Source organism: Sparus aurata, chromosome 17, assembly GCF_900880675.1.
Source record: "Sparus aurata chromosome 17, fSpaAur1.1, whole genome shotgun sequence".
Classification (NCBI taxonomy): domain Eukaryota; kingdom Metazoa; phylum Chordata; class Actinopteri; order Spariformes; family Sparidae; genus Sparus; species Sparus aurata.
This window is the reverse complement of record NC_044203.1, coordinates 21,641,083-21,751,864: the sequence shown is the minus strand read 5'-3', so window position 1 is coordinate 21,751,864 and position 110,782 is coordinate 21,641,083. Positions and strand designations below refer to the sequence as shown.

At 41.7% G+C, this 110,782-nt stretch overlaps 9 protein-coding genes across 20 annotated transcripts; 4 read left to right on the top strand and 5 right to left on the bottom strand.

Moving 5' to 3' along the window:
- Nucleotides 1-3,352: 3,352 nt before the first annotated feature.
- Nucleotides 3,353-14,295, top strand: msh5 (mutS homolog 5). 3 transcript variants are annotated; one of them, XM_030393005.1, is made up of 26 exons: nucleotides 3,353-3,547; nucleotides 3,877-3,975; nucleotides 4,060-4,183; nucleotides 4,319-4,399; nucleotides 4,660-4,713; nucleotides 4,838-4,959; nucleotides 5,098-5,207; nucleotides 5,567-5,602; nucleotides 6,547-6,629; nucleotides 6,726-6,771; nucleotides 7,524-7,662; nucleotides 7,809-7,871; nucleotides 7,960-8,088; nucleotides 8,224-8,296; nucleotides 8,409-8,518; nucleotides 8,677-8,757; nucleotides 8,840-8,927; nucleotides 9,036-9,103; nucleotides 9,835-9,953; nucleotides 10,071-10,197; nucleotides 10,803-10,952; nucleotides 11,215-11,289; nucleotides 13,069-13,215; nucleotides 13,482-13,619; nucleotides 13,759-13,832; nucleotides 13,914-14,295. In XM_030393005.1, exons 2-26 carry the CDS (start codon nucleotides 3,889-3,891, stop codon nucleotides 14,032-14,034), a joined length of 2,445 nt encoding a protein of 814 aa, XP_030248865.1. In that variant the 5' UTR covers nucleotides 3,353-3,547; nucleotides 3,877-3,888; the 3' UTR covers nucleotides 14,035-14,295. The 3 variants fall into 3 exon arrangements, with proteins under 3 accessions (XP_030248865.1, XP_030248864.1, XP_030248866.1); XM_030393004.1 differs by having other exon boundaries at nucleotides 3,353-3,614; XM_030393006.1 differs by lacking the exon at nucleotides 7,960-8,088 and having other exon boundaries at nucleotides 3,353-3,614.
- Nucleotides 14,296-14,377: 82 nt separating this feature from the next.
- Nucleotides 14,378-17,181, bottom strand: LOC115566942 (sperm acrosome membrane-associated protein 4-like). The gene is made up of 3 exons (XM_030393021.1): nucleotides 16,999-17,181; nucleotides 14,776-14,943; nucleotides 14,378-14,670 (listed from the first exon to the last, which is right to left on the bottom strand). Exons 1-3 carry the CDS (start codon nucleotides 17,051-17,053, stop codon nucleotides 14,444-14,446), a joined length of 450 nt encoding a protein of 149 aa, XP_030248881.1. The 5' UTR covers nucleotides 17,054-17,181; the 3' UTR covers nucleotides 14,378-14,443.
- Nucleotides 17,182-20,491: 3,310 nt separating this feature from the next.
- Nucleotides 20,492-22,524, bottom strand: LOC115566938 (uncharacterized). 2 transcript variants are annotated; one of them, XM_030393013.1, is made up of 2 exons: nucleotides 22,080-22,524; nucleotides 20,492-21,383 (listed from the first exon to the last, which is right to left on the bottom strand). In XM_030393013.1, the coding sequence occupies exon 2, from the start codon at nucleotides 21,367-21,369 to the stop codon at nucleotides 20,617-20,619; it is 753 nt and encodes a 250-aa protein (XP_030248873.1). In that variant the 5' UTR covers nucleotides 21,370-21,383; nucleotides 22,080-22,524; the 3' UTR covers nucleotides 20,492-20,616. The 2 variants fall into 2 exon arrangements, with proteins under 2 accessions (XP_030248873.1, XP_030248874.1); XM_030393014.1 differs by lacking the exon at nucleotides 22,080-22,524 and adding an exon at nucleotides 21,788-22,060.
- Nucleotides 22,525-26,591: 4,067 nt separating this feature from the next.
- On the bottom strand, nucleotides 26,592-39,088 carry l3mbtl1b (L3MBTL histone methyl-lysine binding protein 1b). 4 transcript variants are annotated; one of them, XM_030393002.1, is made up of 22 exons: nucleotides 38,986-39,088; nucleotides 36,584-36,718; nucleotides 36,175-36,370; nucleotides 35,854-36,067; nucleotides 35,623-35,752; nucleotides 35,349-35,400; nucleotides 34,665-34,759; nucleotides 34,437-34,541; nucleotides 34,201-34,336; nucleotides 34,021-34,112; nucleotides 33,773-33,924; nucleotides 33,362-33,465; nucleotides 32,939-33,024; nucleotides 32,729-32,839; nucleotides 32,532-32,646; nucleotides 32,183-32,282; nucleotides 31,361-31,555; nucleotides 31,124-31,225; nucleotides 30,967-31,031; nucleotides 30,706-30,878; nucleotides 30,388-30,450; nucleotides 26,592-28,035 (listed from the first exon to the last, which is right to left on the bottom strand). In XM_030393002.1, the coding sequence occupies exons 2-22, from the start codon at nucleotides 36,692-36,694 to the stop codon at nucleotides 27,907-27,909; spliced, it is 2,526 nt and encodes an 841-aa protein (XP_030248862.1). In that variant the 5' UTR covers nucleotides 36,695-36,718; nucleotides 38,986-39,088; the 3' UTR covers nucleotides 26,592-27,906. The 4 variants fall into 4 exon arrangements, with proteins under 4 accessions (XP_030248862.1, XP_030248863.1, XP_030248860.1 ...); XM_030393003.1 differs by lacking the exon at nucleotides 38,986-39,088 and adding an exon at nucleotides 38,161-38,504 and having other exon boundaries at nucleotides 33,389-33,465; XM_030393000.1 differs by lacking the exon at nucleotides 38,986-39,088 and adding an exon at nucleotides 38,161-38,501.
- A 50-nt stretch (nucleotides 39,089-39,138) lies between these two features.
- Nucleotides 39,139-42,867, top strand: LOC115566940 (transmembrane protein 244-like). Of its 3 annotated transcripts, none has more exons than XM_030393017.1 (6): nucleotides 39,139-39,515; nucleotides 39,911-39,996; nucleotides 41,876-41,949; nucleotides 42,038-42,163; nucleotides 42,241-42,285; nucleotides 42,368-42,867. In XM_030393017.1, the coding sequence occupies exons 1-6, from the start codon at nucleotides 39,483-39,485 to the stop codon at nucleotides 42,460-42,462; spliced, it is 459 nt and encodes a 152-aa protein (XP_030248877.1). In that variant the 5' UTR covers nucleotides 39,139-39,482; the 3' UTR covers nucleotides 42,463-42,867. The 3 variants fall into 3 exon arrangements, with proteins under 3 accessions (XP_030248877.1, XP_030248878.1, XP_030248880.1); XM_030393020.1 differs by lacking the exon at nucleotides 39,139-39,515 and adding an exon at nucleotides 39,522-39,801; XM_030393018.1 differs by lacking the exon at nucleotides 39,911-39,996.
- On the bottom strand, nucleotides 42,857-46,527 carry sgk2b (serum/glucocorticoid regulated kinase 2b). The gene is made up of 12 exons (XM_030393007.1): nucleotides 46,349-46,527; nucleotides 45,884-45,959; nucleotides 45,720-45,789; nucleotides 45,597-45,616; nucleotides 45,029-45,086; nucleotides 44,860-44,943; nucleotides 44,632-44,763; nucleotides 44,307-44,419; nucleotides 43,788-44,007; nucleotides 43,547-43,702; nucleotides 43,375-43,464; nucleotides 42,857-43,284 (listed from the first exon to the last, which is right to left on the bottom strand). Exons 1-12 carry the CDS (start codon nucleotides 46,413-46,415, stop codon nucleotides 43,123-43,125), a joined length of 1,248 nt encoding a protein of 415 aa, XP_030248867.1. The 5' UTR covers nucleotides 46,416-46,527; the 3' UTR covers nucleotides 42,857-43,122.
- A 4,046-nt stretch (nucleotides 46,528-50,573) lies between these two features.
- Nucleotides 50,574-69,248, top strand: ptpn3 (protein tyrosine phosphatase non-receptor type 3). 2 transcript variants are annotated; one of them, XM_030392998.1, is made up of 27 exons: nucleotides 50,574-50,735; nucleotides 51,420-51,471; nucleotides 51,990-52,131; nucleotides 54,508-54,642; nucleotides 54,810-54,852; nucleotides 55,034-55,115; nucleotides 56,512-56,556; nucleotides 56,646-56,698; nucleotides 56,865-56,982; nucleotides 57,085-57,172; nucleotides 58,156-58,244; nucleotides 58,326-58,389; nucleotides 58,812-59,014; nucleotides 59,097-59,222; nucleotides 59,303-59,464; nucleotides 60,474-60,576; nucleotides 60,674-60,751; nucleotides 60,859-60,915; nucleotides 62,128-62,284; nucleotides 62,404-62,579; nucleotides 62,811-62,901; nucleotides 63,095-63,156; nucleotides 63,263-63,409; nucleotides 64,074-64,202; nucleotides 66,167-66,312; nucleotides 66,424-66,559; nucleotides 68,648-69,248. In XM_030392998.1, exons 3-27 carry the CDS (start codon nucleotides 52,063-52,065, stop codon nucleotides 68,720-68,722), a joined length of 2,634 nt encoding a protein of 877 aa, XP_030248858.1. In that variant the 5' UTR covers nucleotides 50,574-50,735; nucleotides 51,420-51,471; nucleotides 51,990-52,062; the 3' UTR covers nucleotides 68,723-69,248. The 2 variants fall into 2 exon arrangements, with proteins under 2 accessions (XP_030248858.1, XP_030248859.1); XM_030392999.1 differs by lacking the exon at nucleotides 63,263-63,409.
- Nucleotides 69,249-71,300: 2,052 nt separating this feature from the next.
- Nucleotides 71,301-93,410, top strand: epb41l4b (erythrocyte membrane protein band 4.1 like 4B). Its single transcript, XM_030393862.1, has 23 exons — nucleotides 71,301-72,267; nucleotides 76,437-76,541; nucleotides 76,624-76,666; nucleotides 77,071-77,149; nucleotides 77,419-77,463; nucleotides 78,819-78,871; nucleotides 80,662-80,782; nucleotides 81,437-81,524; nucleotides 81,610-81,698; nucleotides 82,519-82,588; nucleotides 82,673-82,842; nucleotides 83,958-84,067; nucleotides 84,683-84,716; nucleotides 84,971-85,004; nucleotides 85,128-85,231; nucleotides 87,400-87,539; nucleotides 88,755-88,873; nucleotides 88,962-89,075; nucleotides 89,169-89,224; nucleotides 89,308-89,460; nucleotides 89,657-89,777; nucleotides 89,954-90,087; nucleotides 92,359-93,410. The coding sequence occupies exons 1-23, from the start codon at nucleotides 71,980-71,982 to the stop codon at nucleotides 92,420-92,422; spliced, it is 2,334 nt and encodes a 777-aa protein (XP_030249722.1). The 5' UTR covers nucleotides 71,301-71,979; the 3' UTR covers nucleotides 92,423-93,410.
- Nucleotides 93,411-94,632: 1,222 nt separating this feature from the next.
- Nucleotides 94,633-109,987, bottom strand: esrp1 (epithelial splicing regulatory protein 1). 3 transcript variants are annotated; one of them, XM_030393865.1, is made up of 16 exons: nucleotides 109,627-109,987; nucleotides 109,097-109,258; nucleotides 108,879-108,995; nucleotides 108,451-108,562; nucleotides 107,832-107,975; nucleotides 105,976-106,030; nucleotides 105,658-105,768; nucleotides 105,418-105,550; nucleotides 105,231-105,273; nucleotides 103,704-104,023; nucleotides 102,787-103,011; nucleotides 102,441-102,693; nucleotides 100,276-100,456; nucleotides 98,378-98,519; nucleotides 97,786-97,908; nucleotides 94,633-95,958 (listed from the first exon to the last, which is right to left on the bottom strand). In XM_030393865.1, exons 1-15 carry the CDS (start codon nucleotides 109,756-109,758, stop codon nucleotides 97,807-97,809), a joined length of 2,232 nt encoding a protein of 743 aa, XP_030249725.1. In that variant the 5' UTR covers nucleotides 109,759-109,987; the 3' UTR covers nucleotides 94,633-95,958; nucleotides 97,786-97,806. The 3 variants fall into 3 exon arrangements, with proteins under 3 accessions (XP_030249725.1, XP_030249723.1, XP_030249724.1); XM_030393863.1 differs by lacking the exon at nucleotides 97,786-97,908; XM_030393864.1 differs by lacking the exon at nucleotides 97,786-97,908 and having other exon boundaries at nucleotides 102,453-102,693.
- Nucleotides 109,988-110,782: the final 795 nt, after the last annotated feature.

Genomic DNA, 110,782 nt, shown 5'->3' with positions numbered 1-110,782 from the left:
ATTGCTGAATTAGAACAAACTGCCAAAATTCATTTTTCAACTTGAAATGAGCATCTGTTAGGCTAGATTAGAACGAAAGATGACTCAGGCTGTTGGCTGCTAGCTCAGCTGCTACAGTGCCAAATTCTTTTAAATTTGAATTGAAATATAATCATGTTTTCCCGAGTGGTTGGGCTTTAGAAGGTGAGGAGCATACACTCATTCTACCTGTGCTGGTAAATTAAACATTTTGAGATTTGAGGTACTTGCCCTTCGAGTATTTTTAATATTTCCAATTCAAAAATGATAAAATATGGTATGCTATTATAGATTAAAAGTTACAAACAGTGTAAAGTGGTTCAGATTTGCTCCGACTTAAAGCAGTTACAATATGAAACTAATGTAACTGTTTACATATGTATACATTTTATTCTCACTTGCCATAATTTGACAGGCCTACTTCTGTACTTATAGTGGAGCAGATTAATGGCATATTTCAAGAGAATCGTTCAAATTGGTATACAAGCATGAAATTTGGCACAGATACTCTCTAAGGGCCACCCAAAAATTCAACATGGTGGCCATTTTTTCAAGATGGCCGCTATTTCTGTCAAATGCTCATTATGTCAATCGTTCAAACAGCGATGTAGGCATAACATTTTGTGAAAATACTCTCTGTGAAAAAGGTGCTTGTCCCTCAAAAATTCAAAATTTCAAGATGGCCGCCATTTCTATTGAATCCTTACATCAACTTTTCAAATGGTGATGCTATCATCAAATTTGGTACAAATATTCTTCAAGGAACATTCTCATGGAAAAAGGTGTGTGCCACACAAAAATTCAATATGTAGACCTTTTTCAAGATGGCCACCAGTTCTGTCAGAGCTCAATTTAGTGTGTTAAGGAAGGTTTTGTTTAATAGAGTGAACGTCATTACACAACCAGGGCACACTGGTGACTTCACTGCTGTGGAACTCAGCATGGGGTTCAGTGTCAGCTGATCTAATTTTACTTACACTGTAGTTCTTGACTAGTAGTAATAGTATAGCTAAGTTTAGTGTCCCAAATGCTGTCTACCGGCCCCTCATCAATTAGCTAGTAATAGATGTAGTTAGATAGCCACACTTGAATTGACAGGTTGTGCCAGTGCATGAGAGCCGAGCCAAGGGTAAGTGTGGCAATACATGACTTGTTCATGTATGCTTACCTGGAAGGTGTACAGATCACACAGGACTTAATGATACTGGTTGTATCCTATACCTGAATGTGTACTATGTCTATGATTGAAGTGCCTGGCAAACCTGGGACATTTTCCCTGAGGCCTCTCTCATCTTCAGCAAACTAAGTCAATACCCTCCTGTTCTGACTAATAGTGACATGGAGATCCTTGAGAAGTTTGTGGTCCTGCTGTATGATCGATCAAGCACAGCTGTTAGTGTAGATGAGACTAGACTTGACATGTTTGCCCGAAAGCAGAGGCCATATGAAGCCATTCTTTCAACAAGAGCAGCTCTGCTTCAACACACTAAACATGCTGCATATCAGGCAGGCTGCATATGGGGTCAAGCAACCCAGTGTCAGCCAGAAGCAGAGAGTCCTGCTGACTGGGGATGGAAAAAGCTTGGTGAACAATCGGGGGTCTTCTGGACAGCAAATGCACCAATTGCACAAAGTTGTAAACAACTAGCCACGTGTGGCTGCAAATCAGAGTGCCGTGGAAGATGCAAATGTTTTAGATTGGGTTTCACTTGCAATTGCAAATGTGAATAAAAGAGTAAGTAGCCTTGCGGTGGGCTGAGAGCCAATTTCCCGATTCTGGACTGTGATGTATATGTACACCTTCCTGGATATGTTGCCCCCAATACAACACTTGCTGACTGCCAAGCAGGGAGGCATTGGCTACCATTTTTAGAAGTCTTTATTATGACTCGGCACGGCACAACCTCTCAATCTCAGGTTGATGGAAAACAAAAATGGTTTCCATCCTGAATTTTTACTGGCCACTTCCTTTTTCTAACAGTGGTCCTTCCTCTCTGTGGACTGCACATTGCAGTGGTGGAGAGGCTTGTGTACTCCAATGAACCTGAGAGCTATAGGCCGGCAGGGATTTTATGTCCCTAGCAAGTTTAACTAAGCCAGACAGGTCAAAGGAGAGGAGGCAGACAAAGCAGACATTATGACTATTTGACAGAAATGGTGGCCATCTTGAAAATGGTCACTATCCTGAATTTTTGAGGGATAAGCATCTTTTTCCATTAACATGTCCTTTAGAGAGTATTTGTATCAAATGTTATGCTTGGATCACTGTTTGAATAATTGATATAATAAGCATAAGCAAGCGACATGTTCCCTGAAGAGTATTTCTGCCTAATTTTATGCTTGAATCACTGTTTGAACAATTGAAATAATTAATATTCGACAGGAACGGTGGCCATCTTTAAAAATTGCGGCCATCTTGAATTTTTGCGGGACAAGCACCTTTTTCCATTAACATGTCCTTTAGAGAGTATTTGTATCAAATTTTATGCTTGGATCACTGTTTGAATAATTGATATAATAAGCACTGAATAGCAATGGGGCCATCTTGAAAAATGGCCGCCATATTGAATTTTTGAGTGGCCAACGGCTTTTTCCAAAATAGTGGCCCTTAGAGAGTATCTGTGCCAAATTTCATGCTTGTATACCAAAGTGAACAATTTTTTTACTAATCTGCTGCGCTATTAAGTAAGATTTTGGACATAGGATTTGTACTTGCAATGGAGTACTGTGGTGTGTTTCAAGCAGGCAACATTTTATTCTTTTTTTGAGATCAGATATTGAAATGGGAAAATTGAAGTAAGTTATTTGAAATATTGATCCCACTGAGAGTGTTTGAAAATAATAATTTTAGGGAAAAAACATTTTTTAATAGCAGAAGTGGATCTTGTTTCTTCTTTTTTTTTTTTTTTACAAATTAGACTCACCCCTTCTCCTGAATCCATTTCATTTCTGCACTGTCCCCCATGGAGTCAGAAGTTGCCTAATATCCCTCTGAAAAGTAGTAGATTGACTATTATTAGTCCACTGATTGCTCATTTTGTTTGTTCACTTTAATAAAAGAAAATATCATGAATAAATTCTGATTGTTTTTGGTCTGTTGTTCTGTGTTTTGTCAGTCTAGCTGCTGATAATCATCACTGACTCAAGTAAACGATTAACAGTAGCCATTTTATCTGCTTGATGTTGCCATGACAACAGAGAGAGAGAGAGAGAAAGAGAGAGAGAGAGTTCTTACCTGCACACTGATATTCTGTTTATTATTGTTGTTATTATTGCTATTATTGTTATTGTTATTATCATCATTATTATTGTTATCATTATTATTGTTAAAAAAAAATTCTGTAATCCTGTACGCTTTGGCAATATTGTGAACCACAGTCATGCCAATAAAGCTTGTTGAAATTGAACATTGAGAGAGAGAGAGAGAGCGAAAGGAAGGCGCGCGCTAAAGAGGGACCGTGAAAGTGATGTCTCCGGCGAGCTAACTGAGAAACTGCTGTAACACTAAAGATTTCTCAACTCTTTAAAAGTACGTGTCAGACTTTGTCAACATAGTTAAGACCCATTAGCTTTCCTGTAAAAAAGCGACCACTCCTGTGAGTATATGTTAGCTAACTAAATGAATTGTTGTAACAGCTAGTTTGTCTCAAGGTAGATAGCTTACAGTAGCTAGCCTAGCTAAATGGCGGCTAATCTACATTAACTACAATTTGATGGTTGAATTATAAACCTGGGCAGCTACGTTGCTAAAAGTTTTTGAAAGGTTTATGAAAATGTTGTACCTGATTGTACACTCTAATATCTGGCGTGCAGCACTAAATTAGTATGTTAATTTCGACTGTTCTTACTGGTATCCAGAGTGGACTTGTCATGACAGCACTGAGTGGAAGAGGAGGGCTAGTTTTTGGTCACCCAGGCATACATTTAGATGAAGAAGAGGAGGAAGACTCACCTGTGGTAAACTCAGATATCACACTCAGCAGCAGAGAAGTAAATAGTTGCAGCAGTCAGTTTCACTGTCTTGCATATGTTTATTAACAGGTTTTACTGAGTGTTTTAGCCCAGCACGGACAGGTAGGCCTCTGCTTCTATGACAGTAAGGACTCCTCGTTACACTACATGAGTGACACTCCTGACAACTGCGATCTCCACTTGTTGGCCAGAGGTATCAATACACAGCCTTTTCCACAGTTCAATTTTCAATAATGCAGAAATAACAATTATTTGTATTAAACCACATAAGTATTTGCGTTACCATACTGTGTGTACCTTGTTCCTTCTTGTGTTTGTTGTTGTTTAGTCATCCGGGAGGTTACTCCTCATGTAATGATTACCAGTGCAAAGCAGGAGCGCTGCATGACACGCTTCCTGCATCAACTTGGTGAGTTCTTGGAGACAGAAATGATCTTAGCCTGGGGGAGTGAAACAGAAACATGTCAAAGGAGTTTTGTTTTGACATAGTATGAGACAAGTAGTTTCTGGGTCAAGGAGATGAAATGAGATTAGAGCTGCTTGACACTGCAGACAGCTAGTGTGATAACGGAGTAGAGTAATTCTATTGCTTTTATGCACTATTTTTCTTTTGATTAACTTTTTCTTTTACACAAAATGTTTTTTTCTTTTTACCCTGTCCAATCACAGGTTCAAACCCAGACTACAGACCAGAGGTGGTTACTTATCCATATGTTGACTTTGGTAAACAGACGCCCACTCACAATATCTAAATGTCCTCATTCAATTTAAGGCAGGAATTCTGCATTGAATTTACATGATTTTGAGCAGTGAATGATTCATGTGAGTCCATTTTTGAATGTTACAGGCCTGGAGGTGGGTAAGCAGAGGCTGCTTTCTGCCCATCTGCCTTTCCTTCCTGCCTCCATTTCTGAAAGTGAGAAAATGTCCTACCTCTCCTCCTGTATCTCCTTTGACTCACCCCTGATGGTGAGCCACCTGTCTACATATATCCATCAGTTTATCAACGTGCAGGAGGTGATCATGAACTCCATCATTCCATCATTTTCTTGAGTTTATGTGTGTGTGTGTGTGTGTGTGTGTGTGTGTGTGTGTTCGCATCCGTAGCTGAGGGCAGTGGGTGCTCTTCTGAAATGTCTGGACAGGAGGAGAGTGGGAGTGGAGCTGGAAGACAGCAGTGTTGGAGTTCCTATCCTACAGTTTCACGCCTACACGCTGTAACACACACACACACACACACACACACACACACACACACACACACACACAGGGGCTGTTATCACATGTTTTCCATAATGAGGACCTTGAAAGAGTTTTGTCAATGAAGGGTGCTTTCGTTCTGCTTTGTATTCAGCTTGTTGAAGTCTGTCAAACAGGCAGCAGTGGGGTGTGTTTGTGGCATTATGTTTTCATGGTATATTTACATTTACTGTATAACATCTTCTTTATTCTCTTTATTTCTCATTATTTTCGCATCTCTGCACCAACAAACCAAATCTGTTCCATGTGATGGAGAATTTTTCATGAATGAAAAATGCTGCTTCTCTGAAATGTGCTTTGTTTCTCCCCAAACTAGTAATGGTGTTGTTTGCATTGACCGAGACACCTATAGGTAAGAAAGATCTTTGTCTCTTTGATCTAATGATTTTTGTCATTAGCTGATATTCCATATCTCCAAAATCACAAATTGCTCCTTGTGCCACAAAACCAAAACCCACAGTGCCTTTATTGTTTTCCTGCCCTAAATCTACATGTATCTCTTACCTTAAACTGGCAGTACACAAGTGTTTTGCGTGAATGTGTAGTTACAGGGAATATTTGATTGCACAACGAAATGGCTATAGAATAATGACACTGTCTGCATTTAGATTGGTTTGCTAAAAACCTGTTATTTTCTCTGTTGACGGGCACAAAATCGAGGAAAATGCAGGCTGATCATTCAGTCTGGCTGGCAGCCTGGCAGCATTTCCTTTCCGCTTTCATGACTCCATTAAAGACTTAATGAATGAATAAAGTCATTTTTTGTCCTATTTTCTTGTTAGTTGCTACTCTGAGGCATTACTGTTGTCTTTGCAACAGTGGTACCAAAGATACTACCACTTCGACACACTAGGGGGGGAAGATGTCTGTTTCTACTCTAGCCTCTGTGTGACATGTTTACTTTCTATTTGTTGTAGTTTCAATTTGTTAATGTGTTTCAGTACCTTGTGAGTAAAACCCCTTATTTCTACTATTGTTATTGTTTTTGTTTTTTTGTTTTGTTTTTTAGGGTGCCTATTGTCATCTGGCCGGGGACTACAGCAAGATATTAGCCATGTTGGCTAAAGCTGCCCATTTTTACTGTTGTTCATGCAGTTAATTAATTGGGATTGTCTTCAAGATAATAAACTAATAAACTAAACTAAACTAAACTACAAAATATAATAACATGAATAGATAAATGTCAGGTGGCAAATTGTATCAAATCCGATTTATAATTAGGTTAGGCAGAAGAAAACATATGAAAATATAAAAATGATGAATGAGAGATCACCACAGATTTTGTATTTGTTCCAGTGTACTGCAGATATTCAAATCAGAACTTCACCCGTCAGTGTACAAGCTGCATTCTGGCGAAAAAGAAGGACTCAGTCTTTATGGTATGCAGCTCTCACATTGGCAATTCAGGCCATTAGCACTTACTATTTTATCTAAAGGTCTTTACATGAACCACTTGTTCTTGGTGTGTATTTCAGGGATACTGAACCGCTGCAGGTGCAAGTTCGGCTCAAAACTGCTACGGTGAGAAACACCTCTGCTGAAGTCCAATCACACAACAAACATATGAATAATGAGCTTACTTCTTCATAAAAAGAAAATATCTGGCTTTCATTAGAAAAGGCTATTTTTGTCAGCATGTCCTCAGTATCCAGTTTAACTAACCAATGTCATTATGCATATCTTATTTGATGGACAGATGAAATTCAAACTGCTCCACATCATACATAAATGACAGTAACATTAATACAACAATTATATAATCACAACTATCTGGTTAAAGTTAGTATTGTATAACAATTCACTACTTTGTCAAAGTTAATTTATTATGAGGGAACATTGGGGGCAATAGCAACAAACTATCAGAGCAAACAAAAGTGATTTTTTTTTTGTCATACATTTGCAAATTTGAATTTACTTCTGTTGTGGGATTCTGGCACAAGATTTTGTGGTTGTCACAGGGATTTCAAGGTTTGCATACTGCTGCTCGTATCTATGGCAACATGATGAATGTTTAATTGAAATAATGCATGATCTGTTTTTGGTACTGTAACAAATTAGATTATTATTGATTATTGTGGGAATGTACATTTATGTAATTCTGTCGTTTTTCTTTATGCAATCATACTTTTTTTTACATACACACACCATCTGGTAAACTCCATCCACCATCTGATTTTTCTCACAAACTGGAAGAACTTAGTTTTTCCATTCGTGCTATTTGCTTTATAGAAGTAACGTAAGTTAAGTGTAATAGATGTCCTTTCCTCTCTCAGCCAGTGGTTTCTGCGGCCAACGCAGGACCTGGCCGTATTACACAGGAGACAGGAAGTTATACGTTTCTTCACGTCACCGCAAAACTCTGACGCCCTGAGCACCCTACAGTCCTCGCTACGCAACATCAGTAACATACCAGTAACTCTGACCAGTGACCTACTTTTTCTCCACATCTGTGATTACTTATCCCCTTACCTGCTGTGTCACCACCAGTCTGTGTGTGTGTGTGTGTGTGTGTGTGTGTGTGTGTGTTGTGTTTGTGTTTGTGTTTGTTTGTTTGTTAGACTCTTTTGCGCAGGATGTCTCTCTCTAACACCAAAGTGACCAACTGGCAGAGTCTCTACAAGGTTGGAGCTACAGTTTTACAATAAACCCTTTATCCATACAAGTTCGGTTAATTGTGTACAAAATGCTGCATTTGTGTGTGTTTGTCAGACATTGTACAATGCGGTGTGTATCAGGGACACGGTGCGACACCTGCCTCAGTCCATTCAGCTTTTTCATGATATCAGTGAAAGGTTCTCTGATGACATCCACTACATTGCCTCCCTCATCAGCCGAGTTGTGAGACTCACACATCAATACACAGCTCAAATCTGAGCAGTTTCCCGGTTTTAGTTGCCACGCTCAGTTCACAAGTGTTTTGCAGACTGTCGAGTGTTAATGAGTTTGACTCCATCTTTGATTTCGAGCATGTAGGTGGATTTTGAAGCCAGTGTAGCTGAAAACCGCTTCACCATTAAACCAAATGTGGACCCAGCAATTGATGAGAGTAAGAGCCTCCCTACTGGATTCAGTTACTTACATAGCCATGATCGAAAGTACACAGAGTATTCTGAGACTGTGTCGATACATTTGTTAACGATGCTCCGTCCCTCTGTCAGAAAAGAGGAGGATGATGGGGTTGTCCAACTTCTTGACAGATGTAGCCAGAAGAGAGCTAGAACACCTAGATGCTCGCATCCCCTCCTGCTGTGTCATCTACATCCCTCTGGTCTGTCCACACAACTGATATATATCTTTCCTGCTTCCACCCGCATGTATTAAAATACTGATGGGATTCATACTATCAGATATGGGGAAAACAGGTTCTCTGGAGCACCACATACTGTATATCAGCACTCGTATATAATTTTTTATTTCTCCCCACAGATTGGATTCCTGCTGTCTGTCCCTCGCCTGCCCAGCATGGTGGAGAAAGAGGATTTTGAGATAGAGGGGCTTGATTTTATGGTTTGTGTGTGAACCTGCCACATGTTCATTTAGTTTGACGTTTGTTTGCTGTAATACCTTTCCTTGTGTCCATGTGAGCTAGTTTCTGTCAGAGGAACGTCTGCACTACCGCAGCCAGAGGACCAAGGAGCTAGACGACCTCCTCGGAGACTTGCACTGTGACATTAGAGGTCTTTTAACTCCTTTACTAGCAGTAAAAACCTTTCCCTGATAGCTGACATGTAGAAATTACAACAACCACCAAAGGCACTCATGTTGATTTACCTCTTGTTTCTCAGACATGGAGACGGCAGTAATGACACAGTTGCAGAAAACAATCCTCGAGAGGAGCGACTCCCTTAACACGGTTGGTGTGCATCACTGTGCACTTCCAGGTCCCAGTGTTTAAAACTCCCACTCTGATAAAACAATTGTTGGCACGAAAGAAGTCTGCTAATGTGTGGAGGTTGAGTTTGTTGTGATTAACTATCAGTGTTTCCTTGGACTGTGTTAAACATTTTGGTTATGAAACAGTTCCGGATGGTCCTGAAGTTCTTTTCAAGTGCTGTGATATTTGTCTCTTGACAGATGGCTGTACTGCTATTTCATGTTGTAATTGCAAATTTAATTGTTATTTCTGAGGACAGAATGAACATTAAGGTTAGATGATAACTTATTGTGTTTACAATATTGGAGCTACGGTTCATTTTTCTAGTCTATTAGGCAGACTTGGCAATTAAAGGAATGTAAAATAAACTGAGCTTTATTGAAAAACAGTCTTGCACCGTTTCATGTTTATTAAGCATTATTAAAGTGATTCTCTCTTTTGGATTCTCATTACATCAAAACATTCAAAGAGAAATCTTATACCACTCCTGCATTACAGTCCACTTCTTTGTCATCCATCTGCATACTCGGATTGTTTCAGATACTCATTTTTTCCTCCAAAATGCGGCTTGAAACACAGGTTCTTTCTCAGTTCACATGCACAACCCTGTTAAGCTGCAAGTTTGTGAACACTAAAGCTTCTGGTTGCCGCTTTAACTGTTCAAATATGCCCTGTACAGGACAGTCAGTATGTTTATGTGTGTTGTGTAGGTTCTGGATCTCATTGCTGAGCTGGACTGTCTGATGGCCATGAGTGCCGCCTCCCAAGAGTACGGCTACACCTCGCCCAAACTAGCCAATCACAGAAGGATAACAGTTACACAGGGCAGGTAGGGACTCTCGCACTTGATGGAAACACATGTTCTGGTACTTCAGTTGTTTTTGTAATCTTTAACTTTGATGATGGAAAGTAGCATACGATATGAGCTTTTTTCTCAATTTTTTAGACATCCGCTGTTAGAGCTGTGCTCTCCTGTGTTTGTGGCCAACTCCTTCCAGAGCTTAGAGCCGCAGAGCAGAGTCAAGATTGTCACTGGCCCCAACTCGTCGGGCAAGAGCATCTATCTCAAACAGGTGTGAGAGTCAGAAAACGCTCTGTTTTTTCATGTCGTTTTCTTTACGTGAACCAGTTTGTAATGTACATGTTTCAGTTTCCAATTTATTTGAAATCTTTCTTTGGTAGGTTTTTGGGCCGCACATGCTTTTTTTCTCTGTTTTTCATTTGATGCAGTTGGTGATGAGCTGCGTTAAGAAGCTTTAAGACGCAAAAGAACAGCAAAACTGCACAAGTGGGAGGCACTACTCGTTAAAAGAAATCGGGATAATTGTTTCTAATCTGCCTTGAGCATCTGTTTCTTCAGCACCAGTAGTTGCACTGCAGATACTAATTACTTCAGCCTTCTGCTAGATGGTGACAGCTGTTATGATGTACAAGATTTATATTTTCCCTTTTGGAACTTTTAAACTTCATTGATTTTTAAGAGAACCACTGTAGCTGTCATCACAACTTCATCAGAAAACAAACTTGTAATTAAGGGTGGCAAAAAAGTTTCTTTTTGAGAATGTCTTCATTTTACAATCCTTTTGGTGGGGAGTTTTGACCTCCAGGCTTGTCACGGAGAATGAATCACTGATATTACTTGTAACTTGTAAGGTGCTTTCTGACTTCTCTTTGGCAGGTGGGTCTGATTGTGTTCATGGCTCTGATTGGCTCAGATGTGCCCGCAAAGGAGGCAGAGATCGGTCTGGTGGATGGGATCTTTACCCGCATGCAGAGTAGAGAATCTGTATCCGTGGGCCTTAGCACCTTCATGATAGACCTTAACCAGGTACCTAAAACACAAGCTTATGCACACAACCAACTGTGTGTGTGTGTGTGTGTGTGTGTATGTTGGTGTGTGTGGGTGTGGAAATAAAAGATATGAACTTCCAACACTATTGTCTCCCAGCTTTACTCCCACTCTCCACCTGTCAAGACATTTTTATAAGGAAGAACTGCCTACAGCCATAAGACAGACACACACACATACACACAAACACACACACAAAAGAGCAATGTGTGGTGTTACATTTTGTGTCTCTATTCTCCAGATGGCCCAGGCTCTCAACAGCAGTACTGGCAACTCGTTAGTTCTCATCGATGAATTTGGAAAAGGAACTAACACAGTAAGAAGGACTTGTCTCAGCGCTTTGTGAATTGAATGCATATGTATACACATAACGAGGACACACAGTGTCACTGATGTGAAGTGCCTTAAACCAATCTCAGCCAATATTATCTACTTTAGAGCTGCAGCAAGAACAGACCTTGAGCTCGGCCCAACATGTGCCACCTATAAACTACAAAATAGCAGCAGCTGTTCAGAGCTGCAGATATAGAGGTGTTGATCTGCGCCACCTGCAGGCAAGGAAGCTAATGATGCAATCTGAGAGAAACAACTATTACACTGCTGTTTTTCAATAGCTGTAACCGTTTCATACAGACTTTTTTACATTTTATATTTTGGTGTTGGTTATTGGCCTTTTTCTTTTTGGATACCTGGAAATGTACAGACTTCACAGCCTTCTGAGAATCATTATGTTCTCCATCCTCCGTCACTGTCAGGTTACTCTGGAGAGGGACGGTGAAGGTCCAAACCAATTTTATTTGTCTAAAGAAGAAATAGAGGTGTGGGAGGCAGGGCCCAGACACAATAAAAGAAAATCACCTATGTATGCTGGAGGTTAGCCCGGTTCCTGGATGTTATAAAACAAGAATTTAAAACAGCTTTCGTCAATGTCAATGTCATTTTCACTTGAATTTGCTGCTCCACAGAGTTTCAGCTCACTGTTTCAGCTCACGGTTTAGCCATTCAGCCTGCAAATTTACTGTTTTGGTTTACTTTTATAAGCCACAGCAGGGAGATGTTTTCGGCTAAAAAAGTGACTGTACACTACCTGCTCAGCACCAAACGACAGAAGGATACATTTAACGACTAGCTGGGGAACATAATGGAGCATTTAGCAGCTAAAGACCCAGATATTTCCCTCAGGAGCTGGCAGACCAGAAACAGCTTAAAGCAAGAGAATATTGGACTTGAAATCACCAGGTGGCCTGAAACAAGACTCCAACTGAATGATAATGTTGCTCATTGACTGTGTGGAAATAAGCAACTAAAAAGTTCACCACGTCAATTCAAAGCTGATGATATGTCTATATAACAACATAATACAACAAACACAACATGTGGTGTTTTGCAGCCACAAGCCGAACTGTACTTCTGTTTGATGTGAGTATTTACAGTAATCTCTGCTGTATGTGACTGTGACACAGCATACAACTAACATTTGAAGCTTAAAAAAAAATGTGCCTGTCATCTGCAGGTCGTGCATGTGTTTAGAATTAAGCAGCTATTGCTTTCCTTGCCTGTAGGTGGTGACCTATACCGTCTAACTGCCTGTTTCTTTTGTTGCATGACATACCCAGCTGTCCGTCCCCATTTTTCCTGTTGTGGTTCAGGTGGTTAGACAATGACAGAACAGTTCCTTGTTGTGGAAAATGCTAGCAATTCTATTTGTACAACAAACGTTTAAATGTAAACATACAGACTTTGATTTGCCTTTTATGGATACTTGGTCCATGGATACTTGCATTTGTTGTCAATTAGCATAATCAAGCTGTCTGGCTTTACTTCACAGTACAATAAGTAAGGTAAAATAGCAATTCATTCACAATAGTCACTTGTTACATGAGGGTCAACATTAGTGTTAACATTTTTGTAATACTGTTGCAAGAAAATAGCATGATATCTGGTGAACCTTTTAATCCATGGGCAGGAATGGTCTTTTAATTCACTAACTCAATCTCAGGCTATCAAGAGCTTAACCTGAATTAAAACTCAAGTGTTTTGCCAATAGCAGCTTCATCCTCTCTCACACAGCCAACTGTATTATGTTGCCCTTCAGGTGGACGGACTGTCTCTGCTGGCTGCGTCGATCTCTCATTGGCTGAGGAAAGCTCCGATGGATTTACCTCATGTACTGTTGGCTACAAACTTTCACAGCTTGCTACAGCTGGGCCTGCTACCTTCCTCTGGCTTGCTGTCTCTTCTGGTACTGGGAGAGACTCAGCTTAGCTTGCACAATGATGAAATGTAGCCCAAAGCATTTTGTGAATGTTCATTGAGGCTTCACGATGGTTAACTAATGTACTGCAGAAAAGTGTTGACAGCACAACTTCGGAGTGTCCAATATAAGACTCAGCTTCATATTTGTTTTACCTCATTAGGAGTTTATTTTATAAGTATTTGGTGTGTGTGTGTGTGTGTCTGTGTGTGTGTATGTGTGTGTGTGTGTGTGTGTGTGTGTGTGTGTGTTAGACTCTAGAGACTGCCGTGGACGGAGATGAGTTGGTGTTTCTGTACCAACTGAAGGAAGGGATCTGCCAGTCTAGCTATGCTGCCAACATTGCTACACTGGCAGGCCTGCCAACCAGCCTTGTACAGAGAGGAGTGGAGGTAAAACACATACTCTCACACACACACACACACACACACACACACACACACACACACACACACACTCTCTCTCTCAGATAGCCAAAAGCATGCTGGCATAGACTTCATGTTTGTGGGTGTGTTCGTGTGTTTTGGTCAGGTTTCTGAACTGTACAGGACGGGAAGGTCCATCAAACGCATTGACAACTCCTCGTCCGATGAGCAGGCAAACAGGTTAGTTGAACTCCAGCTACACATAATGACAATAAACCAACACAAGAGAGCGATGTAGGTGATCCAAGCTGTGCCTGATAGGTGCAGGTCTGTGGTGGAGAAGTTCCTGAGCCTCGACCTGGAGGACAAAGATTTGAACCTTCAGCACTTCATGAAAGAAGAGCTCCTGCCCTCTGCTGGGGAGCTGCTGAACCGCAGCTGAACTGCTCTCCGGCAAATGCAAACATATTTCTACAGCTCTGTGGTCAGTCTGATCTTTTCATTTGGTTTTGGGAGAGAGCCAGCTGTAGACAGGAGACGTTTATCTTAATACATGACAAGAACTCTATGACTGAAACATTTACTGCATATGTTGTAGCAGCTCGACTTTTCCCAGTTTTGTTCAGTTGGAATACAAAGTTCAATATGATACAAACAGATTGGGTGGATTAAAGTCTTCTAAATAAATATGCTTATGCGATAATCATCTAAGCAGTGTTTTCTAATTCAGGACAGCACAAAAAGTCTGTAAAGCTGTTGATTTGTCTACACCATATGGTTGAAGTCCTTTCAGCATCACTTCACAGAGTCCTGTTCGTTTTGTTTTGAAAACATAAATAAATGCAAGTTGTTTATTGCGGTCCCGTTGAGGCTTCAGTTAGCCAGCTCGTTAGGACAGCCACAGTGAGATACAAAAGTGTTGTGACTCTGAGTTTGTGTGCAGAGTTGCAAAAGGGAGTGTCGCAGCAGTGTTTGGTCATGACAAAGATGGTGTTGTTCGAGAAGAGCTCCACTATGGTCTCCTCGCCGCACTCCTCTGCCTTCACACAGCCCAGAGTCTTAATGTCCAGGGTATCAGCTGTGGAAACAAGACGATAGTAGTCAGTATAACATCTCAAAGTAAATGAAAGTAGTCTACACTCCCTAATGCTTAAATATGAATCAACAGTCTTATCCAACCCACCTGCCTTCCCTCGCCCCGTGTAGCAGCGCTCCCCAAGGCTGCAGTTGGTTTCGGTGGTGTAGCAGGCATCCCAAAAGCCCAGGTCACAACGGAAACACTTGAGTAACTCCTCCTCTTCCGCCAATCCCACTGACTCCATGAGCTGCTCGAGCTGCTCATCCTCCTCACCTGAGCCCAAGGAACACCACGAGACAGGACAGTTTGATACCAGACATGATAGAAGAAGCTTTATTTATTTTACTTGACCATTTCATTTAGTCCAACTGAGAGTGGAAACTTGCAAGGAAGACCTAACCCAGACTGTAGACAGCTGCGGACAAAACTCATCAAAACTCAGGCACCAATAGGAACAGATAATGTTAAAAAAGAAAAATAAGCTAAGAGCAGCGCTTATACCAGTACAGATGTCAGATGAATGGATCAAAGGCTTTGGATTATTCAGATTTGGAGGCATTTATGTAATAGCTTGTTGGATGTATTCATTATTCAGAGGGTGCTGAACGTGTGAAGTGTTTGAGCGCTGTTGAAGGACATCAAGCCAAAACTGATGAGCCACATTCTGCCGAGCACTTAAGCAGCTCAGAAACATTTTGTTTATTCTGCAGCAGTCTGGAATTTGTTTCTTTGAGTGGATGACTTGTGTTATTCAGGGAGTGCTCCAAGTCTTCGGGCTGCATCGTGTTTTTATTAACCAGACAGATACTGGAATTAATAGAAAGAGCTGGCTGCAGAACGTAGGGCAGGACTGGGAGAAACCTTTAGTTATTCCTACACAACTCCTCAAAATAAGTGCCATGCAAGAGCTCCAAGAATACAAAGAGGCTTCCCCCTAAAATGACTGATTTTGTTCATCAAATGTGGCTGAAAAATCCCTTAAAAGGTAAAGCTCATTATAACTAGGCCACTTGATATTGATATTACTGTAAAGACAGCATATTTGTACACAAATGTACCTCATTATCCAGGTAATCTTTGTCTGATATTTCTGTTATTCATTATCAGAGCACATCCGGTTACCAAATGGCTGACTTCAGTGCTGCAATAGGCTGCTGCTGGGAAAGGACTAATCTCCTTGGAGGCATAAGAGGTGAAGTTCATTACAAGGAGCCGACAGACAACAGACGCACAAAATCTATACTCAGCTGCCAGTTTATTTTAGGTAGACTTAGCCTGTGTAGCCTAATAAAGTAGTACTGCAATGAATCCTGGCCTCATGTTCAGTATTTGTTGACACTGCATGGACTAATTTGTGGTGCTGATAACATATTTTCTTTGTCCCATATTTATCAGTGAGGGTAAATTAAGCTTCAGTCTCCAACAGGGTCATTAAGTTGAATTAACATCTCTTCTAAAACAGTTCCAACAAAAACTGATCGTTATAACCTTTATGAAGTTTGGATTCATTGCAGAGCTGCAACACTGGTAGTGGATCGAGCCAAAATGTACTGGCAGCTACTCTGATAGTGGATGGATCTGATTTGAGTCACTGTTTTCTCCTTGTCTAACATCATTGTTAATGTAATAATTTTAATACAAAACAAGACACTAGAGGATGTCACCTTGGACTCCTTGAGAAACTAGGCTGCACATTCCTTCGCTATTTTCTGTTGTTTTGTAAACAATTATTAGATTAATCAAGAAAACAATCAGCAGACTTATCAATAATCGTGATAATATAATAATAACTGTAGGGCTGTTATATTAGACATTTATTTTGGACTATGTAGTTTTAAGGAAACACATTCAGACTTCAAATATTGTTAAGGGAATAATACAAATTCAGAATTGTTTTTAATTGATGTATTTCCATAACTGTATAAAGAAGCCATCCTCAGAGGGAACAAGGTCTCCGGAAGACTGTTTGAAGCTAGACAGTTGGCTACTAAGAGGGGTCCTGCAAATATTAACAAATCAAAATGGCATGATACTGTGTTTGTTTATTCATTCATTATTATCAATCAATAAGGTTTTTCTCTTTTGATTAAAAGTTGTTCCACAAAACATAGTGCACCTCTTAAATATAGGCCCCGTTGACTATTAATGTGCTAGAAATGTCCAGAATTGTATATATCTCTTTAAATATGAATCAAATTCTTTTAAGTAGATCATTCAGATTTTTGTGAAACCAGAAGGAATCTGTAACTTGCGAGAAATTAATCTTCAGGGGGTAAAATGTAAAACCTCTAACAACAGGCACTAGTCCAAACCGCATATTCATCTTACCTCGAGCAGGTGTGAGCATCATGATGGCAAAAACACAGAATATTAGTCCTCTCATTTTGAGCGGGATGCTTCTTCCATTGACTGCACTATGAGGACTGCTGAGGAGACTAGAAATGCAGCTGAAATTGGATTAGACAGGAATGCACCTGCTGTCTGTCCAGCACCGATTACAACTACTGAGAGGCTGCAGATGATCAAACAGTGGAAGTTTTTTAGGGGGAATAGCTGCAAATGACAAACCTCGACTGGATGATTTAGGTCTGTGAGAGAAGAGAGAATGGACGTGGAGTTTGGCAACCAAAAAGATTTAGTGTCTCCTCAATGTAATTTGGTTTATTAGCTGTTTTAACAGAAGATACAGCGTGATGTTACACATAAATCAAGCCGGTGTGTCACCCCTTCCGCTTTGAAGAAATACTGAACACCAGACGTAGACAAAGGTAGTAGGAAAACATTTCTCCATCCAGCTGATGCTTCTCACTTTTTACATAACACTCTTTAAGACGTCTTAACTGAATCCCTTTTCCTGCTGTAACAGGTGAAGTCTTTTGAAGTTTTTCAAACTGGCATCTTCAGGCTGGTTGATCCTCGATCACTCACGCCTTTTATTCCAAAAAGCGTTGATGATAGCTTCTCTCACCCTTAAAGGAACAGAGAAATTGCATGTGTCCTTAGTCAGCGCATGGTTAAGCAGCTTACAGCCTCCCGCACGTCTGCTCAGATATGTATCACCACACACACATTAATCTCCCAGAGGAGGGAATTCGATTCAGTTATATTCTCAATGCAGCAGAAAACGTGTGTTGCTGAATTATGTAACAACACTGTCACACACAAACACACACACACACACACACACACACAGATGTACAGTCATGTACACATAAGAAACCTCAAAGAATGCGAATGAGACTGCGTTGCTGCAGTGCCGCAGTTGCATCTGTAAGATAACGACGCTGAAATCCCCTCTGGTCAGTGTAGTGTCAGATTCAAAGAGATTTCACATTTGATTTAATCTGAACATCAAGATTAATGCCTTAAATCAAGCTCGATGTCTGACATGTGAATGAAGGAGCAGGAGCAAAATTATTCCTGCTACTGGCAGAGCTGAAGCAGTGAGATGATTGGGCGTTTGAGTCATTTTTCTCAGCAACGGTGGCAACCATTTGCTGGTTTCAGCTTCTTAGATGTGAAGATTTGTTGCTTTCCTTGGTCTTGTTTGGTTGTAAAGCCAGTGTCTTTGAGTTTTTGAGACTTGTTTGGGCAGATCAAGCATTTTGAAACAAGTTAAAGAATTGTGATGGCTTTTAACCATTTTTGATAGCTTTGTGATCATCTCCAGTGCTGTTTGTACTATGTAGCATACTCTTATTGATAGAAAGCGGTTGGACACAATTAAGGCTGCATGCTATGGTTAAAAGAACCATATTGTTCTTATTTTGACAGATGTCTCGATTGCACTATAATCCACAATTAGTGGAAATAATCAAGGTCACAATTTTCATTTTCACTGAAAAACTATTAAAACCATAACAATGGGACATTTGTTGAGGTCTGTACCAAACAAATATGTTTTCCTGCTTCCTTTCATCAACACTTGGGGCTGAGTATCATTGCAAAAATGTTTCGATACCTTGACTTCGATGAACAATAATTTTTTCCATGCCAATTTTATCAAATCCGTTAAATATTACATTACACATACACGCGGTGAGCCCCGTCACTGGGCGTGTTTTTCCTGCATGCCTTGAGCACTATTAGATCCTGGCATGACAGGCATGCTGCATGCTTATTGGCTCACATGCGCTGATGAGATTAACTTGTTAGCCACTCAAATTTGGTATCGAATGCAAGACTTTTTTCCCACACTTTATAGTATCAAGGCAATTCAGTCGGTGCCGTAAAAGTATCAAATATTATCTCAAATGTTATAACCTTCATGAAGGTATATATGATTACAGGATAACAGACTTCAATAATTTGCAAAAAAAAAAAAAAAAAAAAAAAGATGTGACAGCAATCAAGAAAATAACCTGCAGATTAATGAAAACATGACTAAAATCCAGAATCTTTTCCTTTCAAATACATCAGAGCACCTCACACTGAGAGGGACTCGTGTATGTGTGAGAGAGCTGCTTTTCTGAGCGGTAAGTGCGAAGGAGGCTGCTTGCAGCTTGTTGCAAGATTCAGACACATCTCCCGAGCTCTTGCCTGCTTTTGAAAGATACATCCAGCATCTTAAAAAACAGCATACTGTACCTACACGAAATCCTCTGTGGGGTTTGCGTGCGTGTGAGGGAGAGATATGGGTGCTGTTTTTAAGTCGGTGAAATGTGTGGCTGCAAATTACTGTACACTTCAGTCCCAGTCGTCATCTGGATGGCAGGATCCCAGCATGGGCCCAAACAACAAGGAAATACTCTGCAGTCCTAAAGCACCTATAAAAACCTTCAGACTGATCCCCTGTGTAATTAGAGGCTGGAGGAGAAAATGCTGGCGATAATTAAAATCCTACCCCCTTTACCTCTCCGCCTGTTCAAATATGCTTAATTGGACCCGATAACGTTGTACTCTGCATTGTTTTGCCCTGTTTTGGCTGTTCTGCAGCAGCTGAGCGCCGAAATGGAGGATGGAGTATTTGAATAAAGCGTAGGAATCAGATGATGAAGTGAGAGGAGATGAAAGGTCGGGATGGTGGGAGAGCGAGGCTTCAGTTACACGACTCACAGGACCGCTTTTCTCAGTTCAGCTGCGTCAGGAATAACTCATATCTGCCTCACCAGATTTTGCTTTTTTTTCTCTCTCTCTCTCACGTAAATCATTGCTCTTTTCTTTGTGTCCGCCATCTGATTGAAATTCCTTAAGATCTCGCCTCTTCCACACTCGAGAAAAATGTTGAAAAACTGAGCAGCTGACTGTGTGAATTAAAAAAAAAGAAGTGAATTACTTTAAAAAAAAAAAAACAACCAAAAAAGCTCCAGTCCACACTTGGATGTGTACTAAGCAACAGCTGGTATTTATAGCGTGGCTGTAGGTGTCGAGTGAGTGTAGCGTGGCCCTAGGTGCTTCTTTTGTTTATACTGTGACTCAAATGTCCTCAGATAAAGAGCAGATTACAGTGTGTGTGAGATTAGATAAAGACTCATTTAGACCTAATCTCGCTCATCCTCTTAAAAACCTCCTCAGCTAGGAAATATAGACGCTGTATCTCCGTAGAAAGGGGGAGAGGGAGTGTGTCCACATCCCAGCATGGCACCTCGAGAAGTTTTCAAGAATCCTCCTCACGTCCTAATATGGTCAAACAAGCGGTGGCTTTTTGGGATTTAGGGCATAGGCGAGTTCAAAGACAACAAGATGGCGTGTTGACATCAAACAGAATAGCTCCGATCTTTCAAACGTGGGTGAGTCAGAGAACGATGTAGGACAAAAACACCCTTCACAGACAGTGAGTCAGAGCCACTGCGCCACTCGGAGGCACTAAAACATACCAACAAACATTTCATCTGTTTATTGAGGAATGCATATTCTTGTCTTTAGAGTAAGTCTGCACGTGAAACTTTCAGATGTATCTCATCATGCATATTTTATGAGACAAGAGAAGTGGAGCCAGCAGGCGGATCAGTGTTGAGGCAGAGGAGTTTCTGTCCGTATGTTGAAGTTGATTTCACTAGAGTTGCAGGAGTCTGAGTAGCGGGAGATGGAGAGGCAGGGGGAGGGAGGGTGAGGAGTCGGCTCCTTGTGGTGCAAGACTCGGGCCAGCAGGGTTGACCTTCCCTCCCTCTCCCCCTCCTCTCGGTCCTCCTCTTTATCTCCACCTCCTGCATCCTCCGTTGATGGTCTGCTGCTGATGTTGTGTCTGTACGGAAGCGGAGGACCACAAGAGTTTGAGAGGGGGAGTGTGTGTGTTGGAGTGGCCCAGCATTCCTGCTCTCCATCTTTACACTCCCACTGCTCCAGACAGCTGAAGCTGGGCTGCTCCTCCTTCAGATCCTCAAGGTCATCAGGCGTTTCTCGTCTGAGGACCTCCAGGTCCCGGTTCTCATACAGCAGCGTGGCAGCGCAGATGAAGATGAACAAACCCACTCCCATGACCACGGGCCCGGCCAGTTTCATCCTCTCCACGTGGGTGCTGCCTCGGCCGCCCACGGGCTTAGGTGCTGCGGACACGTAGCCCGCAATCGCAACGGCCATCCCCACCAACACCACCACCACACCCAGCATCAGCCACACGCCTGGGGCGGAGCGCAGGTGCAGCTTGGTTTGGAGGGCTTTGCCTTTCCTCAGGTGTCTGCGGCATGCTGGGAGGCAGGCAGGCGACGACTGGGTGGAGCGGGAGGAGGTGGGGCTGCAGACAGGACTGGTTGCTGTCATCCTCTGGCTTCAGGCTGAACGGGGAGAAGAAAAAGAGGACAAAGAGCAGAAAAAACACAAGAATTAATCAAGAAAGTGTTGCGTGCAGCACCAGAGGGGAGAGCTCAGGGGGTGTTGGAGAGAAGATAGTTTACTCTGCACTGCACTCAACAGGAAATAGCAGCTTTAATAAGACATGTGGCCGAGTTAATGAGATGCTAACTCTTCTGCAGCTCCTACAGAGTCTCTGTGGAGCAACAGAGACTCTGTGCTCAACCCTGCAGCACAGCAGCCTCTCTGAACCCACACTCAACTGTTATTCCTACACTTACAACGACGACTCACCGCTCACAGGACCTTGTGATTTCACTTCACAATCTAACCGCAGTCGGGAAGAGAGGAGAAGAAGAAGAAAGAAAAAAAAAAAGAGTCACATTACCACGGTGGTTTGCTCCAGCTGAACTCGTGATATAATTCCCCCTCGGGGCCAGTGAACACAACGGGTGATTCAACAGGACGCAAACGAAAGATGATAAATTGCCTGTCAAGTCTGGTTTCATGAGTGCTGCCACACGCATGCATCTTTCTATGTTGTCTCTTAATTCACGGCTCGACCACTGCTCTGCTCTGTTGCTGACTACAGTCATTCACTGCAGTTAACTGTCCGGCTACTTGAACGCAGTCCACAATATATTTCAGATTTTTTTTGTGGGGGGGGGGGGGGTACTTGCCTTGTTTTGGACGTAAATCCGGAGCAGAAACTGGCTCCTCGGCATTATCAAAATAAATCACCCTGAGTTTGCGTTTATGTCCTCCCACTCCTCCGCGCGTCTTCTCTCACACTTTGATGATTCGCGGGGTTAAATCCAGACTTTCGCCTAATTCCTCCTCAGGATTAAGACGCTTTTTCTCATCCTCGGTTTTGCTGTCGGAGCCGGCGTGTGCTGCGGAGCCTGAAATGAAGCTTTCATAGTAAATGACAGTCTTACTAAAAAAATAAAAAGTGGTGCAAAGCTGCCTCTGTGCCTCTCTCTGTCTGTCTCCTCACTGCTTCTGGTGCGCCTATGCAGCCCGTGTTTTGATTTGTCTCTGTGTGTAGAGGAGGGGTCGTGGGAATCTCTGGCTCGTCCAGGCCAGTCCCACGGTGAGCCCGGTTATTCTTAGAGATCACCAGCCATCAAGTGACAGCAAGGAAGTGAAATTACTGAAAGGGGGAGGCCGCCTTTCCAAGTAAGAAAGTACGTAAATAACATAAATAAGAGAAAACCCCCCCTTACTTAAAAGGGCCTCTCAAATTATATCTCCTCAGCTGCATTTCCTGCACACTTTACATTTTTTGCTGGCTCTTTGTCAAACACATGATTTGCAGTTATAGATTTTTTTTTGGGGATGATTTATTTCCTTCGGTTCCAGGAAGCATAACGGTTTCAATTTAATTCTGTATGGTACCGAAATCAATAGCAGTTGTTCAAAAACCAGAAGGCACTCTTAAGTATATGAAAATATGTCACGGGAGGAGGAAGGTCAAATTTTTATTGATAGCCCGCTGATTGAATTTTTCTTAAAGATTTTATACACCAATGTCTGTTTACGGGTCCTTGAAGGCAACTGTTCGTGTGGAAAATAAGTCGTAAAAAGCTTTTTGATGGGTCCGGAGGGAGCTAGGGGAAGTCTGCAATTGCCTCAAGTGATGTCATGTGAGTCGACGTTGGTTTGGTTCTAAGATTACAAGTTTGAAAACACCGTCTCTGCTCTCTGCTTAACACACATGAATCTTTGATCGGCTACCGTTTGATTCCTTGAGTTTGCATTAATGGTCGTCACCATCTTGTTTTTTTGTACTTTAAGCTCTGATGGAAGAGGGACAGCTACAGCATCAGACAAACATTCCAAGGGGTTGCGGTAGTACTGGAAAATAAATGCCACTCAGCAACATGTAACTCTTTCGATTTCTACTTCTTTTACTACCTTCCAACACCTTTTGTCATACCCCTGGGCACGGCTAACCAGGCGCTCTCCCAGAGTAGACTGTTGTGCTACAACGTCACAAAGTGTTGTGTAGCCACCCCAAAAATCCCTGCTTTGCCGTCAGTTTTGCTCCAAATGGGGCCGTAATTTGCAAATTGATGGTGCTGTGATGAAGAGGACTTGATGATTGGGTGAATGGGACCATTAAACTCATCAAGAAACTGAGTGCAAAGTGGGGTAATTTTCTCATAAGCCTATGTATCAGACTTATTTTTTGCAACCAGTGGAGTCGCGCCCCGAAGGCCATTGGAAAGAATGCAAGTTTAAGGCTCACTGGGTTTGGCCTTACGTTTCAGATCTGGAAGCCCCGTCTTGACAGAGCACTGTGGGTAATGTTAGTATCACTTTTTGGCCGTGCTTGATAGACATGGATACAACCAAGCTGCTCAGCCTTGTATCCAGTCTTGCCCAGTGGCCACTCGTGGTATTGTAGTGAAAGTTCCCCTGTTGCCCCCAAAGCATTTTCCCCATAAACCAACATTATAAAAGATACGTCTGTTAAACTACAAACAAGGTTAATTAGGACTCTTTCTATTAAGAATTTTTGATCCATGGAGGTTTTATATTTGTAAAAGTTTCCTCGAGCCAAGAAAAGCAGTAGATCGATGATGTCATCACAATGTAAAGTATATGGGCAAGTAAACCGAGAAGCTGGACAAATTTGGGGCCATATGTGTCAGGCGAGCAATTCTCATCAGACTGAATAGGCGCCATCTTTGTGTTCACCTTGTAGGTATATATCTAAAATCTTGACAAGGAAAAAGAACGCATGGGATTAATAAGATGATATTTTTGGTTCCGCTGCTTTTCTCTTGAATCTGACAATTTTAGAGAGGTACAATGCTGAATCAGTTCTGGGACACTTTCAGTTGCCACAGCTTAGTTTCTGGCACCAAGTGTAATATGGGCCAACAGATACAGCTCTGAACCACTAGCCAACATTTGAGTGAGCTTCATCTCTTTGCTTTGTGGGCAGGTGTAGACGATACGGCATGGTGGTTTTGCAGTGAGCAGGCATGTAGTGTTGCATGTAGATTTGGCCCCACATATAGACACATAGAGTTTGTGCATTTGTTTTGTGGAGGGGTTTCTTCCTATTTGTATGTAGGTCGTGTATTAAAAAACAAAATACAGAAAATGTCAGCCGACAACCACACTGTGAAAGCCTCATTTTAATGTTTAAAGCTACTCATTTTAAATTTACTACAAGGTCGTGCACATGTGCTCTGATATATCTGTTGTGGCAAATATATAATGATCCAATCTTAAATTTCCACCATAATATTTTTGTGGTTCAAAATATTATTATTATTATCAGATATGTATTGTTATATATTAAAAAAAAATGTTTGCCAAATTATTTTTAGATAATTGTAAAGTCCTGAACACTTCTTCACTCTATATATGTGGCTATAGCAACTGACAGCAATGTAAAATTAATGATGAAGGAACATGCATGCAATGAAACGGTCATCCATTATACATCAGTCCTTTAAGAATTTGCACTGCAAATTTTATGTTCTCGGTCATGCTTGGCAGTTTAAGTACAGATTTATAGGAAGTCTTTTCTGAAGTGAATTACTGTATCTCGTCATTTAAATCTGACACAGACTTGGTTTTCGCTGTGACGGATTTACAAACATGTTTTGAGAGCAGCCTGACTGAAAGGAGGTCAACGGGCTGCATGAAACCACAGAAAACAAATCCTCATCCTCATTTCTAAAACACTAAAACAGTGGCTTGCATAATATTCATTTGTAATGTAAAATATAAGAATATCACTGTGAAAATGCTTCATTACAAATAAAATAAAACAAAGCAATCATCATTTTTCATGACAGTTATCTCCATACGCTAGTGAAGACTGGGGAAATATTAGTGAATTGATTTGTGTTGGGATTTTTATTTTGTTGTGTTTTTTCAAATTACTAGTGGTGGAAGAAGTACAGATTCTTTACATGAGTAAAAAGTACCAAAACAACAATCATGAATATTCCATTAAAAGTTGCAGTCCAAAATTTTACTCTAAATAAAAGTGGAAAAATTATCAGTGAAATTTACCTGGAAGATATAATAAGGAACATTTGCGCAATAAAATGTCTGAAGATGACTAAACTGCGGTATATAATTTGGTGAGTTGTGCACTCATACTATCCCAAATGCTTCCAACAATGTTTAAACCCAGAGAAATGTGTTATTTTACTCAAGGTAGCAGAGTGTTTCATATGGTTGCCTGTCACATGAACTTCGTGGTAAGCACCAGATGATTAGTTAGAGTCCGCAAACATCACTGAACATAACACTTTAAAACCACTTACCTCGCCTGTGAACCTTGTTTCTGCCTAAGTCAGTTGTTTAGCAATGAAGACAACAGCTCCCATGATCCCACACTACTCCATGACGTCATCAAACTAGGTCTTTTCATTGTTTTGATTGAAAACACCTAGTTGCAGAAATGACATTCTGTGTGGTCAAAGTATCGGAAGTAAAAGTACTCGTTCTGCAGTGAAATGTCTTGTTACTGATAGTTATCAGATCATCAGTCGGTAAGAAGCATATTACTGCTGTAGCTACTCAAGGTAGGGCTAGTCTTAATAACATTATATATATTTTTATGGATTCCAACGTCGGGGCTGGGCCCCTCCATAAGGTCACGTATCCGAGCAGTCAGAAGATTTATGAGAAACCTCTGCTATATAGAAATATGTTTATTTTTTGGACTGTTCTCTAATCATTCATAATTATTTTTTACTTATTTTGAATCATTTTACCACTTTATGCCTCAAACATTTACACTTGTTGTGTCTTTTTTCTTTAGGTATGATCCTAATTTTACAAAGTAGCTAATAACCGTGTAGTACAAGTATAAGTAAAAGGAAATACTGAAATTAAGAGCAAGAAGTGTACTTTTAGGCCAACACAGACAAGATATCATAAAAAAAAACTATAAAAAAAACCAAAAAAAAAATAGATCATATCAACAGATCAATGTTAAAGAAGACTGTGGAATCTCCATCCAGTGATAAAGCACAACACAACTGAAAGCTCCAGTAAAGGATAGTAGATGGAACATCATGTCTCAGAAATGAAATACTTGGGTGAATGTGTTTTCCACCACTATAAATAGGTAAATACAAAGCTTTAGAGATAAAATCCACAGTTTAGATTATCTGTGAGTGTGTGTGTGAAGTGACTGAGGTCAAACGAGGACAGCAGACAGTGTGCATCTCATTTATTTTCACCCATTCCATCAGACAGCCACAGTTACCTCAGAGCCAAAACAGCGTACCATTACCCCTTAAATTAGAATACATAAATAAAAGCTGTTTGCATATAAACAGTTGCTGATGTACACATTCCAACTTGCTGAAGTACACGCTGATTTACAAAGACACATACAATGTTTTTTCTCAAAATCTATGTATGAGTTGAGGCTCGTATTGTCACAATGTCCTTCCCTGTCGACAGATGTCAAGCCTTTGCATAACCAAGCAGGAGTAAACTCTGGTAGGGAGCGAGGACAGTCCATTTGTAGCTGTATACTATTTACAACGTGAATGACGGAGGTTATTTGAATCGAGATCAACAACAAAAAGCTGTTTCTTTTTTCTTTTTTTTTTCTAACATTCGTAATCATGTGCTGTTTCCCCAGAAAAGGTCAGATCGAGAAGAACAGAGCTGGTTTGTTGTCTCGTTCCACCTTAAAAGACTGCAAGTTTCCTTGATTTAAACTTTAGCCCTTAGCCCTGCTCGTCAAAAAACAATCCTCTGACCAGAAAAGCAACACGCAAGGGCTGGTGGGGAATGACATCCTCATTTCTCAAACACACTTGGTCACATTTGCACGCACACACACACACACACACACACACACACACACACACACACAAAGTTTTAACCATCCCCCATTCAATCTAAGCCTCAGCCAACTCCAATTTAAACAAACTCTCTCGCCTTCGGGCCTGTGGAGCAGCCCACTTTCTCCACCTAGAGGAGAAAGGCTGAACTACATAGTGCTTCTTCTCCACTGGGTTTCACATTTAAAAACCTCTCACCACCTCACGATTGTATTTTGCAGCTTTTAAAAAAAAAAAATGAAATTATCTGTTGCCCGTTAAAAAAAGCAACAAAGCACACACACACTTGTTCCATCTGCTCTGAGCTCAAGCACCGTTACAGTTCAAATAAAACAAAAACAAAAATCAACAGAATCGTGACACTAAATTCAATCCATGAACTGTACAATGTTAAGAAGCATTGAAGGTGCTTGTAGTATTTTTTTTTAATGATTCAGTAAACAAACACAATATAAATCCTCATGGTATCATGTAAAAACTCTCCCTCAGGGTTGATCAGTACTGTCCATCATGGAGAGAGGAGGGAGGAGGAGGGGGAAGATGGACGTTTTTAAAGATGATGGCTTCCACTTGTTTCTCTCGTGTAGCTGCACTGTCGCAGAGCTTGACAGACGAAACCTGTCCCAGCTGATTTTATCAAATGTCTGTAGGTGAGTGTTGATGGAACTGGGTCTTACTCTTCGTCCGCGTTCTTCAGCATGAGGATGGAGTTGTAGATCTTCAGGGCGGGTCCTAACTTGATTGACAGGATCTTGACAATGTCCGCTTGGGTGAGCAGCAGGAAGGCCTCGCCATCTATTTGCTGAAGAGAAAATTATAATGTTTTGCCTCATTTCTCAGTTTTTTAATGAAATTTCTGCTTCTGCTGATCATCAAAATTGACGTATCACACTCATAACATTTTAAGTAATATGAAGAATCTGTTCGCCAACAGCAATTTTTACACATCCAGCAGTTATGGGGAGACATTAGCCCACATGAAGTCCAATGTAAGTTTGATATTGACTCTCTTAAATCTGTCTATCTGGCTCTCTAGCTGAAAAATTTAATCCTATAATCCTAAATGATATACTTGCTGAATGGAGGGGAAATATTCTGTACTTCATGAACGTACAGGCTTGAGATCGGGAAAAAGAAAAGACACTGGCAGATTACAAAAATATTAGGACTCTGGTGAGTTTTTGCTTTGGTCAGAGACAAACGAATGCACACCCTCACTGTCTGTTGTTTCTCGCCATCTTAAGGCTAGAGTACGACATTCTTTACGTTTGGGGCAAATAAACCTGCACACAAACTCACACAAGTTACTTAAGGTGATATTCGCTTCTCTTAATGTGTGAAAACAGATTGTTAGCCTTGTTTTACCCTTCAGAAATGGGCAGAGGCAGGCACTGCCAGGACAGCAGATAACACCCGCAATGACCTTCATTCTGACTCTTCATAAACCTGAATGGGTGATGTCACGGTGGCTCTTTCCACTTTTTTTTTTTTTTTTTACAGTGAATGCTATAATCATTGGAAACCTCACTGACTTCAATGAACTGGCTGCTTTACAGATGCTACTGGAGTGAATAGGGGTATAAGAACACCTCTGAACACTTGATTAATATCAGTATAAAAGTCATCTTAATGGGCTTTACAGTTGATTAATGTGCAATGTAAAATTTGAATGCAATTTGTACTGGATATCTATATAGAACTGCATACATTATGCCATAGAAATCACTTGGTAGCACTGTTGGAAGAGATGTGAATCAAAACTGTCTTTGAGCAGAAGTCACATTTCTCAGGCATGTCTTATTATGAAAATGCATGCAAATTTTATGAAAATGTTGGAAGCTGCATAAAATTCACAAAGCTGCAGGCACACTAATAAGGCGACTAAAAGTCTGTGAGAAATGTAAAAAAACTGATTGAATATGCAAAGATGTTTCGCGGCCCTTTTCCGTCTGCTTTATGTCAGACAGCAGACTACACACAGGTGGCAGCAATACATAAACAGTGAATTTATCGAGTCAGTGCTTGTGTAACGCTGCCAGCTGTGTGAGTATGCATTATGTATTGGTTTTAAAGTTCTAGGACGGATTCACTACTAAAAAAAAAAAATAAAAGAAAAAAAATAAGACGAGCTAAAGGGATAAATCGTTTTTTTTTTAAGAAGGGTGGCATGACGTACCTTGTGTCAGTGACTCCTTTGTCAAAAAGGGTAATTTCACCTTACAGAACCTGGAGGTTGTTGGTCTACAGCTGCCTCAAGTTTCTTTGTGTTACTGTATGACTTCAATGTTAGAGATCCACCAAAGTCACATAGTAACACATACAGTTATTAGAGAGGAAGCACACTTAAAGGGTAGTTGTAATTTTTTTTCCTAGTAAAAGGTACTTATCCATAGTCAGTACATGACGGTCTGCATGCCCCCAGTTTGGAGAAGCAGGAGGAGTAATGGTATAGGAAGCTAAGCAATGTACTGATGTGGACAGTATGCAAGTAAAAAACCTTGCTGTCTGATGGGGGAACTGAAGCCATTATATCGCTCTCTAGACTCTTTGATCAAAAACTGTAATTTCACTTGAGAACACAGGAGTTGCTTGTCTACCACTGCCTTGATCAGTTAGTTTGTTTGTGTTATTGTGTGACTTCAGTGTGTTAGTTTAGATTCACCCAAGTCACCCCTGTCCTGTGTTCTCTGAGGTAAAATTGATGTTTTTGTCAAAGGAGTCTGATGGCTTTTGAGAGAGCGATATGATGGCTTCAGTCACCGTAGGAAAGGCTGTCTGACTGCAAGGTAAAGAACAGAAAATATTCTAAACATATCGTACACTGAAACTGATATTGATTTTGTTTAGGTGGGCCTTTTTTTAAGTGGCTTAAATGTGTATTGTTGCTGCCCACGTCCACATCAGTACACTGCTGAGCTTCCCACACCGGTACTTCTGCTGCTTATCCAAAAATGGGGGTGTGCAATACTATGGGTAATACCCTGACTATGGGTAAGTATCTTATACAAACTCACTCCAAAAGACTAAAACTAACCCTTTATGTGGGTTTCCTCAGCCCTAATTGCACATAAAATTTAGATATCTGGCTCAAATTCAGAAGACTCATTAGTTAAAGTAATGTTTAGCTGGATTTGGTTTGGGATGAAGTGCTCACCTCTGTTTTGAATGTAGCAGCATGTTCTTTACATCCTGGGAGTCCTTTGACAAAACAGGCCACCTGATGAACAAAGACAAACAATTTTGAGCAAAAAGTGGTTGAATCAATAAATGTTTATTTACTGATCAAAGTGCCTTGTACACAGGCCGAAAGAGAGAACCAAATTCACTAGAACAACCAGAAAATTCTGCTTGAATCTTCATGCACAGTCACAGTTTCCCTGAACAACAGGCAGCCTTCATGACGGATGAGTGAATGAGGAGTATGTCTGCTTTTCATGTGTTGGCACGGGGTGAGTGTGTAAGCATGTCTGACCTCCTCAGCGCTCCAAGTGGCCACTCTCTTGGCAGTCAGCCCCAGGACCTCGGGCAGCAGCTGGCAGTGCTTGTCCCAGCAGAGGGCCACCCGGTGGGGGGGGGAGGCAGAGATGCCGGGAGAGAACACCGACTCGTGGAGGGCCTGCTGAAGAGAGATGGCGTCTGGAGAGGCTGAGGGGAGGCAAGAGGAGAAGTGTCAGTGAGGGGTGAGGTGGTGATTTAAATGCTTTATCTTGTCTCATTTTGCATTCAAACGCACCTTTACTATCACCAATCTCCTCTTTGACATAGTGCATTTTCAGGTATTTGGGGACTGGAGCAGTCCTGAAGAAAACAGTTTAAGTTAGTCTCTCAGACAGGATCGTCTGCAGTGAACTTTAGCAGCACAGCTCGGTGTGATGGTTTCATGACTCTACCGTTTAGGCCTTGTTCCATTGTGGCTCTGCTCACTGGCTCCACCTGGTGGCTCCGGCTGGCTGTTGCGTCCTAAACGCTCAGCTTCCACTGTCACTGGTTTCCTAGCAACACAGATAACCCACTCTCAGGTACAGACCACTAGAGATAGAGTTGCATGCAAAACACTGATTGGAGTTCTCTTGGGAGTGTTAGTGGCTTTCAAAGTGTGTTCATGCTGTTTTAGTGCAGCAGCAAACCTGTTCTGGGAGTCTTCAGCTCCTTCCGGCTGGTCGGGTGTCGAGGTGGTCGGCGTCGTAGTGTGTGTGTGAGCATCGGGGCGTCGCCCACGAGGATGAGGTCCACTGAGAGCGAGGGGTCGCTCTCCACTGAGGCGATCTGGCAGCAAGCCCTCCTTGTTCAGATTCATTTCTGAATAGGGACAGCTCACCTGACTGCACCCCCAAGACAAACAAAGTTTACTCAGGACTGAAACACACTGCCATTTAACAGCCAAGAGACAGAAATCCAGTTTTTACTTCTGATGCTCTGAAATTCAGCATGTTTCAACACAAATTAAGGAAAAGCAGCTTAAAGAATCTAAACTCCCACACACACACCACATTTATGCCGCTGGCAGCCCACACACAAGTATAAATGACATTTAAGAACATTGAGATTCTTTCTTCTGCTTACATTCACAGTCCGCAAACATTAATCTTATCTCCATTTTTATCAACTTATCAATGTGCTGCTACATGCAGAAACAATGACAGAGCTGTCAGAGGTTTCATAAATAGCTCACTGAACAGCATTTAGTTTAGAATGTACCAATAAAACGAAGATTTAAAAATGTTACACAAAAGTGTCAATTCAAACTCATGAGGGTTCACCGAAGCAAAAATCCGTTAAAAGTTTGTAAGGTATGAAAATAAAGAATATTAAATACATTGATTATGAGGTATGAGACAGCAGTTTAGAAAATAATCATCTATGTGCCATACAACACTAAGATAAGAAAAAAATAGGAAACTAATGACAAAAAAGACAAAGGACTGAAAGTACGGTGGTGTGCTACTAACGTGTAGTGGGTCCCGTAACGAGGTCCCCTGATGTGGCCAACCCCGTTGCATCCTGGGGTAGGACATCCTTGTCCTGGGGCAGCTAATAAATCACTGGAGCCTGAAAGACACAGACACACACACAAACACACAGACACACACACAGGAGTGTTTGTAAAACTATGCAAAAACTGCAAGACCATTTCCATTTTAAATCATTACATATTCCACCCACCACCAACATTCAGGGGTAAAATGAAGGCAGAGACAAACTGCTGACTCATCTGTTGAAATTACAAATTTAGGATCCTTCTTCTCATTAACTTTGATTTACCTCACTGAATATCAGGACAGGAACAGTGTGTCTCACCGTTTGGGTATTGCAGTGGGTGTCCAGTTTTCTGACACCACCCTACAGGGTGCAGATCAGGGCAGTCCGTCTCCACCCAGTAGTCATACTCTGTGCTCCAGCCATCAAAATGAATCTAGACAAGAAGAGAGACGGATAAGACTCATACTGACCACAGGGGAAATCCAAAGACATCTCAACATGGAGACATCTTATACCTTTAGTCGGTGGTCCTCTGTGTCCACTATAGTTGCAACACGGATGAGCATGGGGTTCCTCTTATCAACAGCTTCCACTTTCATCCCAAACTGGAAGCCATGTGGAGGTCGCTAAACACACAGAGTAGAACAAATATCACATAACTTTATCTGGACTCCAGTTCTGCATATTATAAAACTTTGTGTACATTAATGTGTTAAGAATCATACCGGTTTGAAAGCCCGAGCAGGAGCAGCCTGTGTGCCCGTCTCCTCCAGATATTTCTCCCATGAGAAACTCTTGGGTTGCTTATATTCTGTGGAAAGGAATGAAGACTCATTAGACCCATCTATTACTACAGATAGTTCACACAGTACATCCACAGTAAGTGACAGCAGCATGCATTTCATCATCAATGTACTAATGAAGTTAGCATAAACATATTTACTTAAACAGAATTTTGAGTCAATCCTTCTTACAGTCATAACAATATTTGAAAAACACAAGCAATATGTAGAATACCTTCTGAAATGCATAGTTATCACAAGTAAACAATATTGATATAATTATCTACAGTTTTACTAGCGTTTATTTATTAAATTGTTAGGATCTACTATACGGGCCTACAGTATATTAAAATAGATTATACTGACCCACATGTGTCTTGGTCTGTGTCTTACCAGCTGGAGTGGTCAGAGTAAGCTCGGCCTCTTCACAGAACCCCACTGGATGGATGTATGGACTGCTAGCGTCACACCTTGATAAACACACCATTATGAGGTAAACAGGCAGCCAACGTATTGTAACTAGTAACTTAATTGTGTTCTAGTTGCATAACGTCTGTAGTAATGTATGTTTGTCCTAATTTCCCAGACCCCAAATTTCCACATTCATTTTTAAATACTTTTCAATACTTTCCGTACATGAAGTTCACAGGAACATTGCTGATGTTGTTAAGACATTTAATCTCCATTGATTTCAGTTAGATTTAAAGCAGAAGTCCCCCAAGTTGACTGGGAAATATCTCTGGATCACACCCACTCTTGCAGTGTTTAACCCCTTACCAATAATCATACGTGTCGTCCCAGTTATCAAAATGAATGAGCAGTCGGTTGTCAACAACAGCAGCAATGGTGGCCACACAGATCAGTGCCGGGTTCTTCCTGTCCACTGCCTCCAGCTTCATACCTGCTCTGAATCCAGACGGCGTCACTGACTAAAATAGCAAAAAGAAAAAATAAACAGATTTAGCAACATAAAGACCCTGAATTAAAAAATCACTTTTAAAGAATCTGAAGTGTTTAATACTCACTGTGTTGAGGCTCTTGAAAAGATGTTTTGGAGCCAGCTGACCCCTGCAATTCTTCACATACATGCTCCAGTTAAACTCACCATCCTTACAACCTGCAAGACAAATTCACTCAGGAAGGTTGTTTGAAAAACCATGCGCAGATGTCAGTTTGTGTGTGTGTGTGTGTGTGTGTTTGATTACCTTTAGGCAACAATAACTTATGTCCATTCTTCTCACACCAGCCAGCTGGTTTTATATCCCATGAGTCGGCGTTGGCCCAGAAGTCGTAGCATTCTGGGTAACCATCAAAGTGGAGTCTTATCCTATAACCTTGGATCTGTGAGGTTAAAGGGAAAGTTTGCACATGTATGACTGAACTCTTAATTATGCACAGGGATAAAGATATATATGCTGAACACAGCCATTAGCAGCCGTACCTCTGCAACAGTGAGTACACAGAACAGAGACGGGTGAGATGGGTCGAGTCCCTCCAGCTTCATTCCCACCTTAAAACTGTTCCTGCTCTGAGGAAACGACTGGTGCTGCGAGACAAATGTACATCATAGCACAGTCACAAATTGGCATATTTCAGACCAAATAAACAAAACCATCTGTTTTAGTTAAATAAATATAAAACTGGCCAGTGTCTACAGGGAAAGAATTACCTCTTTGAATAGTTTAACAGGAGCAGCAATGGCCCTCTCCTCTTCCAAATACGCAGGCCAGCTCCACGCCCGCTTCTTATTGGGTGCAGCCATCGCTGAGGGTTGGGCAAAACAACACTCAAGTATTATGTACTGTAGCTGGCATGACCATCCATCACGTGTCAATCATGAGAAACATACAGCTGCAGATACTAGTCTTGCCGAAGGTTGACATTTAGCTTACATGATAATTTGACAATTATTTTACATTGTGATATGGAAAATATTTTAATTGATTACTTTATATGTCAAGGAAATGGAAAGGCATTCCTGTAATACTGATGGAACCTGATCAATATCCTACTAACATAAACTCTCATTCATTCTTATTTTGTGTCATACTAACAGACACAGGGTGCCAATAAGTTTCATGAGTCACAGTTCAATTATTTAGCACATTTTAAATGGAAATTGGAAAATAAGAATAATTTTCATCCATAATGTAATTTGCACAGTAAAAAAATCTGCAAGCAGTTTAATTTCTTACCAGAGCAATATCACATTCATAAACTGCTGTATTTTAAGACTTTAAACTTAATTTTAAAGACAAAATGTTATCTTAGCTTGTATTGAAAAAATGCCTGTAAAAGCCTTGAATTTAGGTAATAATGTCAGACATTTAAAGATCGTGGCAGTCTCACATACCCAGTTTGGCAATTTTGGCACCTCTTCTGCCTTTGGTAGTCTTGGCCTTTTCCTACAAAAAGAACATGTAAACAATCACCTTTTTACTCAACCATTTTGGATGTTTCCTCAACTAAAAAGGACAGAAATGGAACAGAAACAGAAACATTCCAGGACAAGATACTCTGTAACTAAACCCAAGTTATTATAGCAGGGCAGTACTGAGCACTTGAGTGGCCTGTGGCTCTGGGTAGGTAACAATACAGGAGAGAGATGCAAAGAATAATCTCCTTACCTCTGGTTCCTCTTGGTTTTCTTCCTCCTCATCACCAGAATCCATATAAATCTTTCTCTTTTTGCGGACACGTTTGCCCAGCCTCTCACCCTCTACTGCCTGACTCTCCCTCGCCTCCCCTGGAGATGATCTTTGGGAAAGAAAGATGTGGCTCATGATGACACAACAAAACAAAATACGGACAAAAGATAAGGACAAAAATGAGAATGAATGCCAGATGTGTGGTTTTACCTGCCACTAGAGGGCTGTGCACAGATGGAGCTACAGAATTTGCCCTGAAAGAGGGCATCCCGGGGAACACGGCCACCACAAGCCCGGCATCTTGACAGCTCTCCATTTGGACCTGCGTCTGCGCTAGAGCCAACTTCAACACTGGGACCGACCTCCACACTGGGGCCCTCCATACTGGGGCCCTCCTCTAAGGAAAGAAGCACAGGACCAGGGGCTGGGGGACAAAACAGAAAACGGGAAATGTTCACAGTACATAAAAACACAAACAATGCAATTCTTCACAATAACATTGTTGCAGGGACTTAAGAGGTGCTCTCATACCTTTAGCTTGAGACGATCCTGACTGACTCTGATTGGCTGGAGCTGCTGCTTTGCTAGTCTGTGATTGGCCCTCTGGTGGAGGGGTGGGAGTGTGAGACTGTGCAGGGTCCAAGGTCTCACTATTAGGTGCTGCCTGCTGCCCTTTGACCTCTAGGTCTGTGACAATCTCAAGAGTCCCAAACTCTGTCATGCGGAACTGAATGACACAGAGAAAACAGACATACTCATCAAACATTAAGTGTTAGGCCAAAAAGGTACGCCACAAAGATCCTGAAACACAGGTGTCATATATTTTCTACCTCTGCTTAAAAAAACAACAACCTACAAATCTGTGTGCGTTCAGAGAATTGTGCACAAATATTTACACAATCAGAGATGATCACAAATCTGACACAAATCTCTCTCGTACCCTGATATCACTGCCTGGCAACGTCGCAATACCATCCTTCCAGTCCAAAGCGCCCATCATGTCAAACTCAGCTCCCTGGGAGGGGCCATCACTTGGTGGAGTGTCAGTCATTCCCACTCCTCCAATATCCCCAACCTGCAAAGACGTAAAACAAGCCACTCAAAAACAGATCATGTACTGACAGCTGACACACAAAATACAACAGATGTTTAATAAACAGGCGCAGTCCACATCACTGCTACAATTAGAGGAATTGTTCTCCTTGCACTATGTTGACTGTGCACAGCATTGAGGCACCCCCCTGTATGGTTTTACCTACAAAGTGCTCCCACCGACAAATGCAGTTCTACCTGCACTTGTAAACAGCACTGCCCAACATCACCACTGGATGGCGACTGTGCGCTGGCTTGCAGGATACACCATGCACTTCGATTTCAGACAAAACAGTCAATAATAATATTGTTTTGCTGGTCAACTAACAGGGAAATACGTGCACAAACGGGCCCATTAGAGTGAACCTCCATCAGGACCATTGACAAACACGAGGAAAGATGTCTCAACTTTAAGTTAACCACACAACTTCATCTTTTCCTTGTTTTAACAGTATCTCTTAAAACCGGCTGTTTGCCCGGTTATGAACAAGTGAGGGGGTAATTTGTTTATCAATTTTAAGGAGAACAGTGTTTTCTGCACTGATTGGCCAAACTTAAAAGCGTTTTAATCCGACTAATATTACGATATAACGTTTTGGTGTTGACGCATGTTCAACACTGAATTATGGTGATATTTCCAGTTTGCATGGAGGTCATAACCATGCGAAAAGTAAACAACACCCCGAGCTAATGGATCTTGATGAAGTTTGACTTTGCACTGAATGCCTCAGTTTTATTCTAGCCATAAATAAAGTGTAAGAGCGCCCATGATTAGCATTCGTCTTATACAAAATGGCGGAGCATAGGAAGAGGCCACCAACACGTTTAAACTATGTAAATTACTCAAGTTACCCATTTAAACAATGCATGCAAAGGCGCTACGCGTCGAACAAAAGCAAGTGCTTGCGGTGTAATTTCCTGACTTAGTGTTTTCCTTCACTCGGGTTATTTTCTTCACTTTCCCCTTGTCACGGAATGTCAGCCCAGGTTGCTAGCTAGCGCTGACACGAAGCTAACCGCCAGCTAGCTCCACTCCGTTCAACTGCACTGGGGATTGCTAGACAGCTAGCCGTAGCATTGTGACTGGATGCAGCCAGCTAAGGACAATCTGTAATAAATAAGTTTCCCGGTTAATAACAATAGGAAAACGCATTCTGTAAAACGCTAACATTTCGCACAATATCACGCTCGCTCGCAATAACACGGCGCTGCCGTTACGAGCTTCAACATTGTTGCTTGAATAATTTCTTCAATAGAAACTTGAAAAAAAAAAAAACGATTTATTCTCGCCGTATTAAATCAGAGTGGAAATAACGTGAACTAGCGTTAAATAGCGAAACGAAGGCCGGTTTCTCAAATTTCGCCACTGTTAATGGCAATAAATGAGTATTAACGCCCGTATTGTTTAAAAAATGTGGAACTCACCTCGTTTCTGTTTTAACTCTTATTTAGAGCTGGATAGGAGGATGCGCATGCGTGCAAGATGCGCTGCCTGACAACTTTGGGTCTCGGAAAAGTTCAGTTTACTATCGGTGGTCAATACCAGGCCTGTGTACACTTATAACACGCCCAAAACTCAGTTCAGCGCCGATATAACGAGCACTGCCGATAGCCTGGAGCTCATACCCCCTGTTTTTGCTCGTAAGTATTTCCCCCAAGAAGTACGAGTGTGTATCAATGGAGCGCAGGGACCGCAGTGTCTTCCATTACATTACCGCTTCCCTTTTGGTCAAACTGGCCCGTTTCTCCCCACTTCCAACCCCTAATGTACCACCGAAAAAAAACAGCACCCACTTATGTACATTTACTCCGAGCACGGGCGATTATCAGGCATGCACACGCCGGTGCTAACTGTAGGATTAAATACTCAGGCCTGCATAAAATTCACCCGAAGTGACATTTTCAAACCTGCCAAAAAACGAACCCAAACACGTTGCAAGACGCAGAATAAGCACTGAATTGGCTTTAAAATATACCTTACAGTCATGTTGACTGGTGCGTTTAAGGTCTGTGAAAAACCAGTACATGAAGTCGGAACAACATGATGACACATAATGAGTTTAGCCCGAACAAAACACAACGCCCGGTGCGCCAAAACACAACTGTAGGTCCACATGTGAGCTGAAAATTAACATATTTAAAGACAGTGTGTCGGACTGTGTGTTGTCTTCATTGCTGCTAGATGTATGTTTTATGGCTGAAATGTGACAGCTAATCCATTTAATTCAATCGTCGGGCTACTATGTGCACCTCGTCTCTGCCCGGTGTCTTTCTTAGCTCGGTTTTAAGTATCTGACGGGTCGCTTAATGATCCAAACACTTCAACCAAGATGATTCTCCAGCCATCCTGCAGCACTCAATCCCTCCCACATAAGGCGGTTATGTTCTCCGGCATAATAAAGCGACACATCTTAACGGTTTGTTTGAGCCACCATTTTGATGAAAACACAGTCTATCTGGACACACATCGTCGTCGCGTCCACGGGCGTGCATTTGCATGGCTGGGGCTTACAGGTAGACAGTGAGATAAGTCTTTTATTTCAGTCAACAAAGGCCGCCCTGATGGAAGGTGAAATGAGTTCAGTGGAAGAAGAAGCGGCGGCGCAGGTTTTGTGTCCTGTGTTTGTCGCTAGATGGCGGAAGACGTCCAGTTTCCCTTCACGGGGATTAACGGGGTCGTGTAACGTGCTGCAGCCCCGGCTTGTGTTTTTGCCCGTAATATAACATCCAAGCACAAAAACCATGAGATGGCATTCAAAGGCAAAGCGGTCGACTCGAAGGTAAGAGGACTGTCAACGTGTCGTGATGTAGCTCGGCTGTCTGATCATCTCTGTGAGCTGTTAATCAGGATGTGTTGTGGTGGTGGTGGTGGATCAAGAGGAAGTGACAGAGGTGTTTTTAATGTAATGCAGAAATACAACATGTCTCCATCAGTTTTAGTCCGGGTGTGTGTGCAGCAGGTCAGGGTGTGTTTTTTGCAGCAGCAGATGTCTGCACCTTCAGTGCACATCCCTCCCACTGCAGTTTGGTAGCCTATCACATGTTAGACTGTGAACACAGCTCCAGGTTAGTGTTGCGTGGCGTGGAAAATATGCGGTGAGACAAATTATACACTGTCGACACACTGAAACATTGTCTCTCTCCCCCCAACCACAACTGTGTCTCAATCCCACAGACCGTGCTCTTCAACCTGCTGCTGTGCCTGCTCATATTTTACTCTCTCTTCTACATGATCGGGAGTGTGTGCTTTGGTGCCTTCAGGTGAGCGTCTCTCCGGCGCATGCGCACGCAAACTAAGCTAATAATAGCATCATTATGAAGCTTTCAAATACCACAAGTCTTCTATACCTGGGTGGCTCCTGGGTGAGTAAAATTCAACACACGGGAGACCTGGAAGTTATCATTTTGAGCATATTTGGGTTCCAGGTGGTGTAAATATCATATGTAATCATATTTCAAGTGCAACCATCAAAATAACTGCACAGTTACCTAATACTTTACCACTGAGCATATGAGAGGACAGTGCTTTTAAACATTTAAAAATGTATCTGATAACATGGCTAAAGGACAATCAGGTCTGTAGACATTAATTTAAGAGACAACGATAGAGCCAGCATTAGTACTGAATGTCTTTGGGAATTATTTGATTTATTGCACTAATGATCTTGCACTTGCAGTTTTTGATAATGTGGATGGGAATTTGTTAGTATCATAATTATTATGAATATTTTGTGTCAGGGTAGTAGTATCATTGTTTAATTTTCATATGGTTCTTTTGGTTTGTTTTTATTGACGGTTTAAACTGTAAGGTTTTTGGTTCGCTTTAATTGATCCTTATATTCTGCAACTTGTACAGCAGTGGCAGTCTCCGCCCAGAGACTGAGGAGAAAAGAAAGAAGGAAAGAAAGAATGAAAGAATAAAAGAAAGATGGCAGAACAGTTCCAGCATTTACAAGTTGTGACTATCTAATGCAACCTAATATGATGATTATAAAAGAGAGCAACTAGGCCTCAGACCCTCCAGTGTCCTGCTCCCCAATAGCTTAAAGGATGAGGTCACCCAAAAATGGACATTCAGTCTTTATCAACTCACCCACATGCTGATGGAAAGTCCGGTGAAGTTTTGTCGTCTGCAATCATTCCTGTATCTTCACAGCAAAGCAGTTCTGCAGCATTCTCCTAAACAACTGAAGTAGATGGGGACTTGTTTTAAAAATGTAAAAAAAAAAAAAAAAACCACAACCTGAAAAAACATAAAATGGCGCCATACAGGTGTGATCCAAGTATCCAGAAGACTGGAGATCTCAAATTGATTTTAAAATACGTTATTTACACCCTTTTAAAAGCCATAATCTTAATTTTAGCTGCTAAACTATAAATATTAGTGTGTGCCCAATCTGACGTGGGTGCACAAACTAGACTGTGCATCAAGGGTGTAAATAAAGTCTTTCAAATCAATTTGGGATCTCAGGGACGACTCCAAAGACTTGGATTATGCCAAACAAGCTGTATGGGGCCATTTTATGTTTCCTTCTTTCAGTTCTTTTTCTACGTTTTCTAGGTAGACCCTCACTGTCTACGGTACGAAGTCCCCATTGACTTCAGTTGTTTATGAGAATGCTGCAACACTGTTATGCTGTGAAGCTCCAGAAATCACCTGACTCTCCCTGTGCATGAGGGTGAGTGGATAATGAATGACTTTTCATTTTTTGGTTAACTTAATCTTAGAGGTTCACTGCATGTCAGTAGGTTGGTCATGAATTACTGAAATGCAAGTTGTAACCACTAAAACACAGTACCACCACCAACACTTAGCAAAATAGGGTCAGGTAGTATTTACTGGATCTGTACATAAAACATAAAGCCATGTGTAATCTGCAGTATCGATGTTAGAGGACACTCACTATGCACTATAAGCAGGAGGTACAGGGTGTCAACAGAGGCTAAACAGCTCCTTTTATAGCAGCAGTGATTGCAGTGGTGAGATTTGGTGGTCTCAAATGTGTTTACCATACTTTATCTACACCGTGTAGCCTTTATCTGGAGGCTCCCTTTACCTGTTGCCAAGAGTTGAGGCATATTTACACAGTGCTTGTGCGATTGCTGACAACTTCTCCTTCTTTTCTCACCCCTCATTCAGGTTGGATCACTTCGATGGACTGATTCCATTTGACTTCAAGACCGAACCTGCTGAATCCAACTCCAAATACTTGGGTGAGCGCACCAAATGCAACCAATATGATTCACAATGAGCACAAGCTTTATTCATTTCATGTTTTATTGCTATGTTGGGTCTTCTCAGTGAACCTCCTGTCCTTGGAGCTCACCTACTTTTGCAGCGGCCTGTTGTTTGCTGCTGTGGTGCGGAGGCGGGTCTGGGACTACGCCTTCACTGTCACACTTCTGCATGTAATGATCACCAGCCTAGGTGAGCAGAAATCTAACAATACATCTATCTTAAGTACACACTCATAAATGACTGAGATATTATGTTCCTTGTTGTAGTGATGTTGGAGTTCCCCATGGTGTGGCAATGGTGGCTGGCTTTAGGTAAAACAGACCTCCAAACTAATTGCATTTAACTTCATGAGCTCAATTCTTTTTAATGCTCTACCTTTTTGTTGTTCCACAGGAAGCGGCTTGTTTCTGATGATCTGCAACGGTCAGCTGATCGCTTACTTCACCTGCCAGAGTGAGCAGAGCTACGCTTCCTTCAGCATCTACTGACAGACAGACTGACAGAAAGCGACCTCGTGTATAAACTGTTCCATAAGCAGTCTTGTGAGGTGAGGTAGAAAGGATTAGACCAGATGTTCTCTTCCTGGAGACACCCATTAGATTCACCACGATGATGGGCTTTTTCTGTTTGCCACTAAAAAAAGACAGCACCATCACAGAAAGTCAGCGCTTGGTCCATATTGTGTTTACGGGTTGCCAACAGACTGGCATCTGATTGTTTTTATGTAAATGCCACAGGGAGATGATGTTCTGACTCTGTCACTATGCAGGATATTAGGGCACCCTGTGAAGTATTTTCAGTATCATTGTAAGCTGTGACTGTAAGCACAGGATGGGCAAGTTGCAATATATATTTGTTGTTGTGTTTAAAAAATAAAACTGCTTTAAGACTGAGTGTTTATTGTTTCATTCTAGGACTTGTGAAATAGTGACCAGCCTATTTCACATATGAACCGATACATAAAGAAACAGTCAAATGTAAAAATATACGATTATTCGGTAGTGTAACCAGTGAGATGTACAGTACATTGCAGCGTTAGTGTTAAAAATATTTTGAAGTAAGTGTTTAAAAATAGACGATGATTGAATAATTTATGACATAAAAAAATAAATATTTGAACAAACATGCTCCCAGAGGATTTGGCGTCGTTATGAAACCGGCTCTGCTGCCACAAACTCCACTGGGTTCATGAAGGAGAATCCAGGGAAGGCCTCACTGGCCACGCCTGTCTGGCACCTCCCACTGACTGAGGCAGGGACAGGTTGTATTGTGAACTCAGGGTCGATGTAGCTGACATCACAGGGACTAGTCTGGAGAGGAGAGGAATGAACACATACTCAGGTACACTACATTGTTTCAAAAGGAAAAAAAAATAGCACTATTTTCTGAATCACTCCTACCACTTTCGGGATGAATGGGGGTCTAACTTTCCTCGCCAGGAGGTCGTCCCAGTTGATGGACGCAAAGAAGGGATGTTCCTGCAGCTCCACCTGGATGCAATAAAATAAATTAGACCCTCTGTACTTAGCTGTGTTTATGTGCATTATTGCTTTTTTTAGTGTGTCCACTTACAACATCACAGCTCTCCCCTAAGCGTTTGGAGACATCTCTGTCCAGCAGTCCCTCTAATAGTGAACGAGCAGCCGGAGACGCTCCACTACGCAGCTGCAAAGGAGCATGCAGAATGTTCTCAAACATCTCAGCTTTGGCGTGGCTATAAAATGGAGGCTGAGAGAAAGAACAGAGATGTGGAGTAAGGTGAGGATGCTGAGGGATAAAATGATAAAAAAAAAATTATTTGACCTGCACTCACAATTCCATAGAGCATCTCAAAAAGCACGGTGCCGAGGCTCCACCAGTCCACTGCTGGACTGTATGGGTGACCCTGTAGCACCTCTGGAGCCAGATACTCTGGAGTTCCACAGAATGTATGCATTATCCCACCTACGGCCACCCCTTCTTTACAAAGGCCAAAGTCAGTCAGCATCACGTGACCATCACTGTCCAGCAGGATGTTTTCTGGTTTGAGGTCTCTGGAAGAGAAACAGACAAGTGTCTGTTTAGTCCTGTTGTTTGCTCCGGTTTCATCTTGCTTTTCCTTTGCTGTTTATTATTATTGTGGTGCTAGAAGACATTGTGGTTTTTAGTGATAACATTTCCTATGCAGCGCTCTCTCCTAAAGTGGAAAACTATCACTGTAAAGGCAGGGCATGAATTAATGTGGAACATATTTAAATCTTACATGAGCAGAGAAAGTCTGCCATGGCTTGTCTGTCTTGAGCCGTTGTCTATCTTTATATACCGTTACTTGTGTGTGTGTGTGTGTATGTACCTGTAAACAATGTCAAGAGAGTGGAGGTAGCCCAGTGCCATGGCTATCTCTGCTGCGTAGAACGTAGCTCTGGGTTCGGGAAATGACCCCTCCCTCTGAAGATGGTAGAAAAGCTGAGGACACACATCACAAATTACAACATAATTCAACACAACATAAGCCTCACAGAATTTCAAAACTACTTGTGGCATCTCCAAATGTAACTACAACTTGCAGGTGTGGACCAAAGAAATCTGTTGCAAAAATTGTTGTTTCAGAAGCTAGAGGTTTGTAAATTTTACTCTCTATGGGGAAGTTGACAGAAGTACTTTTTCTAAAAACATACCTCTCCTCCATTAACATAGTCCAGGACAAAGTAGAGCATGTTTGGTGTCTGGAAAGAGAAGTGGAGCCCCACCAAAAATGGATGTTGCAGTCCTTTCAGCAGTACGCTCCTCTCAACCATCACATGTTTCTGCTACAGAGACACAACAGATAATGTAAGTACATACATAGACAAAATGGACAGACGGATAGATGGATGGATGGATGGATGGATGGATGGATAGTTTACCTCTTTCCTCTTGACAATCATCTGTTTCTGTAACACCTTCACAGCATAAAAGCCTCCCTGTTTTCTGTGTCTTGCCAGCAGCACCTGAAAGTTTAAGTTGTGTCATTTAATGTTCCAACAGGAAAACCTCACAAACTCAGCAGTTTTTAAGTAAAAGAAAAATCTCTACCTTTCCAAAGCTTCCTTTGCCGATTACTTTGACGTAGTCGAAATCTGATGGTTTCATCCTGATTAACACAACAAAAGAAAATTATCAGATATGTGCTATGATACGCAGGCCAATAATTTGTTATTATAGTACATAAATTAAAAAAAGCTGTGGTTAAACATTTAAGTGAGTGGTAAATGTATACTTTTTTTTTTTAACAATCTATTCAATTATTAAGGACTTCAAAATTGGGCTCAAGGGCCCCTATATGTGACAAGATATCACATTTCTGCTCTTCAGAAGTATGTTTCTTTGTGCCTTTGTGGCAAAATACTAATGTTATAATGTATTATTTTTTCAATAATTGGAGAAAAAACTTAGTTTCCTTTCATTTTGCATTGCCACACCCTATGACTGACCAATGATGCATTAAAAAAAATCATATGAGACAACATATAAACTATATCTTTTCAGTGTTAATCAACAGACTGCCACAGAAAAATGAGAGTTGCCTGGTAAAGTCAAACAAAACAGCAGAGGTTGACTTTCTGTCACAAAATATTTCTGTTCATCAGGTGAAATGACTTACTGCGAGGTGCTCACTGGGCTCTAAGGAGAGAAATGACACATAAGGAGAGAACGGTCAGGAGGTCAGATTTAGTTTCATCAGCTGTCAACACTCACTAAGTCTTTTCCTTCCATCTGTACTCACCACTGTGCCTTTCTCCTCCGTCTCCCTCCTCAGCTTGCTCTGTCGCTGCAGGACTTTCTGAGGGTCCAGGCTTCAATGAGAAGGTGAAAAACAGCACATTGTTGAGAGTTTTTACATTCAACTCAAAGTAAAAGGCGTTAATAATGACTTTTTTGCTAACTCACTGTTGGCAGAGATGTTGAGCGGAAACAAATTTATGTAAGAATTCACTGAAGCCAACTTTCTTCCCCTTGAGCAGAGCTGTAAGACAGGCAGCTGGTTAAAACCTTACATAAGAGCTCAGCAGCTGTATTTACTCAGAGTTAGTGAGTGGTCGCCATTACTTGACATGCTTTAGTGAGGCCACTGGAACAAATTGTTGGGTTATGTCTTCAAGAATAATTTCATCACACCAAGCCCTGATATAAGTCTACTGTAATGTGATATTGTTACATTATAGTAGACTTTTTTCAGATTCTTCTCTTTTTTTTTTTTTTTTTTTTTGAGGCCATTTTATCTTATCTATTTATTTTAAGTTAAGCACATAAGTTAGCACAAACCGTTGATTTCTGCCTGTATCGTTCTATGACGTCACTAGGACTCTTTAGCTAGCTTAAGGGTCAAACGTCAGGATATGAGGATAAACTCACCTGAGAAAAATGACACAAGCCCTCTCATTTTAGAATAGGTCATCGGCCGGTCTCGAGTCACGGTCATCTGGATGAAGACTGACTGACTGAAAAGTTTTGTAAAAAAAACTTTTAAGAAAGGAGAGGACAGTGAGGTGCCAGTGGAAAGAGGTTGTCCGGCGGCAGAGTTCACCCCGCTGCTGTCTAACTATCAGTGCTGCTCAGTTTAAAAGACCGCTGACGTAGGAGGGCACCGGCAATGCTGCCTTTAAGTGCCCTCGGAGATATCAAATGTAGAGCCAACCGTGGTGGAATGTGACACTTGCTAAAGTAATGTTAGCACAAATTTACTTGTACTTACTTTAGTAGTGCCATGCCACTTAATACTTGTACAACACTACATTTTAAAGGAAAATACTGTCCTGTTTATTACAAATATTTGTTAGGCTTACTTACTTTTCAGATTAATTTAATAATTTATACGTCCGATTTATCCCCCATTTGTTCACAACTTCTCCACTTTTACAACTGCAAATTTGATTAATTGCTGTGAGGACAGAAACCATGTTTGTTTCTTGGAACGTGAGAGCAATAGCCAGTGTTAAGGTGCACTGTCGCCACCGACCACAACAATGGGAGTACGAAAGGAAACAGAAATTATTTTTGAGATGCTGGGTTATTTACACAATATGACCACTTGTGATTTATTAATATGATATCAGCATTTCACTTTAAAATATCACAATTATCGTCAATATCAGTGTATCTCATCAACCCTAATAAATGCTACACATAGTATAAGTCATATTCAGTTGTGAATAATAATAAGCTATAAAACATAGCTAATAACTACAATCCATAGGGCAAAAGGGTTGAAAATGTAGCCTACAGTGAAAAGTAGACTCCCAGAATGTGCAACGGATAGTATAGGCTACTCTAGATCCTGAGGAAACGATCTGTTGGCACGTGAAGGCAGCATGCTGAGCACCTGTCCCCTTAAGAGCGCTCACGAGCCTGCCACGAGGTTGTGAAATATCCCAATTGAATTTCTAATCAATGGATTAGTTTCTCTTTCTTTCTTTCTTTACTCACATGTTTCACTCACAGGTGGTTAAAGGGCTATATACCATGATGACAGTATCTAGGCTGCTGTATGTAGAACAAGAGAGAATGGTGCACCCTTTCGGTTGGAGTTTATAGGCTACATACCACAGACATTACTTTTCAAGAGAAGAGATGTGGGTCATGGAAACTAAAGGCCTGCATGTGTGAATTCATGACAGCATTCCAGCACATGGCAACTCTGCATCTGTCTTCCTGTCTCATGTGGCTGCTGCACGCATGAGAAACATCAGGACCTGTCCACACCGCCACAGAGACCCAGTTTTATGTTCATGATATATGACCAAACTCCTTTATCATGACACGTATACCTCCATAGTGACTGCTTGTTTTATTTCACAGCGCTTCGGACACTGCAGACACCATTAAATCCAAATCCCACTGGATTGCATAACCACAGTTTTATTATCAACATGTGATTATGCAATATGTTCAAGTAGAAATGGGGGAACTATCTTAAGACTGGCACAGATGATGATAAACAAATTCTTGAGAGTGGGACAGAGGGTCAGATTAATCTGTGCCATCTGTAAAAAGATGAGAAAGTAAACGGGCTTTGTCACACGATATAAAATAAGCCCACAGGTTTAATGGAAAATGTTGTCTCGAATTGGAAAGAGCATTATAAAAGAGGAATTCCATCAGAATAAGATTATGTAAATGAGAGAAATGGAACATGAAGTGCAGATACTGAAATAACGTCAAGTTCATCGCCGTGTTTCTGTTTCTAAATTTGGGTGCACTGGGTTGAGGGCAGAGTAGGCACAGGGTGTCTTGGTTACTGTTGCAGAAAGCTGATCCTTGGACAGCAACAGAGGGAGGTTCCTCAGAGAGAGAGAAAACCTCCCCCCTTTTCCCCGTCATCCCAAAATGAACTGGTTTCTGCTAGACTGACTGACCGCCCTCAGTCTGAGACCTCTTGTTCCATCACTCTATGACGGCATGCGAACTGGCCGGGACTGGTTTTCCCGCTCCAGGCAGGCAACAGGTGACGCTGAACACAACGCACACAGCTCAACAGTGTAACGGCATTCCTACAATAGTGGAAACCCACACAAGAGACAGCAGACCAACTCCACCTACCAGGGAGGCCTGAGAGAGTCAAACAAAATTCAAACTGTACATCTGTAGAACCAAAAGACCTGAACGATTCCTGGTCTTAGTTTCAAATCGCACCTTTATTACCGGCTTCATTTTCACCTTTTTAACCACTGTGAACTCTTAAATCTGTGATGTCCCTGAGCTGCTGTCGTGTTTTATTCATGGCCTTCTTACACTCGGAGATCTGGGAGTTGCTGCAGACAGATTTTTTGTTGACCTCAGAAATGTTGGGTCAAAGCAGCTTGGTTTCAAACCTGCTTCAGCAGCGAAAATACACTTTAGAAACAAGATACAGTAAGCTAAAACACAAGAGCACTGCCTGGTTTCTTTGGTTTTTGTAGGTTAAGGGTTGTTGTGTTTGTTTTGATAGATAGAGCTTAATGGGCGGCTGGTATCAATGAGTGAGTACAAAAGGGGACTGTTGGGCCTTGGCGGAGGTATGCGCCCTACTGAGTGCCATTGTAGTTATTGATGAAACTACCACACAGTAAAAACATGAATCAAAATTAGCTCCACCTTGACCAGTTACATAAAGAAAATGTTGTTACACATTAATTAATCAGCAATAATGTTTTATCAATATAATATATACAGACTTTTGATACTTAAAATTTAATAATACCATTGAAAATGCATCATGGTTAGCAAATCTTATTTTGGGTGCATGTCTGTTCCATTTATTAGGGAAGAAAATGTAAATCAATCAGGTTGTTACACATTTGCAAACAAGCTGGTGCTTACAGGAATTAAGGGGAGTGTTTTTAATGCAATAAGTAATGTATTCCACATACAGTTCAGTACATTTGTTACATACAACAGCAGTGGTACTTATTCTGTCCTGTAGATGGCGACAGCAAACTTTCAAAATATAGTACTAATATTACTGTGATAAACTTCTAATAGTTATGTAATAATGGTCATGATGAATGAAAATAACAATAGTATTTGTACATTTGCTGATGGACTGTTCTTACACTAAGTAGAAATTTGAGGTATTTCTACTTTTTTGGAGCAATTCTTTGGGAAATATTGTCCTTTTTTTATTGAACAAGTGAAGAATTTACATAATATGATGCGTCATTTTAAACTACCTAACAATATATACAAATACAGCAGAACAATTCATTCATAAATGACTGAGTCAATCTAATTGATTATCAGTTTGTTTAGGAGATGCTTCATGCAAATTTCCTTGTAATTGAATTGACTTTTACTGATAAAAGGTTTGGACTACTGATTGGACCAATCAGCAGATAAATCCATAATGACAATAGTCGTTATTGGTCCGATGCTTGAGCTACAGCAATAACATGTTCATTACACATTAATGCATGAGTGATAATAATGTAATGTTTAATATAGAACAGTATAATAATTTAGTAACTGTAAGTAAGAAAATAAAGACATTTATAAAGAGAAGATTTATAAAGATAAAGGGTAAAGAGTAAGATATGATTATAAACGTTCTTGGGGACAACTGAAAGTCTCTCATACCAATGGTACTTGAGTAAATGTCTTAAAGTGTCTGATATTAAATGTGCTTAAGTATCAGAAGGTTAAGCCAAAGAGAATTCTACATATGTTTACATGTAGGCCTAAACAGTATGGGTTGAGTGATTTCTAAAAGACCATCTACAACACAACACCCTACTTTAAATATTGTTTTGTTAATAATAACCTGCAGCTCATCTGCAGTTTCTCCTCACTCTCTATTTGCAGCAGCATTTGACGGACAACACAGTATCATACCGTTTTGATTTGTTTACATTTGGTGGACCCTGCCACCTTTCTAGCTTCAAACAGTGTTCAGGGGACCTTATCTTCCTCTGAGAACGGCTTGTTTATTCAGTTATGGTAAATCATTTCTTGTTTATTTTAGTTTGTAACATTATCTATGTGAGTTTGACTGTCTTCTTCAAAACGTCATAGTGCTCCTTCAATGAATGATGAGCTTTATTGTCTTCTCCTATATGCTTTGCGTGCGCGCGCACCCGGCAGCGCGCGTCCTGGCGTGAGCGCGCGCGGCGAAGGGGCGGGGCCGCGCGGAGTCAGCGCAGGCAGGGATGAGAAACTTGTCCCGGATATTTACCTAACGATACCTGGCTGCTGTGACGCGCCCCGTCCCGAGGTCTCCACAGCGAACTGTCCGAGGAGTATGAGCCGTGTCTGACGCGGGACGAGCGAGGTACACTTCTCCTTCTCTGTCTTTTAAACCGTCTCTTCCCAGAAAAACACATCCACTTGGCCAAGTTGTAGCTACGAGCACGTAGAGCCCGTGGTTGGTGGAAAGTTTGGCCGGTGGAGTGTTCCTCCTTTTGGGTGTAGCTGTAGAAAAACTCAGGTTGGCAACAGGTTCCTTGTTCGCTTTCGGGCTCAAAGTACAGCGGGGTCAGTGAAGGGTTCATTATCGACACAAATGCACTGAGAGAGGCCCTGTTTATTCATTGGTATGTGTGTGTTTTGGTGAAGTAACAGCAGAGGCTGTGGAGCTGAGCTTTAACACCTATGCTAGCTGTGTTTAAATCCTACAATGATCGCCTTTAACCTGTGGTGAACAGCCTGTGGCAGAGAAATCTGTGTTGAAACCATCAGAAAGTACAATAACTTTATTCTCAGTTCCTCCTCTGTGGCTGTCACAGTATCAGAAATAGCAGCAAGATGCAAAACAGTCAGTGAAGTCATAGTGCATCGTGATCAAATCTGCTTTTTTAAAAATGTAGCATTAGTTTGTGAATTCATCAGACGCCTGCCTGTGAGAGAGTTATCATGGAAAACTGGTCATCAGACTGGGACCAGCTCTGTTTTAATATATTCACAGTGTGTCACCGTGTTCAAACATTAACCCAAACAAAACTGTCTGTCCTTTCAGAAACCGGCTTGGATCCATTAGTCATTCACCTGGAAACCAAGACAGGACACATGTATGGACACACGCTGACATGCATGTAGCCCTCACACACTCACACCCACACCCACACACACACAGATTGATGTCAGGGTACGTTTTTTTGGGTTACATCAATGCATTAGTAGTGCATGTGTGATTTGCTTACAGCGCCTGGTTGGTCTCAGATCAGTCGTCGTGCTGCCGATGGGCGTGTTCAACTCTGAAAATGTTTAACATTCTTATCATTCAGCTGCCTGCAAAAGGCGGAGAGACGCAGAGAGGGAGAGCAGCAGGGAGAGGGAAGGGACATGTTCAGACCCAGGCCAAATAATAAGGAATTACACAAACACACACGCACATACAACAGTCACTCCTTCACATTCACGGTGCATTACTCACTGCAGACCGATGCAGCCCATACAGTATATTACTCACCACACAGTGTCATCCTGAGGGAGGTGCTTTCATTGGAAGACAACAGGCTGGAAACATCTGACACTGCTTTTGTGGTTATGTGTGTGTATGTGTGTGTGTGTGTGTGTGTGTTTCCAGGTCCCCTCTCAGTGACGAGCTAAGGGCAGGGTGTTTGTCTTGAGAGGGAGGCAGAGTTACCGTGGTAACAGACATGCCAAAACCGGACCTGCTCTGCCTAGTTCAGCTGCTGGACGGCACTATCGAGACCTTCAGAGTCAGCGTGCGTAACACACACAACACACACACTGATGTACACACACTGTTTCCTGGAGATCATATGTTGCTCCTATCTGTCTCTGGGCTCTGCTAATGATCGTAGTGTCAGTTCACCATACAGTGACCGACTACACTTTCCTTTTCCCATTGATCCACATCTTCTCATTGACCTTGGTTTAAAGGACACTGTTACCTCCTGCAGCTTACAGAGGTTGTCACACTAAGGAGCCTTTAACATCACGAGCATATCATCATGTCACATGCAGCCCTGACAGCACACACGCAGAAAGGCAATCACAATATTGCTTTGTAGCGCAGCAGCTGTGCAGCATCTTTATGTGAAGGTGGGAGAGCAGGGAGAGTCATGTGGTTGTGATGTGCAGAAGGATTTCATCATTAAACTCTCTTTTTATGGCCACTATGTTACTCCCGTGAAGACAAGGATTTCTTTTACAGATTCTCAAATGCTTATAGGATAGTTTAGTCTGATCTTACCCGGATTTTGTGTCCACACACAGATCAAAAAGTTTCCCGCCTCAGGAACACACTGTTCATCACAGTTGACAGTAAACATGGTCCTCATGATGTGATGTGAAGAGAGGGTGTGGAGAAAATGTGGATGAGCTGCAGGGTATCCCTCAGCGCGAATAATAAAACAGTGAATAGTTAAAGTGTTGAGCTGCAGATGATCTTTTAGAAATCAGATTTTCACCTGGATAAACGTATTGCTTTTGTCTGATTTACAAGCATTTTTAATATTAAAACCACCGCAGAGACACTCTTGGATATTTTAAAACATAAACATTCATATATTTCTAGTCTTATTTCTCATTATATTCCACCATGTCACTTTACGTGTCTTGGTGAAGAAATTTAAACTCGGAATTTGTTACATTTACAGTAAGTCAATTCTGTACTTGATGGGAAGCCAGTGAAGGATGCAAGGATTGGAGAAATATGTGACCTGCAATTGCTACTAGTGAGAAATCTGGCCGCTTTGAACGAAGGCGGGAGAGAGCTGCTTGATTGAGACAGGAGAAAAAGCTGTTACAGTTATGGAGGTCGGAAAAAACGTCTAGGATCTCTAATGGAAAGCATGGGTTGGATTTTTGTAACGTTCCCGAGTTTGAAAAGGCAGAGCTATACATTTGGTGATATTTTCTCCATAGTTCAGGCTTCCCACTGAGCAAAAACACATCCAAAAAGATTTCTATTAAACGTCTTTGCTGGCGTTTAAAAGACGTCCAGTTAACGTTCACTGGTGACATCCAAGTGACATCTTTCATCTTTTCAACTTCAGTCACAGACGTCTAAAAAACTTCTTATGGTTCAAAATTAAAGTTTTTATGATGGCCAAATTTAAGTCCATGCAGCAAAGCCACAGAGTGGATTTGAACCCCTGGTCTTAACCTCAGTTACCTGCATGAGGCATGTCCTTTACCAGGTGACCTATTTATCAGCTCTATTACATACCATATTTTGGTCATCCAGCCTTGGAACAGTAGCCTAATTGATAAAGGTAAAGGTGATTGAAGTTGAAAAGAAATGATATTGTAAAAACTCTAGGACATCATTAGTGAATGTTGAAAAGATGTCACAACAACACTTTAATACTGGCTCTGGCACTTGTTTAGATTTGTTTGTGCTCAGTGGTTTGGTCAAAGATTATATTAAGGTTTCTTATGGAGGGTTATACATATGTTGACAGGGGGTTTGATGTAAGGGATTGTCTTCTGAAACAATCTTATATGGGCCACTGAGAAGGACCTCGGTTTTGTCTGGGTTCAATTGTAGAAAATTGAGTGCCATCCAGCTTTTTAGTGCATCGAGGCAGAGATGGAGGTTCGCAGTGTTGCTCATTTCATATCATAACAGAGCTCACTTCCCTGGAATAACCTTCCACTACAGAGGCAGGCTCTGTTGACATTCCCAAATCAAGGCTTAGAAATCAGGCTGGAAACGAATGTATTTTATTTTCATTATGAACCCAAATCACTGAATGTTTCCTTATCGACAGTCTTGTTATGGATATACTGTATGATCTTTGTTTTTAAATTAATCACCCCAACCACCTTGTCTCATTAACACTTGTCCCCTTTTGTTTGTGTGTAAGAGTGCTTATGAATGTGCCCATACTTTCACATGTATTGTTGTGTTTTGTTGTTTTCACTGACTTGTAAAGTGTGCAGAGACTCTCTGGGTGATATGCACTTTAAATTAACTAAAATGGAAGTTGATAGAAAGTATCCTGATCTATACGTGAAGCACTGCTGCAGCATATGGCACAGTATATTTACATGTACAAATAAGCAGACGTTAGAAATGTCACTCAAAGTTTTGGCTGGCATCAGAGGAATCGTCTGTTGTTCCCATGTTTCAGAAGCAGGATGAAGGTGTGGTTCTGTTGGACCTCGTATGCGACCACCTGGGCCTGCAGGAGAGGCAGCTCTTCAGTCTGCAGATCAGAGAGTCCAGCACAGCCATCGCCTCGATCACAGCCAACACACACTCTCCTGTGAGCTCACTGTTCATCTGCGGCACATTCAGGCTGAGATTGTAATATATTGCACTCGCTGATTGCTGTTAAAGACGATGATAACCACAGGGTATACTCGCATAAATGCTTTTTTTAGCCCCAGCTAGCCATTATACTTAATGAATTTCTCTCCCTCTCTCTATCAGAGATGGTTGGAGCCTGAGAAGCCCTTGAAGAAGCAGATTAAAGGTTTGTTCTGGCTCTGGAGAATTTACTGTCTTTACCAGAAATTACTTCTCTAGATGTATAAATGTTTTAATTTCATGTTTTAAAATGTATTTCAGTACATTTATAGAAAGGAGATGTAAGAGAGCAGAGGTGCTGTACCCTGTGTACGTGTCACATTTGACAGGATGACATTTCTCTGCAGGTCTCGCTTCTCCCTTTTATCTGAACTTCAGGGTGCGATTCTTCATCTCTGATCCCAACTCTCTGCAGCATGAACAGACAAGGTTAGTACATGTGCTGCTCTGTCATGAGTGTTGTTGCTATGTGGAGAGGTTGTCTGACTCAGAAAGGTCCTTTTTGCAGGGATTGTTGGTAAAAATGAAAACTTACTGGTCAGTGTCTATATTTTTCTGGCATGTTTTAGTTCACCATCAATGCTTGGCTCAGTCCAAGGCCAAATAAATAAATTCATGTTTTTGTGATGCGGTGCCAGTTCAAAATGGAGGTCAAAGAAGTTACAGCCGTGCTAGTTGCTCCATGAGGCTGCACTGAAGTACAGCAGTATTGGCTGATGTTTAGCAGTTCAGATGTAATATTGACTGCATTTTATAGAGCGCTTTCTATCCTGCTGTCTACTCAGAGTACACTGGAAGGTGAATAGGACCACACAGCATTGCTATGCTAAGCCACTCACAAGTTCAGGCCTGATGGAATGGCCATCGGGAGCAAGTTGGTGTTCAGTATTTTGCCCAAGGACAATTCCAAATCCATGATGTTCTGAGTAGTGGACGTCCTGCACTGCCTCCTGAGCCAAAGCCGCCCTCATATTTAGTCTGTTGCTTGTTTTAGATTAGTGTGTAAGCATGCTAACAGTTGCTAATTAGCTTTAAATACAATGTGCAGCTGAGGATGATGAGAATGTAATTTGCTTTTGTAGGTATCCAGTCATAAACCAAATTAACAGAGATATTCAAATGAAATAATAAAATTGTTTTAATAATACATGTATGATAATATTGTCTGAATAATTCAATGAAGATGATTGGCGTGGTGCATCTTCTGTGTATAAGTTCATGGTTTCCTTTTCACCAGTAGTAAATGGAAGGCTGAGGCTGAGTAGATGATAGTAATTGTTGTTGTTTTTTGCAGTAATTACAGACTCTCTCTCAACCTCCTTAGACTTCTATGTGGAAGGTGAAAAAAAGAGAAAACACACTGTAGAAAATGTTAAAAATTGATTTCTTTTGCCAGCATCTTTTCAGATTTCTATAGATAATGCGATGATAACAGCCCTTGAGGCTATGACATGAAAAGAACATAACCAGTGTTGTTATACTTAATCCTGGGGGGACAAGGATTTGTGTATGAGATTCTATAGCCGTCCATCCAAAAGTTGTTGAGATATTTTATTCAAAAACCACAAATGTCAGGCAGCTGGCACTAGCTGAAAAGTCAGAGGATCATCACATTTTGTAGAATTTATCCTCTAAGGACAATGACCATCTGTAGATCTCTAAATGTGCAAAACATTGAATAGTTGTTGACATATCAGTCTGATTCAAGGTGGCAAAGCCAGGCAGCTTGTGTGGCTAAAAACACAAGAATGTTTGAAGAGGTTTCTACAGGAAACAGAAAATACAGGTGTGAGTTGTTATAGTTCCTCTTGTTTCCTCCCTACAGGCACCTGTACTTCCTCCAGATCAGGAGTGACATTAGAGAAGGACGGTGAGTAACACACAAACACAGCCGCCTATTCCCTTGTGCACAGTTTGTGTTTAGCTGTTATGATGTATAATCATGGAGCATGATTGCAGGTTGCAGTGCCCGCTGAGTGCAGCTGTAGTGTTGGCTTCTTACGCTGTGCAGTGTAAGTCCCATCTCTTCCAAGAGAAACAAATGATTAATGACTTACTAAGAACTCTGTGAGTAATTGCTCCTGTTGACGATGCTGTCAATAAGCAGCAGCCCTGCTACAGTACCCCAGCTGTCAGTGTGTCGATCTGGTTATATGTTTCTGTGTCAATCACCTGCAGCTGAGATGGGGGATCACAGTCCGTCCCGACTCCCTGGTTACATCTCCAAGTGCCACTTCATCCCTGAGCAGGATGAAGATTTCCTGTCTAAAGTGGAGGATCTGCATCCACAGCACAAGTAATACCTCAGTTCATTACTTCTAGTTGTTACTGGAAAACAACCAGTTTATTGTGCAGTAGCTTCCTGCTGTTGTGTGTGACTCTGTGTGTGGGTTCCCAGGGGGCTGAAGCAGAGCGAGGCAGAGCTGTGTTTCCTCAACACAGCACGGACGCTTGAGCTATATGGAGTGGAGCTGCATGCTGCCATGGTAGAGTGATTCCTTTGATTAACCTCTCATGTGTTCTATTTAAAGGGACAATTCACCCCAAAATCAAAAATGCATATTTTTCCTCCCACCCTTGGTGTTATTTATCCAGATATGTAGATTGTTTTGGTGTGAGTTGCCGAGTTTTGGAGATTATGGACTGGAGATATGTCTGCCTTCTCACAAATGTAATGGAATTAGATGGCACTCGTCTTGTGGTGCTCAAAGCACCAAAAACATACATTTGATAACCTCAGCAACAATGTTTTCCAGAAATCATGACCTGGTTACTTAAGATGATCCACAGACCTTGTTGTGAGCAGTTTGATGTAGGAACAATTTTCTTTGTACCACACTACACCCGCCAACCGTGTCACCGTGTAGAGAGACACATGGGCAAGAGGCTAGCTTACTAATACCCCTTTCACACTGGTCAAAAAACTGCTAACATCTGGCTTTTCTCTTCAGTGTGAATGTGTATAATCAGCATTTACTCCTGCATCAATTGACTCTGCACAGGTATTTAACCTCTGATGGATGCTGGCCTGTCAATACCTTCAAATCTTTCTCTGTTAAAACAGTGGTAGAACATTGTTAGTTAGCACCCACTTTGAAAGAGAAAAAGTTAGTGAAAAACTAACCATTGTTAGTGGGTGCCAAGAAAATAGTTCCTACATGAAACTGAACACAAGAAGTCCCTGAGTCTGTGGATTATTTTGAGTAACAGAGTCATGATTTCTGGAGGGAGTTCTGTTGTGTTGATCAAATGTATTCCTTTTTTGGCACTTTGAGCAACACAAGGCATCTAGTTCAATTATATTTGAGAGAAGGCTTCAAAACTCTGTAACTCACACCAAAAATAATCTAGATAAATAGGCACTACTGGTAAAAGGAAAAATATGTATTTTTGATTTTAAGGTCAACGGTTCCTTCCTTCCTTTCATTATTGACACCTACAGTCACTCCCTCATCTTTCTTTCTTTCAGGACACCAACAACGCCCCTCTGATGGTGGGTTTGGCCTCCAGTGGTGTTGCAGTTTTCTGCAATATGATTTGCTCCAGTTTCTTCCCCTGGTGAGTGATGGAGCCGCTAATTACTTGGCATGATCCTGTATTTCTCTAAAGCCTCAGCAAACTCCATTTTTTCACATGTAGGGGCAACATCATCAAGATTTCATTCAAGAGGAAACGCTTTCTCATACACCTGAAACGTAAACATGTAAGTGAGTGCCTCTATGGTCTCTTCGTTCTTAATTTGATTGATCTGCTCTGAGCAAGTTGCTGCTTTTAATTGCTCTGCACACTTGGCTGGTAAATCTAATGAAAATTTGGAGTCAGCACAATTGTTTGATTGCTTCTTTATTGAGCTGTGATGTAATTATTGTAGTTAAACATTTACAACACTGCATGGACTACATACAGGTGAATAGATTAAATTATTCATATCCACACTTTTGGCAGATTTTCTTTGTGTTTCAATGCGTGAAAAGTCATAAATCATTCATGAAAAATACAAGAAGAAGCAGTGTTTTATACCTGACAAGCAACCTGAGCAGAATCAGTTACATAACAGAGATGTGACCTTGAATATTAGAGTTACTTTTCAAAACTAAACAAAAGCCTAATGTCTTCGTGTTGCAGGGGGAGACCCAGGATTGTGAGGTGTCTCTACTTCTGCCGTGCCCCAAGACTTGTAAGAACCTGTGGAGGTCTTGTGTGGATCATCACTCCTTCTTCAGCTCCAACCGGACTGCCCGGAGTCCTAAATACAACAACAGCACAGTTCAGTCCTACAAAAAGCTCATAACACAACACCTGGGCCTCGGCAACAGTAAAACTGAGAGGTGAGCTTGCGCTTGTATATATGTGTGAGCCTCTCTAATTGTTACTGAACTAAAATTTCATTCTTGTCTTCCTAATGTTCAGTGGTCCAGTGTGCCAGCGTGTGGTGGGAGGGATGGTGTGGAACCCAGTCCTGCAGAGGTCGATTTCATCAGAGCACCTCGAGACCAAGAGTCTGCCCTCGAGATCGCCCCCAACCACCCCAAACTGGTATGACCTGCAGGGTTTATTTAGCGTCTCAGCATCCTCTTTCTGTCCTGTCTTTTGGTGAAATCTTGTCTCTCTGGCAGGCGAAGTCCTCGAGTTCGCCATGGCATCCGTAAACCTCGCCCGTCCTCAGTTGAACTGACCAATGAACTGAAAGACATGTCGGAGGGAGAGGATGTCTTCTACACATACAGGGCATCCGTGAGCAGTAGCAGGATGGACAGTGAAGGGGATTCACCGCATCAGTTAGTATCAGATACAACAGTAATGGTTTCTATTGACTTCTCAGGTTCAAGCACTCACTCTCTCTAATGGGCTTGGTTGGCATATGTACCTCTATGTAAGGTTCTAATTAGTATCTGTGTTTCCATCAGTGTATTTTTATGAGCATGGTTGATAAAAACAGTGTAGTAACGTCCTCAATTGGAAACACCTTCCCAGAATAAGTTCTGATTTAGCAAACATTTCACTCACATGTTTAGACTCTGAAAGAAGAAGAAGCGGTTTGAAGACGCTGACTACCTCCTTCCATTTTTCTGTACATACGTATGCCAAAGATGGTTTACTTCAAAAAAGAAGCACCTGTCTGTATCGATTTGAAATCTGGATGGATGTAAAGCAATATTAAATAGAAAATTGGTAGTTGACATTTGTTAATGCGGATCCTTGCTTTCTGTAACGATATTATCAGATATAATGCCAGATGAACTAACTAGCTTACAGCAGCTATAGTTAGCAGCAGTTAGCCATTACTTTAGCATCAACTAAAGCTATCTGTCCTTCGGTGTTAGAGCAGAGCAGACAGTGGACATCAGAGGGGAAACCAGAAAACATTTTCTCCATAAAATATGATCCAGTTCTCCTACATAGTTTGTATTGTGTGACATAGTGCCATAAAGTATTACACACTTTTCCTGGGGGATCCTTAATGCCCCTCCAAGTTACAAAGTGAAAATACAAGCGATCGGGGCACAGGGTGGGACTGACAGTGACACCATTCATCCTACTACAAGACACTATGCCATCAAAATAATTTGGAAACATCATAGTCATTACTGTGTTGACACGCAGATAGGCCTCACAATTAAATATTTTTCTTGAATTGTTCAGCCCTAATGTGTATTATCAAAGTATTTATGTTAACAAAAGAAAAGAACTGATGAGAATATGAGAGAAGCCATAATAATTTTTCCTGAAAGTCATTTTTCAAATCTGTAAGTGAGGGTGAAAAATCTCTTTATTTCATCTTTTCAGCCTTTCTGGCACTTATAACCATGTGACAGATGAGGCTCTGATGCAAACTGATGACAGTATTGGAGAGGAGGATGGTGACCAAAGCTTACACCACTACAACAAGGTCTGGTATCTAATCATCAACTCTAAATGAGTGTATTACTGTATTTTCATCCACGTGCATGCATATGAATTGATTCTGAGTACTTGTATCTACGCAGGGTGCTCTTGGTGATGGTGACTTGATGCTGATATGTATCACCCCCGATCATGAGGGCAAGTTTGGCTTCAATGTTAAAGTGGGTCGCTCTCTTATTCTCAACACACAACGACAGAATTTCATTTGTTTACACCCCTTAGGTTGTCATCACTGTCTTGCTCCATTTAATTGCCCAACTCTTTCTAGGGTGGGGTGGATCAAAAGATGCCTCTGGCCATCTCCCACGTCAAACCTGACTCTCCGGTAAGAACCGACTCACATGTGTTTGTGCTTTGATGGTTTGGCGTCTCCAGGTTGTGAGAAAATACCTTTATAATGAAATGTGAGAACAGTATCGACTGGTGGATTAACATTTATCCAGATGGACTGGACTGACACAGAGCTGTGACATTTAGTCAATTAATTCACTTGTCAAATGACACAGAATTACTTAGTCACTATTTTGAAAAGCGTTTAATCGTGTAAGTCAAGTAAAAACGCCAATGTGATAGAAATCTGAAATATCTTTGTGTTGGTGAGTGTTGGTCAGACAATCAGACAATCCAACCAATTTTAAGATGTCAGATTTGGCTTGAGGACACTGTGGACATTTCTTACCATTGAGACAATTAGTTAATTAATGAAATGTCTTAAGGTGTAATTCAAAAGAATTATTTAAATATTTGTTAATTTTAAGTAAATTACCCTTGTTATCTTTTCAAAGTCCATATTTAGTTCTTTATAAACAACCCTGAAAATATACTGTTAATGAATAGTCAAATACAATAAAACCAAAAAATTTACATTATAAAAGAGAAGAAAAAAAGTTAATAAATAAATGAATACAATTTAGACACAAGGTGTTCATATTTAAAGAAACATTATGTAAAAATTGCCATTTTGTGTGATTTGGCGCCCCCCACAGTTTCTTAGTGTGACACAACTCTCATAAATACAAATCCCAGGTGTGTCATTGTGTCAGACGAAATGTAGGTGCTAACTACAAACAAAACTCATTACGTCATAACAATGTAATGTGTTGAAAACGTGTATGTTGAAGTAAACATGTGTGTAACGCTGTGATACTACCCTCTCACTGAAGTTACATAGTGCAGAAACAAGTGATAGGGACAGAGACACCATTCACTCTGTTACAAGAAACTTTAACTTTAAAATTATCCTGAGTTTTTTATTTTTATAGAAAAAAGTTACAGAATGTTGCTTTAAATGAGGAGAAAAAAAGCTACCAAATGTTTTCCTGTTGAAAAGATATGAAATAACTGGGGACCATTTAGTCAGGAATGCATCTGTTTTTGGTTGTAGTCGGGCAGTTATATTTCCAATACGAAAAACCTGATTCTGATCATCTTTTTGGCAAGAAGAAGAAGGACTTTGATAATGGCTGATGGTATCTTTTGAAAAATAAACACTAAACGTGTGGACGTAAGTTTTTAATTGGCCCTCTGTTGTTTGCAGGCAGGTCGATGTGAGCCCAAACTCCTGGAGGGAGACTTGGTGGTGCTCATCAACGGTCGAGACATTTCCGAACACACGCATGACCAGGTCGTCATGTTCATACGAGCCAGCAGAGAGTCACACTCCAGAGAGCTGGCCTTGCTTATCAGACGTAAAGGTGTGTGTGTGAGATGGAGAGACAAAACCGCTGAAGCAGTGTGTGATCTAAGTGGGCACATTATCTTGTCATGTTTCTATTAATATTTATCACAGCCTTGAACTGTCCTTGTATTCCAGGTACTGGCCGTGTGGCACCCCTGCTGCAGCTGCCTCCCGCCCTCACACTCACCGGCCAATCGCAGGGAGACAAGCCGCATTCACCTGGCCAGTCGGGGCGGGTCGCGACACTGGAGGAGTCAGTGAGACAGCTGGAGAGAGGAATACAGTCTGGCACACTTAGCTTTCATTTTGAGGTATTTAAATAAAGTCAACAGGTTTTTTAACGCAGGAGCAGAATACATCGTTATTTTAAGCAGGATTAGGTAGGTATTTTGGGGATTATAACAAGCCTTTTAAGTGCCGATTTTGGGACAGATGTTGGCCGTAATCTTCACTCCTGACAATCCAAAACAAAGATGCCACGACTGGCTTGGAATTTGTAGTTTTTGTTTGTGTTTGTTTACACGTGTGCTTGTAATTTCTAGAATTTATACAGGAGGAAGCCGGGTCTGTTTCTTAGCTGTGCTCGGCTCCCTGAGAACATGGACAAGAATCGATATAAGGATGTTTTACCTTGTAAGTTATTGTGACTGTGTGTCTGTCCCCTGCTGCTGTTCATCCCTTCTACCTGGTGCACTCAACCCCTCCACTTTCAGATCTGTGCTGCCTTTCTAACCTTCATCTGGAGCTGTGGCACCTCATGAAATTTAATTGTTTTGGCCTGCGGTGCGTCGACAGCTCTGTTATGACCCTCCTGCTCTTCTTTCAGATGATTCTACCAGGGTGGTGCTCCAGGGCCGGGAGGACTACATCAACGCCAGCCACATCACGGTGCGCATCTCTGATGTGTGAACTGTGTGTTGTGTCCTTGTCTGACATTAAATGTAAACTCATCCTCTATGTGGTGTGTGTGTGTGCATCTTCGTCTGTGTCTTAGGTGGCGCCCCCAGTGTCCAGTGTTTGTTTACGTTATGTTGCGGCTCAGGGTCCATTGCCACAGACCTGTACTCACTTTTGGCAGACTGTTTGGGAGCAGCAGATACACACCATCATCATGCTAACAACTCTGACAGAGAGAGGACGGGTATACATACTTCTTCACGTTCATACTTTTACAGTGCAAACACGAGTAAGCAGAAAGGAAATCTTGAGTGTGAAATCACACAGCTTGGTGTCAGCGATGAGTGAACACACTAATTACTTCTTGCACATTATTACATGCTGTTTTATTCGATACATAATTACTGTAGTTACAAGCTCAAATGCGGATGTTTGCACACAGAAACAATCAATCGGCACAGTTGTGAGTAATAACAGGGTTTCACGCTGTGGCGGAAAGCTAAATGTAAAGTGTGAGCAGGGTGGATATTAGATAAATCATCTGAGGGTGAAGACACATTCACTCCGAGACAGCAGCAGCGACGCATCAAGGTCGTTTCGAGTGAAGATGTCTCTGTCTCAGCTTGCCTGTTGCTTGGTAACCAGATGCTTAACATTAATTGATTGATTATTCGTCAAGTGCCCCGAGTTTTCTCTCTTCTTGAAGATTGCACACACATCGACAATCAGTTCACATCCTGCTCCTGATGAATTGTTTTTGTTCCTCAGTCTGGCGGATGGAATGCACCACGGGTCTGATTTCATGAGAGGCGAGGGCAGCAGATGTAGCAGCAGTTGTAAATTGTATCCTGACTCATGATTCACATCAGATGTAATGTAATTTGTCGGTTGATGTCATACACCTGCAGACCAAGTGCCACCAGTACTGGCCGCATCCGCCAGAAGTGAAGGATTACGGACACATGCGGGTGAAGTGTCACTCTGAGGAGTGTAACCTGGCGTACGTGACACGACAGTTCACCCTGACACACACACAGGTACAGAAACTAAAGCTATAGAAAATTAATGTGCAACTATTCTGATAACAATTGTTTAAAGGTCCATTGTGTAGGATTTAGTGCCATTTAGGGCCATGCAAAACACAAAAAGCGTTCTCTAGTCTGTCAGTCTTTGGTATGTCCCTTCTGGGCAACATGGCGGAAGAGGACCCACTCTGTTTAAACGAAAACTAAAACTGAGGTAGTAAAAAAAAAAAGTGAGTAAACATAATTTCAATTATATTCAATTTCTGCACATCAGATCCCCCTAAATCATACACACATGACCTTTTAAAGTCCAAAAGTTAAACTTTTTAAGCTTCTCAAATGTGAAAATGTGATGATTTTCCTTGTCTTAACATTGTAGTTTATTCAATATTTTGGGGGTTTTGACTTTTGGTCCGACAAAGCAAGTCAATGTTATGAGATTTTTCACATGATACAGTATTACACCATTATCATTATTATCAATAATGCATTGACCCTTAAAGAAATGAAAACAGAACAAAGTGAACTTGGACCAAAGGCTTGTGTATCTTTCAACACATACAATCACATGCAGTTACAACTTCTTTCACTGATGTGATATAAGATCTGTTCTGGTGTTATGTGGAAGTCTGTTCCCCTGTCAAATAATGTTGTCTTCCTGTCAACTTACTGACAAAATTGAAATTAAATTATTCATTTTGTCTTTATTTCTGAACCTCTCGCTGTCCATCTGCAGTACCTTTAAGGCCCAACAGTGGGCAGGGACAGATAAATCTGTATTAGTGTAAACAGTATGTTTTCCAGTATACACTGATAGGAAAACCTTTTATTTTCCAGAGTATATGATTTTTTGAAAAAAGTTTTAGGCACAGTTTTTAAACACGTAAAGAGTCATTGCAAAAAAATGTTGTATATTGACCAATATTTGACATATACATTTTTTAACCCCCTATTTTCGGCATCTGCCTTAAAAATCCTATTTACATGTCCCTGTATACCCTGTAACGGTTGTCCCACTGCAACCCGACAAACATGTTTTCGAGGTAGAAGAAGGCAGGATAATCAATTGTGAAAATAATCATTAATTGCAGCCCTTGTAACAGAGTTCACACCTGCTCTGATATCCACATGAGACCAGAACATAGCATGACCACGGTCACACAACACGGAGGCCTTCTCTGTTTGTATGTTTGGTAGCGATATGTTCCATGTTTGTGCCATATGTCACATAACAGGGCTCACTGCGGGCTGCAGCCACTCCTGGCAAACTATCTGCAGCCAACATACATACACTTACTTCTGTGTGGGTGGGTTGGACTGTATGTGCACGTGGGAGGGCACGTGCATGAGTGTATTACTTATTTCCTATTGTGTGTACTGTGTAGGACATGTGGGCCTTGTCCTGAGAAGTTTATGTGGTTGATAATCAGATAGAATTAGTTGTTTTTCACATTCACTTCCACGGTGAACAGGTAAATAAACAGATAATGCTCAAGGAGGCATGAAGTCTGAATGCACACACACATGCAGTCACAGATACTGCTGTGTGGGCCCATCTGCTCCTCTGGCGGAGCGAGTTAATCCCTGCATGGAGTCACAGGTCACATGACCGCTATAAACTCTAAACTCTAAACTCAGCTATTTCCTCCCCGCCTTCACTTTATTTTGTTCAGCTCTGGTCTTTTCCTCTCTCCTCTCTCCACCCCACATGTGTCCCTCTTCACTGCCAAAGATCAGTGTTATACACTGGTCACGTGCAGGTTTGTGCTCCTCACCTGCTCCGTTTTTCCACTAAACCCTCTGTGGGTTTAAGTTTTGTAACATACTGAATACTACCAGAGCAGTAGTCTGATGTGGGGGATTTATTTCCAAAAGGTTACATGTTTGTTGTTTGAAATATAGGTTATGCAATACCTTAATACTTTCTGATTACCTGCAGTTTCATATGTGTGTGTGTGTGTGTGTGTGTGTCTTAGCGGGGTGAGGAACGTGCAGTCACACACCTGCAGTACGTCGCGTGGCCAGACCACGGCGTACCTGATGACCCCTCAGACTTTCTGCTGTTCATCAGCTCGGTCAGGGAGCGGAGGAGAGGTGAAGAGCCACTAATGGTACACTGCAGGTAACGCACGCAAACACACACAAACACACACTGTCTCTCTCTCTCTAATTAAACACTGACAGCATGTAGCTCTACTGTTAACTCAGTTTGTGCTTTGAATGACTCTTTCAGCGCTGGGATTGGACGGACAGGTGTTCTGATCACGATGGAAACGGCGCTCACTCTGTTGGATGCAGGTCAGCCGGTGTTCCCGCTGGACATCGTCAGAACACTGAGAGATCAGCGAGCCATGATGGTTCAGACAACGGTACACACAAACACACTTAAGATTATAGTATCATTAGAATTTATTTATTTGACCACAGTGGTACCTCTCTCCCTTATTTAATCCCTTATTTATTTTTATTGTGTCATGATAATCGATCGATTTGTCCAGAATAGTTATTCGTCTGTCTACATCAAGTTGAACGTACTAAAAAGAGTCTTTAAGTGGTTGTGAAACGGTTTCATTTTAATAACAGTAATAATAGTTATTATAGTTATCTTAATGCCTGTCACTGGGCGGATTCTGACTCAATCCTCAAATTCAAACTATTTTTAATGGTGGTGTGCTGAAAAGTAATTGAAGCTTGTCACAGTCGGAGAAATGTGCTTTTTTCAGTGTTTAATTGGAGTTCAACATCTTGTCCACATATTTTTCTTAGCTCAAAACAGGCTGGTCAAATCGTGCATTTATTATTTAAGAAAAAAAACATTTGGGATTTTATTTTTCAGTATCCTGTAATTAGTTTGAAATGTTGTTTAATAAAGGTTAAAGAAAGTGATCGGCTTCTGGAAGATAAAAAAATCTGTCGAATTCTCTAAAAATACCTCATTAGGAACTTGGAGAGAGAGTCTCAAAATGACTTTATAAAGGTCAACGTCACACTTTTTGACATCTGTGTGCTCCTCAACTTCAACCCTCATTAATAGAAATGTGGCTGCCACAGTGTCACACTGACGGCTGACGAGGTGGAGCAGGCAGGCGGGAGTTGGAAGCTGTGCTCTGTGGCACCTCAGTGGTATCAGGCAAGGAAAGTGTTACTCATTGCTTTGGTTTGAGGTAGTGCTGGGAATATGGCAACCCTCCAATCATAAGACTGCTTCCAGGCTACTACTGCCACCACTATCGCCCTTATTTTGAAAGGAGATCCGTTCCCTGAGGCTTTTCGCTCTGATGTTTTTGTGCTGATGGAACGCTTCCTCAGGTTTCCCTCACGTGTTTGTGTCTCTGACAGTAATGGAAAACATGCACAGTCAGAGGACAAACCATCGTGTGTGTTGAAGGAGAAGGCTGGCAACAAATCTCATGAAATCCTGTAGTGTGCTAGTTCGTCTCTCAATACTTTCCAGCTTCCCAGCCCTGTCTGTGAGACCAAAATCAATGTCACCACAAGGCCCGCTCAGTAGCTGTTCTGGAGCTTTCGATTGTTTCACACAGTCTTCCTCAGCAGATGGTGTTGCCAGAAATATTCAGTTTTATTTTTAGAGATGCTAACAGCATGGCTCTATGGAAGGCAGCATCGGTCGATTGGTCAGCCCATCACTTTGGTTGGGACTGGGAAATCTCAACAAGCATTTTATTGTTTGCTCCGAAAGACAATCATAGTTTCTAAAAGATAAATTCTGTTGAGGGCTTCAGATTACTCACTGCAATATAAGGAGCCAGCAGACGATTGAGAGCCACACAGAATAGCCCATGACCTGGTCGTACGATTTATGATTGGTATCATGGTTTAACATTACAACCACTTGTGTGTAGTTATGTCAAATTAATTTATCTGTCCCTTGAGATTTGACAAAGTAAAATGTAATAAATTTTTCCTGAAACTTCCACATCTCCTCATATATACCATGTCTTTGGCACAGTGGCTTTTCCATCTCACTTCCACATTTCATTGCTGAGGTGTCCAGCTAACAGCCCTGGCTTTGACGGCAGAAAGTAATTCCTGCAACACTCACAAGGTTTTCTACAAGTTGTTATTACTGACCAGACAGACGATTGTTAGGGGGGTGCAGTTTGACGCAGCAGCTGAGAAGTGTCACGTTTTGAACGTAGGCTACTGGTTGCCAAAGTGCGGGCTGTTCCCTTGTGGAAAGCTGTGAAGGTAATGCAGGGGGGCCAAGAGGGGTCATTTACAATAACTAAATCAAACATTGCTATCTTTAAGCAATTGTGATGCTAGTGTGTTTTAAATGTTTGTGAATGACGCTGGACTCTATGACACAGAAGAATTTTGGTTTCACAGGCACCCCTTTTCAGTAGGATCATTTCATTGCTGATTTGAATATAACCCTCTCAAGAACAGCAACGTTGTCTGATAGCTAACAACACTTTATATGTTGTGTGTTTCAGTGTCAGTTCCAGTTTGTGTGTGAAGCCATTCTGCGGGTCTACAAAGAGAAACAGGGCGGATCTACAGCACCGTAGGCCGAAGCAGCAACAGGACCAGAACAGACACACTTAACTGTTTCAGCCTCATCTCATTGCGGACAACTTCCACAGAGGGACTTAACGGATTAATCTGTCATCGCCTATGGAACGGGTACCCAGCGGATAATGAGAGTATAACTAGCTTCAGAGCACAGCTTCTCTGTGACCTCCCACCTAGTCGGTTTTTAGTTTTAAATGATAGAGCATCAAGCTTGTAGAGGCTGCTGATGTGAGCTGCTAATTTCTGTCCATGAGGCCACACGGGAATGTTGCCTCTACTTATTAAGCTACATGTGCCTTAGACCGACGCCTCCCAGCCGATGGTTCAGACAGGGCGGGGGAGGCAGACCTGGATCGATATATTCTGTAGTTTATCTTTGTTTCCAAAGATGAAGAGCAAGGTGGGCTTTAGATCACTACAGTAGATACTGTGAGTTCACGGCTGCCTGCCAGCGGAGCATCAAACTCACTGTTCAACACCCTTAAATTATTACGACACTAAATAAACACTGATTTATACTGATGTGTCTGCTTTGTCATTTCCTCTGATGATGAACGTTTGAGGTCAATAAATATGGATCTGTTGATGTTCTTTAAAGACTTGATGGTGTTTTCATGACAAACACAAGCCATTTTTTCCTCAGAATGAAGCCGCTCACTGAATTCTGCTTATTTAACCTTCAGCTGAGTGCCTCTAAAGTTAGAATCATATCATGGAAACTATCTCAGCACCACAAATCAGTCACAAACTGCCTGTGAAGACAAAATATTGACTTACAGAAACAACAACATGTGGCATTGCAGTATCTCTGCAAGTTTATGATGTTGATGTGTTGTTCAAGTCATACCAACTAAAATGTAAGAAAATGACACATAATGTTATAAATTCGCTCAAACACACGTTTGTAAGACGTTTTGTCCAACAGCAGTAGTGGCTGGACAGAAGGTTGTTCTCAGAGAGTTAAAGGGTAACTCCAACAATTATACACACTACACATTTGGGGAGTATTACTGCGTATGTGAACAGAGTAGTATAAAGCCTTTCGTGGCTCCAGAAGAAGCTGCATGCAATCTGATAAATTTCCTCCAGTGATGTCACTGTGTCTAAGATGCATTATGGGTAATGTAGGCACCAGGTTTCAAAAAGCAGTCCACTGGTCTTCACTCCTGTCTTTTAACATTGTTTGACTCGTTATAGATGGTTTTAAAACAAGTGAAATCAAAATCAGTACAGCACAACCAGAGGTACTGCCTTTTTTATCCATTCAACTTCCTTTAAACAAAACCTGACCTCCATTACCAACAATGCAATTTAGCTACCGAGTGACATGATATCAGGTTACATGCAACTCTCTCTGGAGCCACAAAAGGCTTCATGCCATGCTTTATTGTGCAGTAGAAGTCCTCAAGACCTATAAACACATCAGTCACTAAAACAACAGTATCTTAAACACTAGAAAAGATGCCACTTCACAAAGAAAAGAAAAAAAATCTTTATGTATACATGGTGTTCTTGCTTGTAATAAGTTGAAAAAATATCTCCCAATGGAACAAGTGAAAATGTCTAAAACCTTATTTATCTGTCTGGAGTGCCATTTTCTAGGTGATCAGAAGATGCCATATTAAGTGCAATGAGATAGCAAGCCGAGTTCATACTCCTTCAGGTGGATCTCATGGGACCTTTGAGAAAAAAAAAATTGTGGGAGTGAACGGAGGAAGACAAACCATTTTTTGATCCTGTGTGAACTGCACCATGAACCACAATATAGCCGCCAACTTGACGCAGAAAAATGCAAAAAGGGAAAATGAAAATCACGATAAAATCTGGTCGTATTGACAACTGCAGTTACTAAACAGAGAGTTTGTCAGTTCTGTGAGCTGCTAATACACACGAGCAGCTCTGCAAGGTTCAAGTTGTGTCTTTTGGCGACCATTTGATTGGATGACGTCATTAACGCGACTGTTGGCAGTGTGGTCTTCATAATTACATACTTTCAGTCTTATTTCTCATTAGTTTTATGAAAAACTGCGACTTTCTCAAGCTGAGAAAAATGATCTTTTAAATTGACGAACATCATACGTGTAGTTCATGGCACAATTCAAACGAAAAATTTGAAAATGAGTAATCCTGTTTGTATATCATATTTGTAATTATATTTAAAACAGGATGAGTTGTGATTTTATACTTTCAGAACAGTTTAGAATAGTTTATTTTCTACTTCATTTGTATTTCTTTTCCTTTTTTTTTGGCCCGAGAATGGGAAATTTGGGGAGTTTTGTTTGGTAATATACCGCTTTACAGTGCTCAAATTTTTTTAGGGATATATGTGTTTCAGTGGATTGTTTATTTTGTGAAATGTCATGAGGTGTTTTGAGGGCGGTTCCTTCTCAGACCTCAGTGTCTCTAAAGTCCTGGGTATGGCCCTGCTGCATAAACGATCATTCTGCCGCTGAGGACCACCTGGGAATCCTCTAACGACCCTGGTGGCACCTCAGACCCCACCTTGGGTACCACTATTAATCTACTATGATCCACACCCTCTCTTGGCGGGCTCGTGACAGACAGGTGGCGCTGGTTCACCGACACTGACGGGTCGGCCAGTCGGGAGGAACAGAAGTTTGTTCTGCGCTGTGCTTTTACGCAGGCGCAGATCACTCTGTTTGTCCAGTTTCGCTGGTTGACTTTTACCTGTGAGGTAGGACTACTTTCGCTTCGCCCGGTGGGAATAAGCGGCAACAAGCTGCGGGGGTCCGGTACCGGTCCAGAGGTGACCACACTTCCTTCCATCCCCGCCTGCCCCCCCCTCCGGCCCCGTGTGACTCAGGGGCTCCCACTGCGGAGCGTCGGACGGGATTTCTCCGGGATTTTAGAGTCGGTGCGCAACAGCGAGCCAAGCAGAGCAGGAGGCAGGTGCACGGGAGAGGACAGGACAGGAGGAGGAGGAGGAGGAAAGGGGTTTGTGTGTTTCCGTGAGAGAGTCCTGTCGTCCACACCGGGCTGAATGGTCGGTGGTCCACTGGTTGCTCGATCCGTGTTAGTTTCATTAGTATGCGGCCGGAGTCGCTCCGCTGCTGCCGACATCCAGCCTGAGGACTGATCGGCAGCCCTGAAGTCTCCTCCGTGCCTGCTAAGTGACACCTCGCCCCGGGGAGGAGGCGACGGCAGCAGAAGCAGGACCCCGGCTGCACCGGCTGTTGTGTGGAGCAGTTTTCACGGACGCGGCACGGACCTCCTCGCCTCGTGGATCGGGAAGATGATGGGCTTTCTGCGCCGGACGTTCAGCCGCCGCTCCCGGAGCCGCTTCCAGACGAGAGAGAGGGACGAACGGGACGGCAAAGGGGGAGGAGAAGGAGGGGGAGGAGGAGCAGGAGCGGTGAGCGGGAACCCCCTGCTCCTGGCCCATCAGCAGCAGGTCGTGCATGCGCCCGCCGTGGTGACCGGCGGAGCGTCGGTTCACATCCCGGCGGCCGGGGCGGCGAGGACCACCATCACCTGCCGCGTCCTGCTGCTGGACGGCTCGGACGTCACTGTGGACCTGCCTGTGAGTGCACACAGCGGCTCTGTGCGTAAACTGTGTGTGTAAACAGAGTGCATGGCGCAGGACGAGGTGTAGCCCAGGTCAATGTGTGCCAAAGCGCGGCCCGGGGACCCCGCAGGGACAACGTAGGGGTCCCAGGTGGCCCCCATGCTAAAATGAGGGATAGGGTTAAATCTGATTCGCCCAGTTCAGCCTGTAGTCGGTTTAATTTCAACTTTTAAAATTCAAAACATAAGAGGAGTCTCTGAATCCGATGTGAACACAACGCTGGTTAGAGAAGATGTAAAAGTGGGTGTTTTTATCTTGCGGAAACAACGATCACCAGTAGAGCTGCAGCCACTGATCGATAAGTTATCAGCGATTCAATTAATCAGCAACTATTTCAGTAATCCAATAACTGGTGTCTTCGGGTCGTGGACAAAACAAGACATTTGAGAACATCATCTTGGGCTTTTCAGAAACACTGATTCAAACCCGACAACTAATCTTTTTATCAAGATTAAACGACAGTGAAAGTAATCGTTAGTTTCAGCCCTAATCAACAGTAAACATTGGTTATTTATTCGTTGTTTTCAAGCGAAAATGCCCAAAACTCACTTGTCCGGCCTCTCAAACGTGGGGATTTGCTACTTCTCTCTCTTTATTATTATCTCACTTTGAATGAAACACTTTTTGAGTTTTGGACTGATTCCCAACAAAATGAGCAGCTTGAAGACCTCCTCTTGGGATCTGAGACATCACTATTTGGCATTTCTTTACAGTATCATTGCCATTTAATGCGTCTAGATTGTTTTAATTATCAGTCAATCTGCTGATCAATTTCAGGCTTAATCCTTTAAGTGTTTAGTCCATAAAGCGTCCCAAAATAAAATGTCCAAAGTGTCCAAAGTGACGTCTTTGAATTGGCTCTTTTGTCCAACTGAAAGACCAAAACCCCCCTAAATGCCATATTCGCTGTCAAAAATGACAAATTCATACATTTAAGGAGCTGAAACCGACAAATATTTGACAGTTTTGATATCAAACCGATGCAAATAGTTGCTGATTAATTGTCTTTCAATCAGCTGGTGGATTAATCGTGCAGCTCTAGTTGCATCCCGAGTTTAAATGGATGACGAGATGTGTCCAGTGGAAGTTTGACACAGATAAGTTCCCATCGACTGAAGTTTCCCTGCTTGTAGTATCGTAGTGGCCTATATAGTACAAGTGTGTGTGTGTGTGTGTGTGTGTGAGAGAGAGAGTGCGTGTGAGAGCGTGTCTTTCTGTTCACTGAGAGCTCCAGATGGTGTTATGATCAGCCAATTCATCACATTACTTCCCTATTCTGACTGCGGGGAAATCTAACGAAGACGGACCTGAAGCTGCCCCCTCCTGTTTGGTCTTTTACAGCCTCTTCCTCACTTTCTCCTCCTCCGCCTCCTCCTTCTCTTCCTCTCTCTCGCTCCCTCTGTCTATTTGCCTGTATCTGATTTTTCTCGAGCAATCCCCCTCCCTAACCTCCGGCTCCCTCCCCTCCTAATCTTCCTTTTACACTCCCTCTGTGGCCTGCTCCATCACTCATCATCTTCACATCCGTCACTTCTTCTTCTTCTTCTTCTTCTTCTTCTTCTCTGTCCTCCACTATTCCCCCTCTCCCTGATCTGATTTACCACCGTGGGGACTCTATGTAACAGACTGAAGAGTGGAGTGTATGAAGGGTAGGTGGGATGATGAGCGAAAGCGTGGGCATTGGTGCGTAAGTGGCTTCTTGCAAGATGTTTTCATTCTGAAGGTTGCGTGTGTCACCGAAGCTGTTGCGTGCATGCGTCAGCCTCCTTAATGCTCGGCCGGTGTACGGCGGGTTAAGAGAGAGTGTCTTTCTTGTCCTGCAGGGAGATTACAGCATTATCACAAAGCAACAGCTCCTTCTGAGGTGTCACAGGCCCCAACAATAAAACGTCGCAGGGCTTGTCAAGCTCCAGGCTGAGTCACAGGTGTGCTGGGACAAGTTTGTACATGCCAGGTAGAGTGGAACTCGTTTATTCGGGTGTCACTCGAAGACAAAAACACAAGCTAGAGCAAAAAGAGTAAAACATATTCGCTCCAGCGTGGTGTGCGATTCTTGCCTCTGCATGCGCTCCTGTGTGACAGAGGCCATGATTTCAATCAGCCTCTCCAAACATGCTGCAGAACGAGCGAGAGGCGTTCTGGTGATTTTTCCTTTTTTCTTTTTTTTTCTCCCCCTGTCCCCAATCCCTTAATACCACTGATTTCCTCACACATTCATACACTCACCAGGAAGTTTAGACTGGTTATCAGGATCCAAAGTACAAGGCTGTCATCTTTGCACACACCCACTGTGTGTTATGTGGGTCAGACAGGAGGGAGGTCACTGTACGGGGCGATGAGGAGGCCCATAAAACTGTTCAGAAGGGACAAACTGTCAGTGCAGTGGTTGTGTGTGTGTTCTTGGGTTGTGCGTGTTGCTGACGAGAGTCTGAAAAAGGGCCTTTCCTGCAGGGGCTTCTTATTTTGACCCAGATGCGCGCACACACATGCAAACAAACACTTTCACATGCCCTATTAGTCATTTTGCTCTGGTTACACACACTCATGCCTAAATTACGAGGAAGTCTGGCACCACCCTGAGCAGCGAAACTCAGTTTAAAAGTCAATTCATCACCGGGAGATGAGACAGACGAGATGACAAATATAGTAGTGCTGGGTGATACGGCATTAAAGGATAAGTTCAAGTTCTACTTTTCCCTATGTCGGATAGAGTTGCGTTGTCCACACAACATTTCTGGAGCCTCACAGCGAAACGATGTTACAGTGTTCTGTAAAAAGCCTGAAGCTCTGTTATCCTGTAATTGATTTAAAAAGACGTTATTTACACATTTTTTTAAGGCAAACTTTTCACTGTACATTCAGACACAATGCATGCTAACACGAGCTGTATGGAGTCATTCTATGTTTTTGTGTGGACTACAAAACTTCACCCAAGTTTCCATCACTTTGGCGCTGAGTACCCTAATGACTGGATTTTCATGTTTGGGTGAACTGTTCCTTTAAATTAATATTGCGATGTTTTTGGGCTATATCGGGATGCAAGTTACATTAGTGCATATTTTGAAATCTCCTCTAAAGCCGTTCATAAATGCTGTGACGGGGCGACAAAATCAAATATTACGGTATTTGGGACCACCCACCTGTTGGTGCTTCCACAAAGCATTAACTCCTATTAAGAAGAAGAGACGTGGACTCGAGTCATTGTGACTTGGACTCACTGGGAGTTGAGTCCCTGTTTTGATGACTTGCGGGCTGACCTGTCTGAAATAAATGACTTGGGACTTGAACTGAACTTGGAAGTCACAGACTCTACATAGTGCACCTTAAACTGAGGACTTGAATCGACTTGACACAGGAAAAATGACTTTGGGCTTGCTTGAGTCACATGTCTGATAAATAATCATGACTAAGTGGGTAAAAACAAATATTAGAACAGTCTTGGAAGTTTAGAAAATGACATCACTTTACTGATATGCAGCCTTTAAAACCAGGAAGAGACAACACTTATTACGATATAACAGTGTAAGACCATACACAGTGTAGTCTCATATGATTTAATGTTTAATAATATATGTTTCTCAGGGGCTTGACCTCCTCAATTTGAGTCAAATTCACTCACACACATACACAAGGAAACAACCATATGCACTGATAACGTAATTTTGCCCTCGTTATGGACGCTCATGCCCAAATAACTTGAAAATCCATCAGTTTAAAAGCGTTACAATCTCTAAGGAGAACTAGGGCTGCAACTAACAATTAGTTTCATGATTAACAAATTCAATGTTTAGTCCATAAAATATAAAACAAATTGTGAAAAAGCAGCCCAAAATGACGTTTTCTAATAGCTTCTTTTGTCCAACACACAACGATTTACATAAAAGACATAAAAGACAAAGAAAAGCAGCAAAACTTTGCATTTATTGAACTGGATAGTGCAAAAGTTTGATGTTTTTACTTGAAGAATGGCAGAAACGATAGATGGTTTATCAAAATATTTTTGACTAATCAATTAATCAACTCCTTGTTGTGGCTCTAACGAGACGATCGGGTCTCTGAGGCTGAAAAGAAAACACATAAACAGGCACGAGGCTGAGCTGAAAACACTTCTTGTTGTTTTGCAGAGTAAATCCAGAGGCCAGGACCTCTTCGACCAGATCATGTATCACATAGATCTGGTTGAGACGGACTACTTTGGGCTTCAGTTCATGGACACAGAACAAGTCTCGGTGAGTAACAAGCTCTTACGTATTTCGCCCGTGGACTGCACGCTGAGATAACTCACCCCCTCATTCTTCTGATCTCTTGCAGCACTGGCTGGATATGTCGAAGTTTATCAAGAAACAGATCAGAGGTAAGTTCACCTCACCTGCTTTCTAATGAGGCCTGTGCAGCGTGTTGGAAAATGTGCAGTATGTGCATGTGGAGGCAGGTGAGCGGGGAGCAGGTGGCCATTATCCAATGTTGACATGCTGATTAGCGTGTGCATTAGGAGCAGTACCCTTGTGTGCTCTCCAGCTTGTAACATGGGGGGGGGGGGGGGGGGGTGAATGGCACAGGAGGAGGGAGGAGAGGCTGTTGTTGTCCTTTGAGTTGTCGTTCAGGAGCCTTTAAACAAGGGCCAGGCTGACAGTGATGGATTAACACAAAGTGGTTTTAAATCGGTTATTAGTTTTGATTTGATTTGACTGAATGCATTTCCAGTAAAGAGCGACTTCATCTCGCTGCACCTCTTCCTGTCTCCTTTGTTTCTTCCAGACGGGTCTCCGTACAGACTCTTTTTCAGAGTGAAATTTTACTCTTCGGAGCCAAATAACCTGCGCGAGGAATTTACAAGGTAAAACTCTCACACGCAAATCACACACACACGCACACACACATTAACACACACAGTTCTCCCAGGAGCCCCGTGCAGAGGTCCAAAGGGGGATGTGGGGCTAATTACTTTGCTGCTGTGGGCAGATTCAAATCAAGGCCAAACGGACAGAGACTTGTTAAAACAAATTATGTGTCAGAGATGAGGCAAAGCCTGCGATACATCAATTGATTTATGTTCTTGTTCGGCGCAAGCCTCTCACTCTGTCGTTTGTTTTTTCACCCTGACAGGTATCTGTTTGTGCTGCAGCTTCGACAGGATATTCTGTCTGGCAAGTAAGTTCCTCTTACACAAATGTGACCTAAACATCACAGTATAGACATACAGATACACATTTAAACAAACCATCATCTTATATCTAACATATACGTGCAGTTTATATTTCAAATGTTTTGCAGAGTTGAACTTATGTTGGACATTTTGGGGAATACGTGTGAGATTAGACGTGGAGATTGAAACACTCAAACGTGAAGTACGAGCAATTGTTTATTTTAATATGATAGATAACATTTATAACACTTTCTAAATGTTTAATAAATATGATGTAGTTACTGCATAAACATTATTTGGATGGTAACTGATGTTTTATAAACCTTGCTAAATTGCCTTTACTAAATTGCTTAGTAAATGGATTATAAAGCATTTTATTGTTTGTTAACAGTGAAATACATTTTAACTAAAGTTTTATTCGCTAATAATTTACCATGTATTAATGATGGTCATTATAAAGTGGTACCGGAAAAGATCCACAAGATGCAGGACCTTCTGGTTTGATGGTGAACAACTTTCAACTTTAAATTTCAAATTAAAAGCCCCTCTGTGTCTTTAAGATATTTTGACCTCATTATTGGTTTGGAGGGTTGAGTACAATTTAAAGGACTGAATTTGTTGAAAACTATTTTTCAGAAGTCTTGTCAAAGTCAAGTACTCAAATAGAGTTTAGAGTTTTAAATGTAGAACTCTGTGGTTTGTTGGTGTTAAAGACAGTAAAAGGATTTATTTAAAGACCATGTCCTTGAATCTGCATCCTCAATCTGACCTCATCTAAACTGGAACAGAAGAAAACACTCATCTTAAAATACACTCCTTCTCCTCACGAGTCCAAAACATGAATCGTTTCCTGGTGACTTCTTTTAACAGTACAGACATCTTGATGTCAATTGTGGCATTAAACCCACAAACACACACACACACACACACACACACACACACACACACACCTGTGGGAGCGTACATACAGGTGACCTACACCAGAGTTTTTCGGGGACTTCTGAGCAGCGGCACCTGTTTCTTACACACAAACACACACATCTCAGACGTCGTGTTGCCCCTCTCCCTCCTTCTGCCTCTATCTGGGCCATGGATCCCCAGAGTCCAACTCTATTATAAAGCTCAAGATCAGGAACAGCAGAGGGCTGCTTATTTTAGGAAAAGGGTTGCTCCTCTCCTCCTTGACATGCACACCCACACACACACACACACACACACACACACACACACTGTAGGGCACTCAGACACTTTTATGTCTTTCCAACACATAACACACACACATCACACCGTGTGATGGTTTTATGAGTGTGTGTGAATGCACTCTCACTACAAACAGCTCCTTGTCTCTCTTTCTACCCAGATTGAAATGTCCGTATGACGTCTCAGTAGAGCTGGCGGCATATTGTTTACAAAGTAAGTAAACCTCTCATACTCACTTATATTCTGTTACATGTTGTGTTAAGTTAATGAGTTTTCACGTCCCTCTTAACGGACCAGAGTTTTGCATGTTTTAGCCATTAGCTGCAGATCCTGTCTCATTCACTTTACTTCCAGTGTTTTCCAGTGTAACCTTTTAGAAAGATTTTTGTCGTACTAGAAAACTAGAAATGGGGTCAGAAAAGGGGTCGACAGAATATTGGCCTGATTGATATCAGTGATTTTTCTGACAGTTTGCTGATAAAATAAACTAATTTTATTGTGCCACCTTGGCTCTGATGCAGCATCCTCTCTAAGTCTGCAGTTACCACTCTGTGATTTCACTCAGTGTCCCGCCCACAGCAATATCCGATCGGTTACATGTCACAATTAACAGCCTATAAACACTGCAAAGTAACTAGTAACTAAATGTATCGAATAAATACCTAAAGAACCTAAAAATTGAGTTCATTCCATCACAGGTTGTTCTTAATTTTGTCACAAAGAGTTTGAGTTTCATTGCGAATGAATATCGGCCCCAAATATAATTTTTCAGTCTCCATGATTTCTAATAATCAGCATCAACCCTGAAAAAGTCACCATCAGTCGACCCCTAGTACAATGAAACGTGGGGTATAAGTTAGAAATGTAGAAACCATAACGTGCTGCTTATTGGCATCATATTAGTTGCAAATTGGCTCTTTAATGGTTCTTATAAACGTATTAATGCCTCATTGCACAACCATGTTCTACAGCCTCCCCTAATAACTTTCTGATTACTGCTTTCTGAATGCAAAGGAAGAAAGTTGTTGTGTATTATGGATCGCAATCTTAATATTATTTATTCAGTCTGCACCTTATAAGGTGGAAGTACCATCGAGGAATATTCTCCCTTAACAACACATCATAGATATGGTCTTACATGGTGTTAATAGTGTCAAAATAACTCTAAATAAGACTTTCTAACTCTGACTACAGTAAGGTTTTGCCTTGCTGGAAGTAATTCATTAGTAAAGTCTATGTATGTCAAACTCTCAGTTATAATGACTAATAAACAGCCAATATGATACTGATATTCATGCTAATACCCAATTAGTTCATTTTTAATATTTGTACCTTAATATATAATGTTACAGTAGAGTTATTTATAATCTAATCCATCATCAGGCATTAAAACAAGTTGTGATCAAGGACTCTTTCTCAGTGGTGATTTAACAGCCATGTTTGGGGAAAAAGCAGGAAATGTATGATCTGTGTCATCAGAAAATCAAACTCAGAGGACAAGCAACAAACTCAGATGGATATTTATTGTGGTGGTTCGCTGCATTCACAAAGTTAAATCACCTTAAATGTTGAAGCGAGTGACAGTGCGTTAGCCAACTCTCAGACAAGTTTTCTGTCTGCAATTACATGTTAGTTCACATTCTGTCGTGCAGTCTGAACATGCAGGGATTTGAAGCTTTAAAGAGCGCTTATGTGACCTGTGCTGAACAGCCATGAATTACAGTTATGGGATGATGATGATAGTTGGCATATCATGGTGTAACAGCAGTGCAAGAAGGGAAGAATCATACTGTCAAGTTACACAGCAATTATATATCTATTGTTTGCTACCATTTGCCACCATAAGCAGCAAAACCACAGAGTGTGTTGAAATGAGACATTTTTGTTTGTTGCACTGTAAAGACCTCAGCTGCTGGTACGCAGCACATCTTGTAGACTGTATTGTGGCTTCTCCGTCTGCTGCTCTCCTACATCTGTGTTTCTAAATATCTCATCACATCCAGGTGAACTGGGAGACTGCGATCCCCTGGAGCACTCTCCTGAGCTGGTGTCTGAGTTTCGTTTCAGTCCCAAACAGAGCGAGGCCATGGAGGCAGACATCTTTGGCAGGTGGTTGGAGCTCAGGTGAGTTTAAAGTTCACCATGAAGTCCAAGAAAATGGGACTTTTTCAAGCACTGTGCACCAGTTGCCACAATCCTCATCTTATTGTGAGGCGTCCTGTGGCCGGTGGTTTGACCTGAGCACATTTATCTCCTTGTTGTGGTGAAACAACTGGGGCGAGAAAAGCAGAGCACCGAGCAGCAAAGGAAAGTCATTCTGCTGCTGCCTTTCAGCGCCAGCGTTTCCAGTGACCAGGGCGTCTACATTTCACTCTCCCTCTTTTCTCTCCTCCTCCTCTGCCTTGGCCTCGCTCTCACTGGCCTGTATTGAGGATTAAGAGATTAATCCCTGAAGGGTCTTGATTGATTCTGAGCAGTGTTTAACCCAGCCGCGGTCTGATTGCTCCCATCTCGGATTAGATTACACACACATATGCTGCGCCTCACCGAGCCACCGGAGCCACGCAAGGACGAACCCGCTCTGGGTTCACTGGCATACAAACACACCAAGACTGAGTCAGGGACGCAACAAGGAGGTTACTCACAGAGTATCTTTCTGTGAGCTAACACCAATTACCAGTTGAGGTCAGAAAGTGTCATTACTGATTTGTGAGGTGACGGAGGGAGTGATGTTTTTGTTGTGAAAACTCACCACGGTGTCTTTTCTTTAATTCTCAGGGGAAAGAGTCCGTCTCAAGCCGAGATTTCCTTTCTCAACAAGTGCAAGTGGCTGGAACTTTACGGAGTAGACATGCACTTTGTCAAGGTGTGTGAGTGTGTTTGATTGTCATTAAAAGTCACTATGTCACAGGTGTGTCTGAGAACTAACCGTGTGTGTGTTGTGTCTTCAGGGCAGAGATGGAGGAGAATATGCACTCGGCCTCACTCCTACTGGCATCTTAGTGTTTGAAGGCTCCAACAAAATTGGCCTCTTCTTTTGGTGAGGAAGCTGAACATGTCGCTATTCCAGTGGTTCTCAAAGTGGGTGCTGTGGCAAACAACAGGGTTGATGTGATGTCAAAGACGTCTATGTACTGTGTTGAAGACATGTCTGCTGAAGTCAGCATGCTAACCAGCTAGCACTGGGCCTGAAAAAAAGTCTTACGTATTGCACCTTTAAACAAATCTTAAAAATCTAACTATAAGACAAGTTTGTTTTTTTAATCAAATTCCTGTAGTTTTAAACCTGGTCCCATATTTACATGTTTCACTGTGTAAATGATTCATGTTCAGCCAAAGTTTTGGAATCGGTCCAGTAGATCTCCTCAACACAACTGCAATAGCCTCAATGTAATCCTTTGGGTCAACCCCCGACTGTCAATGTCACGTCCATTAACAGTGCTTGTTTTTGCCACTGACAGGCTGTAAAGGCTGGAAGTTGTGACTCTAAGAGTCTGACAACATTACAGAAATGATTCTTACGGAGATAGACCTTTTTATTTAAGAGGAAGATTTTGTTCAAGGAGAAGTCTGCTCCTTAGGATTACATTGCAGGTGTTGCAGACATGTGGTGACTGTCCGCTAAGGAGATCGACTGGACTGATTCCAAAACCTTTGGTGAATCTGAATCATGGACACACCAAAACATGTAAATATAGGGCACAGGGTTAAAGGTATCTGAATTTCCTATGAATTAAAAAAAAAAAAGTTTTTTGAGTGATAGAGTAAAGGTCTACTGTCTTCAAGTTGATCAATGTATGTTGATGTTATTCTGACCAAAATAACACTAGCTGTTTTTGGTGTCTTGGTGTGTTATCCAGGCCCAAAATCACTCGGCTGGACTTCAAAAAGAGTCGACTCACGCTGGTCGTGGTGGAGGACGATGATCAGGTTTGTTTCCCTCCATGCAAACAAGCACATGCACACACACTCAGACACACAGGGTGTGTGCTAACAGTGTTTGATTGTTTCCAGGGTCGGGAGCAGGAGCACACGTTTGTGTTCCAGCTGGCCAGCTCCAAGAGCTGCAAACACCTGTGGAAGTGTGCCGTGGAGAGCCACGCCTTCTTCCGGCTACGCCAACCAACCACGGGCAAGGCCAGCCAAAGCGACTTCACGCGACTCGGGTCCCGCTTCAGATTCAGGTAGAGCACAGAGACGGGCTCACCTGTGAAGTGTAGCACCGACAGTGGACGGATGATGCAGCATATGGGGAATATAGTGTGTCACATTAAACAGAGGCTTTGTATCTATGGTTACAGTGTGTCTATGGTTACATGGATCTGTTCCTATGGTGACTGACACATCCCCTTTATATTGTTTGTTTTCTCCTCGCTGTGATTATGAGAGATGGTCAGAACCAGTTCTCACACTTGAAGGGCACTTCCTGCCATTTGTTGGAGCAGCTGAAGCGTGTTTTACTTCGGTGTCTGTGTATTGAAAACTCAAGTTACAAGTGGTGGAAGTAAATGTAACCCCGTATAATTAACACACAAATGTCACTGATTTTTAACCTTTTGTTGACAGCCAGAGGAATATGCTTTAAATATTTCCACATTATATCTCCCAATTACTGTTCAGCAAAGATTATATAAATGAACCAATCAGTGTGACCTATACATAAAAATAACTAAACATAAATAGATGTATGTACAGGATCACACAAAACAAAGTATTTGTTAGTTCCTTGCTGTATGATAGAGCAACTATTTCGTCCAATAGTTGGTAAATGTATCCATAAAACGTTTCAGGGAGAAAGACGTTCCTTTCCGTGCCACAAATCTCATTTACTATCCTCATCCACTCTGTTCTTGTTGGCGGTTCTTTAATCATCCATTTCCTGGTAATGGCTTTTTTACTGCCTGCGAGGACTATTTGAAGAAGGTGTTTCTCACGTCATCTGAGTTTGGTTGGAATCTTACCTAACTATATTTTACTGAAGTCATGATTGATCTCGGAGCCAAATGTTAATTTTACCACTGTTACTGCTCCCAGACAGTAAGGCCACATTGCCTTGGAAGTGATGATGTGGAAGTGATCAGCCAAGAAGTGGTGTTACTGTCATTTACCTTGATTCCTGTCTCACACTATGGCGTGTTGAATCCTTGAATTTCAAGGAACTTGGCCTGGAAAGTCATTGGAAATTCCTCAATTTGGTGTTTAAGAGGGTGAGGGGACCCTACACTGAATAATTTCTAAATAAAATTTTTTTTAAATGACATAACACTGTTTTCCCTCCTCTGTGTGTTCCATGTCACAGTGGTAAGACCGAGTATCAGGCCACTCATGGAGGCAGACTGAGGAGAGCAAGCACATTCGAGCGAAGGCCGAGCAAGAGATACCCCTCCCGCACACAGTCGCTGGGCAAAGGTGAGACTTATCAGCACCTACAAACCTTGATGACTAACAGCCCCTGTTTAATCCGTTACTGCACTCGTTATCGTGAAGGTCGCATACTTTAGAAAACTTGTCTCTGCTGTTCAGAATCACCGTTGAACGTATTATTCTTCGACAGAAAGCTGTAAAATTGCCAGACGTTGATAAGTGTTTGACGTACTGAATGAAATAGAAACTCAACAAGTTAAAAAAAAATTATAAAAGAGCTGAGGCTTCTGTTTCGAGAAAGTGCTCCAGATTTCCTTCAGACGGCTTGTTACCCTTAAGCGTCACCTTTGTCAAAAGCACCTGCAGTCCTCTTCACTCCTCCATATACCCTCTGCACACAGGCCGCTATCTCTCCGTAATCTATTATGCATGAATCATCAAGGGCAGACTGAATTTATTTCAAGGCTGTCAGTGTTGACGTCCACACACCTTTTATTTACTGGATGGTTTGTCATTCAGCACTGCAATAGAAAGACGAGCGAGGATTGAAGTGCTGGTGGGAGCTCAGAGTAATAACATGTATGCAGAGACTGAAAAACAGATAATATGACAGACTGTCCTATTTTCTGCTCTAACTGACATCGTGTCTCACTCTGGCAGCTTCCTTTTCTCCCGCCAAGCCGCAGCATATCAGGTAAGACACCCACAAATATGCACCCACGTTACCACGCTTGTGAGGACTTTCTGTTTATTTTGCTCTTTCATTATCCTCTAAACACGACCTTAATCCACATAATGGCCTGGATAATCTGAACTAAAATAGCCTTTTGTAAAAAGATAAATTGTCGTCAGTTTGTTGGTTTTTCAACAGTTTTGAGGATATTTTCCTTCTTCTTCTTATTATTCTTTTTCAATCTTCTATCAGTGATTATTGTCATTCTTTTCCAGCTCTCGAGCCAGCCCTGATTCCAGCCTACATCCAGTGAGTGACCTTAGATAACCCACTTTTTGTGCACGCACACATATGCAGCTGCCACTGATCTGGCTTCGCTCTAGTGACAACATTTAATTTCAGCATCTCTTCAATCCCTCTCCTTCCCTGCAGTACCAGCACAATATTCCTATTGGTCACGAGCCGTGGCACCCGCCTCACCCGGCTCTCACGCCCCCGGTCTACCTGCAGCCCTCTGGACACACGCCGTCACACAGGTAAGACGACGGAGAGGACGCAGAGGACATAGATGCTCAAGGACGTTACGATGCAGTCTTAACTGGTCCCTGAGTTTCTATTTTTAGACAAAGTCACTCATCTGGCGCTCTCCGTTCGGTACTCCATGTTGTCTCTTTCTAACCACACATCACATCACTCATAAACCTCATGTGTGTCTTGTCTACCTCATGCTCTTGTTTGGGTGTGTGTGTGTTTGCGTGTGCGTGCATGTGCGTGCATGTGTGATCCTTCATCTCCACCCTCATGTTCAGGCCGTCCGTCGAGGCTGCGAGTCCCGTGTCAAGTCAGCCCCCTGCCCCGGAGCGAACCAGCGGCACCTTCCCAGGATCCATCAGTGTGGTTTACAGGGACAAGGTCATGACTGCACTTTGACCTCTGTTTGACCCTGGGAATCTGTTTCAAACCCAGACTCTAAACATTAAGACTTACATCGACTGGTGTCCCAAAGAGAAGCTCGGTTGATGGATTCATCCACACCCCCGCCGTCATCACCTGTTTGTTGCATCCCTTCATGTGTTTCTGTGTGCACCTTTATGAAAAATCCCAAAAAGGACCAAGGACCTTATCAGAAAGAGGTTTTCAAACCGACTGTCATCGCCTCTTCGAGGGGAGCTCGGGGAAGATCAAGGGCTTCAAGGCATGATGCAAAGATACTGCGTGAAGTTAAAGGGACAGGTGCATAGTGGTGTTATAGAAACCCTACGAAGAAGTTAGATAATGTGGTTCGGTGATCAACACGGTCAACACCCTGCTGACGGAAGCAGTCGAGCTTCTTTTGAACCCCTAATACTGCCATTTGCATCAAAAATCACACTCCTCTGGATCATAACTCATGAACTCATGTGAATACACAGATGGGATATATATAAATATATATATATATCTGTAGATGTGGTTGTGCCTTACACGTTCAGAAGATATTAATATCTGCTTTGTCCGTTGCTTGTAAACATCTATAAATCCGCTTAGAATTTGCACAAGAAAGACGCTCTATATAACTGCAGAACTTCCCTAAGAATCATCACATTTTTAAGTTTTAATCTAGCGATAACTGTCTGTACATCAGTGGGCGCTTTGCAAACAAGAGCTGCCAATTGTTAATTCGGCAAACTTTTAATGGTTCTAATTTGCCTTAATGTAAACAAATATGGTCTTTGATGCTCAAGTTGTCGCCACCAGCTCTACGATGACTGTTTTCAGACCATATTAATGGAACTGTTCCAGATCATCCTGGATTATCTTATAAATATTTACAATAGGAGCAACATTGAAATTAGTTTTTTCCAGTATATGTATTTTTGCATTTCTACGGCTCAGAATGTACTATCAACTTTGTTCTTATTACACTGACGCTCTCCTCTGTCCCTTCACATCCAGATACACAGTGTCAGACTGATATAGACTCAAAAATAACACTAGAACGTGAAACATTAAACAGAGGAGCGGGTCTAATATCTTTGTGCCTTGTTTTTCCTTGTGGACATTTTCATGTAATCATGTTTGTTTTATCCCCTCAGTCATCTCATCTACGTTTATCTGCGTGCCTTAGAAATGTCGTGACAGCTAATTTATCCAAAACACTTTAATTTGAGTGCAATTAAGTGACGATGAGTGCTAAATGAGGTGGAAGGGGTTGAGTTAAGCACGTATTTAATGCTGGTTTAGGGATTAAGCTGCTTTAAAAATGTATATTTTGTAGATCGTCAGTGTGAAATAGGAGCGTGAACCAGAATCCTGCATGTGGGGTGGTGTTCTTTTTAAAGAGAGATTTTTGAATAAGCTTTACTTTGTTATAGCGGGCTACAGATTTGCTCAATCAACCAGCTGTTTACAGAAAATGTGCCCAACGTGTGTCTGTCTGTCATAGTGTGTCGCCTTCTACTCTGTAACACTTACTTGAATGAATCACATGATGCCTTTAGGGATGATGCCATTTGCTTTTCAAATAAACAAAATGTTCATACTTGCAAAAGGCTGTCCTTCATAACTTGAGAGTTTCCGTTACCGTCATAAACTGTCTTCTCTCTCCGTAGATGGAAGGGTTTTGTGTTGAACATGCGTGAAGCTGGAATGAAACGAAGTTGATAATAATGACAAGTGGCATATCATTGGGTGAATTTGTTTTGATTGCACGTGTCGTCTTCAGCTTCCCTCTCAGCGGTCCCGCCTCACACCATCAGTTCAGCATCGAGGAGAATGAGACCTCCTACTCTGGCAAGGTTCATCACCACCACCGCCGCCACACGCACAGCCAGGACACGCTCTGCCACACACACACCAAGAACAGTGAGTACTCTCAGCCCGAGGAGGAGCTGTCCAAACAGTGTCTGTCTGCAAATCCGTGGCACACGTCTAGACTTCGGCACTGATGCCCTTTTCATGTTCGTCGCTGCATGCTGATCAGCTCATCCAAATCACACACACAACATACTTCACCGCGGAAAGGACGGATTCACCACAGTGAATGTGTTAGAAAATGTGTTCCGGTGTTTATTCCAAACAAGTATGAGGCTTCAGTCACGTGAGTTAGATAAGTGAGGTCGGTATTTGTAAAAGTTGCATTCATTTATTTGATGTTCCCTCTATGTGGAGGGATTTATTTATTATGGTTTTCAATTATAGCACATATTTTATGTCAAACTAGTCAATCTTGGCAGAAATTACAGGGTGCCATTAAATGAATAGGCAAGTAATGAAAACATGGTACTCAGAACAGAGGTGAATGTATGGATATTACAATGCATAGAACTTTTGGGCTACTTCACTTTAAAATCTTAGTCCAGTTGCCCCACTCCACTCCAGTTTCAGGCTTTGTTGATCATTACCAGCATTTTGTTTCAAAACCTCGATGAAGCTCCCCTACATATTTTACCAACACTCCCAGCTGTTCCTTCTGATGACACATCTCTTCATGTATTGATTCAGACATGATTTGGTCAGTGCACAGTCACTCTTTTTAATAATAAAATGACTTTGATAAATGCCCAGGACGCATTTATCTGCTATCTGTGTCAAGAACCTCTGTCCAAAAACCTTTGATCAAAGAGAGGGAATTTTGTACTTTAAAATCAGAAGATACCATGCAATTTGCCACCTACTCATTAATACACACACACACACACACACACACACACACACACACACACACACACACACACAGTGGGAGGTTTTGCATTTACTATGTTGCCCAAGGACACATCAACATATAGACTGCAGAGGCCAGGGATCAAACCACCGACTGTGCGATTACCGTTGAATTGTGTTTTCTTTCCTTTCTTTACCTCTTTCTTCTTTACAGTTTTTATTTGTTCCATTTTTGAACACAGCTGTCTAAAAAAAATGGCCACTTTGGCACTTTGCCATCCCTTTCACATTAAACCAACCCCCTTGATCATAAGCTAACTAACCCAATGGGCCTGTTCCCACTGAAGGTGCTTATAAAGAAGCATGTTTCTACAAAAACAAATGCAGCCTACAGTGTATTTTCTCATCGAACGTTAGAACATCGAGCTCCTCACTGCCCTGCCGATGAGTTGGACATCTCTCAGTCCCTGCTCAAGGCTCTGGAGTCGGAAAGCGATTCTCCGCCGTGGCCCTCGCTGCACGTCAACATGGACAAGGTCAGGCCCACTCCCGGCATGCTGTTGTCCAATTCTGCTCACCATGAGACCTTTTCCCGAGTAACTTTACCACCTGCTTCTTTGACAGGGAGAGGAGAAGCAGCTGTCTGAGAAATCTCTGCACCCCCCTGCCTCTCCGGTGATGCTCCCTGACCATCTCAAGTGTAACATCCTCAAGGCCCAGATGGAGGCGGCTTTCAGGGTTAGTACTACAGTTCACTTCCCACATACTGTAAACCTTGTGTGCTGCACAGTGTCACTAACAGCAGTGTCTTAATTTTCCTTCATTCTGTAGAAGGAAACTTCTACAGTACCTAGAGTGAAGAACTCCAATGAGACCCTCAATGACAGGCCAGTGCCCTCATCCTATCTGCACATCTTCCTGCACATGTGTATTCATCACTAACTCTTCATGTGCTGACTCTGGTCTTCAGGTATCAGAGCTCATCCCAAGACTCGGCTGCATCAAGTCTCACAGCAGAGAGGACGCCACATCGGCAAGACTGCAGCCTGACGCCGGAGAGGCCGCAGTCCAGTGCCAGCACAAGCACCACACGCAGAAAACGACTTGTCAGACAGTTCAGCTTGTGAGTACACATCACCTCTGATGACTGGCAAAGGCCGGGGCAACAAGAGGGAAATTGCATTCTGGAAATAAGTACTTCACTCAGTACTTGAAGCAAAAGCAATGCTATCTCTGCTCCCGATGAAAATTACATTTTGTTCAGAACAGTCTGCGGGTCGTGTTAGTCACTCAGCCTCTCTTAATCTATTGCTCGTCAGCAACCACGAAGATGAAGATAATCTCCCAGAAGCTCTCGCGGCCATTTCCTCCCAGAGTACAGGAAAGTCAGGATCGACCAGCTCATTGGACAAACAGATACAACCGTCCATTTACCCACAGGTACCGCATACACTCACATGCACACAAATACACACACACGCAGACAGACACTTTAAAAGCCAGTAAGAATGTTTCTGTAATGCAATTAATTCAGCCTCTCAGCGTCATCTGTGAGTAAACAGAGTGTGTATACATTGTGTGTATACTGTGTCTGTATACATTCATCTGTATTCCAGGTGGATAATATGCCAGCACTGGAGCTGGGTAGTCCGAGCTGTCCCTCTCCTTCGCCTTCTCCCCATCTCTCCCCCTCTTACTACTGTAGCTCCATTCCTCACCTGGTCCCTTACCTCGCTGCCCATAACGACAGGTAACACACCTCAGTTGTCCATGTTCTCCAGGGCATGTTGATATTTGCTTCAACTTTCCTCCAGATATCTGAAAAAACATTTTAAAAAAGTTTTTAAGGTTGCATTTTGGGGGACATCCTGGGGGCCCATTGGTTGACACGCATGTATATTGTTTAACTAGGGCTGTAACTAACAGTCCCTTTCATTATCATTGATCTGCTGATTATTTCTCAATTAATCGATGAATCATTTTGTGTAAAAAAAAAAAGGGTTGAAAATGTTCAATAAAATCCAAAAACTAAAGACATTCAGTAAACTATCATAGATAACAAGGCAAAGCATCAGAACTTAACATTTAAGATGATAGAAAATATTAAATGAAAACATTATAAAATGACTTAAATTATTAAGAAATTATCAAAATATTTGCCCATTGATTTTCCTTTCTTTCATTGTTTCTGTATCTACAAAATGCCAAAAAATATTATTGAATTAGTGAATTTTGGAACAATCTCCAGGATAAATACTGGACAGTGACACTCTGATGCCTCTAAATGGATTGTTTTGATATTATTATACCTTTTTGGAACTTGTATATTGTGTGGCAGTTCATGCTATTAAGCTAACTCACAGTTACTAGCCTACATATTTGGTCAAAACTGAGTAAAGAACATGTTCTTAAAAAAGGCAGCACGCTAAAAAGCATTTAAAGCTAGTTGTTTGCCTGGAAACGGATTACTGGTGATGTGGCTTACAAACTTTTTCCTTTTCCTGTATCTGACAAATCAATTTTTTTTAATTTTTTTTTTTAACAATTTCTTTATTGATTTTAAGCACAGACAGATATGCAGTTTAACAGATTAGAGTACATATTTTAATACAGTATAAAGAAGATGCTACCCCCTCACCCACCCCCAACCATCCCTGCTCTCTCTAAAACACTCTCTTGCATTTAAAGTCCTTTAAATCATTTGACTATTCCAAGACAATGGTACCTCAAAGAAAATCCAAATCAAAGATATGTATATATTTTGTGCCTATCCACACATTTATATCTACATTCACACATATGTGCATAAACAAACCAATAGTTACATAATTCCATATCCTTTCCTCATCAACTCCTGGGGTTTACCACCACATCCATTCATGTATATATCTTAACCTGAGTCTTCCTCTTGTAGAAGCGCTCCAATGTCTCTGTGATTCATGAAGTCTTTAAACGGTCTCCATATTCCCTCATAGACATCCAACTTATTTTTCAGAATATATGTTATCCTCTCCATGGACATACATTGTGCCATAGTATTAATCCAAGCTCCTATTGTAGGGGCCGAGATTTTCTTCCAATTGAGGGCTATTAGTCGTTTTGCCTGTAGTATAGCAAAGTCAATAAACTTACATTCTCTGGTTCTTAATTTCAGATTTGTTGGGTACAGATGTAGCAGTATCATTTTTGAATCTACTGGGATATTTATAGACAAAATGGTCATTATTTTATTAGCCACTTCCTTCCAGAATGCATTAATTTTATTGCATTCCCATATACAATGTATGAATGTCCCTTGGTTTTCTCTACATTTAAAACACATGTCCGGTATATTACTGTTATATTTATGTAATTTCACTGGGGTGATGTAGGTCCTCATCAGCCAGTTATACTGAAGAAGCTTTAAATTTGTGCTGGCTGTTTTGGTTTGAGCCTCCTTACAGATTTTGTTCCACTCGTCATTTGAAATGTCAACTTGGAGGTCTAACCCCCATGCATCAAGTTTGGATATTGCTGATTCGCCAGAACCAGACATGAGCCAGTCGTATAATAATGAGATCAAGCCCTTGCTTCTACAATTTTTGATCATAATTTCTGACAAATCAATTTTGATCCTCCAACATTTTAGCAGTTTAATTTTTGATACCAAACACAGTATGTAAAGGCAGTGGCTACAGGTGATCATAACGGGGAAAAAGTAACAAGAGATTAACTGTTAAGGGCTAATTAGACTAGCTCGGCAGTGTAGTAGTAGCAGCCATCTGGACTCCATGTGATTTGATGTGGTTAGTGCCATTTAAATCATATATTTATGTGTAATTCGTTAAGAATTATTTATCCAAATAGTCAATAACTTTAACAAGATAAGTGGCCTAATCATCTTAAGCTCTTTGACCATGGTTATTTTTTCAGCCACATCGCTCTTGAACAGAGGTCACGTAAAGAAAAATGAACTAAAAACTGGCAGAATTACACCATTCAACTTCACATGACGTGGATTTTTATCTTTCTGTGTATGTAGTGGAGAAGAGGTGAGGATGGACAGAGAGAAGATACTGAGAGCTCTCCTGATGACAGAGCTCTGAGACCATGACCCTGGACCCCTGACATCTACGCCAGGTGCAGCGGACTTTGCCGTTAGCGGGGAAAGTGGAGGCAGAAGACCCAAAGTCGTCAGCTGCAATCAACATTTGTATATGTGCATAATACAGTCAGCCGCTATAAATATATATTTGCAAAAAGGCAATTGTTATATTTGCTTAACTGTTATTTAAGGATGGTTCTTTATATTCATCAAACTAAAAATGTAAAAACTGTAAGTGAAATTTAACAAAATGGACTCTCAGACACACAAGCTACAGATGTGACCGGTGATGCCTGCATGATAAATACCTGACATGATGTAATATTTATCTGATTTGCGTTGGGGTTATGTTCTTACGTCACTGTGTCCATGTTGATGCCTAAACTGTGTTTCTGGACTGCGACTGTTAAAGCTGTAATTTGTACACTTTAAGAAATCTCACTCTCCGGTCAGTTTGTCCCAAATGTAAATAGACATTGTAATTAATATGCTGACAAATGAGCAGGCATTGTAAATGCGTACTTCCTTATTTATATAATGTCAGAAAGCCGAAACATCTGCTGCATTTGACATTTGAGAAACTTCCTGAATGGAGTGAAGTGGAAGTGGATCCTGACTCGTTGTAGGAGACCTGTGCAGCTGCAGTCTTGATCTGCCCACTAGAAGGAGACAGATCTGCAGCCACGGCTCCCATGGCAGCTGAACACATAGATCCTGTGTGGTCGTGAGGTACAGATCATGGATCACTTTGCTGTTTTTTACACGCAGTCTCAGTTTTCATCACAGCCCAAACGCAAAACAGATCTCAGCGGTCATATGGTTGGACTTCAGCTATTGTTTATGCATAACCCTGCTGCTAAAAACAACTTCAGTCCTTGTTTTGTCACAACCACATCTGAGGCAGCGTCTTACATGCTGCAGTACTGTATGTGTTGCTGTGTTGTTCCTACTCTTGGTTGGATCTTAATAAAAGGCCACATCATCAGTTAGACATCTCTGTAGCAGCATCTTTAGTGTGTGCACCAACATGGGAATGTGGCTCAGCCTCGCCCTGCGTGCCTGTGTGGTAAGTGTGAGCGTAGGCCTCACCCACCCTGTGCGGGAATGTTGTTAATAAGATTATTGCATTGAATTTATCTTCCTCTACACACCTATCAGGTACAGTACAGTGAGTCAGTCAGTAATTGCACCTCTGTTGTGTCTTTCAGTGAATCACATGGCGTTTGATAATTAATTTTCAGGGTAAGGTGCAGCGGAAAGGCTGTGGAATGACTTGAGGAATGCTTGTATCTGAAAGAAATAATGTGGAGCTTGACAGAACTAATTATGTGGGCGAGCCACTAAACAAAACAACAAATCAAGCTCAACCCACCAGCAGGATGTGGTCTGCTTTAAATCTTTGTATACAATAAGAGGCTGTGTGAAAATGATTAGAGGTGGGAGAGGGGCAGTTGGGCATCTTAAAAAAGCACGTATCCTGCTGGGGTCATCACTCGGGTTGGGATGAGATAGTGAAACAGTGACCTATCCCTTCCTTTTGGGATATTTGATAGACCGGTTTCAAACATCAATATATTTATTAAAACATGCATGCTAAAAGTCATACATACACCTTTTGACAATGTATGAAACAACAATGTGTAATCACACAACATTTTGCTCACAATAGATTAAATATATTTCCTACTAAATTCTGCCAATAAAGTGAATGAACTTAAAGTATTCGGAGCTTTGTTACATAGATACTAATGGTGTTGCTATGCTGGTTCAGACAGCGTCTTCTGTGAGTGGGAGAAAGAGTGAGTGTGTTTAAAAGGGATCAGGTGGGGTGGGGTGCACAAGATTGTATTACACAATGCCAAATCTGCCCTGAGGGGGTCTGACATGGTTTTGTGTGCCTTCCTTCTCTCTTCCCCCTTCCTGCACTCTCTATTCTTCACTTTTCCACTCTGTTAAAAGAAGGACCATCCTCTCAGATAATGTGCTTAGTGTGTCCGAGTGACAATAGCTTCTTTGCCATAGCATGCGTGTGTGTGTGTGTGTGTGTGTGTGGGAAACGCAGAGGTAATCGCTGAGGACAGTGTGAGGGAGTTCCCACAGTTTCGCCTCCAGCCACATTCTGTCATTAGACAGCTCTACCTGTGTGTTTGTGCTCCTTCACACACCCTCCCGGAGTACAGAAAAGAACAATAAGTACATAGCAAAGATAGGTGCAGGCAAATAGAGAAATCAAACAGCTGAAAGCTGGCAGACTTCACATGTTTTCTTTATTGTTTTTTGTTTTTTTCAGCATTGTCACAGCAGCACATCATGAGCAGGAAGTCCTACTGCGGGACGTCCAAATGGCAACTTTGCAGGGCACAAACGGCTATTATATTCACAAGATACAAGTCCTTCATTATTTCCTTTCCTTCTCAACTTTCCATCTACTCTTTAAATGATTTGGTTAAAAAAAAGGGATTTTCTTCCTGTTTGCTCCTTTCCACTGTGCAAACGGCGTACATAGATGGAACAGAGAAGACAAGGAAAGTGTGATGGACTGATAAATTTTAGTGGACCTATTTGAGTAAAACGTAATAAAATCTGTCAGAAACCACCTTTGGCTCCTGAGATTCACTTGGTAAGCTGAGAGCTTGTGACATGAGTCCTCTTGGTTAGGTTACAGAGAACTGGGACGGTCTTCTGTTCAGACGCGAGTCCAAAACAAAAGGCAAGACAACATTGGCATTACACAACATGGAAACAGGGGCTTTGGTGTGAGATGTGTAAGTGACGCCTGATGCAAGGATCAGACTGTTTGACAAACTCACAGTGTAACATATGTTATCATTCAGAGATACTGCTATTATATTAATTAGTAGTCTTATTGATTAGCAGTGCATTGATATTTGGCATTATGTAAACATCTTAAAAGTTTAACTAGTAACTTCTTCATGCACTAAAGCTTCAAATACAATCACTGTATCTGTTTCAAATTGTATATAAACACATAAAATGCATTGCATAAACAGATTAAGTGATAAGACGTATCAACACAGCCATGCATAATACTCATTTTCATCTCTTTCACACTAAAACACACTCGCACACACATTCACTCTTCACAGAGAAGCTTAAGGAAAAGATTTATCTCAGTTTTTACTAAGTCCTATCAGTGATTATAATATCATAATATGTTAAAAAAAAATCTCTATAGAGCTTTTAAAACTGTGCAATATAAGACAAAACTGCTATTTTTTGGCTAAGGCCACATTGATTTTGGTATAAAATACATAAATTTCTGTTCTTATAGATATAAATAACACATCTAAAAGACTATTAAAAAAAAAAAACTAACAATACATTAACAAGTTGTTGACATGTACCAAACTGTCACATGACCTTTGTATATTTGTGACCCTACAGCAGGGTCAGGTCCAGGTATTGTCCTGCTGCCGGCTTGGTCATGAGAGCGGGGAGGGACATGAGAGGAGCGTCGCCTCCACTGGACTGACCAATCAGACTGCTGCTCAGGAGAGAAACGGACTCCGCGGGACTCTGGAGGGAGAGGAAGGAGAGACAGAAAGAGCATTATCCCAGTGTAAAAACAGAGCCCTTACACCAGCACCAGATGTTACCCATCACCTTGTCAACCACCTGAAGGCTATACCTCTTATTACCAATCTATTATTACACTACAACACCACCAATTGACCATTTGCAAAGCCCTGCCCCCCTTAGTTTCTGTCGCTGTGCCTGTCAAGCTTTCCATTCGCGGCACATGAAGCAGTTTACAATGTAACTGTGGAGGATAAACCACTCAAAGTTATTAGTAATGTTTGAAACAAGCTGCAAAAGTTTGAGGGGTGAGGAGTTTTTCTTCATTCAGTGTTCCCATTTCTGTGTCCTCTCAGAAACACAGAGTGGATGATGTAACGGTCATGTTACTGTACATTAGTACCATCGGAGTCTATTATCTTAACTTGTTAACAGCTAGTATCATGACGTGAGAAATTAGACCTTCCCCGTCTCTCTCGGTTGCTTATATAAGCCTATGGGTGATTTGGACTTTCATTGTAAAGGACTCTGATCGGCTGTTTCGCGAAAGTTCAAATGGATGTTACTTAATGCATGTTCCTGAGTGCCTTGTCTCAGTGCCCCTCTACCCTCACAGAGAGCAACACTAGAGCCCTTTAAGGTTAATTTTAGGCCAACTTAAAGAAACAAAATTGCCCCAAAATATCTCGTTCAACTTTGCAGCTCAACTGGTCTTCATTGGACTTAAACAAAAGCCGGATTCTAGCCGACAACGTTTCAATTTCAACAATCAAATGTTGTCAGCAGAAAAGACAACTGTCAGATTTTATTAGCTTTAGCTAGCTAGTGCAAGCTAATGCGAAGCTAATAAAGAATATGACCAGTGACTTTGGCAAATGTTACAGCATCGGACACAAGTTTTGATGGGGTTTTTGTGGGAAACTCCCTGAATCCAAATTAAGAGCAGGGGAAGTTGTTGTTGTTACCCTAAACTTTAGCCTTCTTCCTTTAGCCTAGCTTTAGCCTACTAGCATCTGGCTCCAGTTGCTTAGTTACTAATAAGCCCTTTGGATAGAACACTGAGTTGGGGCCTACTACTGTGGGTCAAAAGCTAGTCAGATGCTAATGATATGCTAATGATTCCAGCTCAAATTAAAGCATATATATCATTTGTATATCCATTTCTTTCCTCTTTTACTGACTTATTTTTGTTTATGAAAGGTCAATCAGAGACCTGTCTAAAACCCAGTATTGCCACACAGCATTAGTGAAGTCTTTGAGTTAGGCCTCCTACTGTGGGGCATAGTTAGTCGGACATGCTTATGATTCCATCTGAAATATGACCATGTGAACCATGTTTATCATTTTTTTTCTCTTCTACTGATTTAATCTGGTGTTGCAAAGTTTGGCAGCAGGTTATGTAAGCTATGACTGGACGATCGTTGTATGGTGGTGGGGTTTAGCAAAAGGTCAATTAGCCCTTTCAGCTGTTGCTGTAGCCCCTAAATACATCTTTGAGAGGACAGAACTGTAGTAGCCACTATTATATAAAGCAAACTTCCAAAGAAGACTCTCACAGTCGCTCAGAAAACAGAACCCTGTTAAAATGATTCAAAACAAAACCCAAGGATTGTTGTAAATCCAAGAAATTTCCTCAAACAAACCCAATCAAAAATGTGTCCACTCAGTTGCTGCTGCATATCGCTAACAAAAAAATCTCTGTCTAAATAGGAAATATTGTTGTTGTGTTGAGCCCTCTAACCCCCTGTAACCAGTCAAGACCCAAGCCACAGCTACAACCTTTGTCTAAACTAAAGCCCCCTCCGAGAGACCTCAACCAATCCTTACCTGCCACCTGCCTTAGACACCTTAAATACACACCCATTCTTTGGGCTGCGTAAGTAATGTCCCAGCCGGGTCGTGAGCATGCACATGCCCGTGAGCGTGCATGAGAGCATCCTCGGGGGCATACTGTGGTGTGAGGAAGGGGGAGGAATGACAGAGAGAGGGGCTGTGATACAAGCAACAACAGATACCAACCTTAAGGCAACATGGACCCGTAAACTCCAGCAAGAGGAGTTTAAAAGTACTGTTTCCTCTCAGTCCAAGACGTCTCTTAATTTAGTAAAACTCATATTTATCATATCCCTGGGAACCTTCACTCTCCTACAAGTTTAAATAAGACTAGAGTTCCTCCCGTTCAAGTCTAAGCAAGCAGCAGTTCATAATGTGACAGAACAGGGAGAGTAGACAGGATAAACTCGTTTGATAGCCTCTGGGCAAACAGTGGATGTCTGACAATACACACCCACAACAGAAGGAGAACTACATACAACACTTGGATCCTACAGAGAGGTATGTGAACTCTTATTCAGGATTTGCATATATAGGAACCAGTAATTAAGCATATAGGATTGATTTGTAGAGACTTGTCTCTTACCTGGTATCCCTGCATGGCATTAATGAGGTCTTTGACTCCGTTGCTGTTGTAGGTCAGGCCTGGCATGCGCACCAACCCCCCTGGGGAGGAGAGGGATGAGGGGGAGGGGAAGAAACCTAGAGTGGTAGGTGAGCCAGGTGGACTGATAGGGGAGGAGTGGTGGAGGATAGACAAGAGAGAAGGCACAGACTGTTAGCATGAAAATACTTTTCAAAAATGACTTGGACGTTGCAAACAAAGCACACATGAATCACTGGACTGGGAGTAAGTTTGGGCGTCGTCTTGAAATGTTTTCTCAGTGAAAAAGAGCTGACCGGGGACAGACAGAGGTCACTGATGTTTACCAAGTTCTCTGATAACACAGCGTTCAGTTATTAACTACCCTTGTCACAGCCTTTCTCCTTGGAAGACGCATTTTAACCAAAGACAAACTGAAACTCTATTTTGCCAGGATCTTCATAGAATAAAATCAAAGATGCAAACACAAATATACCTGATAAAAAAAGAAACATAATTCTAGAGTTTTAAATCAGAAGAAAAAAAATTGCAGCTGACATAAAATAATTTACATAATATTTTTGAAAATTTCTGAGCAGTTTTCAACTTTTTTTGTTATTTCACAAAATTGAACATGAACAACAAACAACTTGTGGTTTTGAAGGACTCACCTATTTATCTTACATGCAGTCAGTTCAAACCATTTTTTAAACAAGTTACCTTGATAATGTATAATAATCAGAAGCCTCAGAAAATCAAACATGTTAATAATACCGGTTTAAATTTGTTTTTCACACAGGCCGCAAGTAAGTACTAGGGGTGTAAAGATACACCGATATGAATCGGTAACCGCCTTTAATGTTAAAGATGCGAATACAGCGATACGCGGACCCCTGTATAGACATAAATTTACCATTAACCGGTCAATGGCCTGATTCTAAAGTTACGTATCGGTTGACGGAAGCTTTGCTGCTAATTCTGCAGAGCGTCTCGCAACTCTCGGAAAAGGTTAAAGGTCAGCGCGAGATTCTCGCCAGAGTAACGTTAACATTACAAGAACAACAACAACAACATGTGCAACAACTCCGAAACTGTTTACAACGCACCAGCTAATCTGAAATCTAAAGTTTGGAAGAGATTTGGATTTTACAGAAGTCTGGCGATATGTAAGATCTGTAGAACAGCTATTAAGTACAGCGGTAGCACGACAAATCTGAAAATTCACCTGGTGAGACGGCACGGAGGAAACTACGCGGGCAACGAGGAGTCTATGGATGCTAACATTAGTAACATTACAGCTAGCACAAGCAAGAACACGTATGACAACGACATGGAATATTAAAGACTTTTTCCAGCCACAACTTAGCCACAACTCGGCGAGGTCCATGGTAATCACGGTATCTGTAGCCCGTTTTATTGCGATTGACTTACGACCTTACAGTGTGGTTGAGAGTGATGGCTTTCGAGACATGGTAAGGTAAGTGATTCCACTTTTATAGAATTGCTAATTTCCATTTATAATGAAAAAAGGAATCGCACCAAATCATTCCATATTTAAAATGTATCGTCTCTGAATCGTATCGTAGCCCATGTATCTACATGCATATCGAATGGTCTTATGAGGGAGAGATGCACACCCCTAGTAAATACTGTTTGATAGACTTGGTGCAGGGCAAAGAACTCTGTCAGCTCTTAAGTCTATTTATAAAAGTCTAAGCAACCTCTCGAAAAGTGATACGGATAAAATAATAAACACAATATATTACAGCACTATTTCAATATAACTAGATTTTTAATACGTTCATATTCATCCCACTGAGTTAGGTTTTTGGTGTTTTGCTAGAATCAAATCCTGTGATTTACAGTTGCATTTACATGCTTTTCATCTCGTCACTGTTTACCTTGGGTAGTAGGCTGTGTAGTTCATGTACAGCTGAGCTGAAGGGGGGTAGAAGGCATGTGCTGGGGGCAGAGGCCGCGGGCTCAGCAACATCTGACCCATGGGAGGGTAGAGGGCAGCAGCAGCCTCAGTGGACAGGACAGGTGGAGCCGGGGTGAAGGAGTAGGATGGAGGAGACAAACCTGGGGAGGAGAGAACAGAGGGGAAGACGAAACCCTTAAAAACAGACGGTTAGACGGTAACAGAAAAAGAAACAGCCAGTCATGATGATAAGGTCTGGTCATTGTTTGTTTCTGAGAGAGGCGCTCATGCAAATATGCAAACAATGGAGACTATAACTCAGCAGCTGACACATGTACAGTGTATTTATGTGTCAAAGGGTGATGACAAGAATATGCTGCACTGGACTGTGGTTTTTACTCTGTGTTTCTTGCAGACCTGTAGCCAGGTGAGTAATCCTCCATTATTAGTGTCAAAAATCAACATGTTTAGAAGCCTCGGTAGTATTTACTGTTGTTCTAACCCTACGCTAAAGTCTAACTGATAAATGCAGGGAGCCCTATATGTATATAAATGTTTTTCTTCGTTGCCATTACTGCGCTGGTATCTCCCTACAACAATTGTCTACTTTTAGCCTTACTTTACTATGTAATGTTACTTTTTAAAGGGATGTGTAGAGCAACAGGAAGAACCTGTGCAGTCCTCAGCTGCTGCAAACTTCAACTTTTGAAACAAGCTGAATGTGAAAAACACAAGCCTTTACTCCAAAGGGCTATTCACTTTAGATGACTTTAGATGGTTCACTGTGCGTGTAGAGGACCAAGATGTTCACCAGATGTTGATCAAGAATATTTAGCTCATGAATTTAATTATTATTATTATCATTATTATTATCATTATTATTATTATTATCATTATATTGTCGTAATTTTGACCCTTTATGAGTGACCTGTAATTGGCATTTTGTTGCTCATTTGTTAAAATGAAAATAACCCCCCAGTTTTTATGATGTAATCATATTCTTTTTTACTAATATAACTGATTGCACCTGCTGGTACAGTAATATTGGTATATTACAGCATAGCGTTACCTCATCACTGGAAATGCTGTTGATGGTCAAGTTTTTTCTCCATTTCCACATTATTTATTCAAGATATTGTTGTAATCGTTGTCTAATATCTAAGATCTGAATAATGTTAAGGTTGCCATCCATTTAAGGCACCTTAATCAGCTGGTTGCCAAATTTGTCTGTATTTATATTATATTTATATTACACAAGGTAGTACCTATTTTATATATGTATATGGTCCCTGCCATTTTAGGGATGTCTGTAGTTTTTGGTGTTACTGCCTGACTGCTTCCCTCTTTACAGAAAATATGTTTTCTAGCTGTAGGTGTAGTCTGTGGTTAAGTGAAACAGAGTCCTGATGTAGTTTTTCTACAAAAAACAAAATCTCCTCACTATTACCCACATGTCTAACTTTGCATTTAATTTCAAACAGATTATAAACATTAGACAATTTTTTAAACTGCACCTCTTCTTTTTACTTTTGCACCGGTGCACATTTATCAGACACTGAGAACAAAGCATATTTCTACGCACCAGCGTTCACCTCTGCCCACCTCTCCCATAGCTCCACTGATTAGACAAGCACAGGTGACGCACACACCTGAGATGAGCTGGTCTGCTGAGGCTAAATCCCACAACCACTACTATCAATCTGACAAGACTGGAGAGTTGTAAGCCATTTTACCAAATTAGAGACTTGCTGTCTTGCTTACACTTTTCCAACCCTTTCAGATCTTTATGAATTACTGAAGCGGTGGTAAGGGTGTAAAATTAAGAATGAGTATTAAACATGCCACTGAGGAAGATGAACTACGATCAGAGTGTGTGAACACAGGTGAGAAGGTAGATTAAACAGTTTACCTGTGAGGTCTCTCAGTGCATGCAGATTGGGAATGTAATCACACTAAATTACAAAGGGGTACCACTCACACGGCAACACACACTCTCATACACACAGTTTGAATTCTCCTGGTAAGACCAGATATCCGCTACCTCCCACAGTACTAGATTGGAGAAAACCCAGCAACCCTGCCCCCACGGCAGGAGCCCACCTACCCTGCAGTCCCGAAGCACCCCCAGCTCCCAGCAGCACTTACGTCTTGACTTACATGGCGGCGGGCTGAGCCCTGTCCCACTCCTGGTCCGGGTGTGTGCATGTGTATGTGTGTGTGAGAGCGAGCCTCCCATCAGCACCAGGCCCATCTCCTCAGCGCTGCAAGGGAACACCTCCACGTAGCGGCTGTTGGACCCACGCTGGCTAGACATCACTTGTTTGTGGAGCCGCTGCGAGGCCTGAATAGCTCGTTCTGCTGAGGTCATCTGGATGAAGCAGTCACCTGAAGGACGACCCTGGAGAGATGGAGACAGCAGGAAATTACTCTGCAGTTTTGTATCAGGGAACATCTCAGTCGATGGGTGTGTCAGGGTGGTTACTGCATGTACCTGCTGGTTGAGGACCATGTGCACGCCATGTGGTCTGATATCATGTGTAAACTCGCCCAGGAAGGTGAGGATGTCTTCTATGCTCGCTGTGTACGGCAGCCCCCTCAGCCTCAGGCAGTCCCTCATACTACCAGGAGGGGGCAGGAGAGAGACCGTCGGCAGCACCGACACCAGGGGGGCAGGGGCCACGGGGATCAGAGGGGCCGACGAGTACCGGTTCAACACCTAAAACAAACACATACGCACATAGTGACGGATTACTAACTGCAGCAAAGACTGTCGAGGAGGCAGAACTGATTTCGTTTAGGTTTTTACAAACACCTTTCTACCAACACTGGACATTAAACAGACATCAACCTATCTGAAACAAAGTAAAGGGCCTTTAAATATGTGTTGTAACATCAGCCAGAAGCAGGTTTGTTTGCATTGCTGAAGAGGACCAATAAACTGCCCAGTTGGTCATACATAAAAGCATAGGGAGAAGCCTCTTCATAGATATGAATGTGGGCTTATCAGTCTGCCAAGATAAGAAAATTAGTCCATATGTACTTGTCTCATACATGAGGGAGAATACTGAGGAAACCAACACAACAGATACACTCTTTCACAGAGTATTTGTGTGTACCTAGCCACTTAAGGGCAACACACACAGAGTCCATCTTGTTATGCAGGTCCCCACCCTTAAGCCCTACTCCAATAATTCTTACAACTGACTGAGGGGAAAACAAACACACCCACGCTCTGTCACGCGTTGCTGTGTGCACACAAACACACATAATTCCTAAAATCCCTCTTTTTGCCCTCAGAAAACAAAACAAGGATGACAAGAGACAGAACAAACAAGCCTTGATAAAAAGGTTGCACACATCGTACAAAGAAGCACACCTGCTGCCATCTAGGCGGACACCCTGTCATACCTGTTGGACCTCTGCTGCGGTGCTTTTAAACAGCTCAATGTATCTCCTCCCCAGGATTTCCTTGTGTTTCCTCAGAGCACACTGGGCGTGTTCCTCACAGGCAAATAAAACAAAGGCATCGCCAGTGGGTCGTCCGTCTGGATAGCGGACAAATAGGATGCCGTCCTTCCCTCCGCTGACGGGACATGTCTCTTTAAGGTCCTCCCCCGGAGAGAAGAAACTGAACACCTGCTCGTGTGTGGCAGTGAAAGGAAGACCTCGCATCCTCACTATGATCTGGTCCTCACGGGACAGGAACATTGCTACCTCATTGGAGGTACCTGGAGCACAGACGAAGAAACAGACACAAGTAAATAACAGGGTCGTACAGCTATTTAATAGTAAGCTCTCAAACTCTTACTGCCTTTATCATCACATCCGAATTGTTAAAAATGCAATTGCAAAAAAATAAAATGAGAAGCTTCACATAAATCCCTTTCGATTGGCTTTTGTTTTTTGTTTGAGCAGCTGTTCATACTAACTTTGAGTGTATGTTTTGATCAGGATTATTTATCGCTGGCCAATTTTGAAGCCAGGAGACAACAAACTAATTTACCGACAGGATTGTTTTGTTTCATTACATGAGTGAATGTGTAGCTGAATCATGTTGTGTTGAAAATACTTTTTTGCAATTCAAGCATATTCCTAATCCCCCAAAACATAATGGTTAAAATTAAGCATGATCCGAACTTTCAAGACTTTCAAGACAAATCCTGAAATTAACAGGGATGATCAGATCAGATCTGTAGATTTCAACAGCTTAAAGTTCACCACAACACAAATATTTAGGCCCACCAATTGTATAATCATATTCTTATCCCTTCATGATTTTGATTGATAGTCCATCCCCCCATATTTATCATGATAAACATCAGCAACATGAACTGAAAAGGTCATTTTTGTCTTCTGGGAGTGAAACTGCCAAAATTGAAAATAAATAAAACAAAAGATTTAATATATACACCTATATACCATTAAATGCACACAAAAAAGTGACACAAATTAGGTTCTGTGTTTAATTACTTTTGATTTAGTTCTCCTATTTTGTTTTATTTTGCCCATTTAATTCTCAATTTCCTAGCTTAAAATTTTTTTTAATGTGTTTATGTAATTTTTTTCTATATTGTTTGCTCTTTGCATTTTTCCAACCATTTATTTCCCCAAACGTATTTACTTCTTGTATTAATTCTCACGTTCATTTACTTTTCCAATTTAATTTTTCATTTAATCTCTCAATTTATATATTTCTTAATGTATTTATTTATATATTCTTTCTGTATTATTTTCTCCTTGCATGTTTCCTCCTATGTATTTTCACAAACAGATTTATTACTATATAATTTCAAAGTGTGTCACAGGGTCAATTGTTCACTTACGACGGAAAAAGATCTAATGGACATATAAAGTCCACTCCAAACATATTCCTTAGGGTCAATGGAATTTTTTGCTGTGAAGCTAAAATACAGTTTGGTACACAACGCTTCTCACCTCCTGCTATCTTCAGGAAGTCTTCACCTGTTGCTTTGTAAACCTGCCGTTTGAAGAGATCAAGACAGAAATGATTGTGACTACAGCTGCAGCAAATGAAGGTAAAAGACATTAGATTAAATTAAGTCTTGGTGCTCGGGCTGATTCATTTAATTAGTAGTGACTAGGAGGGGTTCAGACAGGTTACCTCAATGTATCTGTTCCCCATGTGGTGTTTGTGTCTCTGCAGCGCCAGGTCTCTGTGCTCCTCACTGACAAAACGAACAAGAGCTTCTCCGTTCCTCCTCCCCTGAGCATTAAGGCACAGTGCAGCCCCTCCTCTACACAACACAACATACAGAGCATTAGACAAGATGTAAACCTGAAGTCAACAGCAGGTTTCAGTGTGCACAATGTTGACTGAGAGGTTTGAACAGCAACAACATACTTGGCAATGTTGAGTCCTCTGAAGAATCGAGCGATGTCCTGGTCAGAAGACTGCCATGGCAGCCCTCTGGCTCTGATCACGGTGTTGTCGCACACTTTCTCCATCTTACTGCTGCACACACACAAACCAAAACACACGAACACACATGCGCGCGCACGCACACACACACACACACACACACACACACACACACACACACACACACACACACACAAACACACACACACAAAGAGATATTAGCTCAGCAGGAGGGGACTTGGAGTGGATTTGAGAGGCGGAGAACAAAAAGATTATTTATCTTGAGCAAACTTTACTCACCAAGTGCCGGTCTCAAACTTCTCGCTGACTCTCTCCTGGTTGGAAAATGTGTGACCTGTAACGGGAACACTTGTTAGATAATCAACCTTTAGAGTCACATATTAAACCACATAACTGAAACAAATGATGGAACCTTGTAATCAACGTAATAATAGTCTAGTAGTGTTTCTTTTTGCAGAACTTAACATGAAAGGAATTCACCGAAGCTCTGCGACAAACATTTATTTTTATTGTAAATACATCTGCCAGTCATCTCGATTGATTGATTGTCTGGTTCATAAGATACCAGAAAATAGTGAAAATGTCACAAAATTATTGTTTTTGTTTGTTTTTTGGTACACTTTACGCTCTTTGTGTTAAATTGTTAAGGCTTTTATTTTGTTTTATTCTCTTGATGTTCTAAACATGTTCTGTTTTTATTGTAAAGTACTTAGAAATTGTGTTTTGAACAGTGCTGTATAAATAACATTGACAATTATTATTACTGTCATGTAAGACAAAGCAGCACCAAGTCCTCACATCTGAGAGACTGGGAACATCAAATCACTGGCATTTTTACTGTTTTACTGAAAAATATCTAAGATGATTATTTGATTACCAAAATAGTTTGTACCTGTACCTGTTTTAATTGGATTGCTTGTCTATCTTGTATCTTCTATGACCTCTCTGATGCAACTTGTAAACTCAGAGTAAAGTCTATATACATTTTTTGATTTATATATACTGACTCTTAATATTTCAGTATCGATAGACTGGTGACAGATCTTTCTTCACTCCAACAACACACTGACACACACACTTTTTCCAAAGGCCTTATCTAATATGAAATGTCTCTTTGCTTCAGTCTTTCTCCAATTCTCTGCTACCAGGAAGAAGAAAAGTTGTATCTCTTCATTATGTTATAGCCTCGTTGCATTTATCTCAATAAAATCTAAAATTGGGTGCCGTCAATGTCAACAAAAATTAGCAAATCACACACATATCTGTGTTATTTCGATGTCCAACACTGAAACAAGATGTTGAGAGAATTGTAAAATGTATTTTTGACCTAAATGTACATTCGAAACTGGAAAATATGTTGGCTATCTACTGGACACAATAAAATTGTCTGCCAAACATCTCTTCAACATATTGCATGCAACTGCTATGAAGCAGGTGACTGGGACAGGAAAATTCACCAAATTTGAATTCATGGATATAAGTGACTAATTTTAAACATGGATCAACAGAGATCAAACTGAGCTTGTTGTTTTTTTTCTGAGTGGGAGTCTTAGTTATTTAGTCATTTAATTGTATTAGAAAGGGTTAGGGTTAGGGTTAGGGTTGTGCAATGGGCTCAAGAAAATAATTGAAGCTTATATGGCGAAGTTTCAGGAGCAGGACCACACCTCAACAGCGCCAATTTCCGATATTCCTATAAATAACCACCTGACCCTCTACTCGTCTTCGCTCTCGTATTCTGCGCCCCTCCCCGCCGCCCAATGTCTCTCTCCCTGTTTCTTCTTTTCTTTCCTCTCCTTCGTAGGACCATGAGGGGGTCCGTCGCCGCCCGAGTGCGGCGGTGGATTCTCTACAGAGCTTCCCCACAACACACTCAAAAAACTCGAAGAACCAAGATCTTCAACGTTTTGTTTTCTCTTTCTTTCATAATAATTCGTTTAAATGTATCTTGTTGAAGGTGTGGTCCTTGCTACTGAATTCGTATTCATTTCTTCATACTGAAGAAAATATCACTATCTAGTATTTAAAAAAAAAATGTTTTTCTGTTGGTATTGAAGTTAGAAATTCCAGTAACAGAAAACCACAAGGTCTAAATGCCAAACTAAGGAACAAATCAATCATATATTGGCACTCACTGAATGGCTCAGAAAGCAGGGCGAGGACAATGCTGGCCATAGCCTGGACCTGCTGAACTCCGATTTCAGGAGGCAGTGGGGTGGTAGGATCCAGTGTGGCTGAGGGATCCCACATGGTGGGGACATCAGCAGGTAGACTGAGAGCTGAGGAGGAGGCCGTCAAGGAAAGCAAACAAGGAACAGCCGAAGACAGTCGAACAGAGCGGAGAGGGTCCGTACACACATGCGTGTGTCGGTGTGTGACCGGTGTAAAATGGAAAGATTAATGAAAGAAATGAAGAGGAATTAAAAAAGACACACACACACACACAAACTTTTCCTGTTTGAGTGGGTGTGTGAGGTTTGCCCTGTTGGCTAAACACACACTCGCTCACTGAGCGCTTAGTAAGGTGCTGCCATTGTTTCCCTATTTGCATTTCAAAACCTCTAGACCTGCAGCCAACACCCCGTTGCTCATAAACTTCTAATATGTGCGTCGCATGGAGAAGATCGAGCTAAACATATGGATGGATAACCAGAAACTGTCCACGAGTTAAACATTAAAAGCATCACATTTAAGAGTAGTTCACAAACATTCACTGACACACCAAATGTAAACAGGTGACGTATTGAAGGATACACTCTGCCATGATGTGTACATTCAGAGCCTTGAGGTCGGACGTGGGGAAGTGCCTCTTGAACTCCTTCCGAAGGTCAAAGAAAGAGTAGAAACACTCTGGGACCAGGATGTTCTGCAGAGGGGAGGAATTAAAAGAAAGGATGTGAACATGTGGCCCATCAGCAGCTGCCGTTTTTATTGCCGTCATCTATCTGTTTGCACACTTGAGTCTTCAGTGTGTAGCATGAAGACATGTGGGAGAATTTAATCAGCTTCAGTGTGTGGCGGTGCTTTACTCCGCTGCAGATCAACTCTCACAGCAACATTAAATGCAACGAGTGCTGACACAACACAGTTCCTTTGTGACTGTGTGAGGCGCTGAAGGATCCTGCAGCGGGGAGAGAACATCCGCCCTGGCTGCGAGGCGTTCACCCTACCAGCTCGCTCACCTTGCTCGCGGCCTCGGGGTGAATCACTTGGCGGATGTGGAGCTGCCCGTCTGTACACAAACACACCGACGTGCCTGCGCCCGCGCTGTTCACCTCGTTTGTCAGCTGTAGATGAAACTGCAAAGACAGCAGATAATTCAAAACTCAATCCAGCCTCGAGGATCACTACTACTATGCAATAAAAATGCCTTTGTTCTTGTGACTTCATTGAGGTTTACCAGGTTTAAAGCCGTCTCAAGACTTGTCGCTGTTGTGACACAGTCTGCTTTGGATCCACTCTCCTCCTCTACGCTTTCCTCCACCACATCCTCCTCCTCTTCCTTCTCCTCTGTGGAGTCTAAGGGCTCAGGCTTGATGAGGAGCTCATTCACCTTGCCCAACTGGTTCAGAAGAGAAAACACGTCAGTCTTGAAACACGCTGACATAGAAACTCACAGGCTGTAGGCTGATATAACAATGTTAAATGGCTGTAATGTACAACTCTATTACACATGTATTCACAACAAAAGCAGGAACACATTCAAGATCGTAGTCCCCCTATTACTGAGTAACTTTACAGACAACAATAACCTTTAAGATGTCTGTTAAAACCATTTTATTGAGGCATTAACAGACATCTTTACATTATTATGTCTGCCTATCTTCTAGTCTCGAGCTCTCCAGTCCTTCATTTACCACATTTCCTGCTTTGGAATAATTAGCTGTAACAACTAGTTTAGTATTAACATCTTTTTTTTTTTTTTTTTACCGTTTTGTTCTTTACATCCACCAGCTGCCAAACCAACTGCACGAGCTCCTTCTCGTCTGACCCCAGCAGCTCTCCGCTCGCGCCAGATGTGGTGGTGAAAGCCACCACCAGGTAGTCTACCTGCGCCGTCATCTGAACACAAACACGGCTCCAGAAAAAAAAAAAAAAAAGAAAAAAAGAAATACTTATCTATTACTACACAAACTAAAGCACAGTACGTGGAGATACGCAGGCGACGAGACACACGCGGGAGCGGACAGGTATAAACACGTTTACTTTGACACCTGAGCGCGAAGGTGAGCTCCGTAAATCCAAGTTTCGTCGCGTGAGAGATTTTATGTGAAGCCTCCCGCAGTCACCATCGCGGAGTAATGGCTGAACGTTCCCCCTTTTTGTAGTGCGTCTACCTGTGTGACCACGTGACTCTCTACCTGCCCCCTCCCTCCTCCAGGTGGTTTCACCGAGTAGGACGTGGCAGAGCATGGAGGACCGAAATGTGTGTGTTTTTTATGTATAACAATGTTGAAGTAATTCAAGTGTTTCGGCAGATAGTAGAAGATAGAGTGAAATGATTACCTGTCACCTCAGCGCACAGGGTATCTAAAGTTTTAAGTTTCTTCTTTATGATTCAATAGTTTGGCTACTGTGATCTCTGATTTTCTATTTTAAATGAAGGTCTACTTTTTTATTTTTTATATATTATTCAAATAAATAATAAACATCATTCTATAGAAAGTGTGATGAAAACAAAGAACCCCAACAATAATATTTCAAATGTAATTTGCTCTCATAATTATTCTGATATTGACATTGATTCATCAAATAAATAAATAGATAAAAAGGGCGGAACCTTTAAAGAACCTGGGGTGTACCATCTGAATATTCATGCTATTTCGGTTTCATTTGAATTTGTTAATTATTTTTTTCATTTCAAAAGGTATTAACTGAATAATTGAATAAGTATTAAAACGATGCGCTGCAAGTCATCAGTACAACTGCGCACCATAGGCGTGTTGCAATTCCCAATATAAATGATTAACTGTCTTTTTATCCTATTTTCATTGAAACGACATCAAATATTGTCAAACAAGGCTACATTATCAAATGTGCTGTCTAGGTATTAATATTATATTAGTTTAATTAGTCTTAAGCTTAG

Coding starts and splice junctions, on each gene's coding strand:
- msh5 (XM_030393005.1), top strand. CDS start 3,889: ATGACAGCACTGAGTGGAAGAGGAGGGCTAGTTTTTGGTCACCCAGGC. Junction 8,519..8,676: donor GTGTCATCTACATCCCTCTG/GTCTGTCCACAC, acceptor TTCTCCCCACAG/ATTGGATTCCTGCTGTCTGT. Junction 9,954..10,070: donor ATAACAGTTACACAGGGCAG/GTAGGGACTCTC, acceptor TCAATTTTTTAG/ACATCCGCTGTTAGAGCTGT.
- LOC115566942 (XM_030393021.1), bottom strand. CDS start 17,053: ATGAGAGGACTAATATTCTGTGTTTTTGCCATCATGATGCTCACACCT. Junction 14,944..16,998: donor GATGCTCACACCTGCTCGAG/GTAAGATGAATA, acceptor CCTTGGGCTCAG/GTGAGGAGGATGAGCAGCTC. Junction 14,671..14,775: donor CACGGGGCGAGGGAAGGCAG/GTGGGTTGGATA, acceptor TTGTTTCCACAG/CTGATACCCTGGACATTAAG.
- LOC115566938 (XM_030393013.1), bottom strand. CDS start 21,369: ATGACAGCAACCAGTCCTGTCTGCAGCCCCACCTCCTCCCGCTCCACC.
- l3mbtl1b (XM_030393002.1), bottom strand. CDS start 36,694: ATGACTGACACTCCACCAAGTGATGGCCCCTCCCAGGGAGCTGAGTTT. Junction 32,840..32,938: donor CTGCTCGGGCTTTCAAACCG/GTATGATTCTTA, acceptor CTGTGTGTTTAG/CGACCTCCACATGGCTTCCA. Junction 31,032..31,123: donor AATGGAACAAGGCCTAAACG/GTAGAGTCATGA, acceptor TGTTTTCTTCAG/GACTGCTCCAGTCCCCAAAT.
- LOC115566940 (XM_030393017.1), top strand. CDS start 39,483: ATGGCATTCAAAGGCAAAGCGGTCGACTCGAAG. Junction 41,950..42,037: donor ATCCAACTCCAAATACTTGG/GTGAGCGCACCA, acceptor GGGTCTTCTCAG/TGAACCTCCTGTCCTTGGAG. Junction 42,286..42,367: donor GCAATGGTGGCTGGCTTTAG/GTAAAACAGACC, acceptor GTTGTTCCACAG/GAAGCGGCTTGTTTCTGATG.
- sgk2b (XM_030393007.1), bottom strand. CDS start 46,415: ATGACCGTGACTCGAGACCGGCCGATGACCTATTCTAAAATGAGAGGG. Junction 44,944..45,028: donor GCAAAGGAAGCTTTGGAAAG/GTAGAGATTTTT, acceptor TTAAACTTTCAG/GTGCTGCTGGCAAGACACAG. Junction 44,764..44,859: donor TGATTGTCAAGAGGAAAGAG/GTAAACTATCCA, acceptor GTGTCTCTGTAG/CAGAAACATGTGATGGTTGA.
- ptpn3 (XM_030392998.1), top strand. CDS start 52,063: ATGCCAAAACCGGACCTGCTCTGCCTAGTTCAGCTGCTGGACGGCACT. Junction 54,853..55,033: donor CTTGAAGAAGCAGATTAAAG/GTTTGTTCTGGC, acceptor ATTTCTCTGCAG/GTCTCGCTTCTCCCTTTTAT. Junction 59,223..59,302: donor CCCCCAACCACCCCAAACTG/GTATGACCTGCA, acceptor TCTCTCTGGCAG/GCGAAGTCCTCGAGTTCGCC.
- epb41l4b (XM_030393862.1), top strand. CDS start 71,980: ATGATGGGCTTTCTGCGCCGGACGTTCAGCCGCCGCTCCCGGAGCCGC. Junction 82,843..83,957: donor GGGTCCCGCTTCAGATTCAG/GTAGAGCACAGA, acceptor TCCATGTCACAG/TGGTAAGACCGAGTATCAGG. Junction 87,540..88,754: donor CCACACACACACCAAGAACA/GTGAGTACTCTC, acceptor ATCGAACGTTAG/AACATCGAGCTCCTCACTGC.
- esrp1 (XM_030393863.1), bottom strand. CDS start 109,758: ATGACGGCGCAGGTAGACTACCTGGTGGTGGCTTTCACCACCACATCT. Junction 108,563..108,878: donor ACCCCGAGGCCGCGAGCAAG/GTGAGCGAGCTG, acceptor TCCCCTCTGCAG/AACATCCTGGTCCCAGAGTG. Junction 95,959..98,377: donor ATGCCATGCAGGGATACCAG/GTAAGAGACAAG, acceptor CTCTCCCTCCAG/AGTCCCGCGGAGTCCGTTTC.